We start from the raw sequence: 122,437 nt of genomic DNA on the forward strand, positions 1-122,437 counted from the left end.
GTGAGAGTGGCCAGGAGAGTCAGGAGGATTTGAAGGCATTGCCCAAGGACTCCTGCTTTCATAGCATGAACACCTTGCCTGTTATTTACTAAAAGTAAACCTGGGGCCCAAGGATCAGGGGTCTGGGGACCTTCTCTGACTGCCCCTCAGTCACAGGTGTGGCTTTGGTTAAGTCCTTGCCTCTGCCTGGTCCTGTAAGGTGGGAGCAGGGGACAGGACTGAAGGTGTCCACTGACCCACCCAGTCATCCCCTGAGGTTGCAGAGGGACCAAGAGTGATGTGTGTGCAGTCACTCTGAACAGTCCCCTCCATCAAATTCTTCATCTAGAGATAGACCAGTGGTATTAATAGCAGCCTAATCTCTTTCAAATTCTTTGTGTTGCTAAAATGAAAGCAAAAATTCAAAGCTGGAAGAACAAAAAAACTCCCTTCTGAGAATTCTGAGTCACTCCAAAGAGGTCAGTGGAGCCTGGGTTAACCCGTTGCTTCCCAGGATGGCCTGGGCCCTTCTGCTGACACCAGAGATTCATGAGATTGTGGGAGACACCTGCCTGGTAGGCTGTGCTCCTGGGGCACTGGGGTTTCAGAGAGGGGTTTGGTCCCCTCTGGGCTGGTTGCAAGGCTCTGGGAGAGGCATCCTTGGGGGCCATTGCGAGAGGCCATTGCTTGCCAAGAATGCCACCCTTGAGTTGGTGGGCTTGGCCCGACAAGGAGCCGGGGAGTCCGACAGACCTGCTCCGACTTCTGGCACAGCCACTCGTGAGCAATGTGACTTTAGGCAAGTCTTCAGGACTCTGTTTCCTCTTCTGTAAAATCATAATGTTCATAATAATAGTACTCCCGCTACCCACCTCACAGGGCTGCCAGGAGTGGTGGTCGCTCCAACGGCCCTGGCTAAATCATGACTCCTGATGATGCCCCCATGCTGGCTGGGACATAAGCCGTCGTCGCTCCCCAGCTGCAGTGTGCGGAATGGAGGTGCTCCTTCGGTTGTGGATGGGCTTGCATCTGCGTGTCCAGCCTCTTGGTCAGGGCTGCCCCCGCCTGCCTGCTCTCCTTCTCCCCACAGCCCACAGGGTCCTACAGAGGCTATTCCCAGGGGCAGAGCTTGCACTGTTGACGTACAAGCTTGGGACTTTCTGGGGCTGGATGGACAAACTCACGGGCAGTTGTGTAGATGGAAAAGTCAGAAGGTGACTGGGCAATAGGTGGACCAACAGTTGAATGAATGGGTGGATTTGCCATCCCACAGTGAGGGGTGGTCATGCAACCTCAAACTGTGGGCCCACTCTTTTACCTTCACAAGACCTCTGGCTTGACAACCTGCTGCTCCTTCCCACGGCCCCAGCGCCCTCCTTAGCCGCACTGGGAATGCGTGCTCCAGCTCTCTGCAGGGCCGGTGCTCAGGCTGGTTCTGCTGCCACAATCTAGCAGAACTCCTGGGGGAGGAGGCAGAGGAGAAGGGGAAGTGACAGGCCTTGGAATCAAACTATCCTTGCTTATAATCATTGGCCTGCCACTTATTAGCCTTATTATCTGTGTGATCTTGAGTAAGTTGCTGAACCTCTCTGATTCTTAGTTTCTTACTACATAAAATGGAAACAATAAAACCCATCTCACGGGGTTAAATACCATAGCACTTGAAGTATACCTAGCATAGAGTCTGGTACTCAGTGGGCAACCTAAAAATATCTAATGAATGGAAGAATAAAAAAAGTATGTTAGTTTGCTATCTTTCATGAGCGCGTCCAGGGGCAGATAACATACTTAAATACGGTTTAGACGCTGTTGGCCTTTTCAGTTACACGAATGATTAGATAGTTATACCAACAAAGGCTCTTAAAATAATTTGCACCAGCTACATAAGTAACTGGACCCAGTGAGGTTGCTTCCTTTCTCTGTACCTCAGTTTTCCTTCCTGTAAATTGGGCCAGGTTAAACTTAAATACTGGCTGGAGGCAGAATGAGTAGAGAGCAAAGAGCTGATTGGCTAATGACCCACCTAACCCTTTACTGACCAGGCCAGAGAGGCAGCAAGAAGGGCCTTGGAAATGGGTTAAAGAAGGAGCGGTTGGAGACCAAACATTACTAAATATTTTTCCCTTTTATGGGTCGGTGCTCTAGGTCACCACTTCCTGGAGATTGTATTCTAAACTTTGCTGTGATGGATGCAAGGTCCGCGTGCCCACGAGCTCCAGCAGAACCCAGATGTCACCCTGGGGGAGGGACTCTGCTTTTACCTTGCTATTTTAAGCAGCAAGTTTATAATAATGGATGGGGAGAAAGCAAACGGGCCAGGAGCAGCGTGGGAATGGCCTGGGCAGGCGCGGCTGCTGGGACTCCCCCTGAGGAGTTCGGGGCTCCAACTTGTCAGGTGTGGGACCGCAGCCAGGCTCCACTCTGCTTTGTCCTGCGGCAGCTGACACCTTTCAGGGCTGCTCTGACTTCATTTGTTTCTGTTTGACTTTGCTTTCTGACCCAGGGACTAAATTAAGGTCTTTCCTGAGGAGGAGGAGGTAGAGAAAAGGAAGTAGAGACATTTCTGATGTGTCAGAATACCTCAATCCCAGAATCCTTTGGGGTGGGACCATCAGACCTGTGGCCTATTGTGACTATAAAGAGTCCAGGATGTCAGAGACTTTCAGGGTTGGAAAAGAGCTCTGGAGTGAGTAGAAGCCCTGTGACCCTTGTCCCAGCCATTGCTGAGACTCTCCCCGGAGTGGGGAGCTCACTGCCTTGAAGAGCAACCCATTGCACCTTCAGACGGTTCCAACCACCAGGAAGTCTTCCCTGGCTTTGATCTGACCTTGCAGTCACTGTCAGGGACCTGTCCTTTGGGAACAACAGAACTACATGAATGGCTTTTGAGTTTCTGAGAAGTGATATTGTTTCTCCATGCACCTTCTCTTCTCCAGGCTACACATCTCTAGTTCTTTAAACATACTTTTTGTGTCCCCACATCTTGCTTCCCCTTTTTTGAACATCGCCAACTTGTCTGATCATCCATAGTATGCAGAACACAATATACTTTGTGAAGATTAAGACATAAAGAAAAAGTGGAACAGTCACCTCCATGTTTTGGAAACTATACCTCTATTAAGACATCCTGCACACACTTTATCATTTTAGGTGGTTTCTTGGGAAGTGCAGCGAACCTCTATGATAGGATTGGGTTTGTGGATACTCTTGCTACGTCGATACCAGTGCCACTGACATCCTGCTGCTAAAATCCAAGTAAATATAATAGAAATTAACCACAGAGCTCACCTTTGTGCAAATACAAAGCTCCATTTATTCAGGCAGTGACCATTTGGGACGGGAGACAGTGTGACCTGGCCCCATGGCTCCCACTCCTGAGAGCCAGGTTCAATGTGTCCAGTGTGGCTTCTCCCTTCCTGTCTTGCCTCCCCCTGGGCCTCCAGGTAGTCTGTTTGGAGAAATTCCATTCAGCACGTCAGTGCTCATGGCTCAGCTCCAACACCATTTCTAAGGGAGAAGCTTCACTAAAACCATATCCCACCCATCATAATGTCCATAATTAGGAACCTTTTCCTGGGATCCTGCAACTTCTCACATCCAAATTATCTACCCCATTATGTTGGTTTCCAGCTGCCTCCTGCCACTGGACTCTGTTCTTCCTGAAGGCCAAGGCCACATCTTTGTCATCTTTATGTCACCAGCACCTAACACAGGGCCTGGTAGAGTGGGTATAAATTGAGAGCTTGTGGTAAATGAATGAATGAATGAATGACTCAGTTCATGGATATTCTACTTGAGATGAGACTTCTTGAGCTGCCCAGTAGGGGTCACCTTAACTACTTCAGAGAGAATGGGACTACCTTTCCACCATAGAGAATGACAAAAGTCATGATGACAGTCACATCAAGCAACGCCAGGGCTAAAGTTCTCTAGATTTCTAATAAAATCAAGAAGAAAAAATTGGATAAATCTGGTTATCCATGAGGAATAAGACCTCTCAGCTGCCTCTAGGAGCTCAGTCAGAGGTGCATGTGACCCATGTGGGCATCAGTTGGGGCCGCAGCTGACCCCAGCTATGAGCCTGCCCAACAGCACTCTGGACCAACACCCTTTCCAAGCCCTCTCTGAGCCCCTTCTGTGGGGAGGAGAGGATCTGGCCTCATGGGAGAAGGCGGGGTTTCCTGCCTCATCCTCCTGCAGCCTCCAGCTGTCTGCACCTTGCATAGGGTACAGGATATGGCAGGTACCCGTGTATGAGAGTGTCCTTTGTCCTCTGTATGTGTGTCCCAGCAGCCCCGTCACTGTGGCTGAGGCCAGGGTCTCAGGATGACCCAGTGTCTGGCAGTTTTCGTCTGCTTTCAGCAGAGCCTAACCTCTGAAACCGTAGGCTAGATGTTGGTTCTGTGGGTCTGTGAAGGTGTTCACACCCCACTAGGGAAAGGGACCTGAAGGCATTTAGAGGTGGGAAGAGGCCAGGCAGAGCCCCCTGGACTCTGGCCAAGCTTCCTGGGCTACAGACCTCCTGCACCCACATGGCCTCTCTGAGCACTACTCCATGCTGGGCTCTCTGCTTCATTTCATCCCTGGAACAGTCCTACGTTGGAGGCATTCTTATCTCTGTTCCCCTAGGAAATCTAAGACTAGGAAACCTAAGATCAGAGGTGAAGCCAACGTTCAAGCAACACAGCCACTGAGTGGCAGAGTGGAGACTCAGACCCAGGAATCTGGTTCCAAAGCCTGTGCTCTTTCTATCTTGCTATCCTGTCTCTCCAGAGGGAGACCCAACATCACTGGTCTCCCTTTCTAGGAGGAAGCAAAGGAGCCAGACCCACTAGAGAGATCATGGCCCTAGGCCTCTTGACTGGCAGGAAACGTGAAAGAGCAGTTATGGCCACGAGTGACAGTAGAGTAGTTACAAGTTAGTATGTACAAGTAAACTCAGCCCAAATGGACTTAAACACTGAAATTTGTTTATGTAACTGGCTGGCTTAGGAAGAGTTGAGCCTGCAGGTAAACTCGGATCAGGGCTCCGGCTCCGTTTCTCGGCTCCGTTTCTTGGCAGGTCTGTTGTCTCTGCCCCATCCTCTGTGTGCGTCAGTTTTATCCTCAGTCTGGCCTTCCTCGTGGACACAGAATGGCATCAGCAGCACTAGGTCCACATCTGCATCCTCCACTGCCCAGAGTGAGAAAAAGCGTCTGGGCCCCCAAACACTGTCCCATGCTCATTGGCTTAGGCTAAATCTATTGTCTGTCCTTGNAGTATGTACAAGTAAACTCAGCCCAAATGGACTTAAACACTGAAATTTGTTTATGTAACTGGCTGGCTTAGGAAGAGTTGAGCCTGCAGGTAAACTCGGATCAGGGCTCCGGCTCCGTTTCTCGGCTCCGTTTCTTGGCAGGTCTGTTGTCTCTGCCCCATCCTCTGTGTGTGTCAGTTTTATCCTCAGTCTGGCCTTCCTCGTGGACACAGAATGGCATCAGCAGCACTAGGTCCACATCTGCACCCTCCACTGCCCAGAGTGAGAAAAAGCGTCTGGGCCCCCAAACACTGCCCCATGCTCATTGGCTTAGGCTAAATCTATTGTCTGTCCTTGAGACAATTACTATGTCAAGATCAATGAGATTATGCTGACTTGGGCCAATCCCAGCCAGGCCTCAAGGCCACTACAGCATGGGGAAGGGATAAGGCTGGTTTGGGGGGAGGCAACCCAAGGTTGCTGGGTGGGAGCACTGCACAGGCACATGAGATGCACCCAGGCCAAGCCTCCACAGTCACAGCTTTAGCAGGGGTGACAGAGCCAATGAGGTCCATCCTCAAGTGAGGGAGCCCTGAATTAAGGGTTAGAAGAGCTGAAGAGTGTGAAGTGAGCCATGGGGCAGGAAGTCAGGAAACCCCATCCCTTCCTCTTCCCCCACCCTGCCAAAGAAGCCTGTGGAGTATAGCGGAAGAACCCTGGCCTCAAAATCAGAAAGATCTGGATTCAAATGCTCAGTTCTTTCTATGAATTGGGCAAGTGGCTGCCCCTCTCTGAAGCGGTTTTCTCACCTATAAAATGTGAATGTTGACACATGCATCGGAGGCCCTCATAAGCATGAAATTAGGCACGGTTGGTGCTGCCCAGCACCAGTAGGTGCTCAATAGATGGTGTCCGTCTGATGATCGAAAAGGAGTGTCCTGCATTAGCTGTGGTTGTAAAGAGGCTGAAGCACTTTTCTCCCTTCCGGCATAGTTGTGTTTACTGCAAGGACCAAATTAGATGCAAAATCTCTAAGGCCACCTCTGACTTTGTAAATAGTGCTAGTGAACAGAAGGAAATTCAATTCCAAATGCCCTTTATTCCCACCTCTGCTGTTGACACAAACTCAAGCAGGCTCTCTCTGTGGCTCATGACCCCTGGAAATGGAACCCAGCTGGGGTCAGGGATGGGAATGGGTTTGACTTGTCCTTTTGGCATCTCCTCAGCCTGCAGAGCCCAGGCCTCTTGGAGCATCTTTGGGGCTGACACAGCAGAGGTTCCGGGCACCTGCGGCCACTCCTGTCAGAAGGCTGCCATGCCCCACATTCCTGAGGATGAGGAGCCCCCCGGAGAGCCACAGGCAGCCCACAGCCCCAACGGCCAAGTAAGTGCCCCCTCCTTGCCTGCAGCTAGCCTGGCTAGGGCCAAGCCAAGCACCCTGGGCTGAGGACACAGTGCCCAGACTGGCCAGAGCGTTTGCTGATGCCTGGGAAAGGTGTGCAGCCCCCACACTGAGGAATAAACACGCAAAGTTCCTTTGAATTGCCCCAGGCCCCCACACACCCTGACAGTGGAACCCCCTGGGCTGTGTCTGACTGAGGCTTCATGGGAAATCAAGCCACCCTGACCCTGGAGACCCCCTCCTGGAAAGGAGGTAGCCTTGGAGGAGAAGCTTGTCATGTCAGGGTCATGAGCACCAGCAAGAGTCACTTAAAGCGGATCTGCTTAAAATGACCAAATTTTCATAGTAAATAGTGAGAAAGATTCTCAACAAAATTGTATTATAAAAAAGGAAATGATGAAAATAAGATAATTTAAAGGGTCTCATTGAGATTGTACTGTACAAATGAAATTATAAAAGCAAGTTATTTTTAGCTATATATACTACAAAATATAGATGATATGTCACTTTTTAGAAAAAATTTTTTAAAAGATTTTATTTTATTTTTAGACAGAGGGGAAAGGAGGGAAAAAGGGAGGGAGAGAAACATCAACGTGCAGTTGCCTCTTGCACGCCCCCTACTGGGGATCTGGTCTACAACCCAGGCAGGTGCCCTGACTGGGAATCGAACCGAACCAATGACCCTTTGGCTCACAGGCTGGTGCTCAGTCCACTGAGCCACACCAACCAGAGCCATATGTCACTTTTTAGAATGAACAAAAAATCAAGTGTATTGATTTTGGTCTGGATATATTTCTTTTTATATCAACAAGACAATCTGTTCACATGATACCTCTTCCTCCACATTTTACTGTATAGCGCCTTCATTAGGAGATTCTGGTGATTTAGTACGTAAGATCTTCATTTATTTTCTCAAGGACCTCTTTCAACCCTTTAATATTGAAGTCATTCTCTTGTGAAGAACCTGCCTTACCACATCCTCATAATTTTGTTCTTCATTTGTTAACTAATCCAGCTCCAGCTGCTCCTCATTGGTCCAAGACCTTGCACTCGAAACTCTCTAACCTTGTTTTCTTTCATCTCATGAACTTTACAGAGAATTTGTGTCATCCTGTTACATCTGACACTCACCTCAACTGCCCTCAATCAAGAGATAAACACTTGTTAAGTGAGCAAAGAACAGACAAGTGACAAGTGAGAAGATTCTTAGTGAATATCTTCATGTTACGATGACATTTGTTTTCTCACACATCATAACTCTGGGAACATAGATAATAAATATTTAGAAAAGAATGGCCTCTTGTATTTCCATATCGCAAGCTCGTGGTGTTGCAGAAACTTGGCAGCCTCAGGAAGCCCTTGAATTTCTAAATGACAGTGGGCCAAGCCCCCATGTCTTTGGCTGAAGGCAGCCAACTCAGGGTTTTACTGAGAACCCTCCCAGGAATGTCTCAGGCCACAGAGGGCGCTGCTCCTCCGTGGCTTTCAGTGGCTCCAAATTGCTCCTCTGCAAAATAGTCACATCTGGAGCCAAATGCGGCTGCTCCTGATCCTCAGCTCACTGTTTTCCAGGGTTCTGGCTCCTTAGCATGCTTACCCCTCAGTCCTGCACTCTGCCTTGGCTATTGCTGACCACTTCCATCCACTTCACTAACAATGATAGAGCCCTTAAGCCAGATTCTGGTGCAAAATCTAGCTCTAAAATCCCAGGCAATTCCCCCAAACAGCTGTCGTACTGTGCTCCCCAAGAATACAAGTACTCTTAAAAAGCCCCGGCCGGTGTGGCTCAGTTGGTTGGAACATCATTCAGTGACTGAAATGTTGCAGGTTCAATTCTTGGTCAGAGCACATACTTGGTTTCAGGCTCAATCCCTGTTCTGGGCACAGGTGCCTGTGAGCCCCCATCCGACTCGTACGATCCCCAGTCTGGGCATCAGTCCTGGCCGGGGTACATGTGGGAGGCAACTAATCAATACTTCTCTCTTGTATCAGTGTTTCTCTCCTTTTTTTCTCTCTCTGAAAACAATTTAAAAAGTGTTGTCAGGTGAGGATTTTTAAAAAGTATTCTTAAATAATAAGAATAGATGGACAATTATGAAACTCCACCCTCCATGAAGAGATCCTTTTACAATCAGTTCAGTTCATCTTGGTTCCCAACTTCTCTACAAGGAGACACAAAGCCAGACAGCACAAAAGCCTGCTGGCCCTCTGACCATCACGGCTTCAAGCTACACATAGGTACATCTCCACCGTGTCAGAGGTGAGGCCAGTTTTAGGAGTGGCCAAGCAGGGGAAGGGCTTCCTGAGCTCATCACACAGTTGGGGGGCAGAGAACCCCAGTGGAATAGCTAGACCTCCAGATTCCTTGTCCCTGCAGGCTCACTCTCCCTGTGACCTTGAGCTAGAACCAGACTTCTGTAACATGAGGGAGTGGAACCCCATGGTCTCTAATGTTCCTTCAAATGCCATGACTCTCTAACTCTGTGTTGGGAGACATCAAGAAAATAAGAGACTGTGGGTCTAATGGCTTTGGCATTGACAGAGTCCAGCAGGAGAAGGACCAATGAGGAATTCAGGATGTCCGGAGCCAGGGTGCCCAGGTCTTGTCAGACCATTAGCCCAGGGTTTAAGATTGGGGATTCTAGCGTTACACCAAGCTAAACTGCTCCACATCCTGGCCAAGAGACCTTGTGTGAGTCTGTTAAATTTTCTGCACCTCTTGTTCCTCATCTTTTCCCTGGGCCAACTGTTAGTAGCTGGCTCCTGGACTCAGCCAGCCTTTGTGTGCTTTCTTTGGGCTGAGGGACAACAGAGCTCAGGCTGATGGCCACATCAGATTCAGTATTCTTTTATTCTCTGCCCTTACAGACAGACACTGGGCCTCCCTGAGCTCTCCAGGAGCCAATAGTCATTGTCAGTGAAGAGCATCTCCTTCTATTCCACCCATCAGACAACCCTTGTCAGGCAGCCATGGCCTGCAGGGAGCGTCAGCCCCGTGAGCTGGGCTGGTGCCTCGGGAGGCTGGAGCCCCAGTCCCTGGGAGCAGCGGAAACCAGGCAGCCAGGGAAGTAGGGTTGGCCAGGAGGGCTTGGCTAGAACTCTTGGTGGCGTGTGAATTCCCACTCTGTGCGGCAGGCAAAGAATGGAGCATCCTTCTGAGTTTACAGCTCCCTGGGGTCCAGCCCTACTTCTGGTTCCTCAGGCCCCAGCCCCCATTTCCCATGACGGACACGAGCGCTGGCTGAGCCCTTCTCACAGAAAAGCACTAAAGCAGGAGACCTAGATCCTGTTTTTCTTTCTGCACGCACACACACACTCACACGCACACTCACACACACACAGACTCTCACATGCACATGCACAGACTCACACACACTCACACACAGACTCACACACATGTGCACAGACACACAGACTCTCACATATACACACACATGAATATACACACATGCACACACACTCTCTCTCTTGAACTCTCTCACACACACACCCTTTACACTCCTAATCAGAAGCCATAATCAAAACTCGCAATGAACTGAAGCCTCCTGACAGCTCATTCTGTGAGGCTGTGCCTTGAATGGAGCTTTCTGGGGTGGCCTTGGAACAGGGAGGGGCACCTCCCTGGAGACCCCTTGGAAAATGTGTGCCCCCTCATTGGGGGGGGAGTCCCAAATAAGCAATTCTCTCTGGCAGGATTGAGATGAAGACAAAATAGGCGCTACATGTAAAACACTTAGAACCCTGTGAGGATTGTGCAGGGTGGGGGCACCTCCCCAGGTCCCCCAGGGAGACCCCTCATGCCATAATCTTCCTGTGTGGCAGACAGGGCTCTAAGCACTTAACACATAGTAACTGCACAACCCTAGGAGGGAGATGTGATTATCACCCCATTTACAGACGAGAAAACTCTAGTGGGTGAGTAAGTGTATGCTAATCACGAGAAATCAGGCAGGGCTTTGAAAGCTTCAATTGTTGAATTCACCATCCCTGAGCTCATTTCCACCTACCTCATTACACCCTTTGTGAGAACAGCCTCAGTTAAGATCATCAATGAAATATCTTTAAATAAGTTATCAGTAAAACATTAAGACCTGCTATATGGGTGTATGAAATATTGGGGATGTTTGTTGGGCACCTGCTATACGCTCATCCCTCCAAGGTACATATCACATCTTTATTTTATAGAAGCAAAGAAGTTTCCATGAGGTTATGTCATTGTCAAAGGTCACATAGTTGTGTCCTGGTTGAGTGGAGATTGAAACCCAAGCTTCTGCGGAGGTGTTCCTTCCAGCTTTGTCCCCTTCCTGGGCCCCGCTCCACAGTAAAGCCGGTGTCCTGGACACCAGACCCCCAGGCATGAGGAGCAGGTACTTGATGCCTCGTTCTCTAGGGAAAAGAAGCTGGAAAGGGTCAAGAGGACAGTTCCACCAGGATGGCTTCCAGGGGTTCTGGTCTTAAGAGCTGTGAGATTGTCACTTTGCAAGTGGCTGGGACAAACCAGGAAGCCTTTTAGAAATGTTGCTTGTTACAATGGTCAGGAATGCATATTACAATTGTTTGCCCTTCGTCCCTGTTCTGAACAATGGAGTAGCTTGTCATCGCTGTTTCCCTGATTCTCCTGTCAGACTCCATGGGAGCTGCTTAGGGGTCTGGGGTTGTGTCTCTCATGTGTTTGTCTCCAGTTCTCAGCATAGGCTGTAGCATGTGCTGGCTGCTTAGGGGAGGATGGGTGGGTGGGTGGGTGGGTGGGTGGATGGATGGATGGATGGGATGAGTGATAGGCTGGGTGGATAACAGGCTAGCTGGATGATTAAATTCCTGGACTGAAGAGAGGGAGGAATGGAAGGCAGAGTGGTGCCAGGAAAGGAGGGAGGAGGAGAGGATAGAAGGTGAAGATAGTTGCATGACGGGCTAGCTGAGTGATGCACTCTCCCTGGAGTAAGGCTAATGGGCAGTGTATGCCATTCAGTGCTCTTGTTGAAATCTGTTGGCATGAGAGTCAAAATGGTGATGAAGAAGCCAGGGTAACCAGTGGCTGTTGGGCCCTGATCTCTAGGAATAGAGTGGACAATAGTAGGGAAGAAGGCCCACCAGAAGCAGGGCAGGGCCTGGGTGCACGGGGGAGGGAGCATCTACTGGGGAGGCTCCAGGGAGCCTTCAGACCCGGGACTAGTCCTCTGTGCTCGGCAGGGAGGAGCAGAGGCATTTCTGCTCTCCCATGCTGTTGGGACTCGTCTCTGGAATAATCATTTTCTCGCAGGTCCCCAGAGAGTCTTTTTACCCTGTCGGAAGAGCAGTGATTCCCTCTTCAGCTGGGCCCTCTCCCCAGAGGCAGCCCTGTTTGCCCTCCAGGCTGTGAGAGAGGGACCTGGGGATGCAGCCACCACAGGGTCCACCCTCCACCCCCACCTCTCCATCATTATTGTTATTACTTTATCTCGTCAAATCCTTCAGACAAGCCTGGAAAATGGGGACTGTTAACGCCAAGCAATGTTTGAGAACGTGAAACTCACAGAACCTAAGTAACTTGTCCAAGGTCTCTCAGGTGGGATGCCAGCCTGGGCTCCCTAACTTCACTGCCCACACAGCCTTTTGGCAAGGTCCTTCTCTGTGCCAGGGCTCAAGTGCAGGAGCTGAATTCCCCACTCCTGCCAGCACTGGCCTGGGGCTGGCACTGGGGCTTACAGCTTCCTAGCCCAGGCCTGGTCACGTGACATTGGGGAAGGGAAGATAATATTCCCATCTATGACACGGGCCTATATTTATCCCTGTACCCAGGCAGTTAGGAAACTGTTGTGCATTCCTGGGAACTTAAGAGTGAAATAAACATTTAAATGTTTCTATAAGTTTATTTAAGGAGAACAAAATGTGACCTGCTGGCTTATTATAGGGTGGGTGAGCTGAGGAGTGATGGCCCAGCTCCCCCGTGCTCTGCTGACTGCAAGGAAGGGAATGGACGCCTGGGGAGGCTGGGCCCCCGGAAAGGTGAGGGGGGATAAGCAGGATAGCAGGATAAGCCCCTGCTATCTTTACTTAGCTGTGTGTTCAGCCTTGTGCTGTGAGGGATACCTGGAAGAGGGGGCTTATGAGGGAGGGTGCAGCTTGGAAGAACTAGAAAGGCGGATTGGAAACCTATGCGTCACTAGGAAGGATCAGGGAGGTGAGACCAAAGACCTGCCGATGATGGTAAAGAGTAGCTTCTGTAGTGGGAAGGCCACCAGGCCTAGTGTTTAGTCCCTTCCACTATTTACCGCCTGTACAGCCCTGCACCAGGCTGCTTTTCCGTTGGTAAGGTAGGGATTGAAATGGGAAAGGGAGGAAAGAAATGTGCCGATCACCCACTTCACGGCCAGGGCCTTCACTTTTTCTTCCCATTTCCTCTTCATGATTCTATAAGGTGGGGGCGTATTATCACCCCCAATCTGTGAGTTTCATTCACAGGATTGTTGGTAGGAATGAATGAGAAAACACACAGGAAGTGTCTGGGACAGGGCCTAGCACACAGCAGGTTTGAGAAAGTGTCACTCCCCTCTACCCACATTTGTTCCTTTGCTTCTCATGTCTGAAAGCCACGAGGGCAGATGTACTTGGTCTGAGAAGCAGATGGTGAGAGAGGGAGTAGAGCCAGGTAGATGCAGCCTTGGAGGTGCGCCTCTCCGGGAGTCATCAATTGCCCAGGCTTGTGCGCTCAGAGGCCCGGAGAAGGTGCTCTGTGGCTACACCAGAAAGGCTGAGCCCCACCAGAAAGGCTGGCCCCCACCAGAAAGGCTGGCCCCCTAGTTTACCTCCAAAGGATCGCTCAGACCCCAAACTGAGAGAGGCAATTTTTTTCAAAACCTAATTCCAAAGTAATGAATTGAGTCCCAAAGGTAGCAATAACAGACTAATATCTGACACTCTGAGGATTTACTAGGGGCCAGGTGTCCCCCACAAACTTATCATCTGGAGCTGCCAGATTTAACAAATAAAGATACAATTATGTCCATGCCGTATCCGGGCCACACTGATACTAAGAAATCACTCAGAGTTCAAATATAACTGGGCATCCTGTGTTTTATCTGGCAATCCTATTTCTGTATCAACCTGCTTAATTCTTTTAACTACCCTGTGACAGTTATTTTGTAGATGAGGTAACCAAGGCACAGAGAGCCCAGGGAACTTGCTCACATTCACACAGCTAGTAAGTGAGATGTATCACGAATCAGTGTGGCTCCCAAGACCCAGGCCCTTGAAATCCTGAAGCCAGTAATTTGCCTGGGGGATTTTGGGCAAACCGTCCAGCAAGCTTCCTTTGAGTCCTGCCTCCGTTTGTCAGGTCAGTGTGGGAGCAGCACGGGTATTTACACTGTGTTAACACCTGGCAGAAGTCACCCCAGAGGCCCCCTGGGTCGTCCCACACCCTCCACTGGATCACTGTCTCCCCAGAGTGAAACCCAGCCCACACGAGACTGAATGTTCCCCACAAAACAGTGTTGAACAAAACTAGAGGTTGTACAGAACTTGCTCAGCCATTCTGTGAGCCGATCCGGAAAAGAACACTGATTTTATCACTGTGCGTTTTGTACACATGGGAAGGAGAGAGGGAAGAGTGGTCCAGGACATTACATCAGGACAAAGGATTTCTCCCCAGTTGCTTCGTGCCTCTTCGCTTTTAAACAACTTAAAATTGTGTGGTTACATGCCTGGCACTTGCCACCCATGGTTTGCTTCTGTCTTTTTGTGTGAGCACCTCTGCCCTAACCCTCTGAGTGAGGCTGCCTGCAGCCCCGTGGGAGGCAGCCACCTCAGGAGAGCTTTGCTGCAAGTGGCCTTTAGCAAGAAGGCAGAGAAAACTTTCACCAGAAAGCAGCTCCTCCAAGAGCTCTGCAGGCCATTGACCTCACCAGTGTCAGCGCTGCACGGGCACCAGGCCCTGGGTGCTACCTGGGGATGGGGGACGGGAGATGGGAGTGGGTACTTCCATCCTGATTCCCATCCCATTTGTGCTAACTGGAATGCATTGCTGCGGCCTGGTTCGCCTTTGTCTTCCAGGCCCTGCCCTAGACCCCAACACATAACATGCATTCAGTAAATGTTTGCAGGATGGACAGAATAAAGCGTAATAATGTGAGAATATTCACAGGCTGAGCCCTCTCTTACAAGCTAAGACTTTTGGAAACTTTTGTGAGTTAATCATAAAGAGAAGAATCAAGACAATCTGTTTAATAAATAATTGGTTGGAACATGAGTAAACCAAGGAGGGAAGGAGGTAGGGAAAGAGAGAGGACTTGGGTGGGGAGGGTAAGCAAAAAGAGTCAAAGGGGAGGGGACAGGCAATCCGGGAGGGGGGACTCGTTCCCCTTTCATGTCCTTTGAGAGGTGAGAGTGAAGACTGAAGTTCTTTTTGCACTTTTTTTTTGTCTGCTGAACCAGTCTTTAACGCTTTTCTTCCTGGAGCCTGGACCACCCGGACCGCAGGTTCATTTGGTTTCATGTTAAATGGTTAAACCTCAAGAGTCAAACCATGGACGGTTAGACGGAGTACGCATTTCTGTTTATCATCTAGGGGTGTGTCTACTGACCAAGTCATTCCCCCCATTTTATAGTCTCAGCTCATGGTTTTATATCTTCCTCTTCGATGTTGCTTACTTCGAATTGCTTTAGGAAATAGGTAGTGTGTCAATAAAATAAAACAAATACACTGTATTTTACTTAGTTAGCAGCCTGAATCTAGTCAGCTCCTGGAAACGGGTATATAGATAACCCCATCGCCACCACCATGATTGCTACTTTTCAGAACCCGACCTGCAGAAATGAAAGATTGGCCCCTCCCGCCCCTTTACCTAGACTTGGCCCATCTGCACCAAAGCCTGCTGGGAGTTTGTAAAAGCCGCTCGCCAAGGGAGGATAGAAACCGTATGATATAAAGAGCATGAAAATGATATTTTAGCCAAAGTACATTTCTTCCTTGTTCACTAAAGGATTCATACAAGAAAAAAAATCTAAGTATGACAAACATGAGTATATTCAGAGCTCAACCTTTCATGATCAAAGTAAACTCCGCCCAGGGAAGGGACCTCCCACTTACTGCAAGCACAGTCCGCATTTCGGTGGACATTCCCGTAGTAATGGCCGCCCACGAGGCCGCACGGGAGAGAAGCCCCGCCACAGTGACGTAGGGGTTGTACCAGGTGAGTAAGTCCCAGAGACCTAGGTGCCTGGAGTTAACAATATCGTATTGCATACCTAAAAATGTGTTAAGGGGGTAGATCTTGTAAGTGGTTTTATCATCATTATTACCATAAGTAAAAGGCAAGAGGAAACTTTGGGAAGTGAGCAATAGGTTTATATCATAGATTGTAGTAAGGATTTCACCAGTGTATACTCTCTAAGCTCATCAGGTTGTATACATTAAAAACATACAGATTTTTGTATATCAATCACACCTTAATAAAGTGGTTTAAAAAGAAAAAAAAAAGATGACATTGGTGGAGAAGGTTTTAAGCACAACATTTACCCAAATGTAGGACTGTCACTGAATATCAGGAATGTACGGGTCCTACCACCTCTTCTCCTGACCTTCATTTTCCTCCAGCCAAGCTGGAGCAGGCTACAACATCTCTCTCTCTGGATTGTCAGTGAGTTCCTAGGTTGTCACCACGGAGGGCTTAGAGGTTCCTTAATCTCCGTGCATGAAAAGTGGACCTTGTTAAACTCAGGTGAATGCCCTCTGGGGAATGAAGGAGAAACTGGATTATCCTCTGAATAATTCAAATAAACTACATTCATCCCCTTATCAGGATGGCTCTGAGTTTCATGACTTCGGAATAAATGGCCCAGCTCCTGGAAGCTTCCTCCATTCCAAGCCTAACTCCATCTGTGTTTTTGTTCTAAACCCCCAGGGCCCTCCAGCCACGGGTGTATCTTGCAGCCCACCCACCATTGTCCTGACTGGGGATGCCAGTTCACCAGAAGGAGAAACTGACAAAAACCTGGCCAACAGGTACATCCCAGGTGCCTGATCTTTGTGCTGTGAAGAACAATATTTCCTAGCACATAAGGATTAGACAGCTATATTTTTATAAATCTTTCCTTCCTTCTTCCTTCAATCATTTTATTGATGAAAATACAATCAAGCAACTTTTCAAAATGTGAGAGAGAACTTGGGATTTTTCATTATCATCTCCTCTCCCCCAAATTATTTTTTCTCTGCTGGATTTGGCTCTTTGCAGTCTGCTAGCCTTTAAGAAAAGCACGAATCCTAGCAGAGGAATCTCCTATATAAGTGCCCAGGTATTTGCAAACAGACCTGGAAGATGTGAGTCTTTGAATGTAGAATCCTGCCAAAGCTGGCCAAAGCGGGTCCTGTGTGGAGGATAATCTCTTGGGAGAGACATTGGCCCACAGGCTCAGGGATATCACTGCCTCGATGTTGCAGCACTAGCTCAGTCACTAATCTAGCTAGAATGAGATTGCCTAAGTACTGTTTCCAAAATGTTGCGAAGATAATTCTCACGCAAATACATAGTGAGCATGTGTCAAAGCTGTATTTCACTCATTCAGGAGAGACCCATCATCAGGGCAACAAAGCCATTTCAAAGGAGGATATAAGCAATGGATATACATATATAATCAGTGGGGTCAAAAGAAATGCTGGAATAAAATTGCTAAGTTAGATATAATAAAATAGGTGACTGTTTTCACAGAGCAATGAAACCATGTTTTTATCTTTTCACCTAAGCAGAAATCATCTGCATCTCTACCAGATGACAATTATTCATATCGTAGGAGCTTTCTATAAGCTAGATGTTCACTCAGTCTGGATCCTAATAAGCAGCAAATAGTCAAAGCAACACCTCGCTAGGGCAGCGGCTGGAAAACTGTAGCATGCATCAGACCCTCTGGGGAGCCTGTCAATCACAGATGGCTGGGCCTCACCTGAGTTTCTGACCCGGTAGGTCTGAGGTGGAGCCTGAGAATTTGCACTTCTAACAAGTTCCCAAACTTAGAAAAGCTTGTAAGGTGATGCTCTCATATGACTCTGAAAAAAAAAATAGATGGGCAGCTGTTTGCCTATTTCCAAGCTGTAGACCAATTTTCTTAACAAGACGTCTCTGTTCTTTCAGAGCTCACAGTCCCCACCGGAGGCTTTCTCACCGACACTTGAAGGTTTCCACTGCTCCGCTGACTTCTGTGGGTAAGGGCAAGGCCAGCTGATCTTTCTCCTGCAACTAGACATAGGGGTCCAGCCGAAGGTGTGTCTGAGTAGGAAGACAGGGATCTGGCAGTTGGGCCGGCCCCTCGCCCTCTCCTGCTCCTCAGGCAGCCCCATCCCTATGAGCCCAATAGAGCAAAGTCAATCGGCCCCTCAGTGTTTGAGCCCAGAAGAAGTATAATGTCTCATCTCAGTGTCTTTTGGTAAAAAGACAAGACCGGGGCGTGATGAGGCAGACGATGAAGTAAGTCAAAGGGAGACAGAAGAGTTATAAGACACTCAATTTCAGGACTCAGGGAGCACAGTCCTCTGCGCCCCAGGCAGGTACGTGCCGGGGTGTAAAGCTACCCCAGTGGCCCCTCAGGGCCTGCTCTGGGCCGTCAGAGCACAGATACGACACAGACTTGGTCCCCTTGGCCTTCGTGTTACTCACAGTCTGTGAAGACACCAAGAAGTGGACAGATATAATCAGGACGCTGTATTGTAAGGCCCTTTGCAGAAGTGTTAAGGAAATGAAGGCCGGAAGGGGCCCAACTCGCCTTGAACAGGGGGATGTTCGGATGAGTATTCTGGAGGAGAGAATATCTGAGTTACCTTAGCAAGCCGGAGAGGTAGACAAGAGGGAGGAAAGGCATTGCGTTCCAGGTAGAAGAAGCAACATGCTGGGAGCAGAAGCCATACAGGGCAACTGAATGTCTGCTGTGTGTGTCAGTGGGGCTCTCAAATGATAGAAATCCGACTCAAATAGTGTAATCCAAAAGAAAAAATTAAAATTAAAAATCAAAATGTGGTTTCAGGTAGTGCTGAATCCAGATGCCCAAGATGGGTCATTAGTAACTGTCCCGTCCCATCTCTCAGGTCTCCTCTCTAACGAGAGTTCCTCTTTCCCACTATCCAACACAGTGCCCAGGATTGCCTCTCACTGACTTCCCATGGCCATCCCTGAGCCAGTCCCTGTGGCCAGGGGCACTGAACTCATTGACTGGCCAGGGCTGGCACACAGTCCCACTCCTGGCACTTGAGGTGAGGTGGGGGGTGGGGTTAGTCCCTTGTAATTGAGAAGGATTCTACTCAATGCAAATTGGGGAGCTATGAACAGAAGGGGGAATGGAAGCTAGAGGGGCACAATGGGAGCCACTCACCACCGAGGGGCTAGAGGGAAGTGACCTCAGGAGCAGTACATGGGGTCAGCAAAAGAGGCTGGGCCCAGTCTGGCATTTGGACATCACTCCATGAAGAGTACTGACAAGGTGAGGCAAGAGGATGGCATGATCATATATGCCATCCTGAGCAAGGTCACTCTGATAGGCAGTAGAGGATGCAAGGGAGGGGATAGCCTGGAGGTGGGGGCGCCTATGAAGAAGCTGATGTAATTGTGCAGGTAAGAGCTAATGAGCAAGAATGGAGATGAGGGGCACTGTCCAGAGATAGGTATTCATAGAGCATGAATGATCATCAGGACTTGATGGTCAGTTGGCTGGACGTGGAGAGACTGAGGAAGAGGGAGGGGTGTGGAATGGCTCCCGTCTCCCATGTTTCTGAGCAGCTGGGTGAGGGGTGGTGTCATTCATCCAGAGAAGGGGCAGCTTGGAAGAAGAATGGGGGTAAACAGTGTGAGTGGAGGAAAGAAGGGAGAGAAGGAGGCCATGGGATTGTGACTTTGACCCCTGAGTGCCCCCTTTAGCTACACACCTTGAGTTCACTAGCTGGTTGAAGAAACAGAGTCCCCAGGGTGGACCTTTCCCTAACAGCAGGGTTTAGGGCAGTACTGGGAACCTAGATGGCTTCATGACCATTTGCGACAGGACCTGCCCCAGCCACAGGCTACAAGCCAGAGAGGCCAAACCTGCTGAGGAGGCCAGATCTGTCCCCACTGGGCTCTCTTCACAGCCCAGCGCTGGGCTGAGGCTTGGCTGGCCGAGTCTTCTCGGGGCAGCCTCCCTGCTCTGGGGTGTGGAGAGGCAGGGACTCTCACCTTATGCTTACCCCCCATCTGAAGACCCTGCAGGGCATGTCATTGACCTAGTAAATGACCAGCTGCCAGACATAAACATCTCAGAGGAAGACAAGAAGAAAAACCTGGCTCTGCTGGAGGAAGCCAAGCTGGTGAGTGAGCGATTCCTGACCCGCCGTGGGAGGAGGTCCAGGAGCAGCCCCGGAGACTCCCCGTCAGGTAGGCTGTACGTGGGCTGCCCTGAGCCCCTCTGAGGAGGGCTGGGAGGGGGAGAGCCAGGCCCCAGCTGCACCAGGAGCTCTGCTTTCACGGGGTGGGCTTTGACGTGCATGTCCCCAGGCCTCTGGGCCCAGGAGGACCAAGCCCTAGGAGAGGATCCTGTGAGGAGAGAACATCTTACCCCATCTTAGGAGCTTCAAAATAATGACCCAGCTCTAGCCAGAAAGCTCTGCTTTTTGGTTTTGGGGCCCATGTGTGACCATTGTGTCTTACTGTTTCTATAAGAAGTGCCAGCCTACAAACCTTCGGGGCCTTCCCCAGCTCTGACTCTTGAAGAGAGAGAAATCCTCTGTGATGCTGGTGTGCACAGACCTCTGGGGCATCTGCATGGACAGCGTCTCTCTGACTGCCCCCCACCCTTCCCCAGGAGAGCCTGCTCTGTGGGCACCCCCTCTGGAAGGGTCTGGCAGGGCTGGCTCTCCCTCTCCTTGATTTCCAGCTGTGGGCTGTAGGAAGGACCCTAGGCACTGTGTGGGAGGGGAAGGTGGTCTCTGGTGTCTTTATGGAATTTCCGGATTAGAAGGGAGGTGCTTCTGGGCCCTGAAATCCACCCTGCTACACCTTTGGCTAAAGTCGCTCTTTTTCCTGAGCAAAGAACAGACCAGTTTCAGACAAGTCTGCATGTACCGAGGAGGCCAGGGGAGTGTTTGAAATCAGGGCCAACCTGTCAAGTCTAGGAGGTACAGCCTTTGCAGTTAGGCCTGCCAGGCAATGCTGGGTCCTCTGTTTCTACAATGTGCTTGAGGTCAGGCCAGGCAGGCTGAGGACCGTGACCCCAGTCCTCGCCCCTGCGGGTGATCCTGGGGACCCTTCTGTTGGGCTGGCAGCAGGGAGGCACTGGGCTGCAGTAGGACCCTTTTACAGTGGTCCAGAATCAGCCCCCGATCTCAACGAGGAAGACCCAGTTCCCAGAGGTCAGAAATACCTGAAAAGATGTCTTTGTTAACCTGAAGTCCTAAACTTTCACAAATGCTGGCCAATGTGTGTTTGTCTTGGCAGCTGTTTCCCCAAACCTCAGCCCCGGAGCTTCTCCTACATCCTCAAGGAGCAACTCACTCACGGTCCCCACGCTGCCTGGTGAGGTCCAGCACCCATGGCATTTCCTATCCTGGTTTCTCCCTGTGGGTGGCAGCTCAGCCCCTTCCATAGACTGACTCTGAGGCCTCTCACCTTTCAGTCTTCCCAGGCAGAATCCCTGTAAGGGCCCCTCCCTGGGGGCTCCCAGCGGGGCCTGGCTGGGCTGCCTCAGAGGTGCATGCCTCCTCAGTACATGCTGGTGTGTGTTACTTTGGGGTTTCAAGCTGACATGGGGAGACAGATCTAGCCCAGGGTGAGGTAGGCTGGGTGAGCACAAGGGCAGGGTTGTGGGAAGGGGGCTGTGGCTTGCACTCTCTGCCCAGAGAGAAGACAGAGAGAGGTTATTTCAGATCCTCTATTTGTGCCACTCTGGGCTTTTGGTTTCTGTCCTTTCATTAGGCTTGTTCTGGGCAGCACCCTCAGGTCAGCAAGGGAAGGAGGTTGCCAGGGACAGTAGCCAGCCCTTGTCGGAGCCGTGGGGCAAGCTCAGGCTCAGGCCAGGCAGCCTGGGGCCAGATCCCAGCACTGACACACCCTGTGTGACCTTGCTCTCCCTCTACCTCAGTTTCCTTGTGTGGTTTCTGTGATGATTAAATGAGGATTCACCTCAGAACCTGGCATGCGAGAGGTACTCAAGGCATGGTGGCGTTACTGGCTCCCAGGCCTGAGGAAGATGAGGGGGGGCATTCTGGGGAAGTAGATGTGTTTTGCTAAAGGAAGGGCTGAGAGTGTGGGGTACTGCACGTCACTCACCAGTGTCTGGACCATTCCAGGCTTGGATGCATGCGGTGGCCCGCAGTCCCCTCTGCCTGGAGCACCAACACAGGTAACAGGGACCCCATTCAGGTTTTCTATGCCATCTGGTCTCTCCTCTTACCCTTTAACCCTGAAAGGCCCTTCAGGACCCACTGAAATGAGGGTTCTGGGAGGGGGGGAGAGACATCTAGGCCACTGCCGTAGGCCTCCTTGTGGGTATTTCAAGGGGAGATGTGATCCCTTCACATTACTGACTGACTCATGTTTAATTTCTCCAGCAGAAGGGGGATGAGGCCGAAGTCTCTTCACCTCACCTTGGCGAGCCCGTGAGTTTGAGCTCTGCCCAGTTTGGGTGTGGGAGACACTGTGTCCCAGAAGCCTGGGCTGGCCTTGGGCAGCCCGTGAGGGGGCAAACACGAGTGGGGGGTCAAGGCTGGGGAAGCAAGAAGTTTCCTCTGCCCTATTGGGATAGGCGGTCTGAGATGGAGGGAGTGGGAGGCAGGATTCAGTGGGGGTGAACTCCATGGTGAACTGGCTGTAGCCCGGTACCAGCAGCCAGTGACCAGGGGGACCACGGGGCCCAGCAAGAGCTGGGAAGACAGCTGCTCTAGTGAGCACCACAGGAGAGCTCCAGCCCCTGGTTGGGGTTCTTCCCGGGGGAAGCCAGGAAGACCTCATTTCTCCCTCACACAAGCACTCAAGAGGGTATTGAGGGCCGCATACAATACAGTCTCATCTAGAACTGGGTCTGGGTTCGAGTCCTCTGGGAGAGTTTCAGCACACGTCGGAAACAGCCACACAAATACTCAGACATAGCCCAACCCGCTCCTCACAAAGCGTGTTTCCCGTGGGCAATGAGAGGAGCGTAAACTGAGCAGAAAGCTATCACCTTTGCAAGGGTTACCTCATCTGATTATCCTGAACCTCTTCTGGGTTATGGAACTCTCTGGGAAATTGTTAAAAGCTGTGGATTCTCTTCCCAGAAAAAGACGTACATCATGCACACACACACACACACACACACACAAACATGCACATATATTTGCATATGATTTCAGAGGGTTCACAAACCTGATGGGAAATCTGAGTCCCTAAAAGTTAAAGGCTTTGCCAGGCAGGGCAGGGGCTAGAATCTGGGACAAATAAGTCAAGGTCAAAACATGTGACTGCTTCCAAGCTGCCCTCTCTTCCACTCTTCCCTTCAGCTCCAAGCCCTTCAGAAGTTCTTAGCAGATTTTGAATGGCAGATTCCTTGTCCTGTGTGTATTACAAGCCTGAGGCTTGTCTGTGGGTCCTCTTTACTGGCTCAGACTTCCACCCAGCTCTCAGCCCTACACACACACACCCCTTAGCAGGGTCTGTGGGTCAGAGGCCCCACAGCAGAAGTGGCCCCACCTGTCTCCTCCTCAGCCTGCCTCCAAGGTCCTGGTTCTACCTTGTCTCTTTCAGAACATCCCCAAAGGGCTAGCTGACCAGAAGCAAAATGACCAGAGGAAAGTGTCTCAGGGCAGGCTGACTCCTCACTCTCCCACGGTTGAGAAGTCCAAAGAGATTGCAATAGAACAAAAGGAAAACTTTGATCCCCTCCAGTGCCTGGAGGCCCCACCCAAAGGCCCAGCTTCTGGCACAGGCTGTGGCGGGAAAATGGCTCTGAACAGCCCCCAGCCTGGCCCTGCTGAGAGCGAGCTGGACAAGCCACCCCTGAAGATAGCTAAGGAGGGCAATCCTCTGCCCCGAAGTACAGCCCAGGGCTCTGGAGGGGCAGTACCCTCGGACCCCCAGGGCAAAGACACAACCGGAGAGCCAGCAGGATCCCATGTTGCCTCCAAAACCGAGCCTCGGCCCCCTTTTTCCCGGCCACCCTTGCTTCGGGGGGTCTCCCGGGACAGTGCCCCTGAAGAACCCGGCCCCCGGCTGCAGAAAGTGCTTGCCAAGTTGCCCCTGGCAGAGGAAGAGAAGCGTTTTGCAGGCAAAGCCAGCAGCAAGCTGGCCAAGGCGCCTGGACTCAAAGACTTTCAGATACAAGTGCAGCCTGTGAGGATGCAGAAACTGACCAAGCTCCGAGAGGTGGGTTATGGGAGCCAGCTGAGGTGTTGTGGGGAACACTGCTCCAGGACCCTCTGGACAGAGGACCCCTGGGCTGAGCTGGGCCCTGGGGCAGGGCAGTTCTGGCCTGGACTTGGGCCTCACGGGAGCCCTAAACTTCCCAACCCTGATAAATCAGGTCCACGGTGCAGCACATTCTTCCCAAACACCAGTTTCAGGTGCTTTAACCCCGCTTGCTGGGGTGGGGTCGGTGTGGGATATAGTTGCCACACAATGCCACATTTCAGGGGGAGGTGGCGTATGGAGGCACATGGGCCCTCAGTCCTGGGCTGAGTTTTTCCCCCTCCAGCTGGTGCTGGTGGCTAATAAACAGGAAGCCCTTGATGGAGTGCCTTGTCATGCCCAGGACTGGATTAGGCAAGGATAAAATAGCTTTCTCCTTTATCATGCCCCCAAGCTTTCCTTCCTGATGTCTATTAACAAAGGGCCCCAAAGCCATCCCCAAGTATAATAATGGCTATGTGGGGCTGCTCCCCACCGTGGTGAATTCCTTCCAGCATCCACAATGTCCTCCAACCGTTACTGGCCATTTAACCAGGTACAGTGGTCTCTCATGGGGCTGCCACCATAGGCAGGGGGTGATTGGGGGTGTTCAGAGATAAGAGGAGAAAGACCATGGTGTGAGTGACAGAAGAGAAAAACAGGACAAAGGAGTTTTATCCAGTCCCCACTTCCCCAGAGGCCCAACTGAGGCCGCAGGCCAAGGCAACCAGGACTCCACAGGGCAGGACCTGGCACCCCCGAGCTTGGGCTGGACAAGAGTGTCCTGGCTCCCTTATAGAGGGCCGTGGAACAGGGAAGGAAGAGAGGCACCGGGCAGCAGTCAAGCACAAGTGAGGGGGTTTCTGTGCTAGCAGGGACACACTCTAGTGCTGACGACTGTCCTATGCAGCAACCTTCCATGATGCTGAGTCGGAGGATCCGGGGGAGCTGGGGCCTGGCTGCTGATGTTAACATTTTATACGGAAGACCCCACCCAGTCAGGAAGGCCTTGCTGATTAGTGGGGCACACAGGCCTGGCAGGGCTGCCTGTGGTGGGCCTTAGTCCTAGATCTCTTGGGAACGTGGTACCAGGAAGGCCCAGGTACTTGCCTTCATGGACCTCTGGCAAAGAAGAGAGGCCAGGCTCAGGCAGGAAACCACCCCTACCCAATACCCCTGCAAGCTTTCTCTGCAGCAAAGAAAGCCACAAAGAACCTGGGGGCCCTGTCCCACTAACCTCTGCTCTGGGAGCTGAGTAATCCCCATCCCAACCCCGTGTGCTGAGAGCTGATTGACTGTGGGCCTGCTGAGGAAACAGGTGAAGGGCCCTAGCCTGTGCCTTCTATTGGGCTACAAGCCTCATCCTTTCCCTCTTTACTCAGGGGGCAAACCATTCAAGTGGCCTCTAATATACAGAAGACTGATAATCTCCTAAAAGCACCAGTCACAGGGGGGAGGAGCTGGGTCAGGCAGTTCCACTTGGGAGCGCTGATCTGGTGCCAATAGACTTGGAGCAGGTACGGGCTGACCCGGGGCCACACACTGTGGACCGAATCCCGATCTCTTTCCCAGCTCTGCCTGCTGACATCCCAGGAAGGACAGTGACTGCCGAGCCTGCTGCCTTGAGGCAGCAAGTCTCAGGCCTCATTTGTCTGGAGGGTGTCACAACTCAAGAGGTGTCATATCAGGCCACTGAGAATGTGTGGGGCAGGTCACATGCCTGCAGTGGACACTCAATGCCTAGAACAACCGGGCAGGAAGCTTCCGCAGGTCGGAGCACAGCCATGAGCTGAGCAAAGATTGTTTCCTGTGGCAGCCCGTACACATCCAAGTGACCCTCCCATCCCCACAGCCTCGGGCTCTGCTTCTGTCTGTCCTCCTTCAACCACAGTGTGGCTGTGGCCCGCAGCTCATTCATCCTGAGGCCCACAGGCTTACTTACACAGCAGATAGCTCTTATCTCAAAAAACGTGGTGCCACTGATGGGTTTCAGGCACCTTTATGGGTTGGGAGAAGGGCCGTCTTTCTGGTGCCCCTCAGATGTCACCTTGTCACGATCCTCCACCGACTTTGGAGGCTGCCCTGGGGTCCCTCACAGCAGTTTGAGTGGCCACAGAGCCATAGACAAAACTGAGGAAGGAGTCCAGGCTGATGCTTCATCTGAAATGTTGTCTTTTGCTTTTTCTGAAAAAAAGGAGCACATCCTGATGAGAAATCAGAACTTAGTGGGGCTCAAGCTTCCAGACCTCAGCGAAGCGGCTGAGCAGGAAAAAGGTAGGTGGGGTCGGGGCAGATGCTGTCCTCAGGCCAGGGCTGATCAAAGAAGGTGAAAGTCTAAGTCCCAGATTTCCTGGCAGAGCCTTTGTCTGACACACCTGGAGCAGGCCCTCAGTTAACATTTGCAGATGGATAAATTATCAGATCCTATTTCCTGCCCGCTCAGAAAACCTCTAAACTGTCTCCTTCCAACCAGTTCTCCTTCTAGACCCTGCTAGGCTTCCTTGAGCCTTGTTAAGCACCCCGTGGGTCTGAAAGGGTGACCCAGGCCTGAACTTTCGCTGCTTCCTTTTCCTTTCCCTCTCCCACCCAGGAAGCCACCCAAATAGAACAGTTCCTCTTTTCAGGACATCAGAATCATCTCTTGCTCTCTGATCTGCTGTCACCACAAAGTGCAAACCCCAGCACTTCCCTCTCGGAGAGTGCAAGTCCCCACCCAGCCATCCTGCCAGACTCATCTTCTGAGAAATGAGGCTTTGGGTATTTTCCCCCTGACCCCCTCCCACCACCACCCCCGGCCCCTCACCGCCACCCCTGCCTCACCTCTCCTGATATCTCATATCTCATGCTACCCATGGTCAGTCTCCACATAGAAGCCTTCTGCTTAAGGATTGTCATGTGGGCATGTCCCCAGTGCCACCAACCATGTGGAAGACCCTGGACTGAAATGCATATCAACTAACACCTACCTATTCAACATTAACAAGAAAATTCCCAGAAGTAAAATGTCTAACAATTTTTTATTTTTATTATTGTATTATTATTAATTATTATATTATTTTCATTTTTATTTAATTTATTGGGGGGTAACATGGGTTAATAAAACCATATACCGGTATTTTCAGACCATAAGATGCACCCAGATTGTAGAGAAAAATATGGAAAAAAATGTTGAAGCAAAAAATATGGTAAAATATTTAATAACATAAATAACATAATATTTCACCAATGTAAATGGAAACAGAACTCAACAGCAGCATTAACAACCATTATTCCTCCCAAACGGAGCAGGGGGTGCGTCTTATAGTCCAAAGATACAGGAGGTGCCAGGTGTACAATTCTGTAACACATCATCTGTGGGTTGTATTGTGTGTTCACCACTCCAAGACAACAATTTTTTAAAGTACTAATTTTTTTAAAAATTAACCATTTTGGAGGAAATCTTTGGAAAAGTTATTATATACTGCTCCATGTTTAATTTTTAACTTGTTTATTAAATCACATTTAAAACACTAGGAAAAGATTTACCTTAAAATTTCACCCATTACCCCATAAATTCCGAAAAAGCAACAATTTCTATTTTTTTCTGGTATTTACCTGTATTTATATTTTTCACAATTAATTTGATGGTAAATATAACTTTCTGTTCCTACTTTTTAAATTAATTAATTTGTTTGTTTTTATTATTGTTCTGTTACAGTTGTCCCAATTTTCCCCAGTTGCTATCCCCTGCTCCTCTCACCAACCCCCTACCCGCCATGCGCCCCCTGCTCCTACAGTCAATCACCACCCTGTTTTCTATGTCCACGGGTCATTTATACTTGTTCTTTAACTAGACCCTTCCCCTTCCTCCCTAACTTAACACTCCCCCCCATCCCCTGTGGTCCCTGTAAGTTTGTTCCTTGTTTCCATGCCTCTCATTCTATTTTGCTCGTTGGTTTGTTTTGTTCGTTAGGTTTCTGTTATAGGTGAGATCATATGGTATTTGTCTTTCACCACCTGGCTTATTTCACTTAACATAATACTCTCCAGTTTCATCCATGCGGTTGGGAAAGGTAGGAGCTCCTCCTTTCTTTCTTCTATGTAGTATTCCATTGTGTAAACGTACCGTAGTTTTTTTATCCACTCACTTACTGATGGGCACTTAGGTTCCTTCCAGCACTTGGCTATTGTAAATTGTGCTGCTCCAAACATTGAGGTGCATAGATTCTTTTGATTTTGTGTTTCAGGATTCTTAGGGTATAATACCAGCAGTGGAATTGCTGGTTCAAAAGGCATTTCCATTTTTAGTTTTTTGAGGGAAATCCCCACTGTTTTCCACAGTGGCTGCACCAGTCAGCATTCCCACCAGCAGTGCACTAGGGTTCCCTTTTCTCTGCATCCTCACCAGCACTTGTTGCTTGTTGATTTGTTCATGATGGCCATTCTGACCAGTGTGAGGTGATCAGAACTTTTTCTTAGTTTCTTGTTCTGATATTTTATTGTTGGTGTACAAAAGTGCCTTTAATTTCTGAACATTGACTTTGTATTCGGCTATTTTGCCAAATTCACGTATTAGGTCAAATAGTTGGTGGAGTCTCTAGGGTTTTCTATGCACACTGTCATGTCATCTGCAAATAATGACAGTTTTACTTTCTCCTTTCCAATTCGGATGGCTTTTATTTCTTTTTCCTGACTGATCACTGTGGCTAGAACTTCCAATACTATGTTGAATAAAAGGGGTGAAAGCAGACATCTTTGTCTTCTTCCTTATCATAGGGGGAAAGTTTTTAGTTTTTGCCCATTGAGTATGATGTTGGCTGTAAGTTTCTTACATATGGCCTTTTTGTGTTGAGGTATGCTCTCTTATTCCCACTTTACTGAGCATTTTAATCATAAATGGGTGCTGTACTTCATCAAATGCATTTTTAGAATCTATTGATATGGTCACGATTTTTGTCTTTCATTTTGTTTATGTGGCATATTACATTGATTGATTTGCAACTACTATACCATCCTTGCATCCCTGGGATGAATCCCACTTGATCATGATGTATGATCTTTTTAATGGATTGCTGGATCCCGTTTACCATTATTTTGTTGAAGATTTCTGTTACTACTTTTTAAAATTTACTTCCTAACTAATTTCATACATTTTGACTCATTCTCATATTCATCATTTAATGGGTACATGTTATCCTTTTATATTGCTATATCTATTGTTGGGTATTTCAGATGTTTACAGTTCTTTTAACTATGATGAACAACCCTACTATAAACAGCTTTGTACTTGTAGTTTATTTCTTTCTTCCTTTAATTTACTCCCTTGGGATAAGATCTCAGGCTTGAGAATCACTGGGCCAAAGTGCAGAACAATTTGCATTTACCCATTGCTTCCAAAATATAAAGCTCCCTGCAAATATTGAGTCAGGAGCCTTTCTCCTGAGAAAAACCAGCACTAGCATTTGCTTTGTTCTGTTCCTTATTGGCCAGAGTACAGTGAGGACCAGATAATCAATAATAATAATAACTATTGCAATGTATTACGAATAGTGTGAAATGTCACTTCATTACTAGCTTAATTTGCTTTCAAGCAAGCTCAAACTTTGAATTTTTAAATATTCATTTCCTTTTTTCCTTGTTAGGTGAACTAACATTTGGGTCTTGGTTTTTTGTTGATTTGTTTGTTTTTGTTGGTAATGTGTAGAAACTCTATAAATGTTAACCATTTGTTGGTTGTATTTGTCTTTGTTTTCATTCTATCATTTTTTGCTTTTAAACAAGGTTTGTGTTATTTTTAGAGAAATCAGTTTTTATATAATCTCTTTTGCCTATCTTTTCCTATGAAAATCTTCCATTATTTATATCATTATAAAACTACTAATTCTGTCTAATTAGTATAGCAGGTCTCTTTACTACTAATTTTTCTATAGTTCAATCTACTTATATTTATTTTGCTAATACCTCTGAAATTTATTTTAACATACAGGTATTTGAGAATTTAAGATCTTGTTACCTCAATCATATTTTGATAGTGTTTATATTCCTTGTTATATTGTGGCTTAGATAATTATATACTACTTCTTTTTATATATATTCCAAAGACTAGCGCTGAACCTTTGATTCTGTTCCATTCCAATCAGAACTGTACCATTTAAACACTGCCACTCTGTCATATCTCCTAGAGTACAGTGGGGTTGTTTCTCCCTCATTACTCTTCTTTTACAGAATATTCTTTATATTCTAGATGTAAAGATTCAGTACAAATTAATGGAAAAACAACTGGACCAGAAGCCAGGAGATTAGAGTTCAGTTCCCAGTCCAGACACCAATTAATGGAGTTTTAAAATACGTTCCTCATTTTCTGTGGGTCTCCACTCCCTCTTGGATTAACCTAAGATTAAAAAATTCCAGGTCCTTTCCAGTTCACCTCTTATTTACCTACTTTTCTAAGTGACCATTTTATACATTTTAAATTGTGATTGCTCTGAGCTGCAGTTTGAATTCGGAAGACTTGTCCAAGCTTTGTTTGTTATAGCATATAGATTTTAAAATTATTTCCCTTGCAAATATTTAGTTCTCATTTAAGCACATGCTTTGTCCCTGTACTAATTCAGGTCTTCCTTTGTTTTTCCTCTGAAAGATTCAAGGTTTTTTCTGTAAGTCTCCTGTATCTCTTACTGGCGCATGTTGTACATGATTTATATTTTTTTGATTATTTGTAAAGAAGACTTTTTCATTAGATTTTTCTAGTTGATAACTAGTGGTATAGATCAATGCTGCTTGGTTGTTTCACATGTTTCTTATATCATATTATTATTACCAAATGGTAGAGAGTGATTACTATAGTGATTAAAGAGCATAATTACTACAATTAGAGTGATTACTATGTCCCAAGTACTGTGCTAAGTGTTTGATAATATTTCATATAATGTTCACAACTGTGGGAAGTGGTTATACCCATTCCTTTTATTATACCCATTTTGCAAATGAGCAAATTGAGGCTCAGGGAGATTAAGCCTACATGGTTATTAATTGCTGAAGCCAGGATTGAAACCCAGATGTATCTAAATTCAAAGACTCTTGACCACTTTGCAGAATGCCTTAGTTTTTCCAAATCACAATCTTTTCATTTGATCAAATTCACTATTTGTTTTAGTTATACAGTTGTGTATAAAAGTGTATGTATTTTTTTCTGTATCAATATATGTTTTATAACTTTGCAACGTTCTCTAATATGATAATGGTGACAAGAACACTTGCCTTGTTTCTGTTTGTAATTGCTTTTGTGTTTTTCTTTCAAGGATCATGTTGTGTCTGATTTATTAAACAAAGGCACTGTTTTAATTTTAATTATTATTATTTCATAATTATGTTATTTATATGAGAAAACAGAAAAGATATAGGTAATAAAATAAAAATAAATATATATTTAAATATTTTATATATTTACATCTTTTATTACATGTGTATTTTTCTATTTAGTTTATATATTTCTTATATTTTATGTTTTTATTCTTATTTCAAGGAAATATTCTTCTCTTACAAGGTTCAAGATTTGTGTTAAATTTTATTGAATTGCTTTGGGTATATATTGAAAGAATGATGTATATTTTATCATTTAGTATATTAATTAATAATTTTCACATATAAACATAAATCATTGTGGTCCTGGAATAAGAAGAGTTGTTATCTACAGGCACAAAGATTAGGGGAACATTCACTTGCTTCATATTGTGATAGATCTCATAAGGGCGAAGGGCCTGGAGGTGTTGGAAAAGTCTTCCCTAGAAGAATGACATTTTAGCAGCCATCCAAAGACGGAATGGGAGTTCATCGGGCAAGGACATTCCTGGTAGAGGGAACGGCATGAGCTGAGCCTAAAAGGGCGGAATGAGTTGCTGAGGATCCCAAGATGCTGAAGAGAGCTAGCCACACAGTGGTTCCTACTGTGCATTCAAGTGATCGTTCTAAGAACAGGATGAAACCTCTGAAAATGCTGTGGCCAGTGGATTGGTCTGGGAAAGGGGCTCAGGAGTGCAGACAAAGGGACAGGATAGGAGGCTGTTAGGCTGTTGAGATAGCCAAGGGAACTGCTTGTGACAGCCGGGACAAGGCCCTCTCTGTGGTGGCGCAGGGCCTGAGCCATTTTCATCTCTGCATCCCCAGCATTCAGCCCCGGAACAGGCCCACAGTCAGTCTCATGTCTTTGGCTGGAAATGACCTCCAAATGATCCTACATCCTACAAGATCCAAACATCCTACAAGCGGTCCCTGTGAAGAAAACTGGTTGGATTTTTGGAGAGACCACATGCAACAGAGAAAAGCGCCCTCCCACCAGGGCCCAGAAACTGAAGGAGTGCCAAAGTTCTTAAGACTCTGGAATGTTCTGATAAGAATCTTCCCCATCTCTCAAAGGAACAGCAAACAATCGTTATAAGAGACTCGAGTTTACCCCATGAGCTCATATGTACTGCTTGCTGTATTTAGAGATGTTAAAGGGCCAGCCTCTCCAGCTCCCTGGGAGGACTCCCAAAGCCTTTTGTCCTGGATACAGAGGGAATGAGGCTCTTTGATGGGGCTTTCAGAACGCAGGAAAAGGAAGTCAGAATTCTGCAGATATCAAACACGTGGTTTGCCCACCACATCTCCTGCACTGTCCTGTACACTGTGAAGCCCAGAGTACAAAATCCCACTTAGCTGGCAAAATAGAGTTCCACAACCCCAATGATAAGAATTAAAATACATGCCAGCTTTCTGTTAGAATAAAGACCAAGCCCTGGCCAGGTGGCTCAGTTGGTTGGAACATCATCTCATTCACCAAAAGATTGAGAGTTCAATCCCCAGTCAGGTCATATACCTAGGTTGTGGGTTCAATCCCCTGGCTGAGGCACAAGTAGGAGGCAACCATTCAATGTTTCTTTCTCTCCCACTTCCTATTTCCAAAATCAATACACATATCCTCAGGGGAGGAGTAAAAAAGAAGAAGAAAGACCAGGATCACATAAAAACATTATATGAGCTCAGTGAAATAGGTACTGTCATACCCATTTTACACATGAGCAAACTGAGGCATCTAGAAAATAAGGAACTTGCCCAAGGCTATGCAGGTGGGAAATAATGAAGCTAGAACTCTTAACCATTCAGATCCTAGAAATAAGAAAGTAGGAGGAAGTACACATTTACTGAACACCTGCCATGGTTAATTTTTTTAATTTGGTGTTTTTAAGAGTCAAATTCACTTTTCTGATGATTTGACTTCTAAGACCCATCTCGTTCCCTATTAGCACTGGATGGTGAGGTATTGCTGTAGGCAACAACATGGAGGAGGAAGCAGCCAGCTCAGTCTAGTGGTGAGTGAGTCCTGATAGGTTTCTAGGAGAAGCAGTTTTGAGATGAGGAAGAGAAGGGAATCCCAGGCAGAAGGAACAGCAGGAGCAAAGGCAGGCAGGCATTTTCTAGTGCTTGGCATATTCTTGAAACAGAGGAATCCATTTGAGTCAAGTATGGGCCCTATGTCCCAGAGAGATGGGCAGCAAGAGTGGAAAGTAGGTAGAAACCAGGGAGACTGAAGGTTTTAAGGGGCAATTAATGAGTTTGAACTTTATCCAGTACCTCTTGTAAAGCCAGAGAAGCCTTCAGGTAAGGAAGCATCAGTATAAAAATTAAGTTTGAGAATAATTTTGGACAGATTATGAAAGCTGGCCTAAAACAGGATAGTCTGGGGGAAGTCAGAGCAGCTAAGAGGGTATGGAAACAGCCTGGTGAGAGGTGATGAGACTGTAGACTGCAATGGACAGGCAGGGATGGGAGGACAGGTTTGAGAGCTCTGTGGAGGTCAGTTTGGCAGGACTTGGTGAGGAGATGAGGTGGAGAGAAGGACCCAGAAGTCCCCCAGAAGTCTGTCTGCATGGTTGAGGGGTGAAGGTGCCATTAATTAGGACTGGGAACATGAAGAAGCTCACTTGAGAATAAAGACAGCGAGTTTGGGTTTGGACATGTTGAATGGCCATAGGGAGAAACTTGGATGTTACAATCTGACAGACCTGGTTTTGCATCCCGGCTCTATACTAACTAGCTGGGACCCTGGGGAATCTAATTAACTTAGCTGAGCCTCAGTCTCCTAGTTTGTGGTTTCCCCAGAAAACGAGCTTAGCCACGTTTTCTTTGCAGAGTTGTTATAAGGAAGAACGAGAAAGTGTCTGATGCATAGTTGATGTTCTATAAATAGTAGCTGCTGAAATGGCTTTGGTTATCCTGATCTAGGTGCCAATAGCTAGGAAGTGGGTGGGCTTCTGGACCTGCATGTTGACAGAGTGTGGGCTGAGGCAAAGATGTGCATTGAATTGCAGTCCTTCCAGACACCCCAGCCTGGGCTCAGAGCCCTGATTTTGGGCAAAGAAAAGGCCTCCCAGAGATGGATCTGAAGAAAGTTTATCCCCAGTCACTCACTAAGGGGTCATCTGGCAGCTCAGAGCGCCTCTACCCACAAACACCGAAGGTTCCTTTTCCAAGTCCCTGAGATGGCCAGAAACAAGTGCTTTTATTAAAATGAGCTAGTATAGGCAGATATTTAAAAAACAAATTTACTACTTTCGTTAAAATTAGCTCCTGTTCATTGTTTTCAAATTCAACTCATAGTAAAAAAATACTAACAGGAAAGTAAAAATAGCTTACACCAAATGTCCCCTTCCCCACAAGTACAGAAGGAGGAAAAGGAGGGTGGAGGGAGGTTATAATTGCTAGAAATACTTTTTAAAAAATAAAATTTATTAAAATGTAGTTGAATTACAATTAAAATGAAGTGAAGCTGAAGGACCTGCTGAATTTTGGTAATTGCTTCCTCCAGAAAAAAAAAGAAATTCGTTGTTTGAAGTACATATTATGAAATGCATTATGAGTGTGGGGTCATTGAGGCATTTCACATCACATGTGTCAAATTTGGACTAGCTACGTCCTCCAGGAAAAGATGAAATGGCACCCTTATTATTTCTTCCTACCTTTTCATCTCCATATATACCAATGATAAATTATTCTTTTTATATTGATAAGTCTATAGTATTTACATTTTATTCTGTAACCATAGTTTCCATAGTTGTTTAAGCTTTAAACTTATATGTGAAAGGATTTCATGCTCACCCCTAATGCTTTTACTATGGCTGCTCATTCCCAATGTTATAATTTTGGTGTATGTCTTGTTAGCTGGATTTCATTATTCAATGGTTTTCCTAGAAGAGGTGCTATGTTCCCTAAATTCTAGCATGTTTGAAAATATTGTCTTTAACTTTTTTTGTTTAAATCCTTACCCAAGGACATTTTCCCATTGCTTTTGAGAGAGGAAGGGGGAGAGAGAGGCACACACACACACAAATAGAAAGAGAGAGCACATGCACAAAGGAGAGAGAAACATCAGCGCGAGAGAGAAACATTGATTGGTTGCCTCCTGTATGCGCCCAGCTCAGGGATTGAACCTGCAACCTAGTTATGTTCCCGGACTGGGGATCAAACCTGCAACCTTTCGCTGTATGGGATGATGCTTCATCTAGCTGAGCCACACTGGCCAGGGCAAAATGTTGTCTTTTAGCCTAGGAGGACAGCTTGGCTGGTAATAAATTCTGGGCCACTTTTTTCTTCAGAACTTTGTGAATGCTACACAGTATTCAATGTTGCAGAGAAGTCTGAGACCAGCGATTTCCAGGACCCTCAGTCCTCGCCTCTCCCTGTATGGCTTATTCTTTCTAGGATGGTAGTTGGCGAAGTACGTCATACCTATAGAAAATGCAATCTGCCAGTTCAGCTTTATCTCAATTGGGGGAAATTTTTCTTTTCTTCTTGCCTTTGGATATGTTCTTTGTCTCTTTTTTTCCCCACTACTTCAGAGACACCATAATCCATTAATTTCTCAATATTGCCTAGAGTATAGATTCATTATTGTATTTCCAAATACTTTAATTTCTTTTGCTTTAAATTCCTTGTGCTCGTCTCAATCTCTCTCATCCTCCTTACTAATTCAGTTTGAGGCTGTTTCTGTTTTATTCTTTCATATTTCCAACACATTGTTTAGTTCTATATTTTTATAATTTCTTGCTTAGTTCTGTTATTTTGGTCTTCAGTTTATTTCCTTAAATTGTAACCTTCTTCAATCTTTGTGTGATTCTCTCATCTTATCTCTGATTTCCTATTTTTGTTTTCTTCAGGTTCTAATTTTTCCACGAATCAAAGAATCTGTGGTACACAGATGCCCCCCGGCAGCCCCAGCCTGAGTGCCTCCTCTGGTCCGAGCGACCAACATCCCAGGCCCTTTACTCCCATTAGCGTGAGCCGGGAGTGAGAAGGGCACACTCAGGTCTCCCCATCTCCCCCAGAGTCGCCCTCTCATACCCCTCGCAGCAGGTTGTGCCACCCCTGCCTCCAGAAGCTGGGGACGGTTTCGGATCTCGCTGAAGTGGCCACATTGTTGGGAGCTTCCTCTCTGCCCAGCCACAACCCCCCGCCATTCAGCAGTGATTAGAGGAGTCCCCCCCAAAACTGCTGGTTTTGACCCATGAGGCATTAGCACTGCAGTGTTCAGTTGGTGGCCACTAGGCACATGAGGCTATTTAAATTACACTAAAAATTCATTTCCTCATTATATATATTACGTTATAGCCACATTGTGGATATTCATGTGACTAGTGGGTTCCATACGGAAAGCACAGAGATAAGGGGACATCGAGTCCACCACAGAAAATTCTGCTGGACAGCACAGCCTCACATTCGCACTGCTTCTCAGGTCACTTAACTGGTTAGAGATGTTGATACCTTAATCTGCTGAGTCATAGCCTTCCGTGTAAACTCTTGAAATTATGTTTGAATGTTCTTTATATCCTTCACCTCAAATGTCCCTCTGCTCATTTCGTTTTCAGTTTCCTATAAAGTTTCTTGCTTCCAGTTTTGTGTTTGCACTTTTACAAAAACTATCTTTCTCAGTTGTTTGGGTTTTGGGGGGGAGGGATTCCGCTGCAGCCATTTCAAAACAAACTCCGGAGAGCGGTTTTGCAGGACTGCTCATAAAGAGCTCGGATGAAGCCAGCCCCTGTGGACGAGAGCGCTCCACCTGCTCGGCCTGCTCCCAGCTGCTCAGCGTCCATGGAGTGACTGAAAGGCAGACAGGGAACAGGTTACCAAGGGCAGCAGCTGGAGTTCAGACTTCCAGAAGTTTTTGTTGTTGGTCTTTTTTTGTTTGTTTGTTTGGTTTGGTTTCTCCTGCTGGGTTTGATCAAATCAAAAGAACCAGCACCAGATAACAGATTCCAGCCTCCTCCAAGACAAGTCCAGGTTAGAGGGGCACTGAGAGGTCACATCACCTTCCAGGGTGGCGGACACCCTTCATATAGTACTTGTGCAGAATTACTTTAGTTCTGATTTAGTACTTGGTTTTAACAGCAAAGGAGCAGAGGGGCCACAAGAGCAATGGTGTCCTTCGAAGTGGTGGCAGTCAGTGGGGGTCCTCAAAGGGCTGTGGACAGAAGGGGGTTCTAATGAGGAAGGCTCAAGAGCTGCTCGGGAGGGGCTGAGCCGGCTGCCTGATACGCAGGACCCAGTTCGAAGTGTGGGTGGAGGTCTCTGGGTCAAGCGTCAGGAAACTGTCAGGAAAGTTACTGAAACATTTTCCTCTCTCCCATGGTCTCTCTGCAGCATGTTACAGCAGTTTTTGCTCCTTAATGATGTTCTAAGTAAAATTAAAATTTTGAACTATCAAAAAAAAAGAATTTGTGGTACAAATTTGGCACAAAAATGCATTTTTGCTGTGTTTGTTGCATCTATTTTTAAAAAGATTTTATTTATTTGTTTTTAGAGCAGAAGGGAGGGAAAGAGGGAAACATCAATGTGTGGTTCACCCCCACACGCCCCCACTGGGGACCTGGCCTGCAACCCAGAAATATGCCCAGACTGGGAATCAAACTAGCAACCTTTGCTTTGCAGGCTGGCACGCAATCACTGAGCCACACCTGCGAGGGTATGTCTATGCTTTTATCCTGACATCTGTCTTCTGATGTTTCCTTTATGCTTTCTTTCCTTCCTATTTTGACTACAGTATTTTTATATAGCTGCCATGTCATTTTTATTTTATTTTTTTTTTACATGGCCATTTCTACCTGGATTTTCTCTTTACCTAGACTTACATATTGTGTGGGTCAGGTTCCTTCCTGCCTCGTCTGCGATCTGTGGCCTCCTGGCAGCACTAGGCTGAGGACGGGGTGTTCCGCGCCGGCTTCGTTATTGCTGGGTGGGGGGAAAGGGGAAGTTCAGATGGAGCTGTGCACGGTGGTATTTATGAGTCTTCTTTCTGCTCTTTTTCTAACTTTGTTCATAGTCCAACACTTAAGTTTATTATACCAAAGTGGTGCTTATCTTATTCCCTTAGGGTGGGAGTAACAAGTTAGGGATTATTTCATCAATTCAGGGTAAAATTATAGAGACAATCTACTCAGGTATCTATTTTCCAGCTTTGATCCCACTATTTCCAGCAGACACTGCCACTATCCTGTCAGGTAAAGGAAGGAAAAGAGACAAATTTCAAGTTTGACCACTCTGCTGTTTCTCAGAAATGGCAGGGGAGTGGTGGCAAATAGCTTCAACGGGGGCTTTCCATGTGTCTCCCTCCATCAGAGAAGCTTGTTTTATTTTCTCTTCATTTTCCTTTCTGGTAAATCCCTCCATACTTTTCCATGTAATTAACTCCAGTAGACTACTGTGCAGTCTTTCTGTCTTTTCTTTTCCCTCCTCCTCATTAGGAAAAAGAAATCATAGCACAGGCAGCTTTTCACTGGCTAGACTACTATTGTGGTGGCTGGAGACCCTTCTACTCAAGAGAAACACTCTGCCTCTCCTCTGCTAGCTGCCTGCTCACGTTCTCAGTCCACTCCCCTTCCCACTCTGTGGTACTGCACTCTTTGCCAGAACTTCTTCTCTTACCTTCCTCTCAGTACTGAGTCTTTGAGGGAAGAAGAAAGGGTTATTAAGGGTAAGAGCTCTACATTTATTTCCAGTAAGTTTTGTCTTTCTCTGGCCATTATTTTTTTTAAAAAAAATCATTGCCTTTTTCCATATTTGAGAGTTTAGTTGATTTTAAAATTTGTTGTTATTGTTAAGTTCATTCAGTTAAATTTAGGAAGAGGTTGGATGATTCTGGGATCCATCAGTTCTTGGGTCACTCTGCAGACCACCATTTTGGCAAGGCTAGAAGCCCTGACTAAGTACTTTTGCGGGTAGGAGGACACTCAACCGAGGATACTTTTCCAGGCAAAAGCTCCTGGTATGACTCTCATGGGATTGTTAGACCTTGGTATGGTTCAATCATATAGAACTCTCAGGAGCCCATTGCTTAATTATCTTTCTGCTGGGTGTTGGTAGAGTGAGGCCAGAAGCACCACAGGACTTACTATCTGTCACATGGAAATGTCAGAGATCAATGAATGCCAGAACAGAACCCAAGAGGTGATGGGTAACTAAGAGAATATCTAGTTCAATCTTATACTCAAAGAAGGACCACTGACTGCCCCATCTCTGACAAATAACCCTCCTTGCTTTGCTGGGATTCCTTGAGTATCAGAAAACTCACGAACACCATTCTGTTGTTGGAAAACTCAAAGTATTTAAGCATTATTTACCTTGAGCCAAACTATGCTGCTGTTTCTCTCTCCATGGTCTCACTTGGTGAGGAGGCTTCTGATCAACATGATGCTCAATCTTAGCTCCATTTGGATGGCTAGCACAACTATGCCTATAGCCTGGCCTACAATTCTGGAAATTGATTGAGCAGGTTGGAAATCTTCCAGGTCAAAACCCATTAGAGATGGTAAAAGGTATGACTATAAAGTCTTGCACGCAAAGACTTGCACGAGCAACAACCAGGTGTGTGCAGGCAAAGGAGCTAGAGGCCATGGGCCACTGTGGGTCATAGTGAGCATCTGGGAAAATGGGGCTAGAGCCTGCAGAAGGAAAATATTGAGAGAGGGACAAGAGTTGTCTTCAAACAAGAGAAAGATTTACAGGAAAGAAAGTATTTTATTTGTTGTATCTGCCTTCAGAGCAAGGACCCAGGTTGCTTTGGGAGATAACAAAAGCCTGTTCATTTGTTCTGTTGACTAGGAGGCCTTTTTTTTTTGAGCTCTTTAAAAGACCTAATGACTTTAGATTTACCATAGAAAAATTCTGTTTCTATTCCTACTTATGGAAATGTGGAACCAGATGCTGATTTCTAGGTAGGCCACAGATGACTGAACTGTTGAATTCATTTGAGGAAAAATAATTGGGCAACAGTCCTTCAAAAAACCTGCTACAGAGAGGGGATTTTTGCAAACACTATGCCAAATAGTCAACTGGCTTCTAGTTGCTAGAAACCAAACTGACTCAGGACGCAAGAACCTGCTTGGTACTTTGGGAAGCAATGGGAAGAACACAGAATTTGGAGCAAATAGAATTGGTTTGAAGCCTGCCTATGCCATCTACTAGTTCTGTGACATGAAGCAAGTTTTTGACCTTGCCAAGTCTTGGTTTACCCACCTGTAAAACGAGAAAACAAAGTGCTAGCTTACTGAGTCATTGTAAGGTTAAAGTAACAATTATAAAGTCGCTGGAATAGAATTAGGTTCTTAGAACTGTGAAAGCTCTTCCTATCCACTGAACCAAGCTGCCAACAGAACTACAGTGATCTCAAACAGACATATAAGTTAAGCACTTTTTCCTTTCAGGGCTCCCATCGGAACTGTCCCCAGCTATTGAGGAAGAAGAGTCAAAGAGTGGCTTGGATGTCATGCCCAATATTTCCGACGTGCTGCTGCGCAAACTGCGGGTCCACAAGTCTCTTCCTGGAAGGTAAAGTCAGGGCATGGGTTGTAGAAGACCCATACGAGGTAGCTCATGTTAGATTCTAGAGGGGACACAGTAGTGCACCAGCCTTGATTTTTGACCCCAAACAGATCAGGGTTCAATGGTGCAGACAGGGCAAATGCATCTCAAACAAAAAGAATAATAAAGGGCCAGGTGGGGTGGATCCAACTGAGAGAGCAGGGTGGGGTTCAGAGGCATGCATGAGGGTCACCAAGAGGCTCACAACAGCAGAGAGTGGTGGGTTTAAAAACCAGGAGGCCTGGTTGTAATCCCAGCTCTACAATTTACTTATAACTGGGAGAATTTTAGATCTGATATCTGCATAGATGGAGATGTAGAATATTTGGGACCACATGAAGAAGGATTGTCTGGCAAACCTACCAGGCTCTTCTACACAGGGGGACAAAGTGGCTTCACTTCCCAAGCCCCAGTCTCCTCACCTATACAACAGGGATCTGTCATCGGTAGATAAATGAGACAGTGTGTGAGCATGGGCTTAGAGTTTTATCAGCACATAGCAGGCCCTGGTAACTGAGTTAAAAAGTGAACAGTTTAGAGTATAAAGAAGAGAGAATAAGGTACTAAGCAATAGGAACTGGATGGGTGCCTACAGATGAGGGTTCCTCCCAAGCCCAGAAACCTGGGGACTAAACTGTTGGGCACAAAGGCCATTAAGAGGAGCTACCAGACATAACAAAGCTTCCTAATTTAGGGGTAAATATGAAAGGAAAACAAGTTTTTCTCATGAGGTGTTATGTGTTCAAATTCCATACTATAATCAACGAAAACAGAGTCACTAAGTTGCTCAAAGGGACTGAGCAACTAAAACAGTATCAAGAAATGTGGTAGAGGGGACTTCCAGTCAAGGTGGAGGCATAGGCAGACATGCCTCACCTATTCATGCAAACATAGAAAGAACTACAACTAGATCCCCAAACAAATAATGCCCAGAACTGACATAAATTCAAGTTGTATGGAAGTCTGACAGCAAAGGATTGAAAGAAGCCACATTCATCCAAATGGGTAAGGGAGGCAGAGTCATGGAGATGGGCAGAGACGCAGAGATGCACTGTGGCATGGAGAAGCGGTGGCAGCAGCAGAATGGGCGATCTCACATTCATGTGTGGTAGATAAAAATTAGAAGGGATACCTTGGGAGCGAGCAATCCCAGCCCCAGGTGAGACCACACCGCCCAGTGTTCCGGTGCCAGGAAGATAAATCACCATAACTTCTGGCTGCAAAACCCAGTGGGGTTTGGGGCAGTGGAAGGAACTGCTGGATTTTCAGGAGATTCAGCTTAAAGGGCCTGCACAGACTTAGAAGGTCTGCAAACCCACCCACTCTGGGATTCTGTACCAGGGCAGCACCTGGAAGGGCACTAGTCTCATATGAGAAGTGGGTGAAGAGACTAGAAATGGGGTAAATGCTGAGTAAACCTCTAGAAGCCAGGCAGCAGCATCGTCCCCTTTCTGAGTCCTCCCCCGACACAGAGCCACTAAGCAGTGAAGCAAGTTGCCCTGCACTGGCAATTACCTAAGGCTCTGCCCCACGAAATTTGCAGGTACCTTTCTGTAATAGGCCATGCTACTAAAACAAGGGATCAAAGCAGCTATGCCTGATATACAGAAATAAACACAGGGAGGCTGCCAAATTTAATATACAAATGTGGTCCAAATGAAAGAACAGAACTGGCTGAAATTGAGATAACCAACCTATCAGATGGAGAGTTTGAAACACTGGCGATCAGGATGTTCAGAGAATTCATTAAGCATGACAACAACATAAAGGAAGAAATGAAGGTTACACTAAGTGAAATAAAGAAAAATCTACAGGGAACTAACCATACAGGGAAGGAAGCCAGGATTCAAATCAATAATAAGGAAGAAATAAGCATTCAACAAGAACAGCAAAATGAAAAAAGAATTCAAAGCATTTAGGTTACTATAAGGACCCCCTGGGATATCTCCAAATGTACCAACATCTGAATCTTAGGGATGCCAGAAGGAAAAGAGGAAGAGCAAGAAATGGAAAACTTTTTTGAAAAAATAATGAAAGAAATCTTCCCTAATTTGGTGAAGGAAATAGACATGCAATTCCAGGAAGCACAGAGAGTCCCAAAGAGGACCACACCAAGACACGTCATAATTAAAATGTCAAAGGTTAAAGATAAAAAGAGAATCTTAAAAGCAGCAAGAAAAAAGCAGAGGCACCTACAAAGGAGTTCACATACAACTCTCAGCTGATCTCTCAGAAGAAACTTTGCAGGCTAGAAGGGACTGGCCAGAAGTATTCAAAATGATGAGAAGCAAGGACCTACAACCTAGATTACTCTGTCCAGAAAAGCTATCATTTAGGATGAAAGGGAAAATAAAGTGCTCCCCAGACAAGGTAAAGCTAAAGGAGTTCATCATCACCAAGCCATTATTACATGAAATATTAAAGGGACTTATTTAAGAAAAAGAAGAAGATCAAGATCACAAGCATTAAAATGGCAACAAATTCACAGCTATCAACTGAATCTAAAAAAACAAACTAAGCAAACAACTAGCACAGAAACAGAATGGTAGACATGGAGATCACATGCAGGGTTATCAGCTGGGAGGGGGAAGAGGGAGAATCGGGGGGAAAGGTGCAGGGATTAAGAAGCATAATTGGTGGGTACAAACAGACGGGAGGGGGTGTTAAGAATAGTGTAGGAAACGGAGAAGCCAAGGAACTTAGGTGCATGACTCATGGGCATGAACTAAGGAGAAGATTGCTGGAGGGAGGAGAGTACCAGGTAGAGCGGGCGCAAAGGGGAAAAAATTGGGCAACTGTAATAGCATAATCAATAAAATATATTAAAAAATAAAAATTTGTGGGGATTTTCCAAAATGTGAAAAAAAAGCTTTTAAAAAAGTGCTGGGAACAAGTCAGAAGCAAGTTGAATTCACAGCTGGAGGAGGGAGTGACTTAGGCCAGTCCACCTGGCAGAAGGGCACAGAAGGAATGTCCGGAGACAGGAGACCGAAGGAGGAGTGCCCAAGTGCACTGCAGGTGACAGAGCGTGTTGCACGNCCAAGCCATTATTACATGAAATATTAAAGGGACTTATTTAAGAAAAAGAAGAAGATCAAGATCACAAGCATTAAAATGGCAACAAATTCACAGCTATCAACTGAATCTAAAAAAACAAACTAAGCAAACAACTAGCACAGAAACAGAATGGTAGACATGGAGATCACATGCAGGGTTATCAGCTGGGAGGGGGAAGAGGGAGAATCGGGGGGAAAGGTGCAGGGATTAAGAAGCATAATTGGTGGGTACAAACAGACAGGGTGGGGGGGTGTTAAGAATAGTGTAGGAAACGGAGAAGCCAAGGAACTTAGGTGCATGACTCATGGGCATGAACTAAGGAGAAGATTGCTGGAGGGAGGAGAGTACCAGGTAGAGGGGGCGCAAAGGGGAAAAAATTGGGCAACTGTAATAGCATAATCAATAAAATATATTAAAAAATAAAATTTTGTGGGGATTTTCCAAAATGTGAAAAAAAAGCTTTTAAAAAAGTGCTGGAAACAAGTCAGAAGCAAGCTGAATTCACAGCTGGAGGAGGGAGTGACTTAGGCCAGTCCACCTGGCAGAAGGGCACAGAAGGAATGTCCGGAGACAGGAGACCGAAGGAGGAGTGCCCAAGGCAGTGCAGGGGACAGAGCGTGTTGCATGCCGTGTGTCTTTTGGTGTTTGTGACAACCAGTAAGGCAGAAAAGGAAGATTTTAGTTTGTTTATCTTAGTTGGGGGAACAGAGAAGCAAAGCAACATACTGGTAGGTGACAGAGTCAGAAATTGAATTTGGGGTGGACTGAGTTGCTGTCTCAGCTATACCAGACGCCTTTCAAAAGTACCAAAACAATCACCAGTGCACTTTGGATTTCAAGGAACAAGGCTGGTCAAGAGAGCTGTTGGCTTCTTTTTCCTCTGTAAAGTTAAAGACAATTAGTATGATTAGGGCACACCTCCAGCTAATTAAATTTCCTCAGCTTCCCCAGGAGGAGACTGAGCAGTTCTATCACCCCTGTGAGTTAACAGCTACCAGCTCTCAACCACGAGTCCAGACTGAGCTTGCGTGGGCAATGAGTAAGATCAGTTTCTGAAGCACGTGGTCTAGGCTGTCAACTGAGATCAGTGTGTCTCATGCATTGTGCCAATAGGCATGGGTCCCACCCCAAACCTCCCCGCTCTGGCCGCTAAATCAGCCTCCCTGCTTCTGGCTGAGTAGAAGTTGTTCCCAAATTGGGCCCTTGCTTGGGCCCAGAACTCTCTAGCTCAGGTTTGGGGTCTGAGAGATACAGATAAGTTGTCATGTAAGATGTCATCCAATAGAAGGAAGCCAGAGCTTCAAGATTCCTTTCCCTAGCATTACACTTGAGTTTTAATATGCAGAAGTTTGTTCCATGTTCTATGTGAACTAGGAGAATTGGGATTGAACCATACCACGACAGAACTCATGGTAGGGTCAGCAAACTGAATGGATTTGGTAGAAAAGCTAGGTCTAGAACCTAAATTAGAGACAAGGTTGGTGGGTGGTTAACAGGTGTGCAAAGGGGAATGTTACTGAATAAGATATTCCAGGGTCAAACACCAAAAGGAGCAATAAACAGGCATTTGCTCAACAACCATTCATTGAGCACTTGTTATGTGCCACCCATTGGAAGGGAGAACACGAAGACACAGTCCCTGTTCTCGTGGCACTTACATGCTGGGCAGGGAGAGAAATAACATTCAAGTAACAAAACCAATGATTTCCTACAGCAGAGCTGCTAGGAAGACCGCAAGGGGGCACAGATAGAGAAGAACACGGGACCGTTGGGAAGAGGGTCAAAGGAGGCCTCTATGATAAAGCAGTAATTAAGTTGAGACATGCAAATGACAAAAAGAAGTTATCCATGCACAGATTTCAGTGAAGGAATTCCCAGACAGAAAGCACAGTGTTTTTCAACAAATCATTCTGAGATGACTAGATAGCCACATGCAAAAAAGTAAAAATTGTACCCTACCTTGCACAATATACAAAAATTAACTAAAAATGGATCATTGCTCTAAATAAAAGTGCTAATGCTTTAAACTGTTAAAAGGAAATATAAGAGCAAATTTTTGTGACCTTGGGTTATTCTGTGGTTTCTAGATATGACACCAAAATTGCAAGCAACGAGAGAAAAAATAGATTAATAGTTATTTCATCAAAATTAAAAAATCTTGTGACGCAAACAATAATACCATCAAGAAAGTGAGAAGATAACTGACAGAATAGAAGAAAATATTTCCAAATCATGTATCTGATAAGGGACTTGTTTCCAGAATATATAAAGAGCTTGTATAATTCAATAAAAGGACAACTAATTTTTTTAATGGGCAAAGGATTTAAGTAGACATTTCTTCAAAGAATATATATGAGGGGTTAATAAGCACATGAAAAGATGCTCAACATAGTCATTAGGAAAAGGCAAATCAAAATGATAATAGGATAGTACATTTTATATCCACTAGAATAGTTATACTAAAAAAGATAAACAAAACAATGTGGAAGATTTGGAATCCCCAGCAAAATGATATAGCGACTTAGGAATAACAGTTTGGCAGTTCTTTAAAAAGTTCAACATAGTTACCATATGGACCACCAGTTCCACTGTTAGGTATATAGCAAAGAGAAATGAAAATACAGGTCTGTCCAGAAGGTATCAAACCATGTAATATGAAAAATAGAGACATTTATTGAAGAAGATACAAAATACAAGAAACATTATACACAGTACAATTACACCTCAGTCCCCTTCATAGTAGGTACCTTGGGACCTCACACAGTTTCCTCAATTGCCATCAGCTGCCCAGTTGTATTTTCCTGAAACTCATTGAGGTTCTTAAATTTCTTCCCTTTTAAAGGTGACTTTAGTTTGGGGAAAAGCCAGAAGTCACAGGGCACCAAATCTGTACTGTAGGGGGAATGAGTCACCTGGGTAATTTGATGTTTCACCAAAAAAGCTCTTCATGAGACGTGATGCGTGCGCTGGCGTGTTGTCGTAATGAAGCTGCCAATCACCAGTAGTCCGTAGCTGAAGCCTTCTGAATCACCCAAATAGTTTCTGCAGAAGGACGCTCAATCTTTTTTTTTTAAGATTTTATTTTATTTATCTTTAGAGGGGTAGAGAAGGAGAGAGGGAGAGAAACATCACTGTATGGCTGCCTCTCTTGGGTCCCCTGCTGGGAACTGGCCCACAACCCAGGCATGCGCCCCAACTGGGAACCGAATTGTAATCGTCTGGTCCGCAGGCCCGCACTCAATCCACTGAGCCACACTAGCCAGGGCAGGATGTTCAATCTTAATGAAGGTTTTTTTTGCAGTTCGTTGCTCTACACAGTCAATTTGAATGTGAGGGCCACACAGTACACATGCTCACTCAACGGCATCTACCACCCTTGCTGACTAGTACAGTGAAGTTGTCATTGTTCACAAATGCACATGCCAGTCCACTCTCCATGGCTGCCAGGTTATATTGATGCCATGCAAACTGTTCTAGTTATATTAACAATAGCTGGACTTTTTTCCATACAGATGTTGTTTATGTATAAAAAGTTGTACATAACAGCATTTTCATAACAGCCAAAATGTGGAAAAAATCCAAATGTCCATCAACTGATGAATGGATAAACAAAATGTGATATCTTCATTCAATGGAATACTATTCAACCATAAAAATAAAATACTGATATGTGCTATAATGTGGATGAACCTTGAAAACATTATGCCAAGTGAAAAAAGCCAGTCACAGAAGACTACATCTTGTACGAGTTCATTCATAAGAAATCCAGAATAAGGATATCCATAAAGACAAGAAGTGGATTAATTAATGGCTGCCTAGGGCTGTTGGGGGGAGGTGGGGTGGTTGGAAAAGACACAGACTGAAAAGGGTGACTGCTAGTTAATGGGTAGAGGGGCTTTTGCGGGGGGGGGGGGCTGCTGGAAAAGTTCTAAAATTGACCATAGTGATGATTGTAAAATTCTGTGAATATACTAAATATTACTGTATTGTAAATTTTATAGTACATGAAGTATATTTCAGTAAAGTTGTTACAAAAGAGAGTGGGAACCAAAAGGAAAGAAAAGCAACTTCCAAGGCCCTGGGGCCACATGAGGTGTGTTTGAGGCACAGAACGGTCAGTGCGGCTGGAGAGTGGGGAGTCTGGCTCACAGAGGACCTTGATTTTATTCTAAGGCCTAATAAGGGATGTTGAATTTTAGGCAGGCAAAGCCATCCAGAATGGTCACCTGGTATGTCACCTGCTAGACCTGTGTCCCTTTGGAGGCCCCAGGCTCTGCCCCCTTGCTGCCTGTGCCAGTTCACAAGGCACAGCTCTCGGGACCAGGTGCTGGCTGTGCCACGTGGCCCCTCCAGCTAAAGCATACCTCCCTGAGTTCTCAGGGCTTTGTGCATGTTTTTGAAAAGTGTGTTCTATACAAAAAAAAAAAAAGAAAAGAAAAGAAAACACACAGAGAATGGGTCATCAAAATAGAAAAATAAGTTTGGTTAATAAGCAGTGAAAATGTGTACATACCACATACTATCCAAACAAAGCCAGGAGTCAATGGCAAGCTGAATGAGTTCCAATAAATCATTTACACAATGTGTGCATGCTCCGTGAGATTGTGTTGGCTGGCCCACAGCAGAAAGGGCCTGATGGGTGGGGCTGTGACAAGAATTGTAAGCATCGACCATCTTTGCAGTTGTTTATCTCATGCTCTGTACTTTCCTGACTTGCTGGCTATGGGGCCTTGTTGCTTCATCCCGACAGGAAGGCTCTCACAGTCACTTGTCAAGGTGAGAACCAAGCACTTGCTGAGATAGCTGACCCCTACCTTTGCTCTTGGGGTTCCTCCACACCTGTCAAAGGGAGGNTAAGACACAGACTGAAAAGAGTGACTGCTAGTTAATGGGTAGAGGGGCTTTTGTGGGGGGGGGGTGCTGGAAAAGTTCTAAAATTGACCATAGTGATGATTGTAAAATTCTGTGAATATACTAAATATTACTGTATTGTACATTTTATAGTACGTGAAGTATATTTCAGTAAAGTTGTTACAAAAGAGAGTGGGAACCAAAAGGAAAGAACAGCAACTTCTAAGGCCCTGGGGCCACATGAGGTGTGTTTGAGGCACAGAACGGTCAGTGCGGCTGGAGAGTGGGGAGTCTGGCTCACAGAGGACCTTGATTTTATTCTAAGGCCTAATAAGGGATGTTGAATTGTAGGCAGGCAAAGCCATCCAGAATGGTCACCTGGTATGTCACCTGCTAGACCTGTGTCCCTTTGGAGGCCCCAGGCTCTGCCCCCTCGCTGCCTGTGCCAGTTCACAAGGCACAGCTCTCGGGACCAGGTGCTGGCTGTGCCACGTGGCCCCTCCAGCTAAAGCACATCTCCCTGAGTTCTCAGGGCTTTGTGCATGTTTTTGAAAAGTGTGTTCTATACCAAAAAAAAAAAAAAAAAAGAAAAGAAAACACACAGAGAGTGGGTCATCAAAATAGAAAAATAAGTTTGGTTAATAAGCAGTAAAAATGTGTACATACCACATACTATCCAAACAAAGCCAGGAGTCAATGGCAAGCTGAATGAGTTCCAATAAATCATTTACACAATGTGTGCATGCTCCGTGAGATTGTGTTGGCTGGCCCACAGCAGAAAGGGCCTGATGGGTGGGGCTGTGACGAGAATTGTAAGCATCGACCATCTTTGCAGTTGTTTATCTCATGCTCTGTACTTTCCTGACTTGCTGGCTATGGGGCCTTGTTGCTTCATCCCGACAGGAAGGCTCTCACAGTCACTTGTCAAGGTGAGAACCAAGCACTTGCTGAGATAGCTGACCCCTACCTTTGCTCTTGGGGTTCCTCCACACCTGTCAAAGGGAGGAAGCTGTGTTTCCTGAGAGTCTTATCAATGGCACACTCTGTTGCCAAGTCCTATGATGCTGGGAGGACCTCTCCCAGTGCTCCCAGCCCAGCACAGGAAAGGGCCCATGCATTATTTACATTGTCCGGGTTGCAGAACGGGGCTAGCTTTAGCCGCCAGCAAGAGCCACAGCAGCAGGAACACGGTGTGCATGCAGGTGCAAGGACTGCTTGCTGTGGGCCCCGCACACGATGAGGAAGCTCTCGGAACGACACCACCGTGCCAGCCAGGACTCTCCTGCACAGACTCGGATTCCAGCTCTCAGAAGCGGTTCTCGCTGTGGGAAGAGCTCTGGCCACTCTTTCCTGCCTTTGATTCTCTGGCCCACATGCACCCTCGTCACAATCCTCAGAGACAGAAGGAGGGTCGGGCTGTGCAGACCTGGGTAGCCCTGAAGAAGAAACGGTTGCTTAGATGTGTACAGTTTAGATGTGTACATAAAGTATGTGCCACATGCATTTTCTTATTAAGTCCTCAAAACAAGCCTGTGAATGGCTCATAATAGCTAACATCTCAGTGTGGATGTCATGCATATTCACATGTAAACACATGCACATGCACATATACACATTTATACACAAAGACATGTGTTGATGCCATACATACGTGAATGTATACATACACACGTATACACACATATGTACACGCATCATATAGTTCTTAGAAGACTCCTGTAAGATGAGCAAACAGAGAGAGTTGAAAACGACTTGTCTGAAGTCACGATAACAGAGGCCCTGGTGGAGGACTGGCCCAAGGTCTAATGTTTCCCACCACACGTCGTTTGTAGGAGCCAATATTTGGTGGAATGGCTCACCAGTTACAGAGCTCACACAAAGCCTGCCCTGAACTCTCAGTGACCCCGCTTACTCCATTTCTGGAGCCCATGGCCTGCTGCTTGTTCAAATTCACCTTTTTATGCATTTCATAGGTGGGATAAAGTTCATTTGTGTGCCTTTTCTTTTTCACAGTGCCCCTCCGCTCACTGAAAAGGAAGTTGAGGTAAGTAATCAAGAGCTTTCTGAAATTGTGGAGCCTGGGTTCGATGGGCTCTGTTTACTCTTCCACTGAGGGGCAACCCAGATATAGAGCATTAAAGGTCAAGCATTATTGATAAGCTTAACTGGACTGAGGCTTGGGTAGGACAGAGACTCTCCACCCACTGACCTGGGTGAAGACGGCCATGGCCAGTTCGCCAGGGCCAGCTCCTGTCCTCGGATGCACACAGACACAGTCAGTGCGCAGCATGGCAGAAGGAGCACAGGCTTTGGAATCAGTCCACGCTTGAATCATGACTCTGCTACTCTGTGTCACATGGAACAAATCAATGCCTCTCTGGTCTTGGCCTCTTTAACCATATGTGGGCACAGCAGTTCCTATAGAGAGGGTTTTGTGGGAGTAAGTGAGCGAAGGTGCCTACAACTCATAGCATTGCTGGGATATAGTAGGTGCTCAATGAGGAGTAGCTTTCCCTGTTGCCATCATCACCATCACTGGGTCCATTCAGGGCCTTCAGTTGTCTGTCTGGAGATTTCTACCCATCATGGGCCTTGTTACACGCAATTCAGAAGCTCAGGCAGAGTTATGCCTCCCCAACAGTATAAATCTGCTTCCATTTGCCTCAGGCAGAGCAATGAAAGCTGTAAAAATAAAATAAAGGCCATTGCTTCCTTCCTGTGTAGTTCGTCTATTTCCCCCAGTAGTTTCTCCCCAGTTGTTTCCTATTATTCCAGAAATTCCATGTCTAAACAACATCACCTTTCGAAGTTCATTCATACAGGCTGCATTTTTGGCATGGAATATTTGTTCCAGAAAGCTCCTGTAGGAATCATACCTGGCCTTACCTAATCTCCTGGCAGCTCTTAACGCTGCTTTCAATGGAGCACTTGGAATACTTAGGCAAGATGCTAGTTCAAGTTTGCTTTAAGTCAACAAGCCTTACATCTCTAACTTTCTTTATAGTGGTTTTATGTGAAAAAACATAAAACCACTATAAAATTTTGGCCCTCCGAAATCTATGTGTATATAATAAATCCTTGCGTGACTCCAAACTGCTTATACAATTAGCTGTGTTGGCCCAAGTTTATCTAAACCTAAATACAGGATGTTATTTCCTTGAAGTTCAGGGAAAAGCCGAGTGTTATTCTCTTATTATTCCTCAGTAAAATGCATTGGTCTTCGGGTTCTGTGAAGGACCTAGCATGGACCTCAGCTTCCCATTCCACCGTCCTTTGTGCAGTTGACTATAAAAGGAATTTCACAGGTACACAGCTGCTTTGGCAACTGGTTCCAGGAACTGATGTAAAATGCTCATGCAAGGAACACACCTGCAGCCTTGTTCTCGGCAATAATTCCTCCTAGCACCTCTCCTATACTCTTGTTCCCAACAGAACGTGTTTGTACAACTGTCCTTGGCCTTTAGAAATGACAGCTATACCCTGGAATCTAGAATTAACCAGGCTGAAAGGGAACGCAACCTGACGGAAGAGAACACTGAGAAGGAACTGGAAAACTTCAAAGCTTCTATTACGGTAATTGTGGATCCTGACTGGGGACCCCTCAGAGGAGGGGCTTCTCCAAGGGCTATGCTGGGGGGTCCTGCTTTTCTCAGTCACCCAGCAGCATCTCCCAAAATGAGAAATCAGGCCAAGGCCCTGATTTCAGCCAGACAGTCTTCCTCAGAGTGCTGGGAGGAGCTGAGGCAGAGATCCGGAAGGTCTGGGTCACCTCAGGACAATGGGTGAGCCCTGTGAGCCTTTGGGAGCTCGTCAGGAGGGGCCTGGGATGGCAAAGGGAGCTCCTTGGGAACCAGAGACCTAGATGCAATTCCCTTCATTTAGTCCACCAAGTATGAGGGGGACCCCCAAAGCCCTGGAATTTATTTACCAAAAATTACATACTTATTCTTACATATTTAAACTTCAGTCACCTTCACAGTACTCTCCATTTGATGCAATACATCTATTGAGATTTTTTCCACTGCTCAAAAACAGTTTTGAACTTGTTGATTTTGATTCCTTTCAGTGCTTCTACTGTTTTTTGTGTCACCTCCACATCTGCAAAACATTTCCCTTTGAGGATTTTTTTCATCCGGGAAATAAAAACAGTTGGTCAGGGTAATGGCAAGATCAGGTGAATAGGCTTGGGGTCATGTTGTTTTGTTCAAAAACTGCTGAACGTGCAGCACCATGTAGGCAGGTGTGCTTGTAAATCACCCATCATGAAATGGGCAAATGAGATGAAAGAGTCTTCACAAAAAATTCACTGAAGCTGAATGCAGCCTCTCACAACAACACCAGCTGGTACACTGATACAGATGGGTTCCTAGAATGCTCACCTAGTGAGGGAAGCCTATACTTCCAGGGACCCATTCTCCAGAGGATAATTCTAGTTTTTCAGGGGTCCCCTCTCACATAGAGGGTCCACATTGGGCTTCTCTGATCCCCAGAAGAAGCTGTAGCCTTGCCCTGCAGAAGCCACTCCTTTCAGACAGGATGGGGACCAGGGCTCATCTGGTGAGGACCCCAGGTGATGTTCCTTCTCACTCCTCAGTCTTCAGCTTCTCTCTGGCAGCACTGTGAGCACCGGGAGACCTACCAGAAGCTGCTGGAGGACATCGCTGTCCTGCACCGCCTGGCTGCCCGCCTCTCCAGCCGGGCTGAGATGGTGGGGGCCATCCGCCAGGTGAGCCCTTGCAGCTCCCAGCCCACTGACTGGCTCTTCTCTGCCCTGCCCACAGGAACTAAAGCGATCATGTAGGCAGTAACAACTACAGGCACCACTTACTGAAGGCTTCCGCTATGCCAGGCCGCCTATGTACATTATTGGGGTTTTTTTCAGTGTTGTTTTTTGGGTGGACCACTAAAACCCTCACGAGCTCTTCTGGAAAATTTTACGTGCATACCTAAGTGTGAGAACTACTGCATACTCCCTTCTTTCGTTAGGGATTTCTAACGCGCATTGGAATAACCAAGCCTTTGAGGAGTGTTACAGTGAAGAGCCTGTTTAAGTTTACCACCGCATTTCCCAAATGTATTTGACTGAAGAACCACCACCACTCCTTTTATTTTTGTCACAAAATACCTGTTCAAGTCCCATAAAACTAGTACTTGGCCAACATGCGTTAGGAAAAACTGCCTTGTTTCATTCAATCCCCCCAACAACGCTGTTAAAGTAAATACCCCATCCCCTGATGAAGACAGGACACCTCAGAAAAGTAAGAGCAGTAAGACTGGCAGAGCTCAGGGGCCAGCCCAGGTCGGGCTCCCTCTCAGCCACTTTGAAGTCCCAGAGCACACACAGCACTGCCCTGATCCCAGGTGGTGTCGTAGGAGCTGACTGCCTGAGGTCCAATCTCTTCTCCACCAGGATTCACTGTGTGGCCTTGGGCCAGTTACCCAGCTCTCTGTGCTCCAGCTTTTCTTATCATCACGTGGCTGATGATAGTATCTGCCATGGAGGGTTGCTATAATACTTGCAAGCCTCTGGATGTTGTTATCACTGCCGCTGTTACCTTGGACCTATGTCCTGCTGCATTGATTGCATCAGTGGGGTATTCCTGGGGTACAGCCCCAAGCAGGTCTTGCAGAACGAACGAAGGACAGCCACTGGCTGTCCTACCCCTCTATCTTCTGGAGGAAGAACACCTGACTCAGCAGCAGCATGCAGGAAGTCAATCCAGCTGAGGGCAGCCACAAAGGGAGAGCTCAAAGGAAGTGGCTGGTCTCAGCTCACGGCTGGAGAGAGCTTCTCCAGGTCATGGTCGCTGAGCGTGTCTCTCGGTGGCCAGTCAGGCTCTGGCCTGTGCTCTCTGAAGGATCCAAGGGGTATAAGCAGAGGAAAATGTCCTTATTTGTACAGCTCTCCCAAATGTGCTTTGAGGCTCCTGTGTGGTGTTCACTTCAGCCTCCAGCCTTCTCCAAATGGCTTCACCGCCCCTAGCTTCCGAGTCTCAGTCCTCGCCTCTCTCTAGTTCCACCAGGCAGGTTCAGGCACAGCTTACTACCTCCAGTCTCACTCCCATCAGTCTGATTGCCACTGGCGGCCTGGTTGTGTCACCCACTTACTTTAAGACGAGGCCCTTCCTAACCCGGCCCTAACTGCCTTTACTCCCTATGAACAAACCCAGTTGCTTACTGATCCCTATGTAAGTGGGGTGACCTGCACTTTCTGGATTTCCAGACAGTCCTGGTATTTGTCTATTGTCCCAGCATAATTCTTTTTAAGTTCTATTAAGTTTATTGGGGTGACATTGGTTAATAAAATTATACGTTTCAGGTGTACACTTCAATAACACATCATCTATTACACTGTGCATTCACCACCCAAAGTCAAGTCCCCTCCCACCACCATATACTGGACCCTTTTATCACCTTCTGTTTCCCCTCTGGTAACCACCGTACTGTTGTCTGCACTTATAAGTTGTGGCTTGTTCATTTTGTTTGTTCACTTGTTACTTTCTGTTTTATATTCCACATCCAAGTGAAATCATATGGTTCCCGTTTCTTTAATCTGACTTATTCCACTTTGCATGATATTCTTAAGATCCATTCATGCTGCAGCAAAGGGCGGTGTCTCATCCTTTTTTGTGGCTAAGGAGTATTCATTGTGTATGAGTCTGTGTACCCCATCTTCTTTATCCACTTCTCTATTAAAGGACACTTCCACTTTCTCCATGTCTTGGCCACTGTGAATAATAGTGCAGTGAACATAGAGGTTCATATATCTTTATGACTAAACATTTTCAAATTTTTGTGTAGATGCCCAGAAGAGGTATTGCTGAATCATATAGCAATTCTATTCTTAACTTTTTGAGGAATTTCTTTATTGTTTCCCACAGTGTATGTACCAGTTTACATTTCCACCAGCAGTGGGTGAGGGTTCCTTTTCCTCCCCAACCTCTCCAATCCTTGTTATTTATTATCTTATTTATAACAACCACTGTAATAGGTGTGAGGGTATAGCTCATTGTAGTTTTGATGTGCATTTTCCTTATAATTGGTGGAGTTAAACATCTTTTCACATTCTGTTGGCTATTTGTATGTCTTCTTGGAAGAAGTGTCTGTTCAGGTCCTCTACCAATTTTTTTATTGGACTGTTTTGTTGTTGTTGAGTTGTATGCGTTTTCTATATGTTTAGGGTATTAACCCCTCACTGGAGGTGTTATTTGCGAATATCTTCTTGCATTTGGATGGTTGCCTTTTTATTTGGTTGATGGTCTCATTTGCTGTGCAGAGGTTTTTAGTTTGATCTATCCCATTTGTTTGTTTGCTTGCTTTTACTTACCTTGCCTCTGGGGTCGAATTCGTAAAATCCTGAGACCTGGGTCCATAAGTTTACTACCTCTGTTTCTTCTATTTATTTTATTGTTCCAGGTCTTATGGGTAGGTTTTTGGTCCTGACACAGTTGTTAATAGCACTTCCTTTCACTCTCCAAAGGACTCCTGTTTGAGGAATAAGTCCTCTACCTAGATACAAACCCTATGGTTTCCTGTCTCTGGACCCTTGCTCTTGGAGTCTTTGTCCCAAATGCTCTTTGTCCCTCCTGTTGTTCGTATCTGAATGCGCAGCTGGTGCCCACACCCCTACAGCCCCCTCACTCCATCTCCTGGAAGCCTCCCTGACACAAGCTGACCCTCTCCCACCTGTCATCACCTGAGGCCTTGTGGCAGTGCTTGTACTCCTCCTCCAAGTACAGGTGACTATGAGGGCCTCTCAGCTTACGTGGTGAGCAGCAAGCTCTTAGAAGGAAGAGACGTCTGGTTGGTCCCTGTATCCTTTTGATTCTCCCAGTCAAGAGCCTCGCTCAGTGCAAACATGTGCCAATGAGCCTTTCTTTCCGCTAAATGCCAGGGTGTTCACTCTCCCCTTCTCTGCAGGAAAAGCGCATGTCAAAGGCAACAGAGGTGATGATGCAGTATGTAGAGAACCTGAAGAGGACGTATGAGAAGGACCATGCAGAGCTCATGGAATTTAAAAAACTGGCGAATCAGAATTCAAGCCGCAGTTGCGGCCCCTCTGGTAAGGAACCAGGGTCCTGCCCTTGTCTTGCGGCTGCATTGTGGGTCTCTGGTGTCTCTAGGCTGAGATTTGAGGGCTGCCCTAGGACCTATCTGAGGTTGAGCAAGATTCACTGCCCCTGCTCAGTGCTGCCCACAAGGACTTCACAGCAGCTCCTCCAGCAAGCCTGGGGGCCTAGAACCAGAAAACGTGAATGGCCCCAAAGTGCCTCCTGAGTTCTGGCACAATTACCCGGAGCATCTGACCATTTACATGAAGCCCACAGGCTGTGAGAGCTCACTCTACTTCATGAAACGATGGACCCCAGACCCTTTGTGCTTTGGGGCCCCCTTCTAAGCTACATGTACTAAAGAATTTGGACTTTACTCTCAAAAGTATTAGCAATTTTAGTCAGGGAAATGGTATGATCACATATGGAGTTCAGAAGGTTCCCTCTGACTATGCTAATGCCAGGACATCCCTAGGGCAAAGCCAGAGACAAGGAATCCCGCAAGGCTGCCTCAGCAACAGTCCCAGTGAGAGACAGGGTCCAGGCAGTTGGGGTGGAGTGAGAGCCTGGAAAAAGGAGATGGTGCTGAGACAACTAGCAGGCTCATGGGCAAGACAAATGTTTTAAAGAAATACTCTACTCTAAAAACGTTCTATAAAATCGCTATAGGGGCACAGAAGAGGGGCCACCTGATTCTGTGTGAGGGAGTCAAGGAAAGTTTTACAGAGGGATAATGTCTGGGCAGTATCTTAAAGTAAAAACAGGGGTTCTCCAGGCCAAAGGGAGAAACACATCCAGGTGGAGTCAACAGCCCGTACAGGGCTGTGGGTTGGAGCAGGAGGAATACGAAACTGTTTGACGTGGCTGAAGTGTTGGGGTATGAAAAGGACAAGTTGAAGGTGAGACTCGATAAGCCAGGGCCATATGCCAGGCCTTTGTCCCTTAGGCAATGAGCAGTCACTGATGAGTTGACATCACTGGACATTTTTACGTTGGACTTTTAGAAGATTTGCCTGACTTCAGAGTGGGTAATGCACGCGGGGAGTATGGCTAGTGAGTGGCGGAGAGACGAGTCAGCAGGCCGGGAAGCAGCCCAGGAAGAGGAGGAGGACAGTGCCTTGGGACAGGCCATCTCCTTGGGAGCTGCCAGGGTCAAGACTCTGGCTGCTGACCGTGTGTTAGCAGGAGAAACAGACACTTCAGCGACAGGAATCCCATGGAATGCAAACATCCGTGTTACCAAGAGCAGGAGGAGCGAAAGTGCAGAAATGATAACAGATGGAGAAACCTTTATAAACAGGAGGTTTCACAAGTTTCCTGGGGAATATCAGTGACACTTCCCAGCTCCAGACTGTCTGCTCTAGATCTTGGCAGCGAGGTTCCTGACCCACATACATCTGGGCCTCGAACAAGCTGCTGTCTGTCAGGGTTGGAAGCTGGGGAAGTTGCCATCACAGGAATCCTAATACATGGGCCCTCGCATTATTGTCCTGCAAGGTGCAATGTCTACTGCGAGCCACATTAGCCAAGATTTATGAAATGAGCAGTTACCTACTCATTCTACCGATGTTTACTGAGCACCTCTGGTATGCCCACGAGATACAGAAATACAGAAGTCAAGGGCACACATCTCCGAACCACAGACAGCTCCCAGACCCGTGGTGGGGCAGAGCAATGTAGCCAGTGCTATGACAGAAGTAAGCAGACTTCCGTGGGAGCACGCCGCACAGCCCCACCGTCAGTCTGGGGGGGAGGAGAAAGTGCTTACAGGGAGAAGCGAGATGGTAGCTGAGACTTGAATGGTGAACGAGTGGTTTTCAGACATCTGTTCTCACTCCATTGTTTTTCCAAGCTACAGCTCAGCTTGGGCTGGTGCAGAGGGGCCAGCACCCACGCAACAGGTGTATCCACTCACCAGGTGTGTCCCCCCAACAGGTGTGTCAATTAGATACTCTATGGCCATTCCCTAATATGGTGTTTATTTTTTAAGTCTTTATATGACTTCTGGCAATTTTGTCTTTGCCTGATACTCTGAAGACTACAGTGAAATAAAAGTATCTCTGATTTCAAAACAAGTGATATACATTTAAAAAAATAGCATCTATTTTTTTCTAAAATAATACCTATATTTTTCTAAATATAAAACATGTTGATTGTCTACCTTCTGGATTTATTTTCATGAGATAGGTTCTAGAAGTATAAATACTAGCTTGGGAAAGACATTCATCAGGCTCCTAAAGCAAATTATTTTCAAATAACCTAATGATATTTCCATTTCCTGGGTTACAATAATGGTCAATTCATTTTGCCATTGGCATTCCTGTCCTTTCTATTTAAAACTATCTTTAACTTTGATGGGTCAAAATTGTATCTCATCTCATAGTTTTAATTTGTATTTTTTACCTTTTCAAATGTTCACTGGACATGTGTACTTCTACTCTCCTAAATTCTCTACTTATGTCCTTTGCCCGCTTATAAGATTGGTATTTTAATCATGTGTATGAACTCTTTATATACAAAGAATATTTTCTGGTTCTGCTGTTTTGGCTGACTAGAAAAGTTGAAGACCCTTTGACCACAGATACTTTTTGCTGGATAAAGTAAAGCAAATATTAGTCTAAAAGAATTCGCTGAATCTACAGGAAGAGAAATTGAAGTACTCAGACACAAGAAAAGAAAAGGGAACTGAAACCAAGCTGACCCTGCAGCCTTCTTGGGACGGGTCAGCCCCCGTTCTCTGGGCGCTTTTGCACTTGTGCACCTTCTGACACGAGGCGTAGGACCCCTGAGAGCTGGCTCTGGGACCCCACAGAAAGTGAAGGCTCTCCAAGGACTGCATCTTTACACAGAACTTGGAGGAAAAATCAGTCACCAAACAGCAGAGAAAGAAATCAAGGGAGTCTGTCTGGTGTTGCCCTGGGCTGTATGTAGTAGGTTAAAAAATACTTTCTCCTTCCTCATAGGGAAAGTGCAGACCCCCAAAGTACAAGCTGTGACAGAGGTGGTAATGCAATAGGCGGAGAATCTGAGAAGAGCACGACAATGGGGCCTCTGGCCCATAGATATCTTGGCTTAGTTTTTGACTGTCCGTTTCCTGCTGGAGCCTACTCTGAAATCTTACCTGAGTTCTCCTCTCTGTTCCCTCCTCTTGCAGAAGACGGGGTCCCTCGCACAGCGCGGTCCATGTCTCTCACTCTGGGAAAGGTATGCATGTTCAAGGAATACCAGGGCTCCCAGAGGAAGCACGACAGAAGTTTCCAGAGTCACCCAGGAGAGCATTCACTCTAAAATCCACGGGTGGCAGAGAACCTCTGGACAGAGTCTCTAGTTCCGATCCTCACCCCTGCTAGCTCACCCTCTAACCTTCTCCTGCTCATGGTTTTCCTGACTATCCCATCCCTTAAATGAGCATGAAATGATGCATGAACCTTGGAATTGCTACAGTTTCCATACACTATCCAGGATGTTAACCAGAGACTGGGGGTCATTTCTGTTTTATTTCCTCAGGACTTAATAAACTCAAATAGAAACATGTTGAGACATCACCAGTAACAGAAAATTTGTGTCAACTTGGACTACTCTCTCCACACCAGCTCCCAACACCATCACCTCCCAAAAGCCCAAATATCCAGTGAAAGTTATTACAACATTAGGAATGAGTTGGTATTTTCAGGGTGTTTCTGAACTGTGGGTGCTGCTCCCTCCATGACAGTGAGCCTTGTCTCTCATTTTTCTACAGAACATGCCCCGCCGGAGGGTCAGCGTTGCCGTGGTCCCCAAGTTCAATGCCCTGAACCTGCCCAGTCAGCCTGCAAGCTCATCACCCATCCCTTCCTTACCGGCCCTGGTGAGTATGGTGATGTTTGCCTGCTGGCTTGATTTGACCTCTCCCTCACGCTCACTCTTATGGGAGTGACCTAGATGGTGGCAGGGTCAACAAAGTGAGGACATTCCCAGCACAGATTCTGGGCTGTGGGCTTAAAATTCTCATATAGACCAGGCTCCATATCTCCCACTGACCTTAGAAGGTCCTTGCTTAGTGTCCTTGAGCAAGGAGCTCTGTTGCTTACAAGCAGTCTCCTTTTTCATGCTCAAACCATAGCCCTCCAAGGTAGGTATGATTTTGTCCCCCTCCGCAATGGGCTCAAACAGCTAAAGGCTGCACTGTATAGTGGTAGAGCTGAGCTTTGAACCATAGGCTCTCTGATGCTGGAGCTTGAATTCTTGAAACCCAATGTGATCCTGCCTCAATCCATTGCAACATTGTTATACAACAATGAAAAACTGGAGACTACTCAAATGTCCATTAATAAAAGATTAATTAAATAAATTATGGACACCCCTATAAAAGGTTTCTATGTAGTTGCTAAAATAATGTTTAGAATATAAATATAGCCCTGGCTGGTGAGGCTCAGTGGATTGGGCACTGGCCTGCAAACTAAGGGGTCAGCAGTTTGATTCCCAGTCAGGGCACATGCTTAGGTGGCAGGCTAGGTCCCCAGTTGGGGGTGTGTCAGAGGCAACCACACATCTCTCCCCCTCTTTCTCCCTGCCTTCCCCTCTGCTAAAAATAAATAAATGAAATCTTTTTTAATTTATTTTTTTAAAAAGATTTTATTTATTTATCTTCAGAGGGGAAGGGAAGGAGAGAAGGAGAGGAACATCAATGTATGGTTGCATCTAGTGGGTCCCCCGCTGGGAACTGGCCTGCAACCCAGGCATGTGCCCTGACTGGGAATCAAACCGCGATCGTGTGGTTCGCAGGCTCGTGCTCAATCACTGAGCTACACCAGCCAGGGCTAAGTGAAATCTTTTTTAAAAAAAAATGTAAATATAGGGTGGTGAAAAGTAGGCTTATAGTTGTTTACGGTTATATGGAAAATAATATAATAATTAATAAACAATAATACATGAATAAACTCTGTTTCATGTACTCATAACTGTAAACCTACTTTTGCCTAACCCTATATTTATTGACACAAAAATTTTTTCATAATTATTAGTAAAAAGCAATTAAAACAGTATATGCAGTATAATTCTGTTGTGTAGTTTTTTAAAAAATGGTTTTCTGTGTGTAGACAGAAAATTCTGGAAGCTCACATGTAAAATAATAATGGTTATCTATGGGCAGTGGTAAAACCACAGGTGATTTTTATCTTCTTGTTGCCTTTTTATATTTCTATAGTAAGAATGTATTATTTATAATCAGCGAAAAATTCATTTCAATTTTTTACACAAAGATTGTTCCTATATAACATTTTCCAGATCCCAGGTTTTTGTGAATCTAGTTAATGCTATCTAAAATGTCTAATTCTTCTCCAGTTGTTTCTTGATGCCCCTACTCATGACTAGCAGTAACCTACAAAGAAATGATCAGATTGTGAAAGCAACAGGCGAAGTCGATTCAAGCTCTATTGTGCCACTAGGTAGCAAGAACTCTGTAACTTCTTCCACCTCCTCCTGCCTTGAACTTTTCGGTAATTTCTGAGATTAGCATAAACTTCCAAATCATCCACTAAAACAAAGGAGCCTAAAAAAAATTTTTTAAGGAGCTTAGGGAGGGCTAATTAGCGTGTTTTAAAGGATCTATTTCTCATACTATACCAAGTGTATAAAGGATATATATGTATCTTTTATATAGGGGTTGGCAAACAGGGCTTCATAAAAATGACATGGGGTAGTTTTTAAATACTCTATGCCCATGCCCCACCCCAAGATTCTGGGTGGGATCAGTACTTTCAGAAATCTCCCCCAGCTGATTCTAATGTGTAGTCAGGGATTAGAACCACTGCTGAAATCAAATCCATTGCAACAAAACAATGCAGTCATCCTAGAGAATTCATTGTAGAGAAACGTATGATAGTTTGGGCTCTGGTAAGGACAGGCATCTCCTGAGAAGCATGCTCAGAGCTGTGTCTCTAGGGCAGAGACAGGCTTGCATGAGTCTGTCCCAGGGCCCCCAGGGACTGTGTTTGATAGGCAGGCCACAGGTATTTAGTCCAAGTCAGTAAACTGGGGACAGAGAAAAACTGAGGGCTCCTCTCCAGAATGGGGCCTCAAATGTAAACTCTTCTCTCAACAAAACTTGGAAGAGGAAAAGTAAAAGTTGCCAGTTGTGCCCGTGCCCAAAAAAGGAGGACAGAGAGGCCTGAGGAGAGGGCCAATGCCTGGTCTCAGATGGAGATTCAAAAATGTGAGGAGTGAGGACAGGGAAAGAGGCAGAGCAGCAGGGCCCCTGCATCCCCAGCATCACCAGACACCCAGCAGCTCTGGTTTCTTCCTTCCTAGCTAATCCTCACTTCTGTGTCTCCCATTTTCCATTCAGTCGGAATCACCTAATGGGAAAAGCAATCTACCTGCTGTCACCTCAGCACTGCCTGCACTTTTGGAAAAGTAAGTTTGTCGTTTTTCCTCTGACCTTGGGGGATCTCTGAGGAAAATTTCCCCAATTCACCTTTCCTCCTACTCTCATTCCCAAAATGCGACAGAAAGCAAATTAAGTTCTAGGGGACATAAGTGGGACTCTGAGGTCCACAAAGATTTCGTCTGAAATCTTTGCAAAACTCCTGAATGAGGAAGATGTTGTGGCTTAGGTCAAGGGTCTGCTAGAGATCAAAGCCTTCTCTGTTGGTTGCGACTCTCTGGACTACAGATACAAGGGAGCCCCAACTCAGAGGGCTTAACTGTGTCCAGAGGAGGAACTGCTCCAGGTACAGCAGGGCCCAGCTCAGCCTCTCTACAGTCCCCTTGCCTCTGCCCAGTGTATATATTAACTTCATCGGGAAACTTGTGACAAATGGTTGCTAGGAGCCAACAAATACCTTCCAGGTCTCCTATCCAGACATGACAATTTCTAGAGTAAAAGGGACCATCTTTCCCCATGTTTTTTTCTTAGGAATGAACCCAGAAGTCTTTCTTCAGCCTTCCCTCTTATCTTGTTGGCAGATTTGGAGCCTGGCCCTTTTCTAAACATCAGTCACAGGCTTTGGGAATGGGATCGTCATCATGGTCCTAAACTATCCCCTGGCGATGGACAGAGAGGGCCAGCTTCCTGTGAAGCAAAATGGCTTCATAAAGAAGAATAGATTCTTAAACAAAATCGTGTTGCTCTTAGGGAGGAGGAAGGAGAGGAGTGTTGGATGGGCAGCCAACAGGGTGTGCTGTGCCTAACTTGTCTACACATCTGTGCAATTCGTAGGCCTTTTCATCCTCAGCCAAGGCAAGGCAGGCTGTTTCTACACACTCGGAGGAGTTTATAACTTGCTTTTCAGTTCTTTCGTTTGCCTGCTGGAAAACATCTGGATCACAGCTGCCACCTCTCAGAACTTTCCCCTTGTGTCTTTCCTCACTTGGTAGAACATCCACCTCTAGTCTTCCTTCCTCCTTGCCTTGAGACAGCTTTAGTCCTTTTTATATTTCATTGCTGTTAAAATAGTTTTGCTTGACCTTTAAGGAATGTCTGTTGGGCCCCCTCTTGGCACAGACAAATTCCCAAGCTTACCACCCCCAGACATAGCCTGTTTTCCTCCTCTTGGCATATTAACCACAAACCTGTCCCTCAGTGGCTTACCCCACATTAGTCTTGAAGTTTTCCCAGCATTTCCTCTTTTTGCTACCTTATCCCACATAAGCTTACAGGTCCTTGATATTGTATAGGGTACTCTTGTTCATTTGTTTCCCTGTTTTCCTGGTCACTATAAGGAAATTATAAAGGGGCATCATTAAGGTTAAAGAATCTTCTCAGGTTCCTAGAATCATGGCCTATGGATCTCTCTAGAAATAGCACTTATGCCCTGAGTGAGAAGCATACTAAAATTTCTCCCTTCCATTTGGATGCACCACCCCCTTCTCCAGCGAGGCCCCCAACATGGCTCTGCTTCCATCTCATGGCCTGCAGAGCTAATAAGAAAAGAAGATTTATGTCCCCACTCTCCTCAAGAGACTAATCATGATGGGGCAGGGCTCGGACCCTGTGGAACTAATGTTCAAGGCAGCGGAGAACTTGTATATGAGGCAGTGGGGATCATCAAGAACCTGAGCTAAACTTGGTAGGAAAAAGTGAGCTGTGAAACTGGGGACAGCAGGCAGCAGCCCCAAATCAGAAGTGGCGATGAATGTCAATGGTGACAAAGATGTCTGCAGCTCAGTCCTATGGACTACCCAGAGAGAGCACCCTGGCACATTGCCCATGCTGTGGCTGACTCACCTGTTGGGAATACGCCCAGCCTATACAGATGCCTGCAAACAGGGGAGAGACTCAAGACTAACAGCAGCTTCCCCCTGTGGATTTCTAGTGGCTGCTAAGTGATTTCTATCTGCATTCATGAACCTGGAAACATTTAACATGGTGCTAAGAGATTTGACAATGAGACAATCTATGAGTAAAAATGAATTCATGTCTTCTGTTCTAGCACAAATGCAGTCAATTCTGGCTGCCTTTTCCATATTGTTAAAGTGAAACAATGCATTATACGTTACTATACACCAGTTTCTAGATTTTTATATTCAGCTTGATGTTAAAAAGATGTCTCATTTCTCTAATCATACAGTGACTCAGAAGGAAGGGAAATGGCTAGGAAGGTGGAAGATGAGGAGACCAAATTGCCTGTGGTTAGTTCTCAGAAAAATGCCTGAGCTGCCCATTGTGATTTGAGAGAATTCTAAGCCCTGTTTTTGCAGGTCACTTCATATTAAACTGCCCTTCATTCAACAGGGGACTAAGAGCATGTAGACTTAGAGGAAAACATAGAAAGTGATACAGTAGCCCCCCCTTATCCACACAGAATACATGCCAAAACCCCCAGTGGGTGCCTGCACCTGCAGATAGCATGGAACCCTACGTATATTGTTTCTTCACACACACATACACATACACATAGACAATAAACTTCAATTTATAGATTAGTCACTGTAAGAGATTAACAACTAAACATAAAATAGAATAATTATAACTATATGCTGTAATAAAAGTTATGTTCCTGTGGTCTCATGCCTTATTGTACTGTACTCACCTTTCCACTCCAAGGGATCACTTTAAGACTTCTCTTGACATACCAGAATTGCCAGCATCACTATTCTTGCAGTTTAGGGCCATTGTTAAATAGTCCCTTTAATACATGGCCATTGATCTGCTAAGTGACTAACAGGCTGGCAGCGTATACAGTGTGGGTATGCTGGACAAAGGGATGGTTCAACTCCAGGACAAGATCGAACAGGACAACCTGAGACTTCATCATTCTACTCTGAACAGTGTGCAATTTAAAACTCATAAATTGTTTATTTCTGGAACTTTCCATGTAATGTTTTCAGATTGTGGTACACTATGGGTAACTAAAGCCACACAAAGTGAAACTACAGATAAGAAGGGATTTATATATATACAAAATATTTTTTCCTAAAATTGTTTTTTTAAATTGTGAAGTAGTTTATTTCAAAACAATATTTTCTGTCACATGGTTGGACACAGACCAGTCATACAGGGGAGGCTGCTTGGAATGTTTCTGAACATAAGGGCTGGTGTTTAACTTTGACATTACATCTGTGACAGAAATCATGAAAGATATTTAGGTGAAGAGGTAACAAAATTAGCCTGATTTTTTTTTTAATTTAACTTTTGTTCAAGTACAGTTTTCTTTCTTGTATTCCCAGCCCTGCCCCCCCCCGCAGTGTTCCCCACCCCCCTCCCATCTCCGCCCCCCATCTTAGTTATTATCCATGTGTCCTTCATACTTATTTATGTGAGTCCATCCCCTTTCCCCCTGTGATTCTCTCCCCTCTACCCTCTGGACCCTGTCAGCACGTTCTGAATTTCAGTGTCTTTGGTTACATTTTGCTTGCTTGTTTGTTTTGTTGTTTAGATTCCTGTTAAAGGTGATATCATATGGTATTTGTCTTTCACTGCCTGGCTTATTTCGCTCAGCATAATGCTTTCCAGTTCCATCCATGATGTTGCAAAGGGTAGGAGCTCCTTCTTCCTTTCTGCAGCATAGAATTCCAAATTTTTTCCTAAAATTGTTTTAAATCACAGTTTACATTCAATATCATTTTGTATTAGTTTCAGGTATAGAGCATAGAGGATGACTACTATATTTAAAGTGTCTTTATTAATCTTTTAATAAAGATTAAAACAGAACAAAGCTCAAGAGCAGTCTCACAAGTAGAAAGCTGTTTACTCATTGTTTTTCTTTCTTTCATTTCTTTGACAATTAATGGCCAAGGGCCAGGCACCCAGAATGTACTCCCATTCTAATGGGAAAGATAGATGACTGTTATAATGCAATGTGATGGGTGATAGCTCAAGGAAGTACAGGTTGCTAAGGAAACAATACACACAAAAATGAGTGCCTTAGCCCAGATTTTGTATCATTGGGGGAGGGAGGGCCTCAGAAAATGTTTTCTGTAGGAATTTACTTTTAAAGTGAAACCTGAAAACTATATTAACTTGGCAAACTAGAGGTTAAGAACATTCCAGACTCTATCTAAGGTGAGTAAGTATGGAGTCAAAGAATAATAATGATGATGATAATGGTAATTACTTGTATGATTTGCTACATGCTTAATTTATGCCATGTGCTGTTCTAATTGCTTTATATTAATGATCTCATTTAATCCTACAAGAATCACATGAGACAGATATGGTACTAATATCCCTTCTATAGGTGAGGAAACTGAAACCCACAGAAGTCATCACTTGGCTGAGGTTACGCAGCTAACAGCAGATTTCATGCTTTTAACCTCTTAACGGGTTCTCCAGCCAGAAGAACAGAAAGATGTCGAGTATGTCTGGAGAGAAGAGGATAGATTTAAAAGCTAGGTTTGAAAGACTCTTGTCGAAAGGACCTGGTCACTGGCTGTCTGGGTATTGAGTGGAAGGCGAGTGGGGTGGGAGTGAGGGAGTGTGTGCAGCTGTTCACTGTGGGGGTCAGCAAAGCCACGGAGATAGATGACATGCAGGACTAGTTTAATAAAAGGGACCATCACACTGATCAATCACAGAGCAATTTTAACCATCATCTCTAAAATAACCATTTTTTCTACTTTTTTGAAGTAGCCAGAGTAAATTGCTTAAAGGCTTCCTATGACGTCACATACATACAGTGAGCGACTCCCCTGTGCTGTCAGTGTTCTGGAATGAATTAGCCCTCAGTCAACTAGCAGAAAACCGCAGGAACCTGGAACTAAGTGGTAGTGAGTAAGGAAGCTTTTCTAGCGCAGGTCCGTCCCCTGGGCTGGTCTTGTCTGATGGAGCCGTGGCAGTAGGAGTGGCTTACAGACATTGCTCAGCCCATGAGGATAAGATCTGTCTGTACATTGGTAAGTATACCTGTCACTTTTAACTACTGTTTACCACCTGGAAAAAAATAGACTCCAATATACCTGCCAGTCAAACAGCACATTTTGACAATATAGCCTTCATGTCACCAAGAGTGAGCATAATGACAAACATTGTTGACCTGGTGGACATAAGAGAACAATGGGTTTCATTTTCATAAATCATCCCAGAAAAAAAGCATTCCAACTTTCAGGCTGGGAATAGATGCCAAGATCCATGAGCATTTGGCCCCGAAATCCCCAGGGTAGGCACAGGCTATTCTCAGCTCCAAGTTTACAGCCCTGAATAGAGGGATTCCTTCAGCTCAACCCAAACCCTAGGTTCTCGGGAAATAACCACTTACAGAGAGGACCTGCCCATTTTACAAGATTAATAGACCACAGTGAAGTCAATGTAACTCAGCAAACACTTAAAGGTACTCACTGGGCCAAGTACTGTTCTAACTCAAACACAGCCTCTCTCCTTGTGATCATAGATGCACTGAGGGATGGGCATTTATATATACATACATATACACATACATATACATATACATATACATAATACCCTATCTCCAAGTTATGCTGTAACAGAGGCGTAATAAAGGGCACACAGAAAAGGAGAGATCAACTTTAATCACACTGTGGGAGAGGGGGAAACATTGGCAAAGATTCCACAGGAGAGAAGGTATTTCTCTCCTTAAAGAGCCTTAAAGACACACAAGGAAAAACTTTCAGGTCATTGGAGAAGATATTTCAGCACTGTAAGCTCAGTCTAGAGGTAGGAATACAACAGCGAACATTTTACATATGGTATGTTTCTCCCACTTCCAATCCTGCCCCCAGCATTGAACCAGAGGTTCTTTTAGCCCATCTCTCATTCTAAACAAGCAACCTTTAAAAGAGGGGTCACATCACAAGCCACGATCCAGCATAAGATCAGCCCTGGCTTCACTCAGCAGGTACACTGGACCCCTCACACTGCTCAGAGCCCCGGGAAAAGACTTCTGTTGAAACGGAGGGCTCAAGGATGTGTGGAAAGTGTACTTTAACATGAAGTTAAAAGACCAAGGAGAGAGTCCCGGCCAGGTCCACCAGCCACCAATAATGTGAATTTAGACAAATCACTTATTCAACCTGAGCTGAATTTCAGGTTTCTCCTCTTTTAAATGGGATAATCCCTCACACAGGTTGCATATAGTGTAGTTAAGAAAATGGGCAAATGTCAGACTGCATAGGATCAAATCTGAGCTCTACTAAACACTGATTGTGTGATCTTCAGCTGGCTATTTACTCTCACTGAGTCTTCGTTTTCTTGCCTGTCCAACTGAGAACAGGCAAGAAATTGGTAATAGTATTACTGATGTTAGGGGTCATTCACGAGCCTTAAGTGGGTCTTAAGTAGCACAGAGCCTCATATATAGGATAAATACCTCTACTTATTGGGGGTCAAGAGAGAATGTATTTGAAAGCATGTTAAGAGATAAAGCCCCGAAGGTGAGTTGAATTAAAGAGGGCAATTAAGTCAACCTGGGACATCTGGAGCCTGGACAAAAGATCCACATGTTAAAAAGTGGTTGAAATGGGCTTCCTGTCTCTACTAAGGAAAGTTTTTGTCTCTACCGACCATTAACCTGAGGACAGTGAGACTTTGTTTACCATCATTGGTCAGCAAAACTGGAAGGTGTATGAGTGTGTTATAGCACACAATATACACACATTTGAGAAGTTTATTAAAGCAATCTTATGTCAATTTTGCTATACTTTAAAGTCACATTTAGGGTTCCTCTGATTCTGAAGTGTCAGTAATCTATACCAAGCTCTCCCCTGAAGATATAAAAAGATCACCTGGTAATTTATCAGCTTGGATTTTTTATGGATTAGGTTTGGATTGCTCCCAAATTTTCTTCAAATTGCTCCCCAAATTTACCAATAAATTTTCTCACAACTAATAATAAATAATATCATTTGTTGAGTACCACATTGTAGAAAGTTTATTTATACTTTTTCATTAATTCTTACACTACTACATTCAGGTATGTGTTATTATCCTCAGTTGACAGTTGAGGAATCTGCAGGTCAGGATACTCAAGTCATTTTCGAGGGGTGGAGCTGGGGTTTGAACTTGTTTGCCTGAGGTAAGTGCCTTTCCTCTGCATTACACTGTCCTCCTTCAGACACATCTATCATTAACCTCTAAGGCTGACAGCTGTTGTTTAGGGAAGTTAAAAGTCCGACACCAATATTCCATTTCTAATTTATATGTGATAAAAGAATTACTTTCCCTGCCCTTGGCTGTAGCTGTTTTTCTGCTCTTGCTCCAGTTGTTTGGACAAATAGGAAACTGCACATTAGGCAAAGGTCACATGGAAGGGAGTGGGTAATGTAATTTGCAAAAGGAGAAATGTTATGAATAGCTGATATTTTTGGAGTGTTATTTTTCTTGTTCACAATGGGTTTTGGTTTCCAGCCTGATGAAATGTAAATTTTACAAGGTCTGGGGAAAACTAAGAGAGGAGAGACCAGTGCCAAGAATGAGGAGAAGATGTAAGCCTCACTCACAGAGCCTGTCTGAGGGTTGGACAGGGTGGCAGCTGGGATCTTTCTGAGTCCTGGCTGAAAAGCTCTGCTTGCTCTTCTGCCCTGTTCGAGGGTTCCTCCTCAACATGACTCCCATTGGGATTCTGGTTACGGAGGAGCGCCATGGGATCTATAGCACAGGTGGCAAAACCAAGGACCGAGCTCCACCTTGTTTTATCTGGCCCAGCATCTTGTTTCTACCTGGAGGCAGCGCTGAGCTCCTTGCCCCTAGTTGAGGAGTAGTTACATTTATACAGTCCTAAAATTACATTCAGCACTTTGAAGGCAACTGCAAAGCTGATGTGACCCCCAGTGAAAATGAGTTTGACACCCCTGATCTATAGGGAAGGCATCACCATCAGGATAGTTCCTTTAAACATGTGATCCCATATTTCCAATGGGCTCCTAGCACTGCCCAGCCATCTCACAACCTACAACCTACCGTCCTCTCTTTGTTTTAACCAAGGTGGTTTCTCAATCTTTCTTTGGTCCGTCTCTGCTTCCCTTTTCAAACAATGTGTTCCTTTGGTTATCCTCTTTCTCTCTTCTCCTCTACTGGATCGTTTCTACTCACATGCAAATGTGCTTTCATCTCTTAACCCACCTCTTTAGCTATGCAATCCCCCAACACACTCTCCTACTCTCCTTCCTCGTCAAATACTTCTGTCTACATCTCCCTCTTTCTCACATCCCATTCTTTACTAAGCCCATTCCAGTCTGTTTTTGGCTTCCACCATTTCACCAAAGGTCATGCCTCTTGACCTTCATATTATCAAATGCAAGAGTCACTTTGTACTCACCTGACTTACGTTAAATATCATCTAGATCATATGATGATGCCAAATGAATTTCTTCAGCCTAGAGCTCTTCTCTAACTCACTTTGGTATATCCAGCTGCCTACTCATATCTTCACTTAGGTGCCTTTCGTCCCAAAGTGAACTCCTGCTCCACTGCCCTTCTTTCAGGTCCTCAAGCATCTCTGCATCTTTTGTGTCTCAGGGTCTTCATATGTCCTGCATCCCCTGCCTAGACTGATCTTCCCTCTGTCATAGATAGAAGTGACTTCTCATCTTTTAAGTCTGTGCTTCAGTTACACCAGTGCAGGCCTTTTCTGACCACTCAGTTTAGGCAGATTCTTTCATTATTTTCTGATACTCTACAGAGAGTTATCTCAACTTGTAATGAGTTAGATATTCCCACCCCCCTTTGTTGGACTTTTTCCCTTCTAAGCTCTGTGTATGTATCCCCAGCACATTACAAGATGCCTGTGATTCAGTCAGTGTTTGGTAGATATTTACATGAATGAAGCAAAAGATGGACACAAGAATGAAATGACACTGACCGTTTGGTCTGCCTCCACCTTCCTCGTCCTGGTGCTGCCAAGCTCCCAATAGCTGTCCGTCCACCCACAGCATCTCCAGAAATAAGAATAGAGTGGACTTGGGAGCATGAGGAAAAGGGGAAACTGACACAGCACTTGATGCCTGGGGTCTAGGGAGGGCGCATGGACTAGGGCTTTTATAAATCTTGTCAAAGTAAAAGGATTGAAGTGAACTCAGTCCACTGGATTTCCTCACTTCTGATCAGAAATCAGGCCAAAGACATGGTTTGGTTTTCAGATGCCCACTCTGTCCCTGAAAGGACGCCTTGTACTTCCCTCTTCTCACTAGTGGAAAAACAAATGGGGACCCAGACTGTGAAGCCTCGGTTCCCATGCCAACTCCGAGCTGCCTGCAGGAGATCAGCCAGGAGACCAAGGCCGGGATGCAGGAAGAAGGGTTCAACAAGAGGTGAGTCAGACTTCAGCTGCTCTGAGGTCACCTGGCAGGTCTCAGAAGATACCTTCCCACGGGCCTTTCCTGTCTCTTAGAGGATTTAGGGAAGCAACCGGTGGCCCCAGGACCTCCTTGCCTCAGTAAGGAACTATATAGGAAAGAGCAGTACTGTTCCACAGGAAGAACTGGAGGAAGCAGGGTGAGAGGGTGTGGTCAGACAATAACAAGACTGCTCTCTTTTTTAGGCAAAAAGCCACCAGAACATTACTGCCCAGACTGATCTGAGAATCAAGGGCTCTGGGTGGGTTCCTCTTGGTGGTGCCTGAGGCTTCCTGAGCACCCAGACAAGTCATGTCGCTGCCAAAAAGGCCCAGGAGCAGCTAGCTGCAATGCTGCTTGCTGCAACAGCCTCAGCCTTTCTTCTTCCTGTGAATTGGAGTCCCCCCAACTTCCAACCATCCTCTTCTCTAACTGAGCTTCAACAGCAACTCTGCCTTGTCCGAGTACTGATCAGAGGCCAAGCTCAGGTAGAGAATTGCCTCTGACCAGGTGTTGCATCCTGAGCTGCTTTCCCAGTGGCTCTTAGGGAGACACAGCCTCCCACTGGTGTGAAACCTGAGGGCTTCTGTGCGGCAGCCTCATACCCCACCCTGGGGTTGCCCCGGCCAAGCTGAGCTAGCTCTAAACACTCAGCTGGAGGACAAGCTGAAAGTGTATATTTGATGTAATATTCATCCTGGAAGAAGGAAATCAAAAGGGTTTCTCCTGGAAAGCCTGTCTTTGAATCCATAGCTGTCCTCTGTACTCAGAATGGTGAAGGTAAATGCTTCCATTGGCCCTGGAAACATTTACTGAGTCTGACTCTATGTCAAGCTGTATGCCTGTCACTTCAGTAAAATTTCCCAAGAAGCCTGTGTGACAGGTATCATCCCCCCTAGATCAAGCCGTATGCCTGACACTTCTTCAAAACACTCCAATACCCTGTGAGATGAAGGAGACCCTCCATTTTACAGGTGAGAAGCTGAAGCTCCAAGGTTATATAGAAAACAAATCAATCTAAGCCCCACTGAATGTTTTGTAGGACAGGGACCCAGTCACATTTTTCCCTGTCAGTATTGTCACACTTTCATAAACAGGAAGAATGACTGAAGAGTGAGGGGAAATTGTACTGACATGGGCCACGGGATTCACTGGAGCTTCCCAGCTTTTTCCTGTTGTGTGGAACCACAGGACGTGCGTAATTATTGGAGGTGCTCGAGTCCCCTCAGGAAAGGATGCTCTGTGCCTGGCCTTTCCAGACTCGATTGTTCCTTTTTGCCTTCCAGATACCAGGAAGGTCTAAAGAAGACCAAAGAGCTTCAAGAACTAAAGGAGGAAGAGGAGGAACGGAAGAGCGAGAGTCTCGAGGAAACTGAAGAGGCAGAAGACACCGAGGACGAGGAAAAGGACCAGAGAAGCAGGTTGGAGCCCTTGCCGTTGCTGAAACAGGTCACAGTTCATTAACCACACAACATCTCTGCAGGCATCAGTCCAGGGCCTCAGTGGGTCTAGGGACCAAATGAGCAACCTACAGAAACCAGGAGGACACTCGTGCTGGGGGAGGAGGCAGAGGAAATCCCAAAGAGCCAGAAGAGTTAATAACGGGATGTTTGCAAGAGCTGAGAGGGCAGAGGTGGTGGGGTGTGGGGTGGGGCTATGGTCAGGAGCCAAGAAACTAACTGCAAGGGACCCTGACTGGAGTCCCTCCTGGCCCACCCACAATTAGCTCCTTTTCCAACCAACCCCATGAAAGATCCAAGGTCAAGGGAGCTGGTCTGAAGCCCTAGAGGTTTTTAAAAAACATATATAAGAACAGAGGCAGAGAGAACAGACAGGTGAAAGGCATAAACTCAGCTTGGTGGCAAAGGTGAGTCCCCAACAGTTTCCTCCATGCTACTCAAACACACTCGGTCATTTGGACAGTGTTTTCACTTTGGACTGGCAATACTTGAGGTCTTTAAAAATATACTTTAAATTTCAAGTATTTTTCTCCAAATCCGGAAACATATATAAAGATATAACATGTAGATAAAGAGAGTATAGATCCTGCACCTTGACCTAGTTACAACCTGGATTTCAGTGATAGCCCCAACTTCATATATTCTACCCTGTTATCTTACTAGTACATTCAAGCAAGAAGTCTTGAATTTCAATGTTTGAAAATGTGGTTGCAGCAAACTTGGAACACTTCACCAAAATCTTTGTTTTTAGGCCCCCAGCCTATCATGAAGTCAAGAATGGCTCCAGCCAAAATGATTAATTACCTAACTAGTTGCTAAACTTGGGACAGGGTGTGTGTCTATGCCTCATTGCTGGCAGACTGGAAATCACATGCATGCACCAATAAAGTAATAAAATCAATATTGGATGTGAGATAGATATGCTTCAAAGCACATAGGAGCAACCAATAGAGCCCAGCTGGTGGAAGATTCAACTGTAGTGAAAGGTCTCTCAGCCTGCATGAGTGGACCCCAGTGTGCACAGGAAGAGCTACCTAGGAGAGCCAGAGAAAATGCTTCGCCATTGAAAACAAACCTCTGCCCCGACGCACCGCCTCTCCTAATAGGCAGCTGGATTCTGTTCTCTTATGTCTTCTCTCTCTTGGTGTCCTCTGCTCTTATTTCGAAGACCGCCACAATGCCTTCCTCCCCTTTAATACAGTCAGACCCAGGCCAGGACAACAGCTCTTCCTCTGGCTCCCTTCAATACAGCTAACACAGGCTGGAACTTCTAACACATTTCCAAACACTGAGAAAGAACAAAAGGGAACTAAACAGAGAGAGTACATAGAATATAAACAGTCTGGTTTACAAAGCACAGGGCTGGAGTGCTTATCTAACTAATTTGATCTCAAATGACTGGGGGTTCCCTCCCATTTCATGAAACCCCAGGGAAAGGAAGGCTGTGCCAGGGCCCTCTCCGTGCAGCTCCTGGTCAGCAGCATAAGGAAATGGCTGCCCTTTGCATCTGTGGTCTGAGAGTGTCCTTTTGTCCCACTGATCCTGAGCTGCCTCGCTCTCTCTCCAACCTTGGCTCCCTTTCAGATTTGCACGTCTACACCACAGGTAATGGATATCATAGCCAGCAGCACAGCCCTGAGCAGGGTCTTTGTCCTTCAGCACGGGCACATAACTTCACCTTTTGGGGGCCCAGCAGTGGGGCATCATCTTTTCCACAACGACAGGCACTGGTATCACGTAAACTGCCCACTCAAAGTTAAAGACTCCCTCCGTCAACTGTGACCCAATCTGGACGAGCCCTGAGGGCTATTGTCTTGGAGCCCAGCAATCCCTTCAAAATGTCTGAGTCCTTCACCCACACCATTGCCTGCAGCCACCTGCATTCAGTCATGATTTTCCCACAAAATTTTGCCACCTCATCAACCAGCAAGGTCTGAAGTCATTAAAAGTTCCGTGTCTTCCTTAGTGAATTTCAAAACCAAACACTGAGGCCACCCCGGCAGCTGGCCCCTTAGTTAAGAGATTAAACAACAAACACTGAAGTCTTTTTCTCTGAATATCTCCTTTGCTGAATAATATATAATAATATAATCTGTTACAAATATTACTTTCTGGAGAATCAGCTTAAATGAACACTGGTGAATCCATCCAGTATCTTAACCATGTTAAATCTGGGGACACAGTCTTCGGACTCTTAAGTAATACACGAAATAAGTAAGACCCATAAGGTGCAACAGAAAACTTTATTTATCTCTTCATTAAGCTTTCTTTTAATGGGTCTCAAAATTCTGACAGATTTTTGGTCAAATTGTCTCCATTAAAAAGTACTGGTTTTAAAACCAAATAACTTAAAAACTGCCCCCCCCCCACACGAAGCAAATGGTCCGTAAAACATTCTCCTTTCCTTCTGAGGGTTTTATGATGCGTTGTAATCGTTAACCAGTCTTTTACTATTAAACTTAACGGCCAACTGAGACAAAGAGTGCTGAGACCGTTCTTCCACCAGTGTGGCAGGTGTTGGGGACAACATCCTTTTAGCCTTATGAGCTTTCTGGGCAGACTCGGTGACCTTGCCAGCTCCAGCTGCTTTTTTGTTCACTGCTTTGATGACACCCACAGCAAATGTCTGTCTCGTGTCAAAAACTTTTATCTTTTTTCCCACTGCCTGTTCAAACTTGTTTTATGGAGTTACCATGATAATAGGCTCATTTCTTTACTTTCCAATAACTCTCAGAAAACGTAAGCCCTCTGGTCAAATTTAAGTCCCAGGAATAACCTCATTTCAGTAATTAAAATGGCCAGTCCCTCCCCGAGCTCTGGTCTGCTTCATGAAGGAACTGTCCTGTAGGGATGGAGAGCATGGCTTCTCTCCATCTCCTGCTTGCACTCCTGCCCTCCACCCCAGCTTAGCTGACAGAGTGCCTGACCTCTCTGGGGTTAACACTGAGAAAGGGAATCTAGCTGGGGAGAAGGAAAGGCATTACTTGACTGGTATCATTGTGATTGGGCTCCAGGCTGACTTCCTGACTTTGTTCAGAATGGTGCTGTATGAGACCAGAGAAAACCACTCCTCCCACCCAGCACCACACATGTTCACACCATTGCTCAGGCCCTCTCAGGGGCAGGTCCCTTTATGAGGTTAAATGCATCTCTTCCAGCTGCCTACTTAAAATCCATCTCTTACCCTGGCTGATGTAGCTCAGTGGATTGAGCGCAGGCCTGTGAACCACACGATCGCAGTTCGATTCCCAGTCAGGGCACATGCCTGGGTTGCAGGCCAGTTCCCAGCAGGGGACTCACGGGAGGCAACCATACATCGATATTTCTCTCCCTCTCTCTTTCCCTTCCCCTCTAAAGATAAATAAATAAACTCTTTATAAAAAAATCCGTCTCTTGGTCCTTGGGCAGCTAGAAGTATACCTTCGTTGTTCGGCTTCTCCGTAGCATTTCCAGACAGGACCCATGACAGCTCATGCCAGCTCTCCTTCACCTGACTACATCCAGTTGAGGTGAAATACATACCTTTGGCCGGCTATTGGTGGAAGGGTAGTTTTCCCCATCGTGGCCCCCTCCTCTGATGCTACAAAGAGATCTTTGCTCCTGAGACTTCTCAGGAGTGAGGCACACACAGCAGTCCACTGTCTCCCCCGTACTGCCACAGATCAAGCTCTCCAGGCAGCGTCACTGACCCTCTCCCGGCTCAGGTGAGGGGGAAGCAGCTTCACCCCTCACCGTGGAGGGGTGGGTTGAACACAGAACAACCAAAAATTGATTTCCCAAGGAGTTTTATTTTTACTCAAATTCTATTCCTAACCCCTTTTTTTGGCTGAAAGTGGGTGACCAGCGAAGGGTCACAAAGCCAGATCTTGACCTTCTCCTTTGCTGTCCCCCATACGGTTGGGGCTAGAGAGGCATTCTCACCAGTATTGCAGTTTGTTTCGAGCAACGAAATGCAGCCCATGACACGGCATTTTGACATCCAATTATATCTACATAGAAACTAAGGAATCTAAATAAAGCTGAAAGAAAATATGCTTCCATTTCTAGCTCTCCCTTCCCAACAGTTGCGAAAATAGCTGATGACTTTCACCTCAACTAATGTGTCATTGTTTTGCTTTGCTTAATTGTTCCTGAAATGATCACCAGAGGGTTTCCCACATGGAAAAGAAACCGATCAGTGCCTTAGCTTAGCATCTGTGGCAGGCACTCTTGGGTATCTGATCCCTTTCTAAAGAAGTTATTCGTTGAGTCATTTCATCCATTGTCACGGCATCTTTTTCCTCTCAACTCTAGTAGAGCTCTCTACTTCTCAGCGAATAGCATATTTCAGTGTCCATGTGAGCCTCCAGGTCTTCAGGAGGCCCCTCATCTCCTTTTCTCATCTCCTCTATTAGGTGACCCTCAATCGCCTTATTTCCAATATCTATATCTACATGGATGGATAGATAGATAGATATTGAAATAGATCTGGAATTAGAAACAGGAAAAAAATTTAGGTTAATAAATGTGTCCAGGGCTTCTCCAGAGAGCTCTAAGAATAGACTCTTCAAAGCAGACCTTCTGGTAACATGTCTTCTCACTAGTCCACAAAGAGTGGAAAAGTTGAAAGGCCATTGGGAAGAGAGGAGTGAAGCAGGCAAAAAGCGGAGGAGCACAGAGATGAAAGGGAAGAGAGAAAAGAGAGAGTGCAAAGGGGAGAGAAAAGAGTGTGAAGATAAAGAGGAGGAGGGGAAAGCTAGGAAATGATGGTTAATGGGGTTGAGGAAACGTCCTGAATAAGCGGCCCAGAGGTCCCTGGAGGCCACTAGTCTTCTGGTTGCCCCTGGGATGGTTTGAACTGAATTGAAGTTGATCTGGTTCCTTGTCACTTATCATTAAAAATCAAGAGCCTTTTAGGAGTTTAGCATAATCCTTCCACTCTGGACATAGTCAGAAGTGGAAGTGAAGACAATAAACTATGTATCTGAACATGGAGACAGATAAAGATTAGAACTTGGAACTGGTCACTAGTACCTCTAAGTGCAGAAGAGATGCTGATCCTGTCTGGATGCATGGAGGGGAGGGTCAGCCAACCTTGTGTCTTGGAGCTTGGAAGAGTTCATATGTCTATGGCCATCTCACAAACAGGTGAGAGGGTGTGTGAATAGGCAACTGATCAAACAAGTAAACAGAGTGTTGTGTCTCAGTAGCTCCCAATATCGAGGCTCTGGACTGGTGGCATCAAAATCATCTGGGGAAACTTTAAACTGTGGGTTCCTAGCGCACACCTTTGGAAACTCTTACTCAGTAGGCCTGGGTATTTTGAATAAGTGCTGCCAAGTGGCTCTGCATACTGCTGGGTTTAACAACCAATACTCTAGATAGCATGGAATGCAGTCCAGACAGAGAAGTATGGGTCTGGGAATCATATATGGACTGAATATACTAAATCATCCGTCTATTTTCTCATTTGACAGCAAACTTGAAGAGTTGGTTCATTTCTTACAAGTCATGTATCCCAAACTGTGTCAGCACTGGCAAGTCATCTGGATGATGGCTGCAGCGATGCTGGTCTTGACTATTGTGTTGGGGCTGTACAACTCCTACAACTCTTGTGTGGAGCAGGCCGATGGGCCCCTTGGAAGATCCACCTGCTCAGCATCCCAGAGGGACTCCTGGTGGAACTCAGGACTCCAGCATGAGCAGCCCACAGAGCAGTAGGAAACCTGACATCCCGCCAGTGCTCTGCTCCAGCACACAAGCCCATCACCCTTTCCCCACGTTGTAGTGCTGTTGGCCCAGGCGTGGGCATGCTGCCACCGGCCCGTCAGGGGATGAGCAGGGGTCCCTTCACAATCAGCTCCTCTGTGGAAGCTGTTCATGCACAGTACCTGATGTTCTTGGAGGACCAACAGAACTGCCCGGGGAAAGCAGCCAGTGGATGAAGAAGTCGCCTTCACCCAGGAACTCCAATGGAAGGGAAGGTCACTTAGCTCAGATGGCCAGAAGAAATAGACCACCTTCACTGCAAGGGACAGTAAGAAACTCATTCGTCCCCTTTTCTTCTTTGCAGCAGGAAATCAGGAAGAATTTTGCCTAAAGCCTAACTCCAATCCCAAGAATCAGGCCTAGAATTTGGTGTCACAACATGAATATCCTCCCATTTCCCATCTCATTCTCTCTCTCTCTCTCTCTCTCTCTCTGCCGCTTTGGAATCAGTTTCTCTTTACAGAAGTGGGAAAGGTCTCTCAGAAAAATATGCAGGCTGAGTTTAGCTCAGTGCTTGAATTTCTATGGGAAGATGTGAATTAATATATATGCATCTGTACACACACAACACACACATAGCACACACATGCATGAAGTCAGCAACCATCCCAACTTGTGCTCTGAGTGCTCTGGATAAAGCCAACCCACAGATTTTCACTAAGTATGGGGCAGTCACCAGGCACCTGCTTAATGAGCTCTCCACATGGATTTAAGATGTTTGAAAAACACAGAAAACTCGTGGCTTTAATGGTGAACTTGCTGGTCTCCATTTCAAGTACTAATACTAAGCTGCTGTACAGCACAGACTATTCCCTGGTCGTTCTCTTCCCACTGGGAGCGGTCAACCCACTTCTCTGATGAATGAGGAGACACGGTGCGCTCTCAGCTTCCGTGGGCCCACATGCAAGTCCGCAGTTGCACCTTCGTGCTCCAGTTTGAATGGAATTTCCAACTCAAACATCTGTTTCAGAGCATCCCCAGCTGTTCAGTAGAACCCTNTAAGCTGCTGTACAGCACAGACTATTCCCTGGTCGTTCTCTTCCCACTGGGAGCGGTCAACCCACTTCTCTGATGAATGAGGAGACACGGTGCGCTCTCAGCTTCCGTGGGCCCACATGCAAGTGCGCAGTTGCACCTTCGTGCTCCAGTTTGAATGGAATTTCCAACTCAAACATCTGTTTCAGAGCATCCCCAGCTGTTCAGTAGAACCCTGACAGAGCACATCCCACCTTCAGTTTGACTTCTCGCTCCACCTTCACAGCCTTCATTCATCCCTCATTGGTTTTGGGGAGATTGGTTTCTGTGTGGGTTTTATTGTTGTTGTTTTGCTTTTGTTTTTGTTTTGTTGAAGTTGTTTTTGTTGCTAATATTCAGAATATAAAACTTACTATGAGACAAACACGGTTCTAGGTATTAATATAGGTTATTAATTCATTTATTCCTCAAGAAAACCAGAAAACTATGAAGTGCATATTACTCTTCCCATTTTCAGACAAGGAAACTGAAGCACAAAAACCCCAAGAAACTCTCCGAGGACACCAAGTTAGCAAATCCTGGGGCTGGAACTCACCCCCAGGCAGGTTGGCCCAGGCAGGGGCTGTGCTCTCAACTGCTGCACGAAATCGCCTCTTCCTGTGGCCTCCCACCTGGGCGCCCTGCACTCTGGTCCCACACTGCGAGCAGTCCTTGAGCACCTCCAAACCATTTCTGGTTCCCAGACTAACCTGTTTTCTCTCACAGCTCTGTTCCTCCACCCACTAGTTTTTTTTTCTGCCATTTTCTGTTATTCTGGTCACTCTTCAGGACCGAGAGCAAAACTATCTCCTCTGTTCGGGCTTTAATGACCTCCCCGCAACTCCCCACTCCTCCCCCCACAATAGGTAACAGCCTCCTCTGTGCTCTCTGGTACTCTTTAAACATCTTCATCATTGACCATTACAGCAGTGTGCAACGATGACTTATTTAGGTGTCATTGGCTAGGCTCTCCCCTAGCATTTTTTTCTCAAAGACAAGAACCATGTCTTACCCATTCTCTGGGTGAGGGCCTAGCATGGTGGCCAGCGCTTGGGAGATTGCCATTAAATACTGGTCAAAAAGAACAAAAGAACCTTCAGGGCAGCGGAGAGCAACCTGGGGACAGGTGATATCTTGCATACTTCCCAATACCAGCACCATCGACAATAAGAAAATCTTTTTTAGCCTCAACTTATTCTAATACTTTTCAGTTTACTCTGAGAACAGAAATGAGGCCTAACTAGCAACATCTTTTCCAAGCTCAAAGAGGAGGCTTGATGCAACCACTCCCTTCAGAAGACCCACCTAGATCAGTCCCCATGTTAAAGCAGCAGGTTGATTTAGGGGGACATCTTTATAGTGGCTACAAAATCACTGTGAGTGAAGCCCAAGCCAGGGTGACCAAGGATGTGCCATTAAGGTAAAGAGGTGCAGATCAAGGCAGACAGATTTTTGGGGCATGGATGGGTGGTTTATCCTGCCCCTTCTTAGGGAGACCGGACACACTGAAGGAGCTCTAGGCCCTCAGAACCAATGACAGGATGTAAGTAGAGCCCTTGAGAGAGTGGCTGTGAGACAGGGTTTTAGGTTGGCAATGTCCAGTCTCAGCCTCTCCTGAAGAAGGACCAGGTTGAGCTGGACTCTTGTCCACTTAACCACAGGGTTCCCACCTTTGTTCCTAGTGGAGACAAAGGCCAGGAGAGGGTGTGCCGTGAGTTCCTGAACTTCCAGTTTCTCCGCAGACAGGCTTGCAAGAGTACTCCCAGACTAGGCCCTCACCCAAACTCTGAGAGTACCTGAGGTTGAGGAAAGAAGGGAGATAAGAGTAACCACATTTCCAAGGGTATTCCTGAAAAAGTACTCATCACTATTTCTTTTCTGAAAAGCAAAGGTTGACCTGAAGCTGGTGGTACTGTTGCCAAAGCAGCAGTGAAATGGAGCAAAACGGGCCCTGTATTTCCAACAGTGATATTGATCTGAAATAAAAGTTCCCCTCAAAATGCCTCTGAAGTCTGACATTTCTGCTTAGCCCTAGGACTCTGGGTGTCTATTTTCAGTTGCTGAGTGACGTGTTGTTTGTGCCATTGCTGATATCACCTCCTAAAAGGACCTTCCTTTTCCAGCTACTACAAAGCCAATATGTACTGTTCCCTCCGTGCAACCTGGCGGAGTAAATGGAGAGGGAGATGCAGGATTCGTGTAGCACTGGCCGTCAGTTCCAAATGTTGTTAAGCCTCACACAGGTGTGTTAGCATTGAACTATAGAATGTCACATACCTGAGTTTGAAAATAAAAGCACATTTCCAAACCTTTGGCAACAGCTAAATGCCTCCTCATTTTGTGGAGCTGGGCCTGAATTAAATTGATCTCATTGGCCATCAGTGTCTCCCAGAAGCAAACCCAAAGTCCCCGGTCCCAGCGGCTGAGTCAGTTCTCCTTCTCCCTTTCCCCATTCCTGATCCCCGTTTCCTGTACCTTCCTGGCCTATGGCTTTTTTTTTAATGAATATGTTTTGCTGCGATTGAGACTGCTGTATTTTTACCAACTTAATTTCCATAGACAGATGGCATTTTTCAGTCTTTCTTGCAGCTTATTTATGTGTCATTGGGAGTCTTTCTTGCAGGGGAATGTAGGCTCTCCAGATCTAGGTTCCTAGAAACTATTTTACCCAATACTTCACATACCCTCTATATTCCCCTCTTTTTCTATCAAATTCAAAAGATTGGTTTGAGGCCAGTGAAGATGGCAGAACCACTAGGTGGAAGCTGTACCTTTGAATGGCACTCATAGTGCCCAACTCTGACATGGGCACCCACAGCAGTCAACTGTGATAAAAAACAAAATTTTAGTGTATTAAGCCACAGAAATTCAGAAATATCTGTTATAGCAGTTAGCTTAGCCTGACTACATTTAAATTAGAAATGGGGTGCTTTAATAACAAATTTTCAAAATATGAAGAACTGGCTTAGAAGTCGAGTGGTGGAAAATAAGAAACTGACATCAGGGGTTGGAAATAGTGTGACCTATGTTGAGTCAAATGAAAATATTCGGTAAAGTCTTAGCCGTGATAACTTAGGGTAAGCCCATGGGCAGCACATAGCTAGGAGAAGTGGTTGGGAAGAATCAGGGTTGGAGTGTGTGAACTCTTCTTTGGCTGCCTTTGGCAAGGTGTTGCAAGAGAAAAAGCACTCAGCAAAAAAAAATTGGAACTTTGGAAGCAGAAAGAAAAAAATAGTGGTCAGACTAAAGGGTTAGAAAATCTGACTGCTTCTAAGTGAAAAAGAACTGATAAAATTTCACTTGAACCCTTAAAAAACAGATTAAGGATACAGCTGTTTCATTCAGGTTTCAAGTGAATTAAATCAGAGAGCGAGGAAAAGAGCAGGCATGGGGCTGCGAAAACAGAAATACACCTTGAGAATTATAGCTGGGGAAGGATTTGGGGTGTAATTATTGACACCCCGATGGAATCAAATTGAAGGAAATAGATCAGAAATCTAAATTAGTGAGGAAATTGTGTTTACAGAGAAACATAAGCCAAGACTAAAAACTCCTTTGATTGTTCAAGCTGGAAAAACGACTTTGGGCACCCTAAGCTTACACCAGCAGAAAGCAGACAGTAGAAACTAGACATGCACTCTAATTCCCACTTTGTGTGACCAAGGAAGATTACATAAAACGAAGGGCCGCAGAGGACATGGGACATGGGAGTTTCTCCCAGAAATCAGAATCAGGATCCAATCAAAGGCGGGTGACCATCATAGGCAGAGTTTTAAAATTCTTCTGCTGACATGAATGAGCACGGAAACAGGTTCTTTCCCAGAGCCTCCAGGCAAGAGCCCAGCCCAGCTGGCGCCTCGATTTCAGTCTCCTGAGATCCTGACTAGAGGACCCAGCCGAGATCACCGGACTTCTGACCCACAGAATGGTGAGATAATAAACGGGTGCTGGTTCAAGTCCTTAAATCTGTGGTCATTTGTTACACAGCACTAGAAAGCTGATGGAGTGGCCTTTATAATGCCTCTTCACTGGTGTTCCAGAATGCCTGTGGCCAGGTGACTACTGTGTCTCCCATTTCTCTCCCTTACACATGGCAATTTTTAAAAAATATATATTTAAAAATATATATTTAAAATATATTACAGATTATGCTATTATGTAAATATATTATTTATTTATATTTGTATAATATATTTACATAATCTGTAAATATATTACAGATTATGATTATGCTATTATAGTTGTCCCATTTCCCCCCCTTCATTCCCCTCCACCCCACACACCCCCTTCCACCCACATTCCTCCCCTTTAGTTCATGTCTATGGGTCACAAGTTCTTTAGCTTCTACATTTCCCATGCTATTCTTGCCCTCCCCCCCATCTCTTTTCTACTTACCATCTATGCTACTTATTCTCTGTACCTTCCCCCCTCTCCTCCTCCCACTCCCCTGTTGATACCCCTCCATGTGATCTCCATTTCTGTGTTTCTGTTCCTGTTCTAGTTGTTTCCTTAGTTTGCTTTTGTTTTAGGTGTGGTTGTTAATAATCATGAGTTTGCTGTCATTTTACTATACATGTTTTTTCTCTTCTTTTTCTTAGATAAGTCCCTTTAATATTTCATATAATAAGGGCTTGGTGATGATGAATTCCTTGAATTTGACCTTATCTGAGAAGCACTTTATCTGCCCTTCCATTCTAAATGAAAGCTTTGCTGGATAGAGCAATCTTGGATGTAGGTCCTTGTTTTTCATGACTTGGAATACTTCTTTCCAGCCCCTTCTTGCCTGTAAGGTCTCTTTTGAGAAATCCGCTGACAGTCTGATGGGAACTCCTTTGTAGGTGACTGTCTCCTTATCTCTTGCTGCTTCTAGGATTCTCTTCTTCATTTTTATCTTGGCTAATGTAATTATGACGTGCCTTGGTGTGTTCCTCCTTGGGTCCAAATTCTTTGGGACTCTCTGAGCTTCCTGGATTTCCTGGAAGACTATTTCCTTTGCCAGATTGGGGAAGTTCTCCTTTATTATTTGTTCAAATAAGTTTTCCACTTGTTGCTGTTCCTCTTCCCCTTCTGGTACCCCTATAATTCGGATGTTGGAATGTTTAAAGATGTCCTGGAAGTTCCTAAGTCTTTCCTCATTTTTTAAAATTCTTGTTTCATTCTGTTCTGGTTGAATGTTTCTTTCTTCATTCTGGTCCACACCACTGATTTGAGCTCCAGTTTCCTTCCCATCACTATTGGTTTCCTGTGCATTTCCCTTCATTTCACTTAGCGTAGCCTTCATTTGTTCATCTAATTTGCAACCAAATTCAACCAATTCTGTGAGCATCCTAATCACCACTATTTTGAACTGTGCATCTAATAGGTTGGCTATCTCTTGGTCACTTAATTGTATTATTTCTGGAACTTTGATCTGTTCTTCCTTTTGGGCCATTTTTTTTTGTCTTGTCACACCTGTTATATATGAGGGGCAGAACCTTAGGTGTTCACCAGGGCAGGGCAACCCACATGGCTGGGTTGTGATGCTGTATGTGGGGGCAGGGTCTGAGAGGAAACAATGGTGCTTGCTCTGCTCGCTATTGGACCTCAGTTCCTTTGGCCACTTCCCCCAAGCAAATCAGGCCCTTCTGGTGCTGGTTCCCAGGTGGGTGGGCTTGTGTGTGTTCTAGGACCCTGTGGGTCTCTCCAACAAACTCTCCTGTGAAGCTGGGAGTCTCTCCCTGTGCCTCAACCCCCACAGGTGTTTTCAATTGGTGTTTGAGGCTTTATTTCCCAGCACTGGGGCTCTGGGTTGCATGGTCTGTCTCGCTGCCCAGTTATCTGCGCATGAATGTGGGACCACTGCCCAGTCAGCCAGCTGCGTTGTGCACGGTACTCTGCTTTTCAATTGCCATCTCACTGGGTCTGCCTGTTGCCACCCCAGGCCTGGGGTCTGCCAGCCAGTGCCTGGGTGCCCAGGGTTTTCCTGGTGCCATCTTACACACCGGGGTGCCTTGCGCGCCTGGTATCACCACTTCCTGTGCCGAGACTCCTCTTTTCTCGGCCACCCAACTCCTCCCCTCCTACCAGTCTGGATGAATGTGTATTTCAGCTCCTTGCTGTCCGACTTCCACACAGTTAGATTTTCTGTCAGTTCTAATTGTTATTTTGTTTCTAAATTGTTGTTGTCCTTATTTCGGTTGTGTGAGGAGGCACAGTGTATCTATCTATGCCTCCATCTTGGCCAGAAGTCCCACATGGCAGTTTTTATTGAGGTTATCAAGATGTTGCTTCACCATTACACTTGGGGGCCAGCATATAAGTTTTTTAGTTCATAGGCTACCAGATCACAAGTTCCACAGCTGGACCTGAGAGAGATGGCTGAACGTAATTCAGAGATCATAGACTTTGAGCTGCATGGATCCTTGATTTGTCCTTTGAGAACAGGGTGATTGTATTCTAAGTGTGGTAGAAATAGGGAACCCTGTATTGGGTAATCAGAAGGGAAAACTCTGGCAGAAACTGCTATGCATCCATCAAATAATTTTCCTTTCTCTTCTGGGGACACAGCTAGACTCCAGTCTCCTTTGCTCTGAGATGGGAACATGTGACACAATTCTGTCTAATGGGGTATGGTTGGAAGTGATACAGCCACTTCCTAGGCCTGGTTCCTACAGTAACCTCTAGCACAGTCCTCCACACTCCCTTCCCTTGGTTGCTAGATCAATGCAGATGACCTTGAGGAGGAGGGGGCTGAGGTATTATGTGATGTTAGAGCTATGCAGCCTCTGAATATGTGGCAAAATTGTTCCCACACATGTATACACCAACACTATCACCACTACCGCCATCACCTCCACCACCACTATCATCACCACCATTCTCAGCTGTTGGTTTGTAACATGAGAGAAATAAACTTTTTTATGAAAGCATTGAGATGTGGCATTGTTTGTTACAACAGACTACACTGACTAATACATTGCCTATTTATATATGTTAGAAAACAACTAATCTCTGTAATATCAGTATCATAGAATTACATTGCTATGTTACTTTTAAGTCCATATAATTCAACTCCCTTATTTGACAGATGATAAAACTGTGGCCCAGAGAAGTTAAATGACTTACACAAGGTCACACAGATAATTAGGGTTAGAACTTAAACTAAAGTTTAGATATCATCTTCAGTCCAGGAATTTGGGTTGTACCATATTACCATCTTTCTGGCCACACTGCAAAAATGTCTACTTTATTTAAATTTTTATTTGCATATATCAGATTAAATATCTTTCACGCAGGTATTCCATATCCAGGGAACAAGAAAACTGGCCCAGATACTCCCTATGTTATGTTCTTCTTTGAAACTTGCTGTTCCTCCATTTGCATTTAACTTTTCAAATTTCCCTTCTAATTCTAGCACTTTTTCAAAGATTTTTGGTTCTCCCTGCTTACAGCATGAGCTGTTATTTTAGAAGTGGACAATGCTGCAGCGATATCATGAACACTTTTGAAAAATGGTGATGAGAGGCTGTCTGGCAATATTTCTTTACAGCTCTCCACTTAGCTTGTAGCTCTTGGCAACAAATTCTTCAGACACCTATTTTGGGTGAGAGGCCTAAAAGCTAAGAATGAGCAATTCACACTTAACAAGAGAGGCAGCAAGTTCCCATCAGGCATTTCCAGTCACATTCCAATGGTAACTTAATTTCTTTCAATAGAGAGATCCCCAAAATAAGATTGTTTTCTCTTCCAGAAACTCATAATTAGGTACCAGAACAGTCAGGCAGACCCATTACCTAGTAATTTTCCTTCTCAGGATATGTTTCTGAAATTTAGGTTGATCTCATTTCTCATAAACTATTTCTCCCATCCAAAGCTTTGTTTTCTATGATTCATTGTCCCCCTTCTTATCTTGTTTCCTTCTTTCTTTTTGTCATACTTAAGCAAATGCTTGAAGGCCAGCTCTTTTTCAAGCATGATGCTAGGGCGTTAAGGATGGTGATGAAGAGGATATGATACCTGCTTTCCTATCTACCTAGTTCTATGGTGATAGTCACATATATTTCTGAGGTACCCATAACCTGAGGCTTATGCTCACCTGACTAATGAGATCTAAAATTAAAGAATTTAGATATTAGAGATATTTAAGGGTTATCCCCTAGTCTCTTAGAAGTTGCCTTGCGTTTGTGCAGATTTCCCTTTTGTTATTGGTATTTTCTGTTTGGTATAGATACTGAACTTAGGGATACCATTTGTATAGAAATAAACTAGTTATCTATAGACTAATTCTTTAAATGACATTGATTTTGGAGAAAACTCATGAACATTTGCTCAAGGCTAGAATTCCATAATTACTATGGAGAACCAACCACTGAAAATGCAGTTGGGAAAATAGAGAGTGCAATCTGCTCATACACAGTACAGATAAACCTCACATTTGTCAAATGAGAAAGGGGAAGTCCAAGTTGGATTTTGGTCTGCCAGAGAAGTTATTTGGTCTCTAAGAGAAGTTATTAAAGAAAAAGTTATTGTAAAGGGCCTCTGTAGAAATTCCTGTTGTAGAGTCAAAAATCCTTTACTGTAAAGTGTAAAATGACTAATTTTGTGAATTGCAATCCCCCCACACTTCTATTTCTTAAATATGAATTTTTTGCGTGTCTGGTTTCTTTGAAGAAGGGATCGCATCACCAGTAGTGTTATAGAAATTTTAAATGTATAAAAGAAGCCCAAAAGGAGGTATGAAGAATCTGTCTTTGGTATGTAAATGGGCATTTGCTTTCATGACCCTTAGCATCATTCCCCCACAGATCACAAGAATATGCAGCTGGGGAAAAAAAAACCCTCCCTGATTGTGAGAGAAAAAGCACAAGCCATGTTTAATCTCCTTTAGAGACAGAGACATTCCTGCGAGTATATAAATGAATGGGCTCCACAGGCAATGACAATGAACATGTGAGAACTGAGGTGGGGGTGGTGAGCAGTGGCAAGGAATATGGAAATGGGAAAAACCTTCAGCAGTTCACATTGTGCTATCTGCCTTCCTCATTTTGTGTTTTCTGAGTCAGCATTAGCTAAATTTTCCAGAAAGCTATCCACAAAGTGCAGCCTGAGCATTCAAGGGACGTCACTCATTTCCCCCAGTGACCTTGACAAGTCAGAAGCTTGAAAGCAGGGAAATCCGGATGTCTCAGTTATGAAGAGGAGAAGTGGGGGCCCCAACATATTTCCAGAAGTCTCCATCCCGCCTGGTGATTGTATGCTTGTGTTGCTGCCAGCAAGCTGTCTGAGGTGCTTCTCTGGCTCTGAAGGGGTTGGCACAATGATCAAGTGCTTCAGCCTGGTGCTGCTTCTTGACTCCATCTGGACCACAAGGCTCTTGGTCCAAGGCTCTCTCCAGGTACAAGGTAAGTTTCTTAGCAGAATGCCAGCCTGAGGCAAGGCAAAATCCTACAACCTGTCCTAAGCCTACTAAGTTCTTGACTGTGGATTGCTGGGAGTGGGGGCGACCCTCAATGCCCACAGAAGATCTAATTGGTAGTACTGGTCTACCAGAAATGTTTTCCCCATATTGTCAGCTTCACCAAAATGATTCACGTTTACCTTTACGTTATCTTGGCTTTCATTTTTGGTTATGGACTATTTTAATGAGGATATTTTGAAACAAAACATTGAGGAGACATCATTTGTTTTTTAAAATGTTTCACTAAAGAAGACAATTATGACTATATAACTTTTAAAGCAATCACTAAGCCTGGGGAAAATGACTAGCTTTCACGGAATATTGGCCTGTTTTAAATTTTTGTTAGTGACAATATAATTATTTTAATTTTAATTTATTATGCTATCATGGGATGCATATGTTTTTTAATGGGGTAAAACATTTATTCATTTGCTTATTAAAGACATATTCAGGATCTCCTGGACCAGACACTATGCCTGCTCTGTGTATGCAGGGGATGCATATGTTTTTAATATGCAGTAAATAACAAATAAACTGAAAAAAAGCGTGAAATATAGGTTTAAAAATTAGCCATCAGCTCTCTACCAAAAGAATGACTAGAAATGATTTCTGGACTTTGAGATGCCTAAGTGGTAACCTCACTCTGCATTGTAGGCAAAAAAATTTTAACCACAACACTCATTTCGGCTCTGGGCAAATAAAACTTTGAGTACATTAAAAGAAAATTGTGTGTTCTGGTGCTGGAAGGTGCTCTGAGATATAGAAGGTCAGGAACTGACACCCAGACTTGACTCATATATTACTATATTTAATTTTATAAGAAAAGCTAGAAGTTATATAATTTATTTTTTTAATACAGTTACTAGAACTGTCACTGTCTAGTGCATTTGGTTCTCTTTGAAATACCCCTCAGAAGGCAATGGCCTTCTCCCCCAAATGCCACCATTACTCAATTGTCTTTGACAATGACTCTTTCACACTCTTCGAACCCTCCTCAGTAATGGCAAAATTTTCCTAAGGAAATTAAATGTTTGGAAACAACTAAAAGTTATTTAGAACATGATTGAGGGAACAGTGGCTGATGAAGATGAGTGGATGAGAGTGGGAGCTGGTCTTCTCCAGGGCCTATTATGCAGAAACACAGAGTTAAGGGCATGTATGTGTGTATGTGTATTTAAAATATATTTGATATATAGTAAATATTAAAAAGGAATTGTTACCACAAACCATTTATTGCGGCTCTGGGAAAATAAACATCTGAGCACTTGAAAGGGAAACGGTGTCCCTATGCTGGAGAGTAATATCTCAAGAAGACATTCTATAGATGAAGAAACAGGTTCAGTGTGGCTGGGTGATGTGCCTGACGCCATACAGCAGGGCTGCCAGGCTCCTTTTCACCCGGGGCCACATCAGCCTTGCAGCGGCCTTCAGAGAGCCGAATGTAATTTCAACTCCTTAACTGTTAAGGAGTAGTTACATTTACACAGTCTTAAAATTATTTCGACCCTTTGAAGGTAGCTGTGAGGCTGATATGGCCCCCAGTGAAAATGAGTTTGACACCCCTGCTGTAGGGGCAGTACATAATAAAGCTCGGGTTTGAATTCAGCTCAGTCCAGTGACTAGGCATATACTGTTTCTACCATGCCCCTCATTTCCTGAGGACACTTAAGAGATTACTGGTGTACCCCTCAGATACCAGCTACCTATTTTTGTCCTTAAATAAAATTAAAAAATACTTAAGCGTGACTAATATTTATTAACAGCCTACTATGGACTCAGCCTCTGCAAGGTACTAGTTATCTCATTCAACTCTGACAAAAATTCCATGAAGAAGCTGTGGCATCCCAATTTTACAGCTGAGAACACTAACTTGCGCAAGGTCCCACCACCAATTAATATTACAAGAAATACCCAAAGCTAGGTCCATTGCCCAGAATAGATCTGCCATTACTACTACTAATATTATTTAGAGTTAAAATGAGATATGATGAGAGAGTATCAAGACCACTTTAGAGTGTAATTAACAAATCTGCAAGTATCTGCCCCCCCCAATAAAATAGCCCTGAGAGGCTTAAGCAATAACAAGTTCATGGGCTAAATGAAGCAAATTCCAGGACTAATGGTGTGTTCCCAGATTTCAGCTCTAGGTGTGTGTGTCTGTGTGTGTCCATTTTTCCCCGTAGCACAGTGGGAAGCAGAACAGTGTGCTGGTTAGGACTGGGGTTTAGAGTCAGTCGTGGTTGGGTTTGTGCCACCAGTCTTCCACTAGTTACTCTAGATCCTTGGGCTTGGGAAACTTACTGATCTCCCTGAGCCTCAATTTTCTGTTAAAAAAAGGGACAGTGTTTGGCACAGAGTAGCATCAACAGATTATAGAAGTCAGCATTAATATCGGTGTGGTTCTCATGTAAGAGGCTGTTTGGTCACAAACACTCGCATCGGGGTGCTGGCTCTCAGGTCTCTCCCTTGGTGAGAGCAGGGTCTGGAAGCAAACAAGGCCACCCATGAGTACTGTACATAATACACGGACTTCTTCCCCCAGGTCCCTTACCCAGAGCACAGCAAGGTCACATGGAGGACTTAGAAATGCTCCTTCCCTGCTTTCCAGATGAAACTTCCTTTAAACTCTAACCTAGAAAGTGGTCGAAGCATTTGACTGGGCATCCAATGCACAGATCTGTGTATAAGCAATTACTCAGAAGATTGAAACACACTTATATGGACTTTTGTGGGTGAAACCCAATAGGAATAATGTACCTGAATGTATTGCAACTGACGATTTCATATAGGTCTATAAATCTCAGAACTCTGAAGGAAGGGATTAAAAGAACTCTCAGATTCATTAGATTTTGAGTAAAATATTATTCACATCTTAACAGTTCAAGTGCCTCCACTTCTACAGGAAAACTATTTGAGCACTAAAAGCAAAATGCTTTAAAGATAACATAATGATAATGTTCTTTATGATTTATTCAGCACCTACTGGGTAGCAGGCAATATGCTAGGCATTTTTATTTGAATTAACTCATTGAACTCTCAGTACCCTATACAATAGATATTGTTACTCTCTCAATTTTATAAGGGAACTGAGGCTAACAGATAAAAATAACTAGTCCTAAGGTCACAGAGCCAGGAAGCGATAAACATAGGCTAGGTTCAAATCCAGGTCTGACTCCAATACTCTACTTCATTTAGTTTCTCTGCCATGCAAGGTTTACTGCCCAGCTCCTCCAGGAACTTCTGAGCAAGTCTGCCCCCCAATGGTCAGAGAAGATCTGGGCCTGAAAAACCTCAGGTTATACCAAGTGCAACATTTTTCAACCCATCTCTGAAATAGGGTTATCTCCAATCCACATTAGTTTGGAGTATCGCTATTTTATTAGCAAGAGACCTGAATTTTATGTTCCCCAAAGTCTCAGACCATTCATTTCATAGACTCCAAAAAGGTTCGCAGCAGCAGAATCACCTAGACTCCAACCCAGGAATTGGTAGCTGAAGCTTCCACGTAATGAACAAAGCACCTCAATGCAGTGCGACAGAGTGGACTTGGATCTGATGAGAGGTACAGTTTGGATGAGACCGAGCACCCACTAACCCAGCAGTTTGTCCTTGTGAGAAATGTCTGGCCTGTGTCCCATTATGTCTAAACTTTAACCCCAGCCACAAGTGACCTCGCTGCTGCATCAAGACAATGATGCCGTGCCAAGAAGAGAGCCTAAGGGCTCTGGACAAGGACAGCAGCAAACTGAGGGTTTGTGTGGTTCCTTTGCAGAGCTTTCCATAATGCCATGCAGAATTATGGGGGTCACCCTCGTGGAAAAAAAGACAGTCCTGCAGTTGAACTTCACAGAAGCCCAGGAGGCCTGTAGGCTGATGGGACTAACTTTAGCCAGCAAAGACCAGGTTGAAGCAGCATGGAAGTCTAGCTTTGAGACTTGCAGGTAAGAAACAGCTGGATTCACAAACAGGGCCAGAGCTCTTTGGGCTCTGTGTTTCTGTTCAGCCATAGAGATAAATGTAATTGTTCAACAAATGTGTATTCTATTACAGCTACGGATGGGTTTCAGACCAGTTCTTAGTCATCCCTCGGATTCTCCCAAACCCCAAGTGTGGAAAGAATGGAGTGGGTGTCCTGGTTTGGAGAAGGTCTCTCAACCAAAATTCTAGGGCCTATTGTCACAACTCGTCTGGTAAGTCAGATCTGCAGACTCTCCATCTGACATGTTTTCTCCAGGCTTCGCTAGCTCTACAACATACCTGGGAAGGGTGACTCCATGCAGCAGCAGTCATAGCAATGGTTATTTAACTCTCCCAAGACTGACTGTGTGGCCAAGCTAGATGTGGCAGTGTGCCCCTGGGAAGAAAAACTTAGGGAAAATGTGACTGCCCAGCAATATCAGGGGAAGGACATCCCAGAAGGCTCCAGTACCCTGCCCCCACTCCATCCTATAAAGTAAAGGACAAGAAGAGAAGGAAATATCTATTACAGACAAAGTAATGTAGTGTTATCTCACTGAACCTTGACAATCTCCCTGTGAGATATGTTTAATCATCCTCATTTTGCAGAAAAGACAGCTCGGAGGATATGAGTACAGTTGTCTGAGATCTCATTACTATAAAGATTTAAACAGAGATCTGACTCTAAAACCATACTCGTTCCATTATCCTACATTCCTTTACAGGAGAGGAAACTCAGATTCTGCACTTCACATTTTTTTAGAACAACACCTGACTTCCATTTCATGGAGGAAGGAGATGAAGCTAAAAAGTAGAACCAATTTGCTCACAGCCACGCCGTCACCCTTGCTTGGAGACCTTGGTTGCCTTACCCCCAGTGCTTTAGCTTCCCAGGAAGGTTTAAATACCTTCTTAGAAACCTTTTTCATTGACTAAATACTCATTGTTCTTACAGATTGGTAAGAACCTCTGCCTGATTTATTTCTCTTCATACATATTCAAATATCTGACCTTCTAAAGGTCATCCAGCTGAGTTGGCCATACACAAGGATAGATTCCAAAATCATTCTCTAAGATCCAAGAGAAAAATGGCATCAGCAGTGTTTCCCAAAGGCAACACAGGGTCCAAGCGGTCCTCTGACCTGGGGGGCTTTGTCATAGGAGGTAACCTGAAAAACGCCTCATCTACTTCCCTCACTTCACAGATGAAACCATGAACGCTATAGCTCAGAATGGAGGTTTGGTTTGTCCAAAGTCCTACAGTCAACTACAGAGTCAAGACCGGAACATAAGGCTCCTTCCAACATTTTTCTCACCACCATTCTCCCCTTCAACCTGTATCACCTTTGGCTGGGGAATTGGTGATTCCCCAGGAATGCTTATCTCACTTATCTCGTAGCCAGCCCATGCCTGTCAAATGGCCTGGCCTTTTACCTGCCTGGCCTTTCTGCCAGCTGTCAATGTGATGGTAAGATCACCAGGTAGGAAACTCAACATAACAGAGTTAGAGAGAGAGGACATGGGTACATGAATTCCCTCACAGTTTTATTTAACTTGTACTTCTATCCCCTATATTTCCTGTATACTTAAAGTTAGGTCTAGAAGTTTAGTTAGATGCACATTTGATATTTTTAGCAAAAGTCCTGCATAGATGATATCATGTACCTTGGATCACATACCAACAAAAGGTACTTAATGTCCATATGTCCCACTATTAATATGATAAGTTTGATCATTTGGTTAAGACGGTGACTGCCGGACCCCTCTGATGAACTCCAAGATGTGTTTTCCCCTTTCAGTGTGTGGTCTATGGTGTGATATTTTGGCACCACGCAAATACTCTGACCCCCGACTATCTTTCACCTGATGGTTTAAGCAGCCATTTATGATCTTTGCTGGAATCAGTTATTATAGAGGGGGGAGCTTGTAAAAATGGTTATCTTCTTTTTATGTGTGTGTCTTATTTTGGTTTACATTTTTCAGTTAATTATATTGGGGTGACATTGGTTAACAAAATTATGTTTCCACTGTACAATTCTATGATACATCATCTGTGCATTGCATTATGTGTTTACCACCCAAAGTCAATCTTCTCTGTCACCATACATTTGACCCTTTACCCTTTACTGTCCCTTCCAGCTCCCTTCCCTCTGATACCCACCATACTGTGCCTGCACTTGAGTTTTTGCTTGTTTGTTCATTTGGTGTTTTCAGTTTTATATCCCATGTATGAATGAAATCATATGGTTATTGACTTTTTCTGACTTATTTCACTTAGCACGATATCCTCAAGGTCTAGCCATGTTGTCACAAGTGGCAGTGTTAAAGGAAATTGGCAGTTATTTTAACACATAGCACAGCACCCAGGGAATGACTTGTTTATAGCTCATTTTTCCCTTGTGTCTTGCTTGCCCCTGTGCACCAGAGAGAACAACTGCCCCTGTGTGCTAGAGATGACATTTCGCTTCTTGCTTCTGTAAGCTGCTGCTTACTTTCGCACCAGAAGTAACGGTCTAAGTGACAGACTGCCCTTCACCCTATATAAGCAATTGCTCCCCGCTGATCAGAGCCCAGAATTTGGAGACTGCCTCCTCTGGGTCCCCATGCGTAATAAAGGTTCCACTTTGCTTCCTCCAGTGTTCGGTCTGAGTCTTTTCCGTAACAGCAGTATTTCACCTTTTCTTATAGCTGAGTAGTATTCCATTGCCTATACGTACCGCATCTTCTTTATCCAGTCCTCTATCGAAGGACACTTCAGCTTTCTCCACGTCTTGGCCATCATGAATAATGCTGCAATAAACACAGGGGTGCCTATATCTTTGCAAATAAATGTTTTCAAATTTTTGGAGTAGATACTCAGAAGAGGGGTTGCTGGATCACATGGTAACCGTATTCTTAATTTTTTGAGGAACCTCCATACTGTTTTTCACAGTGGCTGCACCAGTTTACATTCCCACCAGCAGTGAATGAGGGTTCTTTTTTCTCCACAACCTCTCCCAAACTTGTTAATACCAGTCTTCTTGACAATAGCCATTCTAACAGGTATGAAGCGATATCTTATTATAGTTTTTTATTATATTTTATTGATTATGTTATTACAGTTGTCTTGACTTTTCCCCCTTCCCCTCTATCCACCTAGAACCCTTCACTTCCTCAGGCAATCCCCACACCATTGTTCATGTTCATGGGTCATGAGTGTAAGTTCATTGGCTACTCTATTTCCTCTACTGTACTTACATCCCCATAGCTATACTATAACTGCCTGTTTGTGCTTCTTAATCCCCTCACCTCCTCACCCATTTTCTTATACCCACCTGTCATCTGGAAACCATCAAAAAACTTTCTGTATCTTGGCTGTAGGTCCCTGCTTTTCATGACTTTGAATATTTCTTGCCAGTCTCTTCTAGCCTGCAAAGTTTCTTTTGAGAAATAAGCAAATACTCTTATGGGAACTCACTGTAGGTAATAATGTGGTTTCTCTTGCTGCTTTCAAGATTCTCTCTTTGTCTTTAACTTTTGGCATTTTAGTTATGATGTGTCTTGGAGTGGGCCTTTTTGCATCCGTCTTGTTTGGAACTCTCTGTGCTTCCAGGATGGGCATGTCTATTTCCTTCACCAAATTAGGGAAGTTTTCTTACAACATTTTTTTCAAGCAAATTTCCAGTTTCTTCCTCTTTCTCTTCTCCTTTTGTTACCCCTATGATGCAAATGTTGGAATGCTTGAAGTTGTCCCACAGGCTGCTTATACTATCCTCATTTTTTCAAATTCTTTTTTCTTCTCATTGTCTTAATTGGTTGTTCTTTGCTTTCTTTGGTTGTTCCAAATCATTGATTTGATTCTCAGCTTCATCCACTTTACTGTTGTTTCTCTGTAAATTCTTCTTTATTTTAATTAGCGTATCCTTCACTTCTGACTGGATCTTTTTTATGCTTTGAGGTCCTCACTAAGTTCTTGGAGCATCCTTATAACCAGTGTTTTAAATTCTGCATCTGATAGATTGCTCATCTTAATTTCATCTAGTTCTTTTCCTGGAGTTTTGATCTGTTCTTTCATTTGGGCCATGTTTCTTTGTCTCCTCATTTTGGCAGCCTACTGGTGTTTGTTTCTATGCATTAGGTAGAGCTGTTATGACTCCCTGTTGGTAGCATGGCCTAAGGTAGTAGGTATCCTGTGGGGTCCAGTGGCATAGCCTCCCCTATCACCCAAGGTGGGTGTTTGAGGTATGCCCTTTGTGTGGGTTGCGTACACCTTCCTCTTGTAGTTGAGCCTTGGTTGCTGTTGGCAGGTCAATGAAAGAGATTTACCCAGACAGTTGCAAGAATTGGCTGTAACCACTGACCACCAACCTCTATCCTTCATGAAAGATCAGCTGTACAGGGGCAGGGTGGCGGTGCTCTGATGTGGTCTATAGCTGTCCACTGGGTACACAGGTCCTGGGGTTTTCCCAGGAGGTACAGGCCAAGGTGAGCCCCGACCTGTGTTCTTTCTGGGGCCACCCTGCCTGAGCTACAGAGCAATCTGAGATGGTTGGTACTTGTGCTGGGCTTAGAGATTCCCAGGTAAAGCCAAGCTGTGAATCTAGGCTGGCTGCTGCTAGTGCCGGGCCTGGGGCCACTTAACAAGAGAGAAACATCGATTCCTTGCCTCCCTTATGCACCTTGGCCAGACAGAATCTGCAACCTAGGCATGTGCCCTGACTGGAAATCAAACCTGTAAGCTTTCAGTTTCATGGGATGATAGCCCAGACATCTGAGCCACACCAGCCAGAACACAATTTTTATCCTTTTTGATGCTCAAACTGTCCCAAATTTGTCAAGTAGGAGCCCCTTTTAGTTGGCTTTTATCCATAATCTCTTTAGTATTTGATCAAATCCTTATTTTCTGGCATAATAACATGTCCCAGGCTCACCTTGTACTTGATCTGTTCCAGACGTATTATCAGCCATTTACTTCTCCAAGGAGCTCTGGTTCTTTAAAGTGGGGAATGTTAATTAAAAACCAAGATCTGGATGCAAGTTGTTATAACTACTACTGGATTTGCACTGCTTCTCAGTCCTTTTTTGTGCACAGCTAGAAAATATATATATATTTCCCAGCTGTCCACTAAAAAGAATATCTGTATACATACTGCTAGTTCACAACCTTAGAATCTTCCCAGGTATAATTTGAAACTGGTCCCTGTATGCAGAAGGCAGGGAGAGACTAAAGTAACAGGCAAACCACTCCAGATTGGTAGGTGGTAGCTTTAAAAAAAAAAGAAACTTACTTATGAGTCTTGTCTTGGGTGACCTCAAGACTGGTAGATTACTACATTGGCTGCCAAAATCTTATCAGTTTATACAGAGGCCTTAACTGGGTTAGGTCAAGTACACAGGAGGCCCTAACTAGGTTCAGTCATATACACCATCTAGATGGTCTTAACCAACACCTTACTGTCTCAAGTTTGGGTTCTTGGGCAGCTTCTAGCACCAGGAAGTAAAGCAGAATGCACATTCCAAGGACAATAAGGGAGTGAGGAGCCTTCAATTACTCAGGTCTAACAAACGAGTCAACAGGCAGTCACATCCTCTTGATGATTTCCCCCAACACACAAATAATACATATACACATATGCATACACACATATGTGTTTTCAAATTATGGATTTTTATTGATATGTAGAGCCCAAATTTAACAATTCAAGTTTTTCCTTAGTTTACTTTTATTTGTATCTTTTTTCTTATGTGAAACATCTTAGTTCCCAATAAATAATTTTAATATATTTTCTTGTTCTCAATGCTTTCAAAATTACAAAATCAACATTATTAGACATAAAAAACCTACTGAAAGGAGTATAGGATATTTTTTTTTGCATTTTATTCAGTCCTTAGAAGATATCCCTCTAAAGATGTACTGTCAAAGAATTGTGTACAAAAGTGATTTGAAAAAATTCACTACTCTGAGTGGTTATAGTGTTTTATTGAAATGAATTAGGTTTACCTGCTTCTGTCTGTCATCTTTGTGAAAATCAGAGTTATCCTAACCTTCATCCTAATGCTAATCCTAAACTTACCCTATGCTTCTTTGTTTTTGTAACTTCCTTTTTTATTACCATCTTGTGAGGTCTGGGGATCAGAGTGATTTTAACGCTGATTTTCCTGCTGGATCTTTCGCTATCGCCACCTTTGTCAGCTTTGGGGACCAGATCAAAGGGTCTGTAAAGCGCTGTGTGCACCATCTGATTCACTCTGTTCCCTCTGCCACCGTGCCCAGCCCCTTCCACCCGACTAACTCTCTCTATTCAAATCTCAAATGTCGTCTTCTCTAGAAATCCTGCTTACACCCTTTACTCCTATCTTTCCTCTTGGACTCCAACCCCACTCTGTGTTTAATACCTACCAGAGCACTTGGTACACTCTAGAGAAATTACGTTTATAGATTGCAGGGGAAGGAGAGCCAGGTCCTAACACTTCCAATTGAGACACATTGTGTCCTTGACCGGTTAAGGACCACAGGACCAAACAGCTGCTGTTCTCTCACACTATGGCATTCTTGCCTACACTTAGTGAGATGATCTTATCTATTCTGTTTATACACTGTGCTAGGCCGTATCATTTACTATCTCATTAATCCTTAGTAAAAAAACACAAGTGTATCATTTCTACTGATTCTTATGGTGTACCATGCTGTGGCCACAGTTAATAAGGGAAAGAGCCAGGATTTAAATCTTAAATCATGTTACTTCCCTGTAGCACCTTCCATGGTGATAACCACACATCAGTAACATAGGCCTGAAATGGGTTCTGAGCTTTTTTTAAAGCTTCCCAAATGAGTCAACCCACAACCAGAGTTGAGAATCAGTTTTTCCTCAAAGGTCTTTAAGATCTAAATTCCAGGAGTCCAGACACTTCCGGATTCCCCTATTTTCATGTAATTGCAATCATCTCATTCACTTCTGGATTGTACTGTCTTTCCTCTGTATTTCATACTCCACACACCTCCACTAATAATTATGTTAATCTGCTCTACAACCTTAGATAACTTCCCATTTAAGAATATGATGTAAACTAGAAAGACTTCTGCACATAGAAGCCAGATGGTGAAAGACAAATACCATATGATCTCACCTATAAGTGGAACCTAATCAACAAAACCAACAAGCAAGCAAAATATAACCAGGGACATAGAAATAAAGAACAAACTGACAGTAACAACAGGGGAGGGGGAAGAGGGTTAATGGGGGAAAACAGGGGAAAGGTCATCAAGGACCATGTATAAAGGTCACATGGACAAAGCCAAAGAGGGCAGGCTCAAGGTTGGGAGGCGGGATGGGTGGGGCAGGGGAGGGTACTAGGGGGAAAATGGAGACAACTGTACTTGAACAACAATAAAAAAAGTGGGCATGTATGAGAACTTCTGTATATCAGTTGAGAACTTTTGTATATCAGTTTCTAGACTCCAGATGAAAATTCCTGCTTCTACAGAATAAATTCCAAATTCCTTAACATGACAGTTATGAATCTCAATCCTCTGGCTATAAGCTGTCTTCCCAATCTCATCTCTTGCTTGCAGTCTTTCATGCCGCCAATCACACACACTCCCTATTTTCCAGCTTCACAGTGCTCCTTTTCATTTTTCTAACATAAATACACTTTCAAACTCCTCGATTCTTGGACCATGCTTATTTCAAATTGACTAGGATATTCTATTCCCCCTTCCATACTAGGTGAGTTGCTCCCCAGTTCCAGCCATTCTATTTCCCCTCCCCCACACTCCAATCAAACGTGCTGTGTTCATTCAACTTCAGGCTCTTGAACTTCCTGTTCTCTTTACTTGCAATTCTTTTGTTCTAGATCTTCAATGACTGGCTACTTTCCATCATTCAGGTCTCAGCTCAACTATCACCTCCACAAAGGGATTTTTCTCTTATCACTCTACCCAGAGTATCCGCCCCCATTCCCTACCCTTTCCAGTTTAAGTTTTATCCTGTTCAACTTTCTTCTCAAGATTTACCATCCTTTGACATTTTTGGCTTTTAAAAAATTATTATCTCTGTGCTTCCAATAGCATATAAGCCCCTTACAAGCAGGGACTTTGTCTCATTGGCACCATGTCCCTAGCGACTAGAACAGTGCCTACCCAGACTTGGAGCTCAATAAATATTTGCTGAATGAACACATTAATCTTCCACACCCTACCCAAATGCCATATCCTCTGTGAATCCCCAGTGTTCTCCCCCTCTTCATATCAAAATTCTCCACTCCGGAAACAGGAACCGTATTTATCTCTATATTTTCAGTTCCCAGCATAATGTACTATACTCAGTAGTTGTTTTTTTCTGTGATACTAAAAAAAAGGTTCATTTTCTTTTGATTCCCAGTCAGGGCACATGCCTGGGTTGTGGGCCAGGTCCCCAGTAGGAGACACATGAGAGGCAACCACACATTGATCTTTCTCTTCCATTCTTTCTCCTTCCCTTCCCTTCTCCTCTCTCTAAAAAAGGTTCATTTGCTGAGGGAAGAACTCAGTATTGCTCAAAAATGAGAAGTGTAGCTAAAAGTTCAGGCAGAGAAAGTCAAAGATGATGCTTATTTGAATAGAGGTCTTTCAAAGTAAAATGAATGGCATAAAATTCTGGCTGAATGTGTACGTAGTCAAACGCTTTATCAGTACTATAATATCCATGACCTTGATTTATAATTTAATTTTCAAAAATGAATGGAATGACTTTTCTTTATAGCTAACATTTCAGCTGCCCACAAATAATGAAGTGTTTTAAATAGGTGCCAATTCATATTATAATGTATTCATGGCTCTGCCATTTATGACTTCTGTGACTTTGGGCAAGTCCTTCGGTTTCTCTGAACTTCAGTTTCCTCCTATCTAAGTGGAGATTTGATAAAACTATTAAATGAAGTGCTATGGTGACTCAGAGCAAGATGCTCAACAAATGTTAGTTTCCTCTCTACCAGAGTGAAAAGCAAACCTACCTCTCTCCCTTACCTCCCCCACCCTTTTTTGACGAGCGCAGAGCAATCTGGTTTGGGTAGACCTTTGTCCTGGAGTGGTGTCCTGTGTGTATATTTGCTCTCCCTAGCCTCCCCTTCCTTTCACTTTTCCTTCCTTCCTTTACTCATCAAATACTGAGCATGCACTATGTGTCAGGCACAGTGCACATCATGATGACAAAGACAGGCCAGTGGGGAGGAGTGTAATGAGAAAACTGTGGCAAGGGAAATCCAAGGAGGCACAAGAACATATGCCTAGGAACCCAATCTACTCATCAAGTCTGCCTAAGGAAGAGATGTCCAATCTGAGACCTGAAGGATAAATAAGAACTAAATAAAGAGGGGGCAAAGACTACTACAGGGGAAGACAGCATCAAGGTCAAAGGCTTGTGAGAGATGTGAAAGAAGGCCTATCAAAGAACTGAAGGAATTTCAGTATGGTAGGAGGAAGGAAAGAAAGACTGATCAGATGAGGCTGGTCATGTCAGCTGGCCCAAATCATGGAGGGCCTCATAAGCCATGTAGTAGTGGCAGTCACCAAGAGATTCTAAGGAAGGAAGTATGTGATTAGATCCACATTATTGTACGACTATTCCAGCTACAGTACAAGGAAGTAAAACTATCACTTCTTGGCCTTTTGCTAAGATCAAGTGTAGGAAGTAAGACTAGAGGCAGAAAGATCAGTTAGAAGACTACTGGTCACTTTATTTTTCCCTCCCCAACAGATATTTGGATTAACTCATGCTCTCCAGAGATTATCACCACCAAAGATCCCATATTCGACACCCAAAGTGCAACATACACCACAGAAATGGATGGCAGTGACAATAGACACCCAGCTTTATCTGCTGGTGTCCCTCACTCCCCTAAACCTCCTCCTGTTCTGGCTTCTACTTCTCCACGAAAAACGAAGTTAATTTGCATAACAGAAGTTTTTATGGAAACTACCACAATATCTACAGAAACCGAATCACAGGGTGAATATACATCAAGATTCAAAAATGAAGGTGTTGGGTTTGGAGGTAAAGCTTTCCATGTCTGTGTTTTGTGTTTGTGTGTGTGTGTGTGTATAACAGACAATACATAGAAATTAGACTGTTTCCAGATTGGGCACTCAGGACCTGCCAAACACAAATAAAAGGTTAATGCAAACTCAACTTCATAGTCATAGAATTTGAGAGCTCTAAAAAAAGCCCTTAATGATTAAACTAAAAATCTTGAGTAGGAAATAGTTTCACTTGTCAAACTCAAAGACTTTAAAAATATATTACTAACAACTAATGTGCAAAAGTTGTTTTTCAAGTATATACCCTAAATGCATATGATTAGAAAGTTTGTTTTCTTATTAAAAAATAAACACTTCTTTTTGCTTAGTTAGCTCCAAACTTATCCTCACAAAGCCACAGAGAGGAAATGGACTCTTTCACTCATATCGCAACTTACAGAATAGAAAGAATATGAGAGGCAAGGCCAAGGGTTGTATAGGCAAGAGGCAAAGAAGCAGATGTGGATCCAACATCCTAAGTGGCCCCTGGGCCATCATAGAAAAGGCTTTTCTCCTTCACTATCTGTATCTCGATCGGGGGTGAGGACTCAATTGTTAAAACAGCCATGCACAGCACCGTCCGAGTGAAGGACCGACAGGCCATATCTGTTTCCTCCAGGTGTTCCCACGGCTCTACTAGTGCTTGCGCTCCTGTTCTTTGCTGCTGCAGCTGGTCTCGGCATTTGCTACGTCAAAAGGTAGGGTTGTTGGTCCATCGTTAGTCTCGTAATCTTTGTGACCTCCCTATCTTGTGTTTTTCCAAAGTTGTTATTAGCATTTTTCTGGTCAAAATGGAGATGGCAGTCCTCTTATATTGTAACTTTTCTCCCTCATCGCAGCTCTTCTCCCTACCATCCAGTCTTCCTGACTATTTCAGCACACGCATTGTCATCCAGGCTTGTATAATAGGTTAATGGCTGTCCCTTTGAAAATCAAGAAATAAAAAGAAAACACTGACATCTTGAGGAAAATGCATATGTTTTATTTGATTTTCAATTCTTTGCTTTGAGCGGGAGGGTTGTGAAGTCAGCCTAAAGTTTGGCCTCTGGGCTTACTATTCCATCTAAATCAATCCATTAGAATGGGGATGTGTTAATGTATTTGAGTGCATGTGTGTTAGCATCTCTCTGAAATAGAGGCATCCAGTATTCTGTGCCAACACGGACATCACAGACAAAGCATTATTTATTGTTATATGTATCACACAGGAGCCTCTCACTTTGATTTTATGTTTATGCCTACAGGTATGTAAAGGCCTTCCCTTTTACAAACAAAAATCCACAGAAGGAAATGATTGAAACCAAACTAGTAAAGGAGGAGAAGGCAGATAATAGCAACCCCAATGAAGAACCAAATAAAAGTGATAAAAAGCCAGAAGAGCCCAAGAGTCCTCCAAAAACTACAGTGCAATGCCTGGAAGCCGAAGTTTAGAGGAGAAAGAAATGAGAGGACACACCTGAGTCTGATTTCTCTCCTGATACATATCCTGGCCCCAAATGGGGAAACCAAGAGAGCCAAAGAACCAAACAAGAAAGTCCAGCCTTGCTTCCTACCTGGAATCGGCTCAGGGCACCTTTGGACTATGTAGGTAACCACAGCAAATTCCCTTCTTACTGCAAGACTTGCTGGGTCCTATCCTTCTGCCTCTAAAGCTTCCCACAGCTTTTCTAGCCTCATTATGTCCTAATAATATCCCGGTGGGAGAAAGGAGCTTTTCAAAGCACAAGGACCTAAAACAGCTAACCAGGGCACATTTGAAAAGAGCCCTCTGGTCTGGCTGAGAATGGGTAAATTGAGAGCCAAGAAGCCACAGAAACCAAGGCTTTCTCTGTTGACTCCAGAGCCCAGATCCCTTCTTCAGCTCTGAAAAGGAAACATTTACACCACCTGGCATGTTTTTCTGAGCCAGGCAAAGGCAAAAGAAGGAAGGAAAACTTTAGCAACTTAAGGCCATAGACATTCCCGTGACTTGAGACCTGATCTCTGTAAAACCAAAGCAAAGAAAAAGAATGAAGTTGAGGAAATGACAGCATATTGTCAGCAGGGACTATGACTACAGATCGGGTCAAAGTATTCATCTCTGGGCAATTGGAGTTGGAATCACTCTTTAGAAATACACACATTTTCTTTTCTCTCCTGCTGCTCCTGTTCTCTCTCTCTCTCATATATATATACAAGGAACCAAAAAATATTTGTTACAAATTTCTATTTTTATCTGAGTTAATTATCGCTGAGGTAAAATACTGTGTTAAAAAGCAATAACATTTAACAAACATTTGCTGAATACCTACTATATATCAGGCACTGTACATGGTATTGCACTCTGTAATTGAATATAGTTCATCAAAAGATTGCATATAGTACAATGTTGTCTGAAGCTGATTGTTTTGTTTTGATATCCTTAGCTTATCCACTTTTAAAACTACTTTTTTCTGAGACTAATTAATTAATTTTCTCTAATATGGAAACCATTATAATGTTAATTTATTATTAACATAGCTAAAAAGTACATTATTACCTTTATACACCAATGCACATTTTTAATGTCATTAATGAATGTATCACTAGCTCTCCTTTTTCCAGCATGAAGAACCTGAGAGGTGCAGAAACATTTGTAAATATTTGTGCCAAAAATAAAAGTACTTAGAAAACTTCTTTGCTCTCTTGTTTACATAGATGTATTATACCTTTCAAGCAAAATGAAAGTAATCTGTTGTTTGCAAAAGTAAGAGACAAATATGGTTGTTGAACTACAAACAAGTGTAAACCCAATAGTATATGTATCACCATGTGGGACTGTTGTTGCTTTATGGTCTTAACTTTAAGTTGATTAAGTACACACGCACATAAAGCCCTTTTCTTAGGATTCAGGTCTTGCATTCTAATCCGTTTCAGAGTCCACAGGAAGCAGGAAGCGGGAGATTCGGGATAGCTCATCAGCCCTGTTTCTCTAGCTTCCTGTCTTCTCTCTAGGCTTTCCTCCTTAGACTGCTAACAATTCCTTCCCCTTGCAAGTGCCACCCCCCAGTTCCATGATCCTTTTATCTCAGAGGCCACAACTGGCTGGCATAGTCCTTTTTGGCTGGCCCACAAGGTATCATCCTAAATTCTGGTTTAATTGCCAAGAATTAAAAATGAAGAGAGTTCACATATGTATACTTTGGGATATGCTTGAAAAATGGGACGATCTGGAGAGAGAGAACGCATATTCCCTCCTATCAATAATTATCCGATACTGAGCAGTAGCTGTCCTCTTTAGGAGGCTGTGCTCTCTCCACTTGGGCACCCTCACGCCCAAATGAAGGGGCCCTCTCCTATAGACCTGGGAACACATTTGCCTTTTGTTCCCCCGACACCAGCCCATTTTGCTCATTTATAACCAGCCTGACCCTGAAGTTCAAAACTCTAATTTGTCAGTCCTTAAGCTTTATCAGCCTCATCTATTTCTCGGGAAATGACAAAGAAAAAGAGTAAGAAATGTAAGTTAGCGGTCTTCCTTTAGCATGTGTTGACAGATGATCAGATCTCCCACACTAGAGACATCTTATGGGCATCTCCTACATATTAGAGTTCTTTAATCTTCTGTTAATTTAGACAGGTGTATGCCCTACCCAGGAGGTAGGGGGAAGGAGAACAATCCCTGAGACCCCACCCCACCTAATTTACGGGCCCACCTAAGTTGTTCCCAGTGGCTTTTAGATGTGAACAGCCTGTCTTGGCTCTGGCTTCAGACTTTCCTAAAATCTCTAAAACAAGCCGTATCTGTCATACCCTGTACCTCTTGCTAAATGGACTCAGGCCTGTCACTAGCAGCAGCCAGCCTTGGCTTTCAACTTGGCCTATCCTGGGTACTTCCAAACCCAGCACAAGTAGCAGCCACCTGCAGATTGCTTTGTAGATCATGCTGGGAGGCCCTGGGGAAGACACAGATGGCAGCCAACCTTGGCCTACACCTCCTGGGAGGCCCCAGAGCCACCTCCACAAGCAACAGACTCAACAGGTGAACTCCGTGGGTACCAGTGCCCTGCTGAAGTAAATCCCAACCCATGGGGTCGGCCACTGCACAACTGACTATCCACAGCTGTTGAAGCCAGTTTTTGTGTTGATCAGCCTGGGGTTAGGCCCTCCCACTGTCATGCCAACAGCAATCGAGGCTTAACTACAACAGAAGAGGGTACACAGCCCATAGAGGGGGTGCGCCTGGATGGCTCAGCTTGGGGCTAGGTGTTGAGAGAGAGTTGGGGGATATGTGGAAGAAGATACCCCAGAGTGATTATAGGTTGTGATGAAAATAGGGTTGAAAAGGAAATTTTTAGAAGTTTTGCTATGGCATATATTTTTAAATCTCTTTCATGGTTTTTGAGAAATGCAAAATAAGAAAGAGGTTATTCTGAGGTTAATCAAACTTCAGATGGTTGCTTTGCTATGTTTCCTTTACTTCAGCACCACACCAAGCCTGAACCACAGAGATCTAAGCATAATAACAAAAAAAGAATTATCAGACTTGATAACACAATAGGAAAACACAGTTGCTGTAGTACTATCATTATAGTAAGAAAATTTAGTCCCTAGACTAGTATCATTTAGAGAATGTGAATTAGAGACAGAGAGCTTGAATGATGACATTAGATACTAACAGAAATGGAATGAACTCAATTTATCTCATACATTCTCTGAACTTTGCTTGCTATTTATCAGACCTGAGTTCATCACTTTTCATCTACACTATTGCTGTGCCTATTTCCAGTCTCAGCAAACTCTCTGTCATACCTACAGTCCATACTTTTATCCTATGAAAGTAATATAGAGCTTATTATGTCTTTCTTAGAACTTTTGAGGGCTCCCTATTTTTTCCAGAAGCAAGTCCAAACACAGCACTATATTGGGTGGGTATGCTAAGTTGGCATTCTGCATCCATTTCATATGTGTGGCTTCCTAAATTGTAGAGGATGAAAAGGTAATACTACTTTTCCCAGATTTTGTACAGCTGGATTTATGTAATGCAAATTAGCTTCTGCCAATTAATGCACACGCTCATGAATCAGAAGGCAGAGGAAGGAGAGACAAACTTTATGCTATTGCTGCAGCAAGCCTGGTCCTGGAGATACTGGACTCATCTTCAGCAAGGTCCCAGAATCCAGCCTAGCTTCCTGGATGTGGAGAGGCAATTCCAGTCACAGCAGTGATTGGACTTAGTTTGTAGCCCTTCCAACAATTTCATAAGGATACCAAATTCCCCACATTAAACTTTGTCTGTTTGAAACAGTTGGAGACATTTCTATTTCCTCTGAGGGAAGCTTGACTGATACAAATGACACTGAACACATTTTACAATTTGACCTCAAACCCTCATCTTGAATCTTATCGCACCTCATTCCTCCAAAAAACACTTCACACATTTGCCATTCCACAATTTAATCTACACCCTCTCCTCTTTGCAAATACTGTTTCTTTTGTTTCCATTAACCTTGCTTTTCTTCCTGATTATATTAGTTATCTATTGCTGAATAACAAATTACCCCAAAACTTAATGGTTTATAACAATATTTACTGTCTTGTGTTTTAGAGCAGGAACTGGGTCCTCCGCTTAGGGCTCTCACAGAGCAGCAACCAAAGTGTTGACCCAGACTGCGTCCATCTCAAGGCTCTACTGGAGAGGAATCAATTCTAAGTTCACTCATCTGGCTGCTGGCAGGACTCAGTTCCTTGTTTGCCATTGGCCAACAGTTGCCCCCAGGACTTTCCCAGGTGGAACTCTCCACTGAGGCAGCTCAGAAAATGTCAACTTGCTTCATCAGAGCAAGCGAAAGAGAAGAGGTGCTAGCAAGATAAAGTCATGATCTTTTGGATCTCATCTTGGATATGACATCCCATTACTTCTGTCATATTCTGTTCATTATAAGCCCCTCTATGTCTAGCCCACACTTAAGAGGAGGGAGTTATTCAAGAGCATGAATACCAGTAGGTAGGGATCAATGGGAGCCATTTTAGAAGGCTGCTTCCCACGACATTAATGAGTCCTTCTCATTTCTTTTCTTTGAATTTTGTTTACATGCCTATGTTAGCATGTGCTATGTTGTACTATTGTTATTTGGATACATATTTTATTTTTCCTTTCACCTTTAGCACTTGTGTAGTACATGCAAATCTACTACATATTAGTTGGCTCTTAGTAAATGCTGTTGACTTAATTAATGCATACATTCTTTGGGATTTCGTGAGCTCCAAATCATAACCTTTATCAAGCAATCTGTGCTGAGTGTTGAGATTATTCAAAACAAGACCAAATGTTCCTGTCGACCTAAATATTGATTTTCTTGATGACTTTCTTTGGGTATAGAATGCAGCTGTGAACAATCCAGAAGAATGCACAAAGACTATTGTACTTGAACTTTAGTCTCTGGGTTGGCCATTGACTCACCTCTGTGAGCAACCTCATATGAATATTTGTTTTAACACGGAAACTTCAGTGTGTGTTGGATTGTGGTCAAGTCAAAGAAAGTGGAGCTCCCTCAGCAACCGCAAAGCCACAAATATTGGCAAAAATTTTGGTTCCCTGGTCTCTAGATTTTTATTTTAGTCTTAGCAATCTGGAACTCTGCACGCCAAATACTATCATTTTCTAAAAATTAGAATCCTCTGGGGGGCATTTCCAGACTTTTTTATTGCTATGACAATTGTTATTTTACTTGGGTTTAGTCTTTGGCTAAGTTGAAGACATTTTTCTGTGATCAAAAAAAAAAAAGACAAAATTATGCCCTGGCTGGTGTAACTCAGTGGATTGAGTGTAGCCTGTGAAGCAAAGGGTCGTTGGTTTGATTCCCAGTCAGGGCACATGCCTGGATTGTGGGCCAAGTCCCCAGTAAGGGACACATGAGAGGAAACCACACATTGATGTTTCTCTTCTACTCTTTCTCTTTCTCTTCCCCTCTCTCTAAAAATAAATAAATAAAATATTTTTTTAAAAGACAAAATTAAAAGTAAAATTTCTATGAAAATCAAAAGACCAAATAGAGTACTCATTTCTGCATATTTTTACCTATGAAGATTATAATTTCATTAAAAAATCACAAATAATAATAGTAATAACAAAGACATATGCTACAAAACTTCATAAAACTATAGTATCATAACAAAATATTTTTAATCACATTATGTTTTCTCCATTAAAGACATACTATCAGTAGAAGAACACAATAGAAATTTCCATGTAGTGGAGGTATAAGGAGGCAACGTCTAAATCTGAAGATCCAGCACGGAAAACATATCTGGGCTATAAATCTGGAAAGAAGTGTGGAGTGAGGTATTTGCCACTAAGAGAAATCAGAGACGATGTCAACTCACCCCAGGCATTGACTAGTGTCTGGGCAGAGGCAAGAGGCAAACCTGACCCTACTTTGAACAAAAGGTGGCTTTGTCTACAGTAGGGGAACTTGCCCTGTGTCCAAAACCCCAATGCAGGGAGATCAGAGTCAAAAATGGCACAGTAATACTTCACTGAGTAAGCTGAGAAGCCTGCATCTGCATGGAAGGGAAAAGCCATACGGTAGCAACCAGAGCTGAGGAACACTTCAAACTTTAATGTGAAAGAATATTCCCATCTTTGCTTTCACCTCTATATGTCCCCTTACTAATAACCCTTTCAATACATCCCCTTGAGGGATTGCTAACCTCATCGAGAAAAGCCTCCAGGCTTGAGCCCTATGCTCAAAAGATGTTCCACAGAGAACCTTGCAATGGGGGTAATTGGCTGCTAGCAATAAAGTATAAGTGGGGGCAGAGGTAATTATGCTTCTTACACTACCTATATACTTCCTTTATTTTCTTTTCATGGAGCAACGGCTTGGGGAGCACCAGTATAACTTGCATTTCTCTAGATCTGTTAGGGGCAGAATCCTGTTCCTTGAACAAAATCAACCCTCCAAGTTTATTTGCAAACAAGAGACTCAAAGGTGCTCACAAGCGTTATCACATTCTCTATGGCATTAAGGTTTTTCCCACTGCTCTTGTCTAATTCTACTCCAGTGAGTATTCTCATAACTTCCACTGGGCACAGGGACCCCTTCTGCATGTTTCTGCCTTTCCCATCAACCACCATGACTATTTTCTCTAGGTATCACCACAGCTACCAGGCACCACTGCATCCACTAAGACCAGCTTCTATATCCTCTGGGAACTGCCACACTCAAAAGGCACCAACTGCCAGACTCTGCTGCTGCTTCCCTGGTAATAGCCTCATCTGCACCCGCCAAGTAACTATGCGACTTTGCTATATGCCGACTTGGCCACTGCAGACTGCTGCCTTTTCCTCCAGCAACCACAACATTCTCCAGGCACTGCCACCTCTGCCAGGTATTATAGCACTTACTGGAAGTGCTATACCTGGTGCTATATACCACCAGGTATTACAGTTCGATTCCCAGGCAGGGCACATGCCTGGGTTGCAGGCCAGTTAGTTCCTGGTGGGGAATGCTTAAGAGGCAACCATACATTGATATTCTCTCCCTCTCTCCTTCCCTTCCCCTCTAGAGATAAATAAATAAAATCTTAAAAAAAAAGAGATACAAATATAAAATCAAAGTCACCTTTAAAATCTTGTGATATTAAATTGAAGTTAGGAACATCAGTACAAGCTCTAGATACTTATTTTCTTTTCAAACATTTATATTCCCTGGCTCTGTCCACTGAAAAGAACTGGAAGCAATGACAATCCAATAGTTATGACTGCATTTGGCAACCAGATCGTGGCCTCTGAATACCACTGCCCAGTGAAAGGATCCAGGATTCCTTAGAGGAATGGCTGAATCCAGGTCTGGATCGGCAAGTCTAGACAAGAAGCCAAGGACCAGAACACAAGGAAGCTATCAAAACCTTGTCAAAAAGACAGTATGATGCAGTTACCATTGGGCAAAGGTGGAACTATATAAACATCAAAAGCAATACTAAATGCAATTGATCAAATATATAAAATCCATCAATTTATAATTATACTAAAAAAGTTTAAATTCCACACAGCATACATGACTTCATATAATAAGAAAGAACTCACCATTTCTCCTTTCCTGTACAGACTATATTTCAGAGTAACCAAATATCCCCCATTCATAAGGAAAAGTTTTCTTGTGTTTTGTGTTGTTTTTGTAGAAGTGACACTAATAAATAAGTAATTTTGTAATCCCTAATAAAAGGGATTCAGACTGCCATCATAATGGATGAAATCCTTAGATGAAATAGAGATGAGAACCCCACTATTCAACCTTCCAGCAGATCTCACAACCCCTGATGTGGTGCAACATGAAGCACCCAGCACCATCTAGGAACTATTCATGCCAGAATGGTCAGACCTGAATCTAATTAGGCCTCTAAAGCCCAAGTGCATTTATAGGAAATATGGGGAGGAACGCACCACACGGAAGAAGACAGATAAATCCAGAATGTGGGATTTACCTAATAGTAGTCTGTCTATATAACAATCGGCCCAGTGTGATCGTCTTTATGTGTCAATGTGGCTAAATGTTTTAGTCCCGAGTTATTCAGTCAAATACTAAATGTTGCTGTGAAGGTACTTGGGAAATGCAGTTAAAATCCATAAACAATTGACTTCAAGTAAGGGAGATTATTCTAGGTAATACAGGTGGGTCTGATTCACTCAGTTGAGAGAATTTAAGAGCAGAAGTGAGGCTTCCCAGAAGAATTTTTACCTGTGCATAGTAGTTTCAGCTCAGGCCCGAGAGCTCCAGCCTTCCTGACAGCTGGCCTATGGATTTCCCACTTGCCTTGCAGCCAGCACGACTGATAATCCAACTCCTTGCAATAAATTCCTTAGTATATACTTCCTACTCATCTGTTTCTCTGGTTGCACTCTAACATACCCAAGTTCCTGCAGCAAGTCACTGGCATGAAAAAAGGAGGGGAGGAGGGCTGCTCTAAATTAAATGATTTGAAATACAACAGTGAAATGGAATGTGAGGATCTTGTTTGTATCCTAATTCAAAACAAATCAGTACAAGTTAACTATGTGGAAAAAGACAGTTTTTAGATCACCTTGGAAGTATAATTATGGATTGACTGCTTCCAGCCCTTGCTTCCTACGCAGCAGAGTGATAGACTGACCTAGGTTTTGCTCTCTCCCAGTAGTGCAGTCATTTCCCATTGGTCTATCTGTCTGGCAACAAGGACTCAAAAGACCGAGCGGGATAGCTCCCAGGACTGCAGCACATACTCTGTGTTGTTCCTGAGCTTCCCCACACCATTTCCCCTGGTCCTGTCAGTACACATTGGATTGCTCTTCCTTTGCATTATACACAATCACGGTAAGGTTTGAGTTTTGTATTTGCATGAAGAAAAACCTGACTTCTTTGATCTGTAGTTATTAGATCTAGCTGACTGAGGAAACACCAGATGGTTTTTCAGATGGAAAGTGTTTTAAAAAGCAGAGAACTCACAGCTAGAAAAGAGAATGTTAACTTGTCTCCTAGACAAAAAGTGTTGTCAGGGAAGTAGACTCCTCTGGTTTCAGTAAGGTAGAGAGTGTTGAAAGGACAGGAATAGGGAATTCCTGAGGTCAAACTGAAATGGTCTTGGGTGGGTGAAAATGAGGTATGCCAAGGAAAATTGGGCCACAAGGAGCTGTGCTGAGATCGGTGGTCACAGAACACAGCAATGCAGGACTGTGGTGGAGTGTGTGGAAGGGACCTGCACTGACATGGTAACAAGGTAGTGTATAGAACCCACCCTCTACAAGATCCAGATACATCTTTGGGGCGATGGTGCAGTAAAATCATCCATTTAAAATGGATTCTCAAAGACTGCAGTCCATCTTGTTGACCTGCTCTGGCCTAATATTGAGCACCAGCACCTTTATGGCATGAACTTAAAGATAACATTTTAAGCTGTGTGGTCTGGCAGCAAGATAGAAGAGGAACCGAATGGACACATTTCAGGGTAATTTGACCAGCTGAGATGTCATTACACTAACGGAGCAGTGAGTTAACATGGAACCCAGACTGACATGATAGTAGGAAATGGACAAGAATGGGTTGAATTCATCAGGAGAAATACAGCACAGTAACTAAAACCTGAGGTGGGTTCTGAAATCACACAGTGGATTTGAGTCCCTCCTCAGTCGTTTATGAACTATGTAAACTTTGGCAAGTTATTTCCCCTCTCTAGAAATGTTTTCTCTCCTGTAAAATTGAGGTGACATTAGTATCTGTCTTTTTAAAATATATTTTATTGATTATGCTATTACAATTTCCCCAATTTTCTTCCCTTGTCCCCCTCTGCCCAGTACTCCCATTCCCTCCATCAATCATCCCATTTAGTTCATGTTCATGGGTCGTACATGTAAGTTCTTTGGCTTCTCCATTTCCTATACTATTCTTAATACCTCCCCGGTTATGTTGTACCTACCATTTATGCTTCTTAATCCCTGCACCTTTCCCCCATTCTCCTCCTACCCCTCCAGAAGATAACCCTCTATATGACCTCCATATCTATGATTCTGTTCCTGTTCTGGTTGTTTGCTTTGTTTGTTAGATTCAGTTGTTGATAGTTGTGAATTTATTGCCATTTTAATGTTCTTGGACTTGATCTTCTTCTTTTTCTTAGATAAGTCCCTTTAACATTTCATGTGATAATGGTTTGGTGATGATGAACTCCTTTAGCTTTACCTTGTCTGGGAAGCACTTTATCTGCCTTTCCATTCTAAATGACAGCTTTGCTATCATTGATAGCATAATCTAGATTGTAGGCCCTTGCTTTTCACCACTTTGAATACTTCTTGCCATTCCCTTCTTGCCTGCAAAGTTTCTTTTGAAAAAAAATCAGCTGACAGTCTTATGGGGACCCCCCACGTACATAACTAACTGCTTTTCTCTTGCTGCTTTTAAGATTCTCTCCTTATGTTTAACCTTTGGCATTTTCATTATGATGTGTCTTGGTGTGGTTTTCTGTGGGTCCAATTTGTTTGAGACTCTCTGTGCCTCCTGTACTTGTTACGTCTATTTCCTTTGCCAAATTAGGGAAGCTTTCTTTCATTATTTTTTTCAAATAGGTTTTCAATTTCTTGCTCTTCTTTTTCTGGTGTCCCTGTGATTCAGATGTTGGTATGTTTGGAGATGTCCCAGGGGCTCCTTAGACTGTCTTCATTTTTCTGAATTCTTTTTTCTTCTTGCTGTTCTGATTGAATGCTTTTTTCCTATGTTCCAAATCATTGATTTGAGTCCTGGCTTCATTCCTTCCACTGTTGGTGCCCTATAGATTTTCTCTTTATTTTATTTAATGTAAACTTCATTTATGCCTGGGTTCTTTTTATGCCGTTGAGGTACCCGATGAGTTCTTTGAGCATCCTGATCACCAGTGTTTTGAACTCTGCATCTAATAGGTTTGTTATCTTCATTTCACTTAGTTTTATTCTGGAGTTTTGTTGTGTTCTTCCATTTGGACCATATTTGTTTGTCTCCTGAATTTGGCAGCCTGACTGTGTTTCTGTGTATTAGGTAGAGCTACTTTGACTCCCTGTCTTAGTAGTGTGGCCTAATGTAGAAAAGGCACCTGTAAATTTTGTGGGGTGGAGCCTTAGGTAATTGCCAGGGTGGGGCAACCCATTTCATCACTTTGTGGCTCTGTGTGGGTAGAGGGCTTAGAGGAGGTCAATGACACTGCCTGGCTTCTGGAGGTTTACCCAGGAGGAAACTGTTTCCCAGCACTTGCCCTGTTTCCAGTCACTACACTTTTTCACCATATGTCACAGGTGCCCTTCCAGCTGCTGTGCTGGTGCTGAACCCCAGAGGCAAGGGGTCTGTGTGAGTCCTAAGTCCCTATGGGCCCTTTAAGAGAAATCTCCTAAAAATTAGTTTCTTCCATTGCACCAACCCCCACTGGTTTTTGCAGCCAGAAATTACAGGGATTTATCTTCCTGGTATGAGAACCCTGAGCTGTGTGGTCTGGCCTGGGGCTGGGATCCCTCACTTCCAAAGTATCCTTCCCAATTTTTATCCACTACACATGAATGTGGGACCACACATGAATGTGGGACTGTCCATTCTGCCACCTCTCCACACTTCTCCTCCTGTCTCCATATCTCTGCCCCTCCTACTCAGCTGGGTGAATGTGGCTTCTTTAAACCCTTGGTTGTCAGATGTCTGTACAGCTTGATTTTATGATGGTCCCCAGTGGTGACCAGCTTGGCACAATAGCCATAATATTCATATCTGTCTTTAATACCTATCTTTTTAAAAGATTTTATTTACTTATATTTAGAGAGAGGGTAAGGAAGAAAGAGATGGAGAGAAACATCAATGTGTGGTTGCCTCTCGCACACCCCTCACCAGGGACCTGGCCTGAAACCCAGGCATGTTCCCTGATTGGGAATCAAACCAGAAACCATTTGGTTTATAGGCCAGTGCTCAATCCACTGAGCCACAACAACCAGGGCTAATGCTTATCTTTTAAAATGGTGGTGAGGCTTATATTATATAATAAATATAGGACACGTAAAGTGCCTAGCACACATTAAGAAATTTAAAAAAGGGCCCTGGCCAGTGTGGCTCAGTAGATTGAGCACCAGCCTGCAAACCAAAGGGTCACAGGTTTGATTCCCAGTCAGGGCACATGCCTGGGTTGCAGGCCAGGTCCCCAGTAGAGGCACATGAGAGGCAAGCACATATTAATATTTAAACCCCCCCCCCCCAAAAAAGAAACTTAAAAAAGAGTAAAAAAATAAACAAGGAAAAATTTTAAAGAAAGTACAGGACATCATGACAGAATTATTGAGGACACAGAAAGAAAGCTTTTTATATGATTTAGCCTGGGAATCCAGAAGGAATATTGGCAACCACTATTTCAGATACGGAAATTGTCAAATTCAGGTGCCATTACTGTAACACATTCATTCGTACGGGAGATACTCTATGTAAATATGAAGGTACAGGATTGGAACACCCGTGAAAGATAACCATTGGCAATGCTGATTTGGGAATCATCTGAATACAGGTGATAATTGAAGCTATGAGTGCATGAGCTCTCCGAACACGTAAAAATAAAAGCAGAGGATGGAGGACAGAGCTTGAGAAGAAGCAGCCAGAAAGGAGAATCCTGCAAGATGGTGATGAAGCTTTAATCTTAATTGTAAGTGGCCTGCTGTTCCTCCATACTCTACACTGATATAACTAGATGCAGTGATGTATTGTGAGGAAAAGTATGGGACTAGTGGCCAGGAAATCTGGATCTTAACCTAGTTTAGTTAACTCGCTCTGTAGTTCTTAGGCGAATCACTTCCCATCTTTGGATCTCAGCTTCCTCACCCATAAAAGAAGAACGTTGGAATAGATGATGTTATGCATTACAACAGGAAGTCAAAAACGTTGACAGTCCTCAACCACCGAAAGCCTTGTCGTCCATTCCCACAGTCCTCTCCCAGGTGTTTGGTGACCTTACAAAGGTCAGGAGGCATTGGGCATATTTTCCTAGAAAAATATTTCAAAACTCTCTCATTCTCCTAGTCTTCACTCCAGCACTGTGTTTACTACAATTTTATTGAAGCATCTGTGTTTTAACTGGAAAATACCTACATAAATTATGAAATTCGGACTACCCATTACAAACTGCAAGAGTTATTATAAAAGAATCCTTCTTACAAAAGAATTAACTTAGAGGTTTCTTCTTCCATAACTCTTACTATTTTATTTATGGTACCCTACAAACATGTTTCCTACACTCTTTTTCAAATGTAAAAAAACAAAGTTTCCCTATCCTGCTACAAAATTTCATGATAAAAATTCCACAGAGAATTTTTAATTTCTTGAACTATGGTTTTTAAGATAATCTTTATTATTGTCTTATTGTTTTACGTTCTAACTAATTCATTCTGCTTATGCAAAATTAAGAAAAAGCTGTAGAGAGGAAAAGGAACTATCTAGAGATATCAATACTTATACTAATTTAATGCTAATTTAAATCGAATAGTCTTATAATCTCTCCTATAGTCCGATCCTCACTGATTTGGGCTACACTCTCCATAAGCTATAAAAAGGAGTAATGGCCCCATTTTATAAAATCAGAGGCAATCTGTAAGCTGACATTCCTGGCTCCAAGGCTCAGATCAGCCTGAAATAGAGAGTCTCTCAAAATTTAAATAGATCCGCCCTGGCTGGTGGAGCTCAGTGGATTGAGCGCGGGCCTGCGAACCACACGATTGCGGTTCGACTCCCAGTCAGGGCACATGCCTGGGTTGCAGGCCAGTTCTCAGCAGGGGACACACCAGAGGCAACCATACATTGATATTTCTCTCCTTCTCTCCTTCCCTTCCCCTCTAAAGATAAATAAATAAAATCTTTAAAAAAAATTTAAATAGATCTGCCTTTCCCCCCACTTTACTGAGGTATAACTGGCATTCAATAAACTGCACATGAGGAAAGTGTGCACTATTAGAAGTTGTGACATATGCATACACCTGTGAAACCATCACTACAATCAAGAAAATTACCATAACCCCCAAAAGTTTCCTCCTGTGCCTTTGTGATACCACCCACCTACCCATCTCTGCTGCCCCTTTTTCATTCCACATCCCTCCTTTAAACACCCACTGATCTGCTTTTTGTCACCAGTTTGGATTTTCTAGAATTTTATATCAGTGGAATCACACAGTTGTACTTGGGGGAGGGAGGTCTGGCTTCTTTCACTCAGAATAATTCTTTTGAGATTCATCCACATTATTGAGGATATAAATCATTCATTCCCTCTTATTTCTGAGAAGTATTCTATGTGTGAATATACCCCTATTTGTTTTCCATTCACCTGTTAATGGACATTTGGGTTGTTTCCAGTTTGGGCCAATTACAAATAATGCTACTGTGAATGTCCATGTACACGTCTTCGTGGGTAGAATACCTAGGAGCGGAATGGCTGGATCATATGGCAGGTGCACACTTAGCTGTTCAAGAGATGGCAATCTGTTTTCCAAAATAGTTGTATCATTGACATCCCCAACAGGCTGTATACGAGGATTCCAGTTGTTCCACATCCCTCCCAACACTTTGTACAATCAGTCTGTTTAATTTTAGCCATTCTAGTAACTTGGGTGCTCGGCAATATCTCATTGTACTTTTAATTTGCATTTCCCTAAGGAATAATGATGTCAAGCATCTTTCATTTGCTTATTTTGTCATCCACTTACCTACTTTGATGAAGCATCTTAAAATCGGGTAGTATAACAACTTTGCTTTTCGTGACCAACGTTTTGGCTACTGTAGATCCTACTGCACTTCCATATTAATTTAGAATTAGCTTGGTAATTTCCACAAAAAAGAAACCCTGCTATGATTTTTTATTGGACTCACCTTTAAAGCTATAGATCAAATCAGAAATAAGTGACATCTTAAAAATACCAAATCTTCTGATCCGTGAACACAATGTATTTCTGTATTTAGACTGTTAATTTCTTTCACAATGTTTTTGTAATTTTCAGCTTCTATGTATGTCTTTTGCATCTTTGGTCAAATTTATCCCTAAGTATTTTATTTGTTTGTTTGTTTCCTAGGTTTGTTTGCTGAAAAGTATTTGTAAATTTTTTTTAGTATTTGCAAAATTCAATGTCCAATTGTTCACTGCTAGCATGCGAAATATATAAAGAACTCTCACAAGTCCATGATGATGACAATAACAACAACAACAAAGCCCAGGTAGCCTAGTTAAAAAATGGGCAAAGGACTGTTCTTTTCCCACTCATCTATTGATGGACAATTAGGTTGCTTCCACCTCTTGGCTATCATAAGTAATGCTGTATTGAGCGTGGGTGTGCAAATATCTTTCAAAATTTAACTGCTTTGACACATGATGGCAATCCTGGATCTTAGGGGTTTTTTTTCAGCATTCAAATATTCATCAGGCGTTGAAATACTGAACAACCACTGCACGCCAGGTTCTGTGCTGGCTGTCAGGAAGAAGATCCTCAGCACGTTCTCAATGAGGCAATATAAGGAGTGCACAGGCACACATGGACCTGGCCCTGATGAAGTCTCCTCATTCTACTGAGGTATTTTAAAGCAAGAGTTATGAGCTCGGACTTTAATTTGGCTCTGATCCTCGGGCCTGCGAACCAGAGGATCGCGGTTCAATTCCCAGTCAGGGCACATGCCTGGGTTGCAGGCCAGTTCCCTGCAGGCCAACTCCCAGTAGGGGACCCACGAAAGGCAACCATACATTGGTGTTTCTCTCCTTCTCCTTCCCTTCTAAAGATAAATAAATAAATAAAATCTAAAAAAAAAATTGGCTCTGATCCTGACTGGTTGGTTGACCTTGAAAAACTTAATTGACTTTCCTAAGCCTATTTCTTCAGCTATAAAATGAAGATATTAATAATAGATACCTCATAAGATTGCTGTTTGGAATAAATGAATTAATATCTTTAAATTCCTTAGAAAAGGGCTGGGTACATCGTAAACAGTCAATAAACCTATTTATTATTATAGGGCAGATTGATTCTTCACAGAGTAAATCCACAAATGGCTGGGATGGAAACATTAACGAGCATATGAAGTAGCATAATTTAGCTGCTAAGCATAGAGGTACTAGGGTCACCAATATCTAGGTTAAAACCTTGCTCTGCTATTTACTGGTGGTATGACTTTGAGGCAACTACTTAAATAAGTGCAATGCCTGTACGTGTTTAGTGTCATATTTGTCACGCAACAGATACTTAATGGACAGCAATTGTTGATTATGGGCATTCTGAAAAGCCATAATACTGTCAACACCTATTCATAATAATAACAGCTGCCACTTATTAGGGCTTACCATTTCGAACCCTGTGATAGTTTCTGTCCAAATGTTCTCTTTTATGCTTCTTAATCTATTGGGTTAGTTTAGTACTAAAGGACTCTTGGTACTGTTGACATTTTGGACAAATAATTCTTTGCTATCTTATGCATTGGAAGATGTTTAGCAGCACCCTTGGCCTCTATCCACTAAAAGCCAATAGCAGGAGATAGCCAACATATCCAAAATATCCAAATCAATAAAGTTATTGGTGAAAATGAAAAATGTTTTTTATCTTACAGAAAAAACTAAACGGACTTTTTGGCCAACCCAATAGCTGGGCGAGCATAATCGACTCCATTTCACGATGAGGAGGTCATCTTTGTGTAACTATGACCAGGGGAAGGCTGGAGATCCAATAAGTGCTGACTTGGAATCCAACCCTTGGCCAAACCAGGGCTCCAAGAGTGGCCTTGTCACTGGGTTGAGGCCTCAACATCCCCTGGGAGATGGCGCCTGCAAAGAAGACAGTC

At 44.4% G+C, this 122,437-nt stretch overlaps 2 protein-coding genes across 5 annotated transcripts; both read left to right on the plus strand.

The window, feature by feature from the left end:
* Positions 1-6,402: 6,402 nt before the first annotated feature.
* IRAG1 (inositol 1,4,5-triphosphate receptor associated 1) lies at positions 6,403-80,609 on the plus strand. 4 transcript variants are annotated; one of them, XM_037050069.1, is made up of 20 exons: positions 6,403-6,600; positions 16,500-16,600; positions 17,724-17,794; positions 19,812-19,985; positions 21,045-21,122; positions 21,896-21,948; positions 22,157-22,204; positions 23,328-23,945; positions 26,162-26,240; positions 40,679-40,802; positions 50,757-50,787; positions 52,176-52,316; positions 53,338-53,469; positions 56,664-56,805; positions 59,949-59,998; positions 60,534-60,641; positions 63,120-63,187; positions 72,356-72,475; positions 73,786-73,920; positions 79,416-80,609. In XM_037050069.1, the coding sequence occupies exons 1-20, from the start codon at positions 6,403-6,405 to the stop codon at positions 79,657-79,659; spliced, it is 2,715 nt and encodes a 904-aa protein (XP_036905964.1). In that variant the 3' UTR covers positions 79,660-80,609. The 4 variants fall into 4 exon arrangements, with proteins under 4 accessions (XP_036905964.1, XP_036905965.1, XP_036905967.1 ...); XM_037050070.1 differs by having other exon boundaries at positions 22,160-22,204; XM_037050072.1 differs by having other exon boundaries at positions 73,786-73,948; positions 79,416-79,508.
* Positions 80,610-89,821: 9,212 nt separating this feature from the next.
* On the plus strand, positions 89,822-106,801 carry LYVE1 (lymphatic vessel endothelial hyaluronan receptor 1). The gene is made up of 6 exons (XM_037050073.1): positions 89,822-90,101; positions 93,930-94,098; positions 94,208-94,347; positions 103,828-104,124; positions 104,767-104,845; positions 105,392-106,801. Exons 1-6 carry the CDS (start codon positions 89,891-89,893, stop codon positions 105,576-105,578), a joined length of 1,083 nt encoding a protein of 360 aa, XP_036905968.1. The 5' UTR covers positions 89,822-89,890; the 3' UTR covers positions 105,579-106,801.
* The last annotated feature ends 15,636 nt before the right edge of the window (positions 106,802-122,437 follow it).

The sequence above is a fragment of the Sturnira hondurensis genome, unplaced genomic scaffold (genome assembly GCF_014824575.4).
Source record: "Sturnira hondurensis isolate 20B ecotype Veracruz unplaced genomic scaffold, ASM1482457v3 Scaffold0006505, whole genome shotgun sequence".
In the NCBI taxonomy this organism is placed as follows: domain Eukaryota; kingdom Metazoa; phylum Chordata; class Mammalia; order Chiroptera; family Phyllostomidae; genus Sturnira; species Sturnira hondurensis.

What these genes read in the sequence shown, in the direction of transcription:
- IRAG1 (XM_037050069.1), top strand. Translation starts at nt 6,403, where the DNA reads ATGGGAATGGGTTTGACTTGTCCTTTTGGCATCTCCTCAGCCTGCAGA. An exon ending in AGCGGCTGAGCAGGAAAAAG is followed by an intron (nt 26,241 to 40,678) that starts GTAGGTGGGGTC and finishes TTTTCCTTTCAG; the next exon opens with GGCTCCCATCGGAACTGTCC. An exon ending in GAAGAAGGGTTCAACAAGAG is followed by an intron (nt 72,476 to 73,785) that starts GTGAGTCAGACT and finishes TTTGCCTTCCAG; the next exon opens with ATACCAGGAAGGTCTAAAGA.
- LYVE1 (XM_037050073.1), top strand. Translation starts at nt 89,891, where the DNA reads ATGAAGAGGAGAAGTGGGGGCCCCAACATATTTCCAGAAGTCTCCATC. An exon ending in AGGCTCTCTCCAGGTACAAG is followed by an intron (nt 90,102 to 93,929) that starts GTAAGTTTCTTA and finishes GTTCCTTTGCAG; the next exon opens with AGCTTTCCATAATGCCATGC. An exon ending in TGAAGGTGTTGGGTTTGGAG is followed by an intron (nt 104,125 to 104,766) that starts GTAAAGCTTTCC and finishes TGTTTCCTCCAG; the next exon opens with GTGTTCCCACGGCTCTACTA.